Source organism: Pseudopipra pipra, chromosome 10, assembly GCF_036250125.1.
Source record: "Pseudopipra pipra isolate bDixPip1 chromosome 10, bDixPip1.hap1, whole genome shotgun sequence".
NCBI classification, from domain to species: Eukaryota; Metazoa; Chordata; class Aves; order Passeriformes; family Pipridae; genus Pseudopipra; species Pseudopipra pipra.
Window position 1 is genome coordinate 17,550,549 of NC_087558.1, and position 114,806 is coordinate 17,665,354.

General features: G+C 42.9%; 3 protein-coding genes and 1 long non-coding RNA gene across 7 annotated transcripts; 3 read left to right on the forward strand and 1 right to left on the reverse strand.

The window, feature by feature from the left end:
- The first annotated feature begins 25,971 nt into the window (after positions 1-25,971).
- Positions 25,972-49,866, forward strand: SERPINE2 (serpin family E member 2). 4 transcript variants are annotated; one of them, XM_064666533.1, is made up of 10 exons: positions 25,972-26,042; positions 39,526-39,800; positions 40,974-41,093; positions 42,265-42,492; positions 43,580-43,777; positions 46,255-46,453; positions 46,577-46,677; positions 47,679-47,765; positions 48,316-48,399; positions 49,207-49,866. In XM_064666533.1, exons 2-10 carry the CDS (start codon positions 39,545-39,547, stop codon positions 49,242-49,244), a joined length of 1,311 nt encoding a protein of 436 aa, XP_064522603.1. In that variant the 5' UTR covers positions 25,972-26,042; positions 39,526-39,544; the 3' UTR covers positions 49,245-49,866. The 4 variants fall into 4 exon arrangements, with proteins under 4 accessions (XP_064522603.1, XP_064522604.1, XP_064522601.1 ...); XM_064666534.1 differs by lacking the exon at positions 40,974-41,093 and having other exon boundaries at positions 25,977-26,042; XM_064666531.1 differs by lacking the exon at positions 25,972-26,042 and having other exon boundaries at positions 40,977-41,093.
- An 8,169-nt stretch (positions 49,867-58,035) lies between these two features.
- WDFY1 (WD repeat and FYVE domain containing 1) lies at positions 58,036-81,746 on the forward strand. The gene is made up of 12 exons (XM_064666537.1): positions 58,036-58,252; positions 64,293-64,360; positions 65,067-65,140; positions 66,337-66,391; positions 67,730-67,880; positions 70,546-70,658; positions 73,243-73,369; positions 74,819-74,924; positions 76,172-76,273; positions 77,037-77,167; positions 78,096-78,204; positions 78,890-81,746. The coding sequence occupies exons 1-12, from the start codon at positions 58,116-58,118 to the stop codon at positions 78,947-78,949; spliced, it is 1,233 nt and encodes a 410-aa protein (XP_064522607.1). The 5' UTR covers positions 58,036-58,115; the 3' UTR covers positions 78,950-81,746.
- A 6,466-nt stretch (positions 81,747-88,212) lies between these two features.
- AP1S3 (adaptor related protein complex 1 subunit sigma 3) lies at positions 88,213-105,490 on the forward strand. The gene is made up of 5 exons (XM_064666538.1): positions 88,213-88,558; positions 101,528-101,706; positions 102,879-102,987; positions 103,915-104,052; positions 105,005-105,490. The coding sequence occupies exons 1-5, from the start codon at positions 88,556-88,558 to the stop codon at positions 105,038-105,040; spliced, it is 465 nt and encodes a 154-aa protein (XP_064522608.1). The 5' UTR covers positions 88,213-88,555; the 3' UTR covers positions 105,041-105,490.
- On the reverse strand, positions 100,873-104,192 carry LOC135419752 (uncharacterized). The gene is made up of 2 exons (XR_010433135.1): positions 104,096-104,192; positions 100,873-101,594 (listed from the first exon to the last, which is right to left on the reverse strand). It is a non-coding gene; the product is annotated as an uncharacterized LOC135419752 (long non-coding RNA).
- Positions 105,491-114,806: the final 9,316 nt, after the last annotated feature.

A 114,806-nucleotide genomic window follows, 5' to 3' on the forward strand; every position in this document is an offset into this window, starting at 1 on the left:
GCTCACTGTGAACACGTGGCACAGGACAGTGGGTGCACCCACAGCTCTTTATTCCCTCGCGCCCTGGGCAGACTTCACAAGACACAAACCAGCACGTCTGGGTGTCAGGGCTCTGCCCTCAGTATGGTTCCTACCCACCTGGTGCTGTGCCTCCCACCCCTGCACCAAAGAGGCCTCTCCCTTGCAGCCACTCCTGACAGTGGCTGCCTCCCCACACAGTGCAAGCAGGTGCTCTGGGGTGTCACCAGTGGGCCCTCTGAGCAAGATTACGAGACAGCTTTTCTCAAAATCAGTATTTAGTTGATTGTGAGGATTTTTTTGACCCTGTGGTTTTTTGCCTTGACCATGCAAGAATAACTAAGCAATGCTGATTTTAATTTTTTTTTCTTTTTACCCTTTAAAATGGGTTCCTACATCAAATCAAACTTTGGCTCCCTTATAACTTCCTGTGGCATCACATGGCTATAGGCTCAAAGGATATGGCCAGTAGCAAAATCTTGCTGCCTAAGGGGACTTTCTGAAAGGATGGATCTGCTATGAAATATCTTAGTTATGCTCATGCATGCATATTATCACTACAAAAGAGACTTTTTTTTTGGCAACTCAGTGCTCCTGGATTGTGTTTCAGCATTGGAGGAACAGGCTGAAGTGCAAAGACTCTTGAAAGGGTCCTACTTGAGTTTGTGGTATGACAAAACTACCCTTTAACCTCAGGCCATGAGGTATGAGGCACTCTGTTTCTAAAGTGACTTGAGACATTATGCACAGTTCTATAAAAATGCAAAATGGGGCTTCTGTATTACCCCCTATAGTTGAGGAGGTTTTGGAGCAATTGGTTCACCATTTGTTACCAAAAAAGCACTTCCCTAAAGCCACGACTGCTGCATCTTCTTTTGCAGCAGGCTCTTTATTTTTGTGCTTATAACATTGCAGTTTATTTCCGTGGCAACAACTATAATGTGGTAATTTGCATCTATAATCACTGCTACTAGAAAAGGTAAAACTGTGACGATCTTTTTGAAAAAAAATTATTTGAGCCCAACTGAAATTGCAAAATATAAAAAAATATTAATGGCTAGGGCATTAAATCATGACATAGTGAGCTGAGCATATGATTTTTATCGTCTCACTGCCACACTGAGGGGCAAGCCTGTGTAAAACGCCTGGAGAGCTGAGACTGGGGATGAGGGAACACACAAGAACTCTCATTCGTATTTTACTCAAGCTTTGCCAATGTTGTTCTCTGTTTTCCCTTCCTCGAGGACTGCAATTACTCATGTACTGTTTTCCTTCACTTTACTAAGTGATGCACAAATTGTTTCTACATTCCAGGTTAGTTTCTGACGTCCCTCTCTTCAGTTTGCGTGTGGATAAAGAAGATGCTGCCCTGTTCATCAGGAAATGAGTAGGCTGCTTGACTCCAACCTGAGCTGAAGGAGAGAAGTCACATCTAGGTCAGTGGAATTGCTATGGCTTACCACCAGCCCTGAACCAGGGTTTGCCTCAGCATTGCAAGTTGTTCAGTGGTTTTGCACATGTTTTATCTTTCACCTATGTCCAAAATCTCAATGCTGTCCTTCACTGTCAAGTTTAGGATGTAACGTGGGCTCTGCTGGGAAGAACACTGCATACAGTCATTGAGAAACTAAGGTCAAAATGCATTTTTCTTGGTTAAAATTCCAAAATCAACCACAGAGTGTCTTTCCTAGTTCTGTCTCCTGTGGGTTTTGCTTGCTGTAAATCTTTTAGAACATAGCAAAAGTTTTTTTATTTTCTTGCACGTACACACGCACTCTGGTTGGGTGATGAGACGCCTACAAAGGGTGTGTAGGACTTCACACTTGTCTGGTCTTCAATGCCATGTCTTGATTCAAATGATTCTCTGTTTTGATGAGTTGATTTAATCTATTTTAGCTAATACTTAGCAGAAGTCAGGCTACTGATAATATAGAACAAGCTAAGAAATCTGCTGTCCATATCCTTTGAGCTAAGAAATATACTGTCCACCTTTCATGGGTGTTCCTCCCATGGCAGGGGGGTTGGATCTAGGAGATATTTAGGGTCCCTTCTGGGCCATTCTGGGTTGGAAGGGACCATAATTCTATGCTTTTCTGAAAATCTTATATTTCCTCCATAAATAGAAGTAAGAAAGCTGGCACTAAGAAAAAAGAGCAGGCTATCAGAGAGCTCAGTTTGACTGCTGTAGAAATGTCAGGTGATATGATTTTCTGTGCATCACTGACTGCATAACCAGGCTGAGAAGTTAGACAGGTAGACTTCTTCAGAAAAGGCAAGACCCATGTGAGCCACCTGACCCCACACGTGGTCATGAGCACTTCATCCTTGCTTGAGGCACCTGGGCAAGCAAGTATCGCTTTTCTTCGTTGTGTGTGATGTGGGTTGAGAGTTAGAATTACGAAACAAACCTCTTTGCTTGCTGCTTTGTCTCTTCGCGTTTTCAGAGGCCAAAAAGAACAAAAATCCCACATCCAATAATACAAGTGTGGGCTTGCCTCAGCCCTGTGTTCCCTTGCCAAAGGGTGGTGAGAGGTCTCTTCCCAGCCCCTGAATGCTCCTAGGACATGCATGACCTACATCTCAGCTGGCCTAGGTCTGCCTCTTCTTCCTGTGTGCTGTTCTTGCCTGTGGTGCTCACCTACATCAGTACATGGACTTGGCAAGTATTTTGTGGCTTATATAGATGATCTGCAATCTGATAGTTAATGAATGGTCCTAATTAGAATACAGTTCTGAAGAGTTAGCTCTCTTTTAAATGTCCTGCTTTTCCTGTTGCATGATATTGCGGTCTCTTAAGAGCTATTGGAGTCACCACGTGACGTGCTCCTTGTGGCTTTATGTGTTTATTTTTTTTGCTTCATATTCAGAGTATTATCAATATTGATTCTCAAGACAGTTGGTTTGTTGTTTCTAGAGAGACATGTAAATTGAGCTACCTTCCATTTAATATTAACTGAAACTCCCTGAACATTATCATCTGCATGGCAACCAGAAGCCCATCTGTGCCTAACATCAATACTACAAAGTGAAGGAGCCTGCTTTTTACAGGATAAATACACACTGTGAAAATCCTTATCAGCTCTGAACAAGGCCTTGGTGGGAAAAGCCATCCCCTCCCTAACACCAGCTGCAGGTCACATCCTATTTCAGCTGTGAGTAATGGACAGCAGTGATTCACTCTGCAGCCAGTCTCATAAAAGTCTACTCCTTATTCTCAGAGATAAATAGGACTGATATTTTTATAGTCAAGTGTTGTTTCTGGTAAGTCCTTTCTAGGCCAGTTTAAACCAGCATGTGTAACCCCTCCTGGCTGATTCCCAAATTCATGCAAGCTGGCAGATCCACTGGAGTACTGGAATGGTGCTTTGGAGGGGACATGCTGGACAAGCCACACGGTCAGGATTGGGAACTGGGTACAAAAACCCAAATATCAAAACTCAGGAGTGCTGAGCTCTCCTCTTTCAGTGAAAAATAAGTGTGTCAGGTGCTTGCTGGTGAGGAGGAAGCCTGGTCATCTGAGCACTGGCCAGAGAGAGGATCTTCATACTTTCTGATGCTCTTCTGCCAAGGGGCGACATCAGTGTGGGCTCCCTGTTTGGGGCCTTGAATTCCCTCAAATTAATGGTGCTCTGCTGCTTATAAGAAATCAGGACAGTATTAATTTAGCTGTGTCTTAAATATTCCTTTTCAGTCTTTCTACATATACGGCTGCTTTAATGCTTTAATGCAGTATTTTCCATTAAGCATTTCTATGCAGTACAACAAAAATAAACACTCTTATAAAAACATGTGTAAGATTAAACTATTAAACGTGCTCAAAGTATACAGTTCATAAATTAAAAGTGCTTATGCTCATACTTTAGTATTGATTGCTAAGTTGATACAAGTAGGAGAACTTGCCCTTAGGAAACAAAAATCACGGTTCCTTAAGCTTTTCTTTGTCAGGAAGCCAAAAAGACAACATTACATGGAAATGTCACCATTTGTTCATGTCAAATATAGTTTATTCAATTAGATATTTTATAACTCTACTGAGTTATACAAAGGAGGTTAATATTTTTTATTGTTTTTCTTCATGCTTTGCCTCTCATATACACAGAGATAACGTAGCCTAGTAAAATATACAGTGTAATTTGGTAATGTGTTTATTGGATTCCAGTAAAAGTCTATGAGAAATTATTCAAGATTTTTGCTTCTTCAACTGAAATTTTCTTTCATTTTTTCATTGTTTTGGTTTGGTTTTCTTTGGAGTTTTTTATTTTGTTTTCTTTGGAGGGCTTTGGGGAATTTCTTTTTTTTTTTTTTAATAATCTTGCGAGGTTTTTGTTTTCTAGAAATGCTTCAAAGAAGAAATCACTAGAAACACACTTGCATTTTTTCCTCTCAGAGTCAGGAAATAAGGACTTTCTGGAAAACAAGGACTTCAGATACATTCATGTTTTCATAAATTTGTCTATGGTTGTGAAACATATTTGACATCTTGCAGAATGATAAATACAAGAGGAGTGAGCCCAAGTTTACAGTAACTTGCCTTTTGAAAGTGTCTTACTGAGGGTACAAATGAGTTCTGGTTTTATGGATATGGTTTAAGTTAGCAAAAAAATATTCCTTTTTCCTTGTGGAGTTGGTTTTCTGCCCAACTGGAGGCTGAAGCTCCACTCAGCTCCAGCTGTCAGATAAATGCCACCAGTGATGCAACAGAGAGAGGTGGGAGCATACAGCCAGTGAGAGGGAAAGGAGAGGATCAGTGACATCAACTTCAGGCTCACTTAACAAGCGATGGAACTTCAGCCAAAGCAGCTGGGTAAAGCTATGGGCGTGCTCCCAAGTTTTACTGAACTGAGGCAGTGGTACCATGCCCTGTAAAATGGCCCTGCCACAGATGTAAAGGAAAAGGAGAAGCCAGGCTCTTCGGCTGACTTTAGGCTGAGAACCACCTTTGTGGTCCATGGTACTTCTTGAAAGTACCTGTGAGCACTTTCATTGTGTGAATCTGCAGGAGGTGACGTTTCTTGAAAGAACCAACACCCTTCCTGGAAAAATTGCAACAGTTCAGAAGAGGTGAAAGTTGAGCACTGCCACCCTCTTCCTCTTGCGTAATTTGATTAGCTCATCCCCTGAGGCAGCAGGAGCTGCTGTCCCCACAGTGCTGGTTTTAGGGCTTTTTTTTAAGTCCTGTGTTGTATTAGGAACTGCTATCATATTTGAACTTGATTGAGGACATGAAACCAACTGCAATTTGGCGAGCCATACAGATTGGAGCTAATTTTTGTTCTCTGTTAATTTACCTGCCTGTGGTATTTTTGTGCTGCCCAGGATTTAATCTCAGCTTGCTCAGGAGATGCTAAACACGTTTGTCTGGAACTGTGCTGGCTGCTGACCAATGGGCAGCACCAGCAGTGTGTCACCAGTCTGATTACTCCTTCCCCCAGCAGGTACAGCTGCTGTGCTGTGACAGAGACAGACCCCAAGGCCAAGGCTTCCCATGATTACCACATCCCTGAGTACATGGGAGGAGCATTGAAGGGGTCTCTCACAGTGGGTACAGCTTTGGGCTGCCCTGGCTGGTAAGGAGTTAGTGGGGCTGACAGGCAGAAACCCCTCCATGAGCTTGCAGGCCAAACAAAGGAACAGAAATGCTGGAAATGATGGTGTGCTGTGGCACAGTTTGTGGAGTGGCCTCTGGGAGGGACGCCACAAACTGTGATGACTAAGAGTGGCCTGGAAGCTAAATCAAGTGTAACTAAGGGTGCAGATTCATGAAATGCTTAATCCAAGTTAAATGCAAGCTGTTTCCAACACAGGTGGCCCCTCCACATCTCGCATGTGCATTCCTACCCTCTCTGTCTGTCGCCTCTGGGTGTCCTCAAGCTGTAGGTTGACTCAGATCACATTGCTCACCCAATGCAAAGCAGCAGCACTGTAGGTTTGGTTTGTGTCAGGCCATAGCTATGCATACGAGAATCTGACCTAGGAGGCCCCTTCTGGTAGGGCAGAGGGAGAAATGCTGTTCTGTTTGGTAGCCTTCAGTTAGACAGGATTGAGTAAAAGGAAACTGCACTACACAGAAGCCAATTTGAATAATGCTCAGGGCTGAACTGGATTCAGCAGCTCAGGAGACTAAAAAACAGAAAACCACTGGAAACTCCTCTTAGTTAAGTTTGTGTAGGAAGCACACAAAACCTGGAGCCTTGCACTAAGCTCCAGCAAGAAGGGCTGTAGACAGAGGAGCCTTCTTTTGGAAACATCACTTGAAAGAAACCAGCCAGCCCTAAGTGGTTTGATGGGGTTTGCTGATACATTTATACAGGTCAGCAATCTGGAGGCCAGGAAGGAGCTCTGGTTTCCAGATAAATGCCCTCTCTTGCATTCACTTTATTACTGGTCACAGTTCTCTTCCATTCCCTTTATTCCTTCTTGCTCCGGTTTCAGGACAGGGATGTGGCAGAGTTTGAACAGGTCTGGTGGTTGCTCATCACTTGCACAGTGCTGTGAAGGAACACAACCATAGCACTGAAATCCAAACTAAATACCCTTTCATTGCTGCCTACTTATGCTTTGATTTTAAACACAGCTTTTTCTATTCCAAATGTAAACACTTCCCAGGTTTATCACCTCTGGTTTCTGCAAATGGATGCTTCTTTCAGGAAAAAAGTGGAAGAGCAGCATTCTTCCTGGGTAAGTTCCCAGGGCAGGAGATTGCTTCTCTGCAGTGAGAAGCCTGTGGTGATTACTCCTTCCAGTCTTGTCAGATGAGTGTAGTTGCAGAGTGGTAACAAAAGCTGTTATAGCACTTCTGAGAGGAGGAGTGACTCAGGGAAATTTTGGGAAGATGCAGGTGGGAGCTGAAAGTGAGGGACAGGAGAAGATTTCTAGGTTTAATCTCTGATGGAAAAAACAAACCAAATCAACCAACCAAACAAACAAAACCACAAACCTTAGAGAAATTAGGATATAAAAGTGGGGATAAAAGCAGGAAAAAAACATGGGAGTTCTTCTTCCAGCTTCTGCTTGCCTGTCCTGCTCCTCTTCTCTCTGTGTTTGGTGTTGGTGTGTTGCTGCTCTACACACTCACCTGCAGTGTTGCTGTGGATCCCACCCATCCTCCTCTTCACATGGCTCACATGGTGAGCGCTGCAGGGGATGTTTTCTGACACACACAACTAAAGACTGCCCAGGTGGGTGCCCACCTCAGGCATTCCCAGAAGTGTCATGCCTACCAGCCCCACACCAGGAACTCAGACCAAGGTGCACGCGGGATTTGTGAGGCTTGTGTGCAGCAGAAGAGTGGCTTCCACATGCCAGGATGTTGTGGGTGAAAGTCAGATGATGGAGCAAGATTTAGGGGCTCACTCACTGCCCAGACAACACACCTTCCCATGTAGGCCTGTGGGCTCTACAACAGCTTCTCTGTCGCAGGTCAGGGATGCACTGCCTGCCCCAGCCCCTGCCCACAGTGGCACAGCTCCATCCCAGAGCTGCAAATGAGGCTGTTCCCAGCCTCACAGCGAGAGAGTGAGGGGAACAAGTGACTGGTAAAGAGCACAAGCCCTGCAGACCTGGAAAGGTCTGCACAGTTACTGAGCAGTGCTGGACTCCAGACTCTGCAAACTTTATGATCACATAAAGTAAATACATAAAAATAAATTAATTTAAGTGGCCTGCTTTACACAGTAATGTCCTGCATATACCATCTCTGAAGTCTTTAATGAGTTCCTTGTACCGTAAATTCTGATCTTTTTTATTATTATTTTTAATTCTGTACTGTTCCAAAAATGTCATCCTATTTCCCGCTGTCATACAAAGTGCCTGAGGCTGTGATTGAAAAATCTTATGAAAAGACTCATATTCTGTTTCTAATCTGATGTTTCTGTCTTTAGAGTGCCTGCTAGTTTCTTTTTGCCTGCATGACATTTCTATTTTGATCTAACCTCTTCCTCTCCTCCCCTGTTGCAGTGCCTCTGTCTGCAGGGCCGGTTTCTCCTTCACAAGTTGTTAACGTGAAAAAACTACACTGCCCCATACTTGGGCAGGTCAGCTGCAAGCACTCCTGAATCACAGCTTCAGCTGGTGTTTACAGTGGCTAACAATGAAAAACCGTTTTTACGCTGAGGATAATGGTGTATTTGCTCTGTAAGATAAACCTTAGATGTAAAAATCATTACTTATTTAATAAGCACATCAAAGAATACCACTGGAGAAGGGAATTTCAAAGTTTCCCAGAATAATCAGATTTCTGCTATTATGTGAAGTATTTTTTTCTCCTGACTCCATAATGAGTAATAGAAGTATAGTTCTCAGAAATCATTGAAAGCATTACTAGATTGAACTAAAAAAAAGTGAAAAAGGAATTAAGTGTTTCCTTAGAAGCTAGAAATCTAGTAAGCAACAGGACTGCAGAGCTAATGAGAGAAATTCTGACTTGGAGCAGAATATAGCACTTCCGAAACCTGAGAAAGATTTTCTTTTAGGAAGGAGGAGAAGTACCATTGGGAAAGCTCGTTGCTTAATTTCCTACAGGACTTGCCTTAATTAAATGCATATTTAAATAAGCAGGAGCTCAGTAGTGGAAGTATCCTATAGCAACATTGTGCATTGTGCTCCCGCGGTACAGAAGCACCACTGAGGGCAGCCCTGTCCCCAGCATTGCATATTCTAGGTAAAGAGTGCCACAGAAAAGACATCCTTTGTGGCTCTCCCCTTACAGATTTGTCTGAACGACTTTCTAAAGGCTCTGATGACCGACTGTGAAACAAGGCCCCAGTTGATTAAGAAACCGAATGGCTTGGCAGAAGAATGAGGTCCTCAGTTTAAATTCAGGCTAGTTTCCGTTTTCTTAGTCCTTTCCATGGCTCACAGAGAAATCCCTCACAATTTTTTAACCCTTTGCTCTGCCTGGCTGAGCCCTGGAAAGATGGGGGCTGTGTGGGTCACCTTGAGCTTTCTTTGTTGGCAGCACCTCACTGCTGGAGTGACCCTGTGCCCACCTGGAGCCAGAGTATGGCAGGAGAAGGCTCACCTGGCAGGGCTTGTGGGAGAGCTGGGTCCACTGGGCAGAAGGGAGTAACCAAGAGGAAAAAGGGGGCATCCAGCAGGTGAAGGATGTATCTTCCAGCAGGATGCATTAAGGTCCAGGTGATGTAGCTTGTGGCAGAGAAGGAAGTGTGGTGGTCTCTGTCTCTCCCAGGTGGTCTCTCCTAGGTCTATGTGCCACACACTGGCCCTGTCTGTGATCCTCCTGTGTCTGATGAAAGGCAGGGTGGAGAGTTCCCTGCTGAGAGTGTGACATTTGGTGAGCAGGCATTTGTGTTTGGCACTAATACAGGCAGCTATTGCTTCATCCCAGGCATGGTTGTGGCCCCAGAATTGGCAGGTTTTGCCAACAGCTCTGAAAGGTTTCTTCATCCTGAAAGCACAGGGTTCATTTCCTATCCCCATGATAGGTGCATTGTTTGCATGCTGTTGGGAAGGAAGAACAGTTTCTGAGTTGGTAGGGCAATGATCAAGGTCTCACTGGACATGGCTTCTTGTCTCACAGCTATCAAGGGTCTGCCCAGTGGCCTCTAGCAAATCACTTCACCTCCTCCTGTCTCAGTTTAGCTATTGTGAAACAGAAATATAGGTGCTAACCCTTGGCAAAGTTCACACAGGGACTTCCATCAGCAGAGGGTATGGAGGTTAGACCAATATTATTATTACAGCATGCACAAGGAGAACAATAGACAGAACTGGAACAAAACCAGATGAAGTGGAGGGGGGAAAGGATGGAGCTCACACTGGAAAAGAACATTTTATAACAGTGACAGCAAGCAGGAAAAATAGGTGAGAGCATGTCCTGTTGCCTAAGAGCAAACAGTGCTATGTCTGTGCATTAGGAGACATGGGTGACCTTAGTGTCTGTGTCTGATGACTTCACCCAGGTAGATTTCTGGACAACAATGTGTGCATTGCAAAGCTCTTCCCAGCCTTTGGTTTCATTGCTTGGCATTCTCAGACAGTGCTCCACAGTCCTCTGTAGGCAGCTGTGGCTTGCATGGCCCATGGTCCCAGCTCACTGGTGGCTGCTCGTGCTGCCCCAGCTCCCCAGGCTGAGATAACGAGCCCTGTGAGGGCTAAGGTGATGCTCATGCAGGCACGTGGCTTCTGGCTGGCTCACAGCATGGCCACAACTCACTCAGGCATGTCTGCACAGTGCCTGTCAGGCTCCAGATGGGATCCAGCCTGCCAAATGACAACTGTTTTAAAACCTGGCTGGTGAAGAGTGGTGACACCCCCAAAGGCAGCTCAAGCTGCCTGCAGTTAGGTGTGTCCAGGAGCTCTGGCCAGGACATCACTGTGCCAGGGATGGCCAGTGCCCTCACCAAGCTGACTGGGGGCTGTATGCAGCACAGGAAAGCTTCAGGGTGGGCTGGACTGAGCTGGGGAGGGATGACCAAGTTTAGACTCCCCAAGGCATTGCACTGATTGGGGTTGTTCAGGAGAGCAGTGCCTCACCTGACAGAGCAAGAGATAATTTATCCTTCTGTAGCTCACCCAGAATTGCTCCCTCTGACACACTAAAACGCTCTTTCCTGTGGGTAGGGGATGTGCAGTGATCTGTATTCTCGGTTCACACAAGATGTACTTTTTTCCATAGTGCTTTCAAGTGCTATCAAACACAAAGGTACATTTTCCTTTGTCCTAAATACCATATTAAAAAAAATAATCTGTGGTTCAAGTGGTCCAAAGTATATGACTGAGAGCTTTTCAGAGATAATAATCTGCAGGTGTGTTCCAGTCCTGGACAGTGATGGATCTACTGCAGAGAGTCCTTCCAACAAAGAAAGGGGCTCCTTCTTGTGGGATGTGAAACACAGCAGGAATGAAATGCTTGAAAGAATATTGATCTATGTACAGGTGGCAAAGATAGTGTCAGTTTAATTTTAAAATCAATACAGGCGCTTGTAATGATTCCTAATTGCAGCAACCGAGACTCTTACATCTTTTGTTATTAGGGCTGGTGAAGTCAGGACAGAGAACTTCAGTGGGAGATTAGTACAGCTCTAACCATGCCACGGGACAGGAGACATGGGCCAGAGTTTCAGAGTATAGTTCCCCCCCCAGAAGGATTTTTACTGTGTCAGGAGGAGTAAAAAGGAGGCTTATCCTCAATGCAGTACAGTACTTTTGGGGGAACAACACTAACAACAAATAGGATATAAAGCTGTCCTAAGGGAAATTTTTCTGGACCAACTCCAAGGAGCAGGGGCTGGACCAAAAAAGCCCTGCAATAACAGGAGTGATAAATATAATATCTTCTAGAGCCTAAAAAGTGAAACCTAGAAAGTGACATAGAAAGGCTGGAAAGAACAGTATTTTGTATGAGTTTTGTGGTATTTTTGTGGAAAACTGACTAACAAGCACATGATGTGCAGTTTGGTAGAGTGGGGGGAAAGTGCTGGGACAGAAACCTGAGCTTTCAGAGAAATTAATCTCACTGACATTAAAACGAACTCAGTTCACACACTGGTAGGAGAAAGACTCAAGTGCCATATTTCTAATGAAAACGTAGCTCTGATCAAGCCATGGACAGCAAAAAGGCATGGCAAAGGTTTAAAAAAATGGCAGCATATTGAGGAAAATCTAGGTGGAATATGTTGGCTCCAACTGCAATATTGAGACAGCTGTTGAATTGCAGGCTGAAAAAGCATAAAATATTGAGAGCTGGTAACACAAGCTCTAATTCTGAAATACTTGTGTGACAAGCAGAAGAGAAACTCGTTAGGAGCTGAAAATGTCACAGAACTAATTGCTTCATTTTGTTAGCTACCCTCCGTTGCATGCACATCAAAAACCAGACCAAAAGATAAGGAATATTCAACTTTTTTCAAACAGTAGTAGACTCTGTGACATCTGAACACCTCCATGCTCCAAATTTTTGCTGTCTGGCACCACAGTAAAGAAATGCCACTATTCCCATTTTACAGACAGGGAGGTAGATGAAAACAAATGAAGTGATTTTCTAAAGGTTGCACTGAGAGTTTGTTGGTGGGTCAGGGACTGAACCCAAGTCCCCAAAGAACTAGCTAAATCTTTAGCCACTGGATTTTTTTTTTCCTGAGTTGTGAAATGGGTCATTGTTAATAATCCAGATTTGTTATTCTTTTCTCCTTTGACAGATTTGAGGGTTTTCATGTGCCACCTCCTTGTTCTCTCGTATTTTTATACGGAGCATGCACTGCATATTTGGTTGAAAGCCAAGTCTGTGTGCCTCAGTTCTCCATCTGCTCTTTTTATGTTGCAACTTATCTCCCACCCCACCTCTGCATTGTCTTTTATAAGTGTATCTCTAATCTCAAGCAGCATTTAGCAAACCGAGATACCAGTGTCACAAGGGGTGACTGCCACAGCAGTGCTCCTCATGGTCTCCATGGTGCTTCTATGGAAAACTTGGGCAGTCCTAGGAACAGATCACTAGGTGTTTGAGATTATTTTCAAGAACCTTTGCTAAGTATTCACCAGGAATAGGGAGACAGCTGTTAACACTCCAGAAATACCAAGTGAAGGTTTGAATGCCAATCCAGAAAAGGAGTTGAGAATATAGGAGATGATTTATCAAGGGCATATTGGAGAAGTGTGAATAGAGATGGTGCTGTCATGATGTATCTCACAGTGTCTGATATTGGAATGACTGCTTGAAGACTTCTAGTTAGATGCAGCAAAATTCATAATTGCCAGTGTTGAGGGAGTCTGTGTTAAATGGGCACCAAAAAGCAAAATGTGAAGAGCCTGAGGACAAGGAATTTTGTTGAGTACAATGGAATTTGGGTGGTTGGGTTTGTGGATTTTCTAATTTTTTTATTTATTTATTTTTTAGTTTTGGATTTATTTTTTTAAAAATGTTCTGACAGAGATTATTATAGAGAATAAAGAAGAAAATGTCATTTTATCACCATCCCACTATTTGCTAGCAGTGGCAATTCTCCCCCTCTCTAGATCCAGAAATCAAAGGAAGGAGAGAGGACAGAGGCCTGGGGATGGACTGCTGAGTGCTGCATGGCAGTGTGTGTGGTGGGGACAGAAGGAAGAGCATCTGCTGCTTTCGTTTCCCTCAGTTCATCTCTGTTGGTTTCACAGGCAGCTGGGAGGTAGCCAGTCATACAAAGGGAATAACTTAATCCAAATAACAGAAATTGGTAATAAAATATAAAGGATACTTGCCAAGAGGGTTGTACAAAAAAAAAAATGTTTTAGCCTAAGGTGTGATTGCACCCGAGGTGTGAGGTGTGAATTGCTGAATGCAGCTTTTTTTAGGAAAGAAGGATGCAAAATGAGGGAGCTGCTGGCACTGCTTGAGTGATACATGAGCTCGGTTTTGTCTACGTTACTTGGAATTGGCTTTTAACTTCTGCTACTCTATTATCTGCTCTTTTTTGACAGTAACTCAATAAATATAGGAACCAACTGCTCTGAGGGGTCTATGTGTCCAACCTGGATGTGCAGTCCAAGTCCAGCCTGGTGTGTAGCTGGCCATGTGCGTGCACAGATGCCCCTTTTGTGCGCACAGTTGCTGTGTTAGTGCCAAGACGTGTGGAGTGTGCCGTTTGTGCAGGTACATATGCAAACAGGTAACCTGAAAATCGAGTCTTGAAAGTATTAGGGTTATTACCAGAGATGTAATTCACCTTGAATCTGTTTAATAATAGCATTTTGGAATGAGCCAAACCTAATGATTACGAAAAGAGACCTGCAAGGTTCCGTTCATTTTGAATACAGCGTATGGATACTAGGCTCTGATTCCCTGCCTTTGATCCTTGGGTAGTCATTTATTTCTATGCAAACTGGACTCTAAATGCTGCTGAACTCGAATTCAGTTGTCCTGTGTTGTTCTGCTAATGTGAACAGACCACTCCTAAAAGGTGAGGGAGCTCTGTTTTGTGACTGCCCGACTCTGGTTCTACAGACGTGTGAAAGGCTGGGGTCAGGCTTACTCTATTTGCCTGAAACACTCAGGGTTAGTAAAAACGTCTTTGTTTCAACTCTGAATGGAACTAATATCCAGTAGGCAGTTCTCTGCTCTTGATGACAGTGAACACTCAGTAAAAATGATGTAATACTAGATTGCTCAACACCTGACATGAAAAAAAGCTTATAAAAATTGTGTATATGAAGATTTACTTAGAGAAACCATGGCAAGGTTTCTCTCCACCAGGAACTCTCCTGTGAGAGAAATAACCACCCTAAGAAAGTGAAGTCCAGAGCACCTCTGAGGAATGGGCTGGCCAGAAGTGACAGTGAGAAATGGTTGCTCTAGAAGCACAGGGAATCTGAAGTGCTCTTGGAAGAAATGGATGGATGTGAGATGCTAGTGCTCTGAGCTGTCTCAAAGCTATTTTAGGCCTAATACCTAACCTTTCTCTTACAAAGTACTAAAAACAATGGCTTCATATATATGCCATTTATTTAACACAAATGATTGTTCAGGCTGAACAAATACCAATCACAGGGGGTAGGCATAAAGCACCAGGTGAGACTGCTACCTTTGGACTAGTGTATGAACCAAGTGAGAAATTCCTAAGGAAAGCTGAATTTGCTTTATGCAGCTCCTTGCCATCTGGACTACCTTCCTGGACCTTCCTGATAACAGGCAAATTGCCAAAAATAGCTTCCTCTGATACCACAGGGCACGAGAACCGGAAACATAAGGCCAGTGCAACATAAGGTGTACACCTCCTGTTGCTTCACACACCTTGTGTCCCTTCCCCCTCCAGGCACAGTTAGAAGAATCCTCTATGAGGGGACTTATCTTCATTTATTTGAACCTGGGCAGATGTTTTACATGGTTCTCCATGACCTCTGAACCACAGAGTGCACCAAATGAACTATAGATATTGGCTGCTTCATAGCATTATGACTAGAGAGAGGTACATCCACATTCTACTACAGAAATACAGCTCTTGGTGCCAACTATCCAGGAACTCATGAAGTTAAAAAGCCTAATCCATGCATTTATTACCTTTGAGTAACTGACTCTGGAGATAAGCTGAAATGAGCCATCATTTCTGTGGTGATCCTTTCTCCTTGAGCACTGACAGCTTTCCTGAGTGCTGTCATCTCAGGGGAAGGCACTGGGGCTACTACATCAATCATTTCTGAAGTGTTGTCAAGCCTGATGGGGCAAGAGCAAGCCTGAGTTGGGGATGCTGCTGCCTGTGTATGAGCTTTCTGACTTAACAGCCTATCCACTGGACCCAAGCAGTGTGACTGGAAAACAAAGCAGCAAAATCCTAGCTGACAAAAGTGGATGGAGGCAAGCCAGGATTAGAAAAAAAAAAAACAACACCAAAGCTGCAAATAAAATATAGATCATCTCTGCCCTGTTAAAGAAAAAAAAAGAAAATGCATTCTTGTGTGGCCAGGGGAAGTCCATGCAGTGATGGGGACCTTGATTTATGTCCCCTCTTATGACATTGAAACACAGTGGAGAAGGCAGAGCTGTCTATTCAGCACAAAAAAAAAAAAAAGTCATGTTTGCTTTTCCTTTAGAAGGAGGTGATATGAGACAACCTCCGGTTCATGGTGTCCTGTCTTGGCTAAGGAGTAGCTTTGATCTCTTGTCTGCTGGGCTATGTGTGTTTGTGGTGAAAAGGTGCTGACCCAGGAAAGACCCTGAGAGGGCGACTTTGGTGCAGAGCTGAGGTTTTCTTAGGCTAGTCCATGAGCCCACCAGTTTACATGTGGTTTCAGAATGCAGACAGTGTACACAGTTTGGAGACTGAAACATATCCCAAGCACTGTTATGATAGCTGTGGAAATGGAAGTCACTGTCTGCGGAGCCACAGCAAGATGGATCAGTGTTGGCAACATCTTCTGTTCAGGAAGGGACACTCCTGGTACTTGGGCACCAGCCAGAGGTTCAGGCTTGGGAGGCAAACGTGCTTCACCAGAGCTGTTCAGCCCTACAGGATGACTTCAGTGTGCTGAATTGCTTCTAGAGGGAGCCACTGGCTGGTGCAAGTGTCTAGGCTCTCAACTTCTGGCACGGTGAAAGGTACCCAGCCTGAGACAGGCTTTCCTAGTGGTGCTTGGATTCATGGATGGATCTATCTGCTGAAGCCTCAGAAAGAGTTGGAGCTTGTGTTGGTGCAGCAGGGAAGGGGCCTGGCAGAGGCAGGGGCTGGCCTTGGCCATCTGGCCTGGGTTTGACCTGGCACTGACACCAACGGGGACGGAAATAAATGAGGTGGTGGGAAGTTGTGGTGCAGGCTAACCACAGAGCAAGAGCATGGGCTGCATCTGTCCACAACACCCACATGCCATAGGAATGGTGCTGCTGATGCCTGGGAAACGGTTCACCATCCTGTCTGTCCCACTCTTCCTCCATTTTTTCCTAGTAGTACCATTCCCGGCGAGCACTGACTGAGCAGATGTAGCATATTTAAGCTTCAGTTAGGGCTTAGTTAAGTTTGGCTACAATGGTATCTAAACCACTTGTCCCAGAAAGTGTTTTGACCATAGCTTTCACCCTCTTCCTAATCTACAAATTTATGTTTTTGCTTACTAGTAACTGCAAGATGCAAAAGGGCCCTGCAGGCTCAAGGGCAGAGGCACTGAGTGGGGAAGGACACCACACTCACCAGAGGTAAGGCTGCAACGTCTTGCTTTGATCTCACCATCACTGATGCCCAGACTAAGGTTTCAGCCAAAAAAAAACCCACTTAGGTCACTGGCTGCAGTAGTCTAAGAGTGAATTGAGGGAGGGCAAATGTGGTTTTGTTCCTTGGCAGCTGTTTGGAGACTTCTAGAGCTTTCTTGGACACCTTTACATGAATAAGGACAAAGTTGTTTCTGCTCAAAAGTCTATCTAGCTGTTTGTACTAAGGCAATGTCTTCTGTGATTAAAGGAGTTTGTTCTGTTATTGGTAGTTGTAAAAAACTTTTTCCTGAAACTTTCTGTTTTCTCCCATAATGCTGGTTTTCTTTGCCTTTTAAATTAAAAAAAAAAATCTAAATTAATGTCATATATGCTTTTATATATATTCACCATGTATTGAAAATATATCAAATCTTTCCTATAGAGTGATAATGGGTAGTTGATATTTTAGTCCTAATACACAGTAGCAACTAAATCTAAAGAATTAGATTTGTCCTCATCTTTTTTCCTGTTACATCCTGTCAGAGAGTCCTCCAAAGCAGACTGCTCTTGTCCCTCAGAAACCTGAAACTAATTCACAAGCTAGTGTGGCCCCACCCTTTTCTGAAAGAATGAGTTTGGACTATGAACCATTCAGTCTATTTCTGCCTTCAGAAACTGAAACTTCACAAACTTCAGAAATTCTGGCTTAAGAAATCGTTAGCTTGAACTCCAGCTCTGAGAAGGGGACATGGAAAAGGACCTTTCCCATCATGTCTCAAATTAATTCTTAAAGCTTTGAATGAGTTAATCCTGTCTTTACTGTTGTTGCAGCACAAACTGACTCAAGGGGATGTCTGGAGTAAACCATAGGCAAGAATCTCTCCTCCCAGAGAGGACATCAGTCCTGGAAGAAGCTGGTGCTGGAGTGCAGAAGGGGATGGGCAAACCCAAGACACTGAGGCATCAAACACACCAAACAGAGGTGGTGAGTGGAGAAATAAATTTGGGGAAAATGGAAAAAGAATGTTTTTCAGTATGATGACAGGTGCTTTTTATATATAACAAAGAAATATATATATAAAAATAAAAATATATATGAAACCGCCCCTTAACCAGAGCTGAGTGCTTAATTGCCAAGCCCTAGAGACCTAGAGAGGTCGAGAAAAGCATGACAGAAGTCACAGAAGATGAAGATAATTAGCACGATCAGAGTTGCAGTGCAGGCAGGAAAATAGACCAGAAGAAATCTATGAAATATCTTGCTAAGAAATAATAGGCTTTTCAAAGACCTGAAGTATATTAATTAGTTGAAAGACAAAAACTGCCCAATCTGCCATCTTACGCATTGTTTTAGCAAAACAAGCAAAGCAAGATTTCCTGTGTTACTCCAGCTTGTCAACTCAGAAGCTGCCTTTGTTTTGAGAGATGCTGAGGTTTAGCTAAGGTGTCAGGGCTGGCTGCCCTGTGATGGGGGAAGATAGTTCTGATGGAAGGCTGGAGGTCCCAGTTTCGGGGTGAGCCGTGGCGCTGCCCTGGCGCACAGAGGAGCAGGTTCGCCGGGGCAGGAGCAAGGTACGTTTACATTGTCCCTTGGCTCCCTGCTGCTGGGCTTCCTTCCTGCCTGAGTGGCAAGTGATTACAGGCTGCAGCTGCTAATTGTTTCAGACAGTGGTTGGAACCTCTGGGGAATCAAAGCCATAGCATTTCTCTTAACTTCTGGACTCTTAATTTTGCGCTTTAGGTGTTTGCTGTCGGCTGAATAGGCCAATAACACGCTCTCTCCAACAGGCTGAGCAGCAGCCTCTCTCATCCAAGAAGGCTGAAATCAAAGCCCTGAGCCTTGTTCCTTTCTACAGGCCTCTGAAAGAGAATAGTAATCAAAATTGATTTAATATTCTTGGGCTGAATATTGAATTTCTCTTCAGTCCTCTTCCTCAGAGAATACAATGTACTTGTTAGCCTCAGAAGTCACTTGAGTGGGTACAGCACAAACCAAAAACCTAAATTCTTAATCTGTGAATGTTGGGGGAGAATATTAGCTTTTTATTGTTTCTCTGTCAATAAAATGCAGGAAATAGTCCTAACTGCCCCACTTCTACAGCTTCCCATTATTAATCACAACAAATGTCCCTTCTAGGCTCTTTGGTTTACTCCTGCAAAGGGATTATGCCAACATGTCCCACAGTTCAGCATATGGAACAGAACAGATCCAAACCCTGTTCAACCAAATGCAAGGTGCCTTCAGGTGATGCTGCTTCAGAGTGTGAGCTGACCTCTCCCAGGGAAGACAATGCACTGCACTGTATTATGAGCTGTATGAAAACACTCAGGTAGGCTTGGAAAAACGGTTATCAGAAAGCATTCACTGGAGCTGGCAGGAAAGCACATTTTGGAAACGCTTGTTTCATAAATATTTATTTTAAAAATTGAATTTTGTGAGTTTTCAGATGAAAGAAGCCATAAAACAACGAATAGAAACTTCAAGATTGAATTTTTTTATATAGAGTCCTTATAACCTCTTTTATCCTTTTTCAGTTTGAAAGAACTGAAGAAACTAAAATCTAAAAAAACCTGTCTCAGGCAGAATGCAGAGCCAAGGCCAGGTTTCCCGAAGAATGAGTCAGTAATAAAGAAACCTGCGGCTTGTAACCAAAATGCCTCGAGCTGTTATCATAAGTTATCTTGAATAAACTATGTATTGTGTACTTCTTGAGGAGCATGACCAAAAACTCACTGAGACAGTGGATCTCCAAGTAGGTTATGGCTAAAAGCCCAACTAATGTTTTATGCCTCTTTTTAGTTCATATCCAAAAGGATGTTTGTTTGTTTTTACTCATTCATTACTCATGGAAAAAAACCCCAACAACCCAGTGAACTTAAATGGGGTTTACAATACAAAATTAATTTTTCATTTCTTAGAGAGCACCTCCTCCAGACTGTAGAGAAATTGTTTCCCAGCATAGAAAAATCTTTACTGATGTGGTCAAGATTTAAAATTCAGTGATGTACTTCCTCTACTGGGGAAGTTCTGAATTTCTTCAGTGCAGTGAATCATTCTGGTGGTGGAACCAAACACAACTTACTTATGTTGAATGGCAAAAGAACAACAAAAACTTTCCCAAATTTGAAAATATCACTGAAAAAGAATAAAAGCACAATTGTCTTCAGCCATTATGGGCTGCCTTAATTTGAATCACACGGGAAAATGCTTTGTTAATGGCTTTCTTCTTTTACTCTTCATTGGCAACAAACCAAACCAAACCCTTTTCTTTGTTCTCTTCCTTTATGCATTGCTTTTCCATCTGGTTTTAGAAGAAGCTGGTCCTGTGGGTTAGCAAAGATGTGGAAATACTAGAGATCTGGGGTCATTTCCACAGATTTCCTGAACAGCCATGGAGTGATCACTTTACCTCCACTACTCTTTTGTAAAACAGGAATATTCCACTTTACCTCACAAGGCTGTGACTAGAAAATTTATTTACTGCTGTAAGATGTCCAGATACCACTGGAATATTCAAGGCATATATATTTTGTATTTTTCCTTACAAGTGTGTGCTATGTAGAGTTTAAGCTATGTAGAGTTTAAGTCCCGATGATGATTCATGATGATTCATAAGAGGAACAAATTTGAATATATTTAAATACATACATGTAAAAGAAACATGTGAGGCCTCCCAGAACTCTTTGAAATATAAATGTGAGAATTCCTTTAGGTATAATGCTGGAAGCCTTCACATCAGACCATATTGGCAGGTGCCAGGAAGAAGGAGCCAGCCAGAAAGACTGATTTATGCAGTTTTTAGCTGGCAGACCCCAAAGATTGCAGCACTGCATCACTCCAAACTGTGGGGCGGGTAGTGGGATGCACTCCACTACCACCACCATCTGCTTTGAAACACAAGTAGAAGGCTTATTCCTCTGTGTTCTGGACCTATGGACTTTTTTTTTCTTTTTATACCAGCTTCTCCAAGTTTGATTTTCATTTTATTCCCCATTTTATTCCCCTCCTTAGAGTATTATTTACAACTGAATAGCAAAATGTTATAGGCTGAGCTGACAGGGCACTAAATATAGCAGGAGCAAGTTCGTTCCCCACTCTAATCATCTCCTTCTGCTTTTATGCAGATAGTAAATGATGGGCCACAGAGGGAATTGCCATTTGTCCCTAGGAAATGCATGTCAAAGGAGTTTAAGCGCTACATCCTGCCCACACCAAGGGAAGTTAATTTAGGCTTGACGCAGCAGCACTGGCTTTTCCTAGCGCTGAGGAGTTGCAGAAGAGATCTGTTGTCCTTCAGCTGAGTGCCATAGAACTCATGTTTTTGAATAGGGTATTTACAGTGGCAAATGGCAGCATTTCCAGCCTGAAGTAACAGGCAAATTTCAGCCAAAAAATTGTGGCATTCATTCACATCATCTCCCTTGCTGACCCCGCTGCCGACATACGCCTCTCTCGGCCTTGGGAACCCGGCCATGCCTTGGCCGGTGGCTCAGCTCTGCCTCACCAGGACCTGGGCCAGCCCCAAGGCTGCCATTTGCTTTGTTTGTGCTTTAGGCTCGCTCCTCTGACTTGCCTCCCCCGAGCCAGCTGACTTGCCTTTGCTTTTTTACCTCTGCCAAGTCTGCTTTTGCTGCCTTCTTTCAGGTCTGGAGCTGTTCTGCTGCCTGCTCTTTTAACAGCTGTCCAAGTGTGCAGAAATAGTTGAACCAACAATACAACTTCGCCAGCTCTGGTCACTTGGGTCCTACAAACTTAAACACAGTGTGCAAAAGTTTAAGCAGCAGCTTCGCTGATGGGGCTTAGCCCCAAATCCACGCAAATCCAAGGTAATCTGGAAGCAGCTCACTGCTTCTTCCTTAAAATCAGCGTGAGACGGCTTCAGATGAGACGGGGGCTGAAGGAGCTGGGAGCTGTGTGCGTGCCTTGACAGAGAAAGTTTGTGATCTAAAGGTTTTAAAATCTGCATAATGAAAACTGCCAGAAAGTTTAGTGCAGCAGTTCTGCTTTTCCCCGTGCAGAGCTACAGGGCACAGGTTAAGGCTCAGCTCCAAGAAGCGGGCGAGGTATTGCAATGCAAAGGAGCAGAGGAGATGCTGAGTACAAGGATATCAGTTAAAGTTTCTGTCCAGCCTAAGGGTTGTTTCATGTATTTTATTCACTGGCTGATTAATGTAAAATACAAAAGTATTCTGCCTGGCAAGCAGGGAGCAGAACTGCAGTCTCCACCCTCCCAAAGGATGACTTAAATATGAAGCTATGGTGCCATTCTCTTCCTTTCCTTCTGCCTGATCAAATGCATTTTTAATTCTTTAATGCAAAGAAGGAAGGCACCAAAATGAAGAGCTCTCTCTTGCTCCAGAAAAGCCTCAGACAGGGTAGATAGAGACCTCTCCTGGGAACACCAGCAACTCTCCTCCTGCCTTCCGGGGAGTTAAACTCACACGCCCCATGTTCTAAGTGACCACCTAACCCTGCAGTACAGGAAGAATGGAGCTCCACCCCCTCCCTAGCTGTGTGCAGGAGCACAGCACCAGATCCCATGGCATTTTGTACCCAAGCAGTCTCAGCAGTGACTAGAGCCAAGCCACCAGCCTGATTGCACAGGACCTGTGGGCAAAAGCAAAAGCACAGGTTTAGTCACCCAAGGGATATGAGCTCTTCATGGCCTACTCCCAGATTTAAACATACTTTGGGAAGTCACCATTCAGTAAGAATTGCCTTATACCCTTGTGGATGTACAAAATACAGATCATTATTGTGGTCTTCCAAACTCAAAAACTGAACACTGTTTACTTCAGTAAAAACACTGTTTACTTTATTCATTACAGGCAAAGCACTTCAGAGCCATTCCTCCTGAGGTGCTAAGGTCACTCACTGTGGTGTTTCTGTTGCAAGCTTACTGTGTCCCAAGTCACCAATAATTTCCAGTTAAAACACTTCAGATGAACACAATGGAAGCCAATGAAAAACAGGAGATTTGTTTGGAAATGTTTCCCCATTCCTGCCACCAATGAAAGCAACCAGCAATCTGCTATGTTTGCACAGCGAAACAGAGTACAAACTTTTTAATCCTCAATTCAGTGTTCACCTAAAAGATTTAGGGCCAAATATTCCTCCTTTTACACCAGTGTAAATTTAGGGAAATTTGATCCAACTTAATGTACTACCAGGTGGTGGATTTTGCCTCAGATCTCATTATTTTTGGGCTTTTATTTATATTCAGCCACTGTGTGTATACATATATACAAAGCAGTAATTTTTTTTGCCAGCAATGAGAGAGTGGAGTTTGCTATATAAATCGGTATTTCTCAGTCAATATGTTGCAACCCCTGAAGGGGTTATAAAAACCATCTGGGGGCTTGTAAAAAACTGAAAATTTTATAACAATCTAAAGCAAAGAAAATGTCATTTCTTCCACTCTCCATAGAGCAGCACCATTCTCTTGGCAACCTGTCAAAACCATACATGAAACAATAAATTCTATAGGCTTATCACTTTTACCATAATTTTTTTACTTTAGCTTTACAAAACACGTATGGGAACAGGAAAGCTTTTTTTTTTTTCTCTTTTATATGCGATTTCCAATCTGAACTGCTTGAGAAATGCTGCTCTAAAATTTTTGGCCTCAAAAGGCATTAGATTTCGTTAAGGGCCTCCGCCTTGGTCTTCTCTTAAGCTGCTTGTTAAAACTACGGCCTATTTTGTCAAGCTTAGGCTTGTTTGTGTTGGAGCCAGTTTTTGTATTTCACTGTGACTTTCAGCTTGTCAGCTTCCTCTTTAAACCTAAATCATACAGGGAAACATCAACATTTCCCTTTGTGGGAAAAGATGTTTTGCTTCAAGTGGAAAAAATGGATGAGATTTCCTGTATCCTCATTAGCAATGTGGTGTATGGTTTGAAATCTGCCCTTTCTAAGGTGAGATACCATCTGAAGAACCTCTGTGCTTTAAAGTGTAGCCTCACAGCAGATGCAACTTGTCAGTGAATTTTGCTTTCATGTACTCATCTTTCATCTCTGTGCATAGGTACTTATCTATGAAATTAATTTCAGTAGCAACCAAGTGTATCCCACCTAAAGGAATCAGAGAATAAATTCAGAAATAAAGGCTCAGTGTTGTTTTTCTTCCCTGCCAGGATGAGATGGGTCACACAAGGACTGGGCAAGCAGCAGAGCTGGTGAAGCTCTGAGACCCTCAGAGGGATAGGGGAAAAAGGAGGGGATGGTAGTGCTCCCCTTTTGGCAGCTGTTTGGTTGGGTGAGCCAGTCTCATGCAGCTTCACCCCAAACTCCTCTTGGCTTCAACAATTTTTGCCTCATGCTTGAATTTCCACAAATTAGCTGTTTGTTGATGCTAAGTACTTAATAGGTGTGGTGCCTCTTTCCAAAAAGTGTGACTAGTTAACTGCTCAATGGGCACAAATTTGATCACTCAAATGACTTGCTAAGGAGGAGAAAGTGATTTTTTGCCTGGGTGGGAGGTGCTTGTCGACAGATAGAAACTGAATGAGCTCTGGGCTACACGGCAACAACTAAAGGGAGGCTCCTACTCTTTAGCTCCAGTTTCACTGGATTGGAACTGTGCTGTCCAAACTGGGTGTAATCAAAACTGAGCCTATGTCATGGAAATCATTTGGAATGCAACTTTATCCTTGTCTCATTTCTACTGAACACAGACTATAAAGTTTCCATGTGCAAAGGACGGCTTCAGATCCAAGCTGAGGCTATTTGGGGGCTTGACTGTTGGTCTTCAGCCTTTCAGACTAGAACCAGGGTTCTGCCCCAAGATCTGAGTTCAGCTAGCTAGTCAGGGTCTGGCTCTTCTGCTGCCTTTCCATAAACCAGATTGTACTAAAAGGATCCTAAACCCACTCAATTATATTTTTCCATGTAGTTTTCATGATTCTAAGCAGTTGGGCAGGAGATCTGACATGATCTACACAGCTTTCTGTCTTCGTCCCTGAGAGAAAATGGATGCTCAAAGGTTGTCTCTGCTAACGTGAAAAATCATGCAAAAGGCAGGTGGGTTTTGTTGTTGTTGTTGTTTTTAATTAATCTCTATTCTCAACTCAGAAATGGATCTGTGTAGGAAAGATGGTATGAAACATTTTTGGAAAAGAAGCCAAACTTTAATTAAAATAAGAAACTTGAGCTAGTTAGTAAGTAGCCTAAGAAATGTCCAGCAGCTAGTGCTGCCCACAAAGAAGCCGTTCCTGGACATCTTTGCCTGGTGGTGCCAGCACCTTGTCTCAGCCAAATTCCTCCTGCCCTGGATGAGGCTGAGCTCCCTGCCTCCGTGTATGGCCACGCTGTGCCACCTCCCTCATCCCTCTTTCCAGCATTTTGGTTTTGCCCAGGCACAGGGGCCCTCCACTGAGAGAGCCCACCTTGATGAACACAAGGCTCTCCACCATAAAGACCAAGAGCAGCTGCCACTGCTGCTGCTCCGGCTCATGCCAGGAGATGGGTTGTTTTGATTTTTTTATCCAGAAGAGTCCAAACTCCTGAGGGAAGAAATGTGGTTTATTGCATACTCATCCTGTTTCTTCAAAGCTGGACTGTGCCATGCATGAAAAATGTTTTGGAAAACAGGAGCAGAAAGAATGACTTAACAAGGCAGTATTGTCCACTGCCGGACCAACACACTGCCCGTTTCTCAGAAGTCAGCAGCGGCACCGTTTTGGTACGACGAGTAGAAATTGCTTCTTGTGCTTTGTCAGTCCAGGGCTGTCAGTCGGTGTTAAGGTTCACACGTGCTCTCCCGAGATTACACTACTGTCCTGCCACTCTGCTGTGCCCATGCCTGTGCCATTATGCTGGAGCAGCAGCTTGCCTCAGATCCCTTGCACGGTTTGTGAAGATTAAAACCCCAGTGCCATACGAGGGACCGAGGTCCTTGGCTGAGGCATTTCCTCGTCCTCGCTGCTGGAGGACGTGGGTGCAGTGGTGGGTGATGAGAGGAGGTGCCCCTTTGGCCGAAATCGTCCCATCTCCCACCACGCCACTGGCCAGGAAGGAGCCTCATGGTGCTGGGGGACGCTGCTGCATTTGGCCTCGGTGGTCTCTGTCCCCTCGCCACCCCTGGGCTGGGCACCGGCACTGCTGCCTCGGCTCCCCCTTCTCCCCGCCGCGGCTGGCGCGTCTCCCGCCGAGCCGGTGGGGCTGGGAAGGGTCCCCGGGGCAGGGGCACAGGCTTGGGCGAAGGGACTCCACGGGGGTACCCGGGGCTCCCCGGCCCGGCACAGGAGCGCGGGGCGGGCTCGGGCCGTGCATGCCGTGCCCGGGGCGGGCCCGCGGGGCGGGGCGGGGCGGCCGCGGGCCCCATAAAGGGCGGGCGGCGGCGGCGCGGTCCGGCCGAGCCGTGCGGGCGGAGGGGCAGCGGCGGGGCGGGCGCGGAGCGGCGGGAGAGGTGAGCGGGGCCGGCGGGGCCGCCGTGCCGGACGCGGGTGGGCTGGAGGAGACCGGACCGGGGCACCCAAAGTTTGGCTGCTGACACCCCGGGTCCGTGGTGGTCGCTCCGGCGGCTCCTCGGGTGCGCTGTTACCTGGCTCCCGCAAGTTTCCCAGTGCGCGGAGCGTGGGCGCTGTGGCGGGAGCGGGGCTGCTGGCTCGGTGAGTTTCTCCTCCCGCCTGTTGGTTTTTTGAAAGCTGGAGGGTTTTCCTCCCGTAGGAAGCGGGTTTGGAGGCTGGTAGCCCCCGTGTCCCGGCAGGGCGGGATTGCAGCATCGCCGCCGCGTCCCGGGCGGTGCGGGAGAGGCGGCACTGCCCGAGCACCGGCTGCGCTGGGAGAGCTTGGAAACTGCGAGTTCCTCGCTTCGTTCGTGTCTTCTGTCTGCTGTGAGAGGGAGCTTGCTGTTCTCCTACTAAATGGAAGTAATAAAAATCAAAATTCAGTTAGTAATGAAATTTTCTTTGCATGTCGAGTGATAGAGTAACAGGGGAGCGGCGTTTTTAGCCGTTTGGGAAGGAGAGGGTGACATCCTGATAGTGAAACAGGATTTGGATAGATCTGGTGGTATCGCATTATGTGCTGAAGCAGGTTAGCTAAAACCTCTGACCTTGGCTCCCTTTAGACTAATATAGGAGCATCCTTCGTGTACTGAGTTCTGGGAAGATTTGGAAATGCAGAGTACGCCTCAGGAGAGAGCAGTTTGTCTCTTGGTTAAAACGGTGTTCGATATCTTGGCTCAATACTGTGCGGTGTAGGAGGATCTTCACAGAGAAATTAAACCTTTGGAGATACTATTGTGCTAATGAATAGGTGTTAAAATGTCAGATGTCCCTTAAAACTGGGGAATAATATCTCTTTATGGATTAGAGGCCTCAGTGTGATTTATTTCTCTCCCTCTTTCTTATGCCCTCATATGATTCTAAAACATGGTTTGTGTTTTGTGGTTTTAATTGCATTCTTGGGCAACTTCCTGAAAGAGAAACCTGGTAGACTGATTTTTTTTTTCTTTTTCACTGCACTGAAAAATGACCTCTTCTTCCTTTACTTTCTCTTGTGTGTGAGTATTTAGTAACGTCTTGCCCCCAGCTTGCCCCAGGAATTCATTAGAAACCTGGTTTCTCAGGGAGTATTCACAAAATGTACGTAGGTGTAAGCAGCTGTGCTGCCGTGTAGCTTGAAAAAACGGGAGAAGCTGCAGACATCCATGAGAAAAGGGAAAGGCAGCTGCAATGACTGCTGAGTGATCAGATGAGTCTTTAAAGTGTGTGAGGTGAAGACCGGCACAAATAAAAAACCTGAATGATTAAGTAGATTAATTCAACTACATATAAAATGTACTAGCTTGGAGTTTTAGAATTTTATGGGGTGTGATTAAACCTATGAGCATAGCAGCTCTTTGGCACAGGAGTAAACTTTTGAGTAATGAGTGCTAGTCCGCAGCTTTTTACAATGATAGACAAATTGTATGTCAGACAAGGTGTAAGCAAATTTTGTCAGTGCTCCTAAGGTGCTGAAAAGCTGCTTATCTGGGCATTATTGTTTTTTCTGCTCCCCAGGTATCAGGGTGATAGAAGAACTCCTCTTTGCTTTGAATGGTGATACGATCATCACTATAGTCACATATACATATCTATATATAGCTCCATGTATCTCGTGTGGGAGGCAATAGAAACTCACGTCAGTACAAAAAAGAAAACAACAGAAGCCTGCAGTGGATTTTGTCTCAAGGTGTATACAGAAGTGTTGAAGCTTCTGTTTGGTGTTGTCATTGACAACCAGGAGAATAGCATGGCTTAGTGGCATGTGGAGACTTTGTGTGGGTCTCTAAATTGCACAGCCAGAAGCGTGTTCCAGTCCTAGAGCTTCTTAACAGAATATTGTTAAGCAGAAAAATGTCAAGCAGGGAACCCAGTAAGTTGAACTAGGCATTTTTAGACTAAATTGAAGTGTGTGTGTGTGTATAAATACATAAAAATAACCACGTCACCTTATTGCTAGGAATAACAGTGGAAATGGGGGATCAGAGAGAACTCTGGCTGGAGATTTGTGTTGCTGGTGTGATGGTGGGCTCAGTAGCTACCTGGCTTATGCAGCTGATTGTGGCTTTTGATTCTTGCTAGGCAACTAGTGTGCCCATATCTGAAAAACTCAGTGGAAGGTTTTTCTTGGAAGCTGGAGTTAGGGTTGTCTGGACTGCTTGAATTGCTTCATCACAAGCATGCATGAGAGAGCATGCTTTTGTAATACTAATTAGGGGGAAATTCAGTCTAATCATCAAAACATTTCCAGTTACTTGGTCTGTTAACTGGATTCTACTACTCTCTAGGGTCAAAGGTTTTATACGTGGGAAGATGGGAAAGATGAATTAATCATCACTAATCTGTAAAGTGTTGCTAGATCCAGTCAGTCCTCTTTGTGTGCCTCTGGGCATCTTGCCAATCACCTGTGACATAACTTACAAATCATGTTTTACACCAAAGTACTGGTTTGTAAGTAGCACGTAATTCAGTGCACGTATACCAGCCATAAACAGCTTCTCAATAAGCAGAGTGATATATAGAATTATCTCTTTTCAGCTTTGAAGAACAGGTAGCAGTAGCATGCAGTAGTCAATCACCTACATACAAATTTAAAGATTAGCAATGTAAATGTTATGAAAATATAAGAAGGTTTTTTTATTGTTATTAAAGCAGATAGCTTCCCTGTGTAAAAATATGAGAAAGCTGAATATGAGCAACCATGTGCACGTTCAGGTGTGTCTCCTCTAAGATGGTTAAAGTGGTAGGGTGGGAGGAGAGCAAAAAGAGATGAAAATGAAGGTGATAGCATTCTACAATTGTAGCTACACGAATGTTTGGGCTGGCATGCTATTGGAAAAAAGCTGTCCTGTGTTCTTTTTTCATGTCTCTAGTGATAGGTTCTAATTCACTACTTGACTTACACGAATACTTCTGCAAGCAGAGGTGAGGTCTCTGCTAAAGTGAGAGTCAGTGATCCTGGACAGGGAGAGGATGGGGCAATTTTAGTGGCAATGCTTCTATTAGCCATAGGTTCTTGAGCTGTTTGTCATGGCCTCGAAATATACTTAAGTGCTACCTGAAGTGCTGTATTTGTGCTTTAGCACCTCTTCTTGAGCGATGTCTGTGGAAACAACATGCATTTTGTCAGCTGGTGTATCTTGTCTGTGATCTGGTGTTCACCTTTAATAGCCAGAAAGATTTTTTTTCTTATATTTTAAGGCTGAAATCAGAAGATGCCTTATGCTGGGGTCGAATAAACTGCTTTGTGGCATAATTAAGTATGAAAGCATATTCATCTTGTGGAATTATCTCCCCATGGTGGAAATTGCAGTCTTGCTGTCCATACTCATCAATGTGATGTAAAGTGTGGGCTTCAAGCAGTCTCCTGTTGTCTCCTTGGGCTTTGAAAACTGTGGCCTGAACTTCTTTTTATTATCATGGAACCATGAAAGCAATTGTGGAAGGCATCAAGGCTGATTGCCAGTGAGTTCTGAAGTTCAGATGCCTGCTCAAGGCTGTGTATAGGTAGTGGCCTCAGCATGCAGGCAGGTTTGTTTGTGAGAATTATTAGTTGTTAAGAGACTGTAAGCTACAGTTGTAAATCCCACTGGGGTCTCCAGAAGCACAGTTGAGAAATGCTGGTACATCTTAGCTCTCTTAGTTTGGCTGATGTACAGATGATGTGAATTTATGTTAATCAGTTATGTGGCTTTGACCAAGACTCGTTTCTTGCTTAAATGCTTTTTGTATTATTTAACAGCTTGCACTTTAAACTTCTATTGCTGCAGAAGGGCATTTTGTGGTACTTAGTGATGTTTCTCACTGCTTCTGAGAGGCACTGTCACCTGGTCTGAAGTGCAAGCTTCTTCTGGCCAAAGGTTGAGTGGGTTTTGAGGTTTCATGTTTTCATGGGAGAGGGGCAGTTTGTCATTGTCTCTTGACGGGTTAGAGGTACAAAACGAAGAGGAGAACTGAACATAACTAACTTTCCCATTCTGTTATCTTCTTAGGTTACATCTCCAAGTAATCTAAGAAATATATGTAGGAGTTGGTGGATTATCTGTTAGCTACACATCTCCATTTTGCTGTATACCTTCCTCTTTCAGGAGTAGTTCATGTTGCTTTCTCAGCACTGAAACAAGCCTCCAGCTGCTCTGGCAGCTCAGCTTAAGAGGCTGCTTTCCCAGCTAATTGCCTACTTCCTCTGCAGAGGTTCGTCATCTGCGTTACAGAAATAGTGATGGACTCTGCGGAGGCTTCTCAGCCAACACAGCTCCCAGCTCAGCCTGCAAACTTTCAGGCTGAACTGAATCAGATGGTTTAATATACCAGGTCATGACCTGCTCTTGCAGAATTCATGTGCGTAGTTCATACTCAGTTGTCACTTTTTTTCTATGGAAATTTAAGTCTTGCCTTTCCAAAAACCTGTAGTAAAGCCAGTGGGATCAGTCGGAAGTGAGGTGAGATTAAGGAAAAGAGTGTGTTCTCTTAAATACAGTCTTTAAACAGCTGGTAATTCTCTTATTAACTGATTAATGTAAGTCCTCTTGCAGATGACTGAGGAGGTGTCTATCTGAGCATATGGAGAGTTCCCAGCACAGTGCTTCATTCCTACATCCTTACAGCATCCGTGACTGCTGGTTGCATTTATGGTTGGCTGGTTCTGCTTCTGAAGCTGGGAGGGGGAAAAGATAAATATATGTAAATGTCTATATCCTGTAAAGAGAAATGTGAATATCCTTATCCTTTTTGGGTAGCCTTCAACCGAGTTCTGAAACAGCTGAGAAAAGGCCACTAAAAACTAGTATCTCATGTTCCTGTGAGCTTAAGTCTCTTTCAGTGATGCTGTCCTGGATACAGAAACTCAGTATGCTTTTTTTCATCTTAAGTACTAATAGTTTGGCCATATTACACTTAACATTTGTTATCTAGTCTTTCAGATGAGAAGGTGGTTTCTAAATTAGCTTGCAAATAGGAAGTGGTTGATTGCTAATGTTGTACAGTATGATTAATAAATAAATAAAAGGCTAGTCACCTCTTACTCTGCAGATCTCCAACCACAAGTACAGTAAATGGTTAGAACACTGTTCCAGGTAGTTTTGTCAGTTGGTAGCATTCCCAAGATACAAATGCTTAAAGTATCAGGTCTTGGCTATCAATGAGTTTGTGTAAGTAAAAGTTTTTATAGAAGTTCTTGTTATGAACAGAGAATACTGGAGTTCCAATTTATTTTTATGGTGAAAAGAGTGTATTGATTGCAACTGTGTAAATTTAGAGAACTGCCAACACTGTTATTACCAGAGCCTTTCCTCTTGTAGGAGGAAGGATAAGTAAAAAATTAGTAATATTGAATTACTTGCATTATTTTAAGCGGAGTTTCTTAAAGGCCACTTGGAAGACTGGGAACCTGTCTCCTGTTACCAGCTGGGCATCTCTAACCCAAGCATGAATAGGCTTTGGTTAGATGTCATGTGGCTGATATGTCCTCCTACCTCTCTTAGCTTCCCAGAAGAAGCTACATAGCTTCTTAGCTGTGTAGAAAACCCAATTTTCAGTTGTGCTGTAAACCTAGACTGAACCATAGGGTGTGGAATGATGGGAACTGGGCTTTGTAGGGTGTTGTTTCATAGGAAATACAAGTACCTCTTCTGTAGAGTAACCTAAAAGGTGTAGAATCTGAAGGCAAACTGTCATCTATCTCCTGCTCTGCAGCAACTCACATGCCTTTTCAAAGCTCTACTGAAATTTTCATTAGTGGCTCGAGGACTCAATTCTATACCTTTAGCTTTCTTTGCTTGACAGTTCTCCAAGTCCCAATGTTACAGATAGTAGTATCTTAACCCTTCTGAAGAAGGATGTATACTGGAAAGCTCTTGGCATTCAATCTGCTCCAAGCACAGCTTTCCACACTTTTTAAGTGGCCATGGAGCCATCTTCACAAGGCTGTTTCTTCTCTCAGCCTGGTAGGTGCAAGACACAAGGCATGAGTCACTGGCCAGCAGATTAAAATTTACCTGGGGAGAGGAGAACCAAATTTGTTTCCCGTGCAGGGGTGTAGAAGTGCCAGAGTCATGGTATCAGATGATACCAAGATACCTGCAAAAAGTGAAAATGAGTAAGGATATTGGGTTTCGCTTTAATATTTTTTAAGGAAGAAAGAAAGGTCAAATCCTATGGAAGAGGTGGGACTTAAGGTAAAGGTGGTGGTGAGGTACCTGATAAGATACCAGCCACTGTTAGTCCAACACGTTGTGGACTATTTACTTCATAAATGTGTACTTATATAGCCCATTATCAAAGAGTTAATACCTTGTACCTTTATTAATGGGAGCTTGCAATGCTGTAGGCTTGCCCTTAGCTCCTAATGAGCCCCTGCTTGCATAATAAGCATTGTTAATGTACAGTAAATGTGGGAACTGTGGTTCCATGAGTGTTCCTTCTACAAAAAAAACTTAAAATGTGAACTTGAGTTTAGGCAGTTGCGGTGATTGTTGAACCACTGTTCCCTCTACTGGGGTGAATCCAGAGCAAGAAGGTATAGCCTCACCAGCATGTTGTGAAACACTGCTGTGCTGCCTCTTTTTGGGAAACTGGTTCTGCAGCATTAGTCATGATGAGCTGACTGTCCCAAGCTTGTTTCTTCATTACGTTAAGATAACCACATTGCATAAAGACCTTAAGAGCAACAAACCCACTTCTTTAATAAAGGGACACCAGTAAATTAAAAACATAATTCTCTTTAACCTTCCTGATACTGTAAAACTTGATAGTAGATCTTGGAAAATTCTGTGGCAAAGCTGCTTTAAATACAGGAGTAAATAATGTTTACAGGAGTAAATAATACATAGAAACTTCTAACAACAGCTGTTGAACTTATAGCAGTGAGAGAATGCAGATAAAATTTGAAAATTGTGGTAGAAGTGTGCCCTATCGTATCAGCAAACTGTATTTGCTCCATGAAGCAGAGTTTAAGTTGGCTTTTTTTAATTATGTAGAAATGAGAGATGGAAGGAAAAGCAAATGATACATAAATGTCTATCTATGTTCTTGAAACTCTGAATAGTGCCTGTGTAGTGGAGTGGTGAAGTAAAAAACACTCTGGTCAGCTCTGCATGATGTGAAATTCGTCTTTGTAATGAACTACCATGACCAAATGCTATTGAAGACAGATACTGGTGCAAAAATCAGGGTGGCTTAGGAACTGGAGACCCTGTTCATGAGGCCACAGAAAGTTTTCGATGGAGCTTGTCCCTCTGCATTTCATGCTTAAGAAATTCGCAAGAAGTGGTGGTGGTCAGGACTCTTCATAAAGAAGCCCTGAACTTGTAACTTTCTCCTCATGTGGGAGCTGTGCTTGGACAAGGAGATGGTTCCTGTCTGGGGCCAGCCCAGTTTAACAAGCCAGGGCTCTGCTGGGAGATTCCTGCTTGGCAGGGGAGGCTGGTTGGACACGGCAGAACAGGCATTCCAGACCAAAGTGACCCATCTTGAAACAAACACAAATGCACTAAAAAACTGGGAGGAATAGGAATAACAGAGGAAGGTTTAAGGTTGAGAGATGAAGGACTGAGCCATTACCATGCTTTCTGCAGCTGTGTGCAGTGGTGGCTGCAGTGCCTGAAATCAGACCAATATCTTAACATACAAAATTAGGGTTTTTTTTAAAAATCACTTCCAGTTTATCTCTGTGTACAAGTTGTTTATATCTTGTTGACGGTAACTCACTCCTCTTCAAAGCAGTGTAAGTACTGAGCTGTTCAAAAGCTAGCAATCATCCTTTCTTGGTAACACTGTGCATATACTAAACTTTCCAACTATTGGGTAACAGTGGAAAGAGTTGTTAGATAAAAAGGGAGAGCCAACATTCAGGACGTACCAGAAAACCTGGAGGAAGATGAAATGTTTCCCAGATCTGTTGTGTGGAAGAAGCCACTCCTGAACTCACCTGCATTCAGACCATGATAGGAGAAGATACTGAAGCTGAAGGCTTTGGGATGTAAGAAGCTTAGGTGGGGAGTTATGAACACCTGTGAGAGGGAGAGAAGCCTACTGACAGGTTTGAGTGTTTTAATTATGTTTAATATATATTTAATTATGCTGCCAAGTGGGCATCATCTGAAAAACAATACCCAGCATCTGACCTTCCCATTGCAACCAGAGTGGTCTCATTGCTTGGAAGAAACAATTGCTGTGTGCCCAGCCAGCTTCTTGAATGACTGTTAACAGGTTTGGTTGAGTATTTATTCAGTCCTGCTGGAGAGAGTTGGTTAACTGCCTGAAGTGAAGCTGCTTGCTTTGAGCTCACATGTCAGCTGAAATAAGACTTTTAAATTAGTAGCCCAGATGGCACTGACATGGAAACATCAACATCTCGGACTTGGAGAGGTCCCTGAATGTTTGTTCCAGGCCGAGTTTCCCTGGGTACACAGGCTGCCCAGTGTCTGCCACGTGGGCTCAGGGGATCTGAGCTTTTTGAGCTTAATGCATGAGACCAGCAATGCTGTGAGACTCTGCTGTTTACTTTTAGTCTGTTTAGCTGTGCTTGCTGCTGTTTTGGTTACAGCTATTCACAGAAGTGCAGTCTGGTGTGCAAACTTCCTGATGGCGTGGTATGTCTCTAAAGAAACTGCAGAATCAATCTTGCAGCTGCAAGAAGGAGGTTTTTTGGGTTATACGTTATTGCTGTTGAAGTCAGGCTTCAAAATAAACTCTTGGAGGTGTCTCATAGGAAGTGCAGCCAGTACAGATATCTAAAAATCTATGTGCAGTTCATTATTTCTTCCTTGATTCACTTCAAAGTGTTCTTCAGGCTCTCTGGGATAGGTCTTTTCTCCAACTTAGATTTTAAATATGAGTATTTTTTCAGCTTATATTTTACCTCTGATCTTGAACCAAACTAATTTCTCTTCTTCCTCTTGGGAAGAGGGCAGCAGCTTGGTTTGGCTCTCTGAAAACTAAGTCCTTCCTAAGCTAGTTCTTTCCTGTAGGAGGATCTCCATTCTTAGCAGTTTTTTGTGCTTGGGGCTGAGATATAACTTCTCCCTGCTCTACCAAAAGCTTTTCTAGACCCAGATTAAACACTCCATATTAATATAACTTTGCTTTTGTACCAGGCATTCTGTAAATGCAGGCTGGAGGCATCGTGTCCTCTTTGTTGACATAACTATTTCCATAATAAATTTCAGCCAGAAACTTAAACTATGCATTATGGGGGTGATATGAAGAGCTGAGCCTAGTGAGAGCTGAGTATGCTGCCTAGTGTGTCAGAGGGTTAGTGTTTTGAACACCAACTTGAGGCTGAGGTCATCTAGAGATTGATATCCTGAAGACTTTTCATCATCTGTCATGGAACAATGCAGAATTATCAGTGTAGATAGGACGTGGAACAGTCGTCTTCTCCTGCCTTTCCCAGAGCTCTGTGCCTGACTGGAATAGTTATCTGGAAATTATATAGCAGCTTAAACTAGGGTCTGCAGTTAGATACAGGTATAACTAGAACTTCAGTGTGGTGTACAGAACTTGGTGTGGTGCTGTTCAGTGAGGCAGGGGGAGTTAAGGAGTCCTTGGTGTGCTTGCTATGGACATGGCATCCCCCATACAGCTGAATGTGTGACACTCATCTGTTTTGTTCAGAAAATTTAGCATTAGGGTTAAGAACTGGATTTGCATAACGAATTGCAGGGGGGCCTGCTTTGGGTTTTTATTTATTTATTCTTTAGATACATTTCTTTGGGATAGTGACAGTATTTACATTGCCTATTAAGAAGTCTAAGTTGTGGGATGTCCTTCCTGTAAGTTCTCAATTTAAGAAGTGGGCAGCCTACCCTGAAGAGGGACAGTTTTTTTGGTCCAACAATCTTTCAAAAGCCCACATTTATGTAAATGAATTCGCCTATACACCTTCCTCCTTCTCAGTTAACTTTGTAAAAAATTTAAAGGTCATAGGCAAAGAAATGCCTAGCTTGTATTTTTGTTTGGCTTTCTGAAGCATTAGATTCAGATTTAACTATCACTAAGTTTTCAGCTTCAGTGTTATGAAAGCTTGTTGGTATTCTGTATAGCAGGTCAGCTGTTTTCCATCCTACACATTGTACATCCTTTTGGATTTCTTTTCCTTGCAATGTACTTAAGCTGTTTCTTTCAGGATATGCAAATGCACTTGTTGTTACTGAACTGCATAGAAGTTGAATATACTGAAATCCATGACGGAAACATTAATAACAGGGATGCCACTTTGGCTCAAAGATGAATTTATATCCTCAGATGAAATTATCTCCCTTTTTATCTAACAACTGTTGCCTGGTTAAGCTACGCAGTGGCCATAACAGGGCCAGGCCAAGAAGGGGCTGCTCTGTAACTGGTGCTGAAAAGTGTTTTTATGCTTTTCCCATGCTCAGAGCACTGCATGACTTTATTTCACTTACTAAGTATCTGCTAGAGATTGTGCTTCAAAACAGAGACCAACCTGCCTTAGTAGCATGTTGGGGCTAGAGGTGAGGCAAACATCCTGTACCTGGTTTCCCAAGAGGTCTCCCTCTTATAATTTGAAACAAAACAACAAACACAAAAAATACCCAAACAAAATAAGTCCTGCAGCAGTGGCCTTGGGGGCAGAGTTGGATTGTTTTGACAAGGCTTCAGATGTGTCATGGTGAAAATGAAAGGCTGTCATCCTGAGTCTGCAGGGGGCTGTCACCAGTGAAGTAGAAAATTTAGGGACTTGCGATATATTGCGGTATGGGCAAAAAGAGAAATGTCTGACTTCAGCTAGGTTTGTGCAGATGCACTGTGTAAATGACAATGAAACATTGTTTTATTTGACTTCAAAGAAGTGTCACTCCTGTCTGTGCCCTCATAATATACTTCTTGAGGTGTAATATGTCAAGGGTAGATGTGCTCAAAATAGCCCAGTCTCCTTTGGTTTCGGCCAGGTGGAGCTGCCTCAGTCAAAAGCAGGGTTTTCAAATTGTAGCTCAAACTCTGCTTTGTGGTTGTCTGGCACTGCCCCGTCCATCACTACATGGGACAGGCTGTATTGCACCAACATTAACTTTTGCTTGCTTGTAAGTGCATCTGGTAAGAATCTCTAATAGTTTTGGGGGTTTGAGGCTTTGTTTTGCCGAGGTATTTGGTAAAGGTAAAAGTCTGCTTAGTATCGGGATTCAGAATTTGTTTAAACTGCCCACTGGGTTTCCAAACAGGGAGAAGAGGTGGTCACCAAACCACCAAAGAAACCTTAAACCCTTAACCTTCTCTTGGAGTGTCAAGCCACACTTGCCTCCTGCAAGGCAGCATTGCCATCAGCATAGAGCTGCTGCCTGGGAGAGAGGGAAGCCTTGTGCCTAAGAACAAAACTAGAGGTTCAGATGGTTTGAGCCAGCATCAAGGAACACTCAAGAACATTCCTTAACATTTTTTTACTTAAAAGTACAAGTTCACTTTCCCTGTCAGGCTCCTGGCTCTCCCCATGACAGCTTCGTGCTGTAGCTGGTGGTGAGAGGTGCAAGGTAAGCCTGGGGGTGACTTGTGTAGCCTGTTTCAAGGGCTTGGGTGGCATTTGGGTTTTCTTCCTACAGGTCTCTGCTGCAGATAGCCAAATCCTGTCTAAATTTTGAATTAAGCATGAATAGTTCCTGTTGATGGCTGATGTGCAGCTCCTTTGGAAGGAATTGTACTTCAGTGACTTCAGAACTGCTTGGGGGATTATTAGGTTGATGGGAAAGACTTAATTATTGGGTGGGCTGTTAGCCTGCTTTGTAGGACAGTGTTTTTACTTTTACTTGCATAACTTAAATCAGTCCAACAAGCTGCTCTGGTAATATTAACAGTTGGACTGAGGGGAGAAAGATGTCTCAACTCCTTCATTATTTCATTTGGTTTATTCTGTGCTGCAGTGGCAAACTTTAACAAAGCCAGTTCTGTCCCCTGAAGCGGTGTAAAAGAAAGTGGAGATGCTGCATTTTGCTACTTTCAAGTGTTTTAGCACAGCTAAAGTACATGCTATTAAAAGACGATTAAACAAATCTGTGCAAACACCAGCTGGTTTGATGGTAATCAAATGCTCCAGCGTGGTTTGAACTTGCGGCGTAGGTAGGCTGGCGATGGCAGAGCTCCTGGGAGCCACACGCCCTTGGGGTGTGTGGGAGGAGGCTGCGAGTGACGCCTCATCCCGAAGCTCTGCGGCTCTGCCGGGCCCGGCACCCGGGATGCTGCAGCCAGGAGAGCCAGTGTGCCACGCTGTGCAAAGGCTCAAGACGGGCACAGACCCGTGTTGGGGGTTTGCGTGTGTTGTGCAAATGACACTTTATTCAGTTGTGTGCCTTCTGCGGCCTGATGAGCCTTTGGTGAACTAGGGAACCAGATGATTCCTCCTCAGCGTGTTGGAAGACCGACAGCTCGGCGCGTTCTTGGAGTGCCTAAGTCAGCTTAGTGAGGCAACAGGCACACTACTGGTCTGAAAATAGAAGCCAGGGCTGTTAACTGTGCAACTGAAATGTCTTAAAAATGTGGTGAGCAGGGAACATAATTTAATGAAACTGAACATTATTGCATGACTGTTTCTCTTAAGTACCTGTTTGCCCTAACAAAAAAGAGGTTGACTGCAGTTTCATGAGTAGGAAATACAGTGTAGTAGTTACAGTACAGTGTTTAAGATTTGGGCTTGGTTCTCTATAATCAGTTGCTGAGAGGTCTTGAACAAACTGTTGCTGCTGCTTGTGCTTCATTTCCTAGGAGATCACAGGTGTCCTGATACTGAATTCTGTCAGGTGTTGGACCTGCAGATAGGCCTGTTTTGAATGTTAACTTCACTCTGTACTCAAGTGCAGGTTGAAATCCAAACTAAACTTTGCATTTTAAAATCTAAAAGTTTTCCTCTACATTCCCATTATGGAGAATGCCAATTATGCAGCTAACTCTTATTGTTCTAGGCAGGTGTAAATTCCCACGACAGAAGGTCTGTTTGCATATGTACACATGCTTTTGTTCACTGCGGAAAATGATCTATAAAGTGTACTGTGCATCACATCTTAGTGGGTGAGGACTGTACCACATCACTTCTTACCACTAACTTACCCTAAAGGGCAGTCTAAATAGAATGCCAAGGCTCATTTAGTTGAAACACAAAACTAACAAGTTGTGTGTGGTGGCAGGTAATCTCCCAGTTTGGTGGCTTTTGCCCTGTTACATAGGCAGTGATATTTAGCCACTTGATTATCTCTGCATCTGGAAACCCCTAGGCCTAAAATACTGGTAGTAGTAAGTAAAATGCAAGTGTGAGCCTCACTGCCAGAGATCTGTGAATGGTGTGTGGCACATGTGCAAGACTTGCCTGCTCTTTAGGTAAATAAGAATTTACGTTTAAAAATAAAAATGCTGTACTTGTGAAAACTGACTTAACTTTCCCCTCTTGTTTTCTTACAGGTATCTCCAACTAGGAATCATGAACTGGCACTTCTCCCTCCTCTTTGTTCTTGGGACTTTAATGTCTGTATGTTCCCAGTTCAGTTTTTATCCTCTGGAGGAGCTTAGCTCTGATGTTGGAATCCAGGTCTTCAATCAAATAGTGAAAGCGAAGCCTCAGGACAATGTTGTTGTTTCTCCTCATGGGATTGCGTCAGTCCTGGGGGTGTTGCAACTGGGAGCTGATGGCAAGACCAAGAAGCAGCTGACAACTATGATGAGATACAGTGTAAATGGTCAGTGGTTCCTAAGGTGGTTTTGGGTGTGTTATGTCAGACTCTTCATGCTGTATGAGATGGCTTTCCAAGTGTGGTAGATTGCATCATGCACCAATTAGCTGTGTTTACCAAAGCACAGAATGGACAGACTTGAAGCTAATTGGCAGTTTGAGTATGGACATATACATATACTCCAACTGGCTTATAAGCAGCTTGGTTAATGACTTCAGGGCCCCAGCTAGAACTGCCTTTGTCCTTGCAAAATTGATTTTTCAGAGCAGTGTGGGAGGTGGTCCAGTGCCAGCACTGTGCAGGAAGGCTGCAGTACCCCATTTCAGGCTGTGCTGAACAGCCTTTAATGTGCCACTCCTTAGATAAGAGGGCAAGAGAATATTTATTGGCACCATACTGAAAGCAATGCAAACTAACCATACTATTGATACTTTCACTTTGCTCTTCAGCTTTTTTCATGTGTTTCTGCTGTCAGGATCCCTGTATCTTGTAGTGTCCTCTTCAGCCATTTCTGCTTGCCTCTGTGCCTGACACTGCATGCATCTGTGTTTGTGTTCCTCTGCCAATGTCTGCCCCTTGAGAGTGTGTAGCCTGAAGGTTCTTACTGCTTTAATTTGCATGCTATTTTTGTGAGTGTTTGCCAGCAAGACTTAACGTCTTAGTGCCAGCATTCTCCCTTACTTCCAAGAATAGGAAACCCTCTAAGAGGTAAGTGCACATTTAAATCTTGAGCAGTATTGTCATATGACATACTGTTCTGTCTTCATTTGCTTTGCTGTTTTGGTCCTGGGTTTAAAGGACAGCAAAATTATTTGACAGTTTAAGATCGAAATGATGTAGGTTGAAATCTCTTATTTGGATGATCAACTTTAGGAACATTTGAATGCTCAAAGTAGAAGTACTTTGAAAAATTTTCAAGCATTATATCAACTTGTTTTATTTGGCCCACAGTCCTAATGCTGTGAGACACAGAGGTTCTCAAACACTTTAGAAGGTAGCCAGTACCTTGTTAGAGACTTGTTATGGGATGGGGAGATACCTATCTCATTGCACAGATTTCCTCTGCTCTTGTTCATGATTGCCTTGCAGTTCTTTGGCAACTGCAGCAACTGCTTCTTTGGAAAGGTAATAGTTGAAAAGTATTTAATTTGTCTTTAGCTGTCTTTTAATGCAATTTAGCAGCTGGAAGCAAAGAGGAGAGCCAGCATCATGAGACCAGACAGCTCTCCCCGGACCATCAGCAAGTGATCCGTGGACCACCAGTGGTCCACAGAATACAGTTTGAGAACCTCTGTTATGGTATGTTCTCCAAAAGAATTTGCCCATAGTATTGGAGAGTGAACATTTAGAAATTCATACAACTGTGCTGTTAAAGCATTCATGATACATGAAACAGCAAAGCCATCTGAGGCTTTTTTCTTGTATGCAGCTAAGAGAATAACTCTGAACTAATTTATTCACTTCGTATCTTAAGTTTGTCTGCATCAGGAAGTAGTCTGGAAATGTTTCTGCCTAAGTTGTATTGGGAAACAGAGGGAACTCATTAATAACTCTGAAAAACAGCCACCCAAGGATTCTATTCAATATAATGGTTGAACATGAAGTTGCTTGCCTGGCAAGAGCTTCCCTGTGTAGACAAGCACTCCTTCATAAGCCATAACACTGGGGAGAACTGGGTATGGTGAACATAGCAGTTCTTCTGTGGTGCCATATGCCTCCTCTCATACACAGTGAAGGAGCTAGCAAGCACTTGATACAATCTGCTTTCAGGTCCTAAGGATCTTGACTGTAACACCAGAACCTGCTACTTTCCCTTTTTCCTTTTTTTAGAGACAAGCTCATGTGTTAAGGGATTGATTCCTGCTTGTAGCTGAATTTAGGCTGGGACCTAGTCTTGAGGGAAACCAAGACTTGACTTGCAGTTTATTAAAGAAATCTTGACAGTTTACTTTATTCTACAATAAATGGAAAGGAAGTACGTCAAAAACAATTTTTGCTTTACACTCTGCAGTTCAAAACCACTTGTTGTGCAAATCCTGCAGAGCTCTGACTGAGCAGCCTGACCCCTCAACTTTCTTTGTCATCGTCGCAGAACTGACAAGTTATCTGGGCTTATATGATATGAAGTGTGTTTTGGAACAGTCTGTTCTGTGGAAGAGCGTGGTTAGTAGCTCCACAGTGAGACTTGAACCTCAGTGTTATCCCCAGCACTGTCTGTTGCATTCTGAGCAGACACCTAGAGGGGCAGCAGGAATCACAGCAGAGGTCATGTTTTTGCTGGGAAATAGTAGCAATCTTCAGATGAGAGATCAGAAATGGTTGTTCTGGAAGTCCTCTGAGAATGCCTGCTATGATCTCCTTTTCTAGTCCAGCACTTAATGTCTTACCTTTCATGTCATTAATAGTTTGCATATGAAGTAACTGTTCATCAATCTTATTCTAAATTAAACTTGCTGTTCTTTCCAACTAGGAGTTGGTAAAGCCTTAAAGAAGATAAACAGGCTCATAGTCTCAAAAAAGAATAAAGACATTGTAACAATTGCTAATGCAGTGTTTGCAAAGAGTGGCTTTAAAATGGAAGTGCCTTTTGTTACAAGGAACAAAGAGGTGTTTCAGTGCAGTGTCAAGAGTGTGGACTTTGAGGACCCAAATGCAGCATGTGATTCCATCAACCAGTGGGTGAAAAATGAAACAAGGGGTGAGTATTGGTGAGTGCCTCTGTGTGTGGCAGGGTGGTGTCTGAGACCTCAGATTCAAATGGAAATACTGGGGAAAGATGGGGAGGTGGAGAAGGCTCTGCCCTGCAGCTAAAACTGTCTTTTAGCTGGCATTACTGTGGTATTTTAGAGCTGATGGGCCAGGAATCAGCATCTCACTGCCCCAGCAGATGAGCCTATCTGATGACCTGGAAGGGATGTGTGCAGTGTGTGTGCCTGTGTCCATCTGCCCATGGGATCAGAAGAGCTTCTGCTGTTCTTTACATTCATACAACTAGTGAGAAATCCAAGCAGAGTTTGTAGCATGCTTTCTCTTGCAGCTGTGCTTTCTCAAACATAAAAGATACTTTCAGGCAACTCAGATGTTTTACTCAGTAAATCAGACTTACAGAAAGATGTAGGGCAGTTCAGCTTTTGCTCTGACTGCCCTAAACTCTTGTAAGATATGACCCTGTTCTTATGACTCAGATTTAGTGGAGGACTTCTGCCTTGACAGAACTCCTCGTGATTCAAGCCTTTTGGCATCTAGTTGTCAAGATTACATGTGCTAAAGCTAAAGATCACGTTTTGCAACATTTCCCAATCTAGGTGAACTACCTAGTTTGGTACCTCTTGGAGTTAAAACCAGTGCCTCCTGGATGTGAGGAGTGTGTTAATGATGTTGGATGTGGTATGTGTGAAACGAGGCTGTCAAATTCTTTCTCAACCACATCACCAGTTTTGCATAGCAATGTTGCAAGCAGCGTGTGAATGGGGAGGTGTTTCAGCTGAAACTATTACCACTGTAACAGACTTAGATCTGTTCACATGCTAGAAAGGCTAAGGCCTTGTTAGTTGTTATAACATCAGACTATCAATTAGTAAGATGTGTTTGAATTCTAGTTATCCCAAAGGCTTACTTTTTGACAAAGAATACCATTGGCTTTATGAATTGTGAATGTATTGCCCTGTGAAGAGCTGGCATGCTCACAGATCAAGAGGTCTAAACTAATGTGTGCTTCACATTCCTCATGAACAATTGGCAGCGTTATGACAGCAAATACTTAAGACTTTCTTTATTTCTTCTAGGTATGATCGATCAGGTTGTAGCTCCAGATGATATTGAAGGCAGTTTGACCAGACTGGTTCTAGTAAATGCTGTGTATTTCAAGGGCTTATGGAAATCGCGATTCCGACCTGAAAATACAAAGAAACGTCCATTTTATGGAGCTGATGGGAAGACCTACCAAGTTCCTATGCTGTCCCAGTTGTCTATCTTCCGCTGTGGTAAGCTCAGCGACTCCCACTACCATGGACAATGGTTGTAAACTCAGCTCTTTCAAACTGAGCTCTTTACAAACTGTACATGTGGTGTTAAATAGTGCTGCTTGTTGCAGCTGATGCAGGCAGCTTGTGTTAGAGAAGTGTCTGTGCTGCTGGGGTGTGGGTAAGCTTGCCCTGCAAGGTACTTAGCAGTTGCTTAAGGTTGAATATTCTGTCAAATCCTCTTGCCTTCCAAATGGAAAATCTGAAGTACCCAAATTGAGAAATTTGCATGTTACTTAAGCTTTGCTGTAAGGAAAAAAAAAAAGGTACAGGTTCCTAAGGAGTGAGAATAAGAAAAAGCTGCAACAGAGACAGAATGTAGAAGTTTACCTGGTGATGAGCTGTGCATGAAAGAAGATTGGAGTAGAATCAATCTATATTTTACTGCATATAAAAAAATGGAACTTGCACAGTCCCTAGTCCTGTGAGAGCCAGAAGAGCACGGGGTTAGTATGTTGGCTGTATCTCTCAAGGTGTGAAACAGCTCTTCAGATTGAGTCACAAGTGAAAAGAAGTTCAGCAGGTTCAGCCAGACTTCCTTCAGAAATTCTCAGAGCTGACATAAGCAGCTTGATGTGACTGACAATGAACTTCAGAGCTGCAGTGTTGCAGCCCTGTGGGGATTTTAATGGTCAAAGTAAGACTGATACTCTGATAAAAACTTCTGTTGCATCCTTCCAAGAAGTGCTACTTGGAACTTGCTTCGTTGTGTGCTAAATACAATCTGAGGAATAAGTCTGAGTACAGCTTTCTTGCTATAAATCCAAAAAGCAAGACCCGCTGTGCTTTTTTTAAATGCTTAGTTTTACTGTCAGTAGTGCTCACCTAATAATATTAGTAATTTATGTTAAAGTAAACAGCTGTGACTTTCTGTCCCAAACTTATATGTTAGAGCAGATGTAATGTACTTTAGGTGACTGCTGAAAGTGTGAGTTGGAGGAGGTGGGGAAGCCTCCTGCAGTATGTATTAATCTGCGGAGTTTCAAAGAAGTTCATAACTTAAGATGGGGTTTAGCAAGACTATTATTTTGAAGGCTTTTGACTTCTGATGCAGGTTAAAGTCTCCATTATGTTTAAGCTAGAAAAGCTATTAAGGCTAGAAAGGAACAAAAGAAATACTGCTGAGTTAGGACTCACTTTAGTTTGTGAATCTCTGGATTTCCTCACACAGGGCTTCTGTTTTATCCCTTTGCTTGCAAAGGGATCTTTAAAAGTTTAAATTTGTTAAGCATCTTCAGTCCCATGAGCTGACTGAAGCTGAGCTTCCCCTCCTTTGGGGATGCCTCAGTAATGATAGCAGTGTGTAGCAGATCAGGAAAGCAGTGCTTACCTGTTGGGATAGTTCACCTTGTGTTACTGTCCTGTAGCTGAATTATGCAGCCAGTGTTTTGGTCTGTAGGCTCTAGTTTGAGAACCACTGCCATAATAAAAGGAAATAATGAAACTGCCAAGCATGACACTATTCCTGCAAAAGTGTGATACTGCTGGTTTTGTAGCAATGTGAACTCAGTCAAGGCACGTTGCATGGCCCTGGCAATAAGATTTAATTAGTAATGAAGCTGCTGATTTTTCAGCTTGGGCTGATAAGTGTAAGTTTAGATGAAGAAAGGGGAAAGATAATAAGATCTTGCCGCTATCCAAAAACTTTGCCTGAAATCCTGTCTGTAGTTAAACTGACAAGTTTTCACTTGAAACTACTATAAAAAGCATTTGCTTCCCAGCCACATGCCAGAAATCCCACAGTAACTAAAGGGAACTTGGAAGAGGAGAGGGTTGCTCAAAGACAGTCTTCCTGACACTTGCTGTAACTTGGAGGTGTTGCTATCTCACTCCTTCTCATCTACTTGGCATCGTGCACTGCCTCTAAGTGGCTGATTTCCACTATCTTGAAAGGCTTAAGACTGCTTCCTAATCAGATCCTTATTCAGCAAGAAGATTAAGTAAATGCCACAGACTACTTCAGACAGGAGCTAGGAGCTCTTGCAATAACTCTTGGAGGAAAAAGCTTATCTACAAGATCTCTTCAAGTTGGAAAGATGCTTTTCCTTGCTTTTTGTTTCTCAGTGTGCAGTTGGTTCTGGTACAGTTGAGATCTGAAGTAGAGATGCAGCTGCTTTGCAGACTTTGTCACTTCTAACGTAGCTCGCTTGCTGCTCTGGGCTGATGAGGTTTGTCTGGGACACAGGATGTACATTAAATGAGTATTTGCTCCTTGGTGTCATCCTGTCTGTGCTTCATGTAAAGCTAGCATCTCTCCAGAGCCCATGCCTTTTGAAGGGTTGCCTAGTAGGAAGCCTGTGACTCTAGAGTCAGTTTTAAGATGTGGGCAAAACTTTCCTAACAAACTCTTCCAGCTGTAGGTATCTAAAGGTAAGATGGACACTTAAGGCTGTAGGTTATGGCTCACTAGATTTGTTTTTTGGGGTTTTTTTTTTTAGGTACTACAAGTACTCCAAATGAGCTGTGGTACAACATCATTGAGCTGCCATACCACGGTGAAATGATAAGCATGTTGATTGCATTGCCTACTGAAAGCACAACGCCACTCTCTGCCATCATTCCCCACATCAGCACAAAAACAATAGGAAGCTGGATGACAACCATGGTAGCAAAAAGAGTGCAGGTTATTTTACCAAAGTAAGTACCGATGTAATCTATTTCTCCTTCAGAGTGTTTTCAGGGGTTATTTATGTATATCTCTTCTGATACAGGGTGACTTTCCTGATGCATTCATTTTTTACCTTTTTTTGTTCCTACTAGATTTACAGCAGAAGCAGAAACAGACCTAAAGGACCCTTTGCAAGCACTCGGTATTACAGATATGTTTGACCAGTCAAAGGCAAACTTTGCAAAAATAACAAGTAAGGGGGGGTTTTGTTTGTTTTAATTCATGGTGGTCCTTCATAGTTCCTAGCACTGAATAAAGTGCCGCTTTACCAATCCAGTTTTGTCTGCTTTATCTTGGCTGTGTTACTATGACACTGGAGCTGGGTGTTATGTTGTAGCCAGCCAGGCATGACTGTTTGCTTCTGTTGAGCGTTGCAGGAGCTCTTTTTTTCCCTTGTCTTGCATTACAGCAGTAAATCATGGTGGTCAGTTTAAGATTTGATAATACAGCCTGGGGGTCTCAAGCATTGTCTAAAATCTGTGGCAAGACTTATAACTGTACTGTACCTTAGACTGTGGCAAATACTGCAACTACAATATGTAACTTTCCCTGAAGTATGTGTTTAATGACTTTTTCTTGAGCTCTGTAGGAAAGCTCAAGGATTACATTCACACTTTAAGGGACTGGACTGACCCAGAGCTGTAAATATTAGTATCTGAAAATGGAGTATAGACACTTCTGAACTCATGGCTGTAAAATGTCATTGTATTTTTCTTCTCTGCTTTTGTTAAACTTCTCCATAATGATCTAACAAAAAAGCCTGCCTTGTGCTGGCTTAATTTGAAAACAAATTCCTGTGTTTGATTGAAAGCAAGGTGTGTTGCTAAGTGCTTTTTCCCCCTCCCTGACAATGAGATAAGTGTCTTAAATTCAGGAAGCATATTTTTTCAGTTGTTTTTTTTTTTTAATTAAAACTGTAAATGAAAGTGAACACTTAAGTGACACTTCTTAAACCATCAAATTGGAAAACCTAGTTAAATGGGGTGGGAGGGGAGTAAGATAGGTTATTCCCTGTCTTCCAGTTACTCAGTGACTGTATTCAAAGATGTTACCAGTAGTGTTCTTCACTGCAGCTTCAGGATTTCAGCAGCTTTTATTATTCTGAGCCGTGCTGGCATAGCTGCTAGCTACAAGGTACTTCAGGACTCTTTCAAGTAGTTTTACTGAAAGTGCTGTTCTCCATGGCTTTTTCAGGAACAGAAGGTCTTCATGTATCTAATGTTCTGCAAAAGACAAAAATTGAAGTTAGTGAAGATGGAACCAAAGCTTCTGCAGCAACAAGTAAGCAACTGCCCTGATAACTGTCAGACTTGGGAAAACTCCATTATAAGGCTATAGCACTAAGCAAAGATAGTCCACTCAGAGACCATTGCAGGAATAATCTGACTTAGATCAGTTGATGGGTTTTATGTAATATCTCAAGAAAATCCCAATTTTCCCATGTTGATCACTGTAAGGAATGCTAACAGGCTTACTTCCAGAGAAGTGTCTTCTAATAGCTCTGACCACTCATAAAATGTTCTGGCTATCCAGGTGGCAAAGAGGACTGAGCTACTACATGCTTTGGGTGACAGCCCAAGAGTTCCAGCTTTCTATGGGTCTTGTATTGTCTTTTTAATATGCATCCTGCAAGAATATCATGTGACCTATGTGGCTTTAAATGTCTGAGTTGGTAGGTCTTAGGCATTTGTCTGCACCTGTGAAAGCCTATATGTATACACACACACATAGAAATATATATATACACACACACACATTAGGAAACTGATAGAGTATATCATGTGTTGTCATGCTTGATTTGTCTCACTCTGAGTCTTATCTTTCCTGCAAGCTGCAATTTTAATAGCCAGGTCATCTCCTCCATGGTTCATAGTAGACAGACCGTTTGTATTTTTCATCCGGCACAATCCCACAGGTAAGCAGCATTTGTAGGTACTTTTTGGCTTAGCAGTTGAGTGTCAGTTATGTAATAGTGACAAAAGAAGTCTGGAGCTACTGAATAACTATTTTAAAAAAAATCCTGCAAGTATATTTTTATGCCTTTAATATTAGATTATTTTATTGGGAATACAACTCAGAACATGGTGAAAAATACATACTGGCTGCAAAGTTAACAGAAATAAGCATAGCAGGTTTATGGGTACAAAAAGAAGACTCTTTAATAGTCAGAGTTCCTCTGAGGGCAGAGGAAACAACTCCTACTGATAGTGAATTGGTGAATAGGACCCAGCTTTCTGATGGACAGTCAGCTATTCAGGGCAGAGGCATGATAGGGGCTTCAGAGATCTAGGGTGTTGCTCCAACCTGCTCTGAACTGAAGTCATTGTTCAAATATAGTGGTCATGGCTTCTCTGCACTATGGGCTGATTCTCCTAGAGCAGAGTTGCCCCATTTACTTAGAATAACTTGTCTGCTTCTTGCAGTGACATGTATGATAGATATGTTAGTTAGCAGGGAACAAATGCGCTGCCAGCGCTGGGGGAAGAGCAGGCTGCTGGCAGCAGTCCCCATCCCCAGGCTCCACAGAGCATCAACAGAACTGTGTCTCCAGAAATATGAGCTGGCCACCTATCCAAACATACACTTCCCTGGGCTCACAAACTCGAGGGAGGCTAGACAAGACTGACGAGGTGGCTTGGCTGTGCTCTGTGAACTTCATGCTTTTATGGAAAAAACTCTACTTACAGACTATGGTAATCCTTGTTTTTGTTTCATCCCTCAGGTACAATCTTGTTTATGGGACAAATAAACAAACCTTGAATGTGGAAAAGACTTTCTTCCAGAAGTAAACAGGCACACCCCTGTTCTGTTAAATATTTTGTACACTACTCTTTGACTTCACTCAAGAGCTAGTTTTAACCACTGACTAGGTTTTGAAACAGGAGTCGACATAGTTCTGGCTTTGTGGGGAAAAATACAGATTGAAAACTACAGTATCTCTTCAAAATGTCTAAAAGATTCCCTAAACTACTGAATGGTTACCTATGCTAACAGCTTTTGAGCTTTTTCTGTATCTACTAAGAATTTTATGTATGGCTTTTCGTGAGAGGATTTTAACAAAGAATGATAAACGTTTCTATTAATGTTGGTTTTTTCTTGTGTGTGGAAAAGGTCTAATTTTGTAGATACCACCTATCAAGACTACTTTTGGTTCTTGGTACCTGGATATTCTTGGTAGAAATAGAATAAAAGTTCTAGCAGTTTTTATATAGTGCATGTATCACTGAGAGTTCTAAAACTAGTGTGGTGTTCAATACACATCGCATTGTCCTGTCTTATTGTAATGTAAACTTGTCATTGCTAGTATACACTTTCTATTGGATTTAAATTTTATATTTGTTTTTGTACAAAGGAAAAAATAAAAGTGCATTATGAACAGTCATTGTTGTGGATCATGGATGTGCTGGTGGATATTTGGCTCCAGAGCCCTGTGAACTACTTCTTTGAGACTTACTTCTAAGGAAGGTGAAAGGAGAGTGAGTGGTTTTGTGACACTTTTTTTTGGGGGGGTGGTGGTGGTTTGGGGTTTTTTTTGTTGTTGTTGTTTGGGGTTTTTTTAGGGTTTTGTTTATTTTTAGTCCATGCTGCTGATTACATTTTTTTGTTGAAGTCATTCTGCTGTGGATGAATTATCCATAAGTTTAGTATCTGAAGACCAAACTCTATTTACTTGTGCCCAAGCTACTGCTAAAAACTGCCCTGTGAGGGCATCTCAATGCACCTTTGGGACCTTTCCTCCTGTTCCCTATGGTCTAGGTTACATGCTCATTGGCATCTCTTTGTGCCCCTTGCAGGACTCTCCTGAGTGTAAAACTCCTCAGAAGATGAGCAGTAAATCCCTTTGGCTTGTCACAGATGTTCTTTGTTTGAAAGCATGTTGTACTGCTCCTGTGACAACCGAGGGATTTGGGTGGGTAAGGTAAATCTTTGATGTTAGCTGCTCCTCTTAAGGGCACACTAGCAGGGAGAGCAGCCTGGCTGCTGCTGGTCTGGGGGAGAAATTCCTGCACTCAGCCCTAGTGTGAGTAGATGACTGTTGCACATATCCATAAGCTGGAGGGTGAATGAGCAGTGAGCCTATTTGTCAGGTAAGAATACAAGATGAAGAGAAAAGGCTTCCAGCTGAAAATACCTGAATGTGTTGTGCATGGCCAATCCTAACCCAGTACAAAACCTGGGAGGAGAGCTCATAATATGCTGCCAGATATTGGGCCAAGCTGCTGGCCTCTCATTTCCTGCTTGAGTTGAGCACTGCAGTTGTCAAGATGAATAAATCTGTTGAGCTGTCTTTTTTATGGGTTGTATTAGCTGCCTACCACCAAATCCTCTTAAGCTGGGAAAGGAGTGCTCCTGCTGCAGGCTGAGGGCTGGGTCTCCTGTACTCAACTGAGAGCTGAATGGAGGAACTAGCATGACCTAGTTATCTTCCTATCTTGTTGAAGAGAAAGTGAGCCATGCAGGTGGGGAAAGAAAAAAAAAAAAGACAAAAAAACCCCCCAACAAAACAACCAAAAAATAAGTATGTGAGTAATGTAACTCAAGATTCTGATGCTGAGCAGGAGAGCTCTCCTGGCTAACCTGGCCAGACTTGTCCTCAATTCCTTGCATCTCATGGAGGTAAGGAGCACAAGTACTAACAGAATTATTACTGGGTTGTGTACAATTACAGTGACACTTGCATTGGTTTGTCTTGAATCTAGTTTGGGTATGGTTCCTCCTGCAAAAATAGAGAAATGTTGCATCACAGAAACTACATAGCCAGGACCACCTGAGCTAGACTTGAGAAACCATGATGTGTGTGAGAAGTGACTACTGGGGTACAAGGCATCATCTTTGGGCTTTGGAGCAGTGTGGGATTGTATTTCAGAGTAACAGCTGCTATTTTGGTATCAAAATAAAATTGCAGTATGAGAATTTTCCAGTTGCTTCTATTTAATGTTTGTGGTGAGAATTCAAATATTACAGGGTTGGCACTCAAACTGGACTCCCACAGGACTTGCACACAGCAGCAGTGTGTGATCTGGGCAGCAAGTGGGCTTGGGATTAGGTTTGGGTAAGAAAAAAATGCAGTGACATAAGCTTTCAAGTTTGCCTTAGCACAGTTTCTGTGTAAACAACTGTCGGTCCCTTCTCTTAGTCCTGAAATAATTTGCAAAATAACATGATTGCTTTAGGGCACTGAACAACGAGTAACTGTGGGTATTTTCTTTTTGCCCTGGTCAGGCCAAAAGTGGACAGTGAAGAGGGTGGCTTGGCAAAGGTGAACAGGCTTATTGAGTCTGATGGGGCCAGGAGTACCTGCCCAGGCTGAGCTCTGAGCAAACTGACTGGGAATGTCACACGTAGCAGCTACTTGTGAGCTTCAGGGTTCTGTGGTACAAGGGTGAAGTAAGTCACTGGGCAGAAAAAGGGGTTTTCAGCTCTGCTGCTGTAAGGCAGTACTTTTTTTTTTTTTTTTTTTCCCCTCATTGCTGGGAAAGAAACCTTAACAAATGGTGGTAGTATTTGCCTATAAACTGGGTAAGGGAGATCAGGATAAAAGGAAGTGAATTAAGAGTCTTAGAAGATGGGGTTCGATTAGCTGCTAAAAACTTCCTTTTTGGTAGTGCTGTAAAAACAGTGTCTGTGCTCTTCTGTCCTGGGAGTTGATTAATATCAAATTTCCAGTCCTGCTTGTCAAAGTAACTAAAGTTCAGTGGGGTGTTTTTAACATTAGGGATGTGCTTACTGTAGTCTTATTAACCCTTACTGTAGCAGTCTGTCAGCTGCTCTTGAAAGGCTTTGGGGAATCTGATTGCAATCAGCAGAGGTTGTATGTTAATTTTTTTTAAAGTCATCTTTGTCTCTAGGAGTATCCAGCCTAAGGTGAATGCTCATGTTGCTTGGTTCTGCTTCAGTCTACTCCTTCTTTCTCCCAACTGCTTCACGGTTGAACTTTGTCTTCATGGCAAAGCCAGGGTGCTTTTGAGCCCCTGAGCCCTGTGATGCAGCAGCCCTGCACCCTGCTTGAGGGTAGGAGGGCTAGGGAGGAACCATCCTCGTAGAAGAACAGAGACCATGACACTGAATGTGTAAAACTTAATAATGGATTGGTAACTTCAGGCAGGAGTTGCAGAATTGCTGCTCAGATGATTGCATTATCTGCTGTTCCTGGCTACTGTCTCTATGGGTGCCTCAGTTTCTCAGCCTTTAAAAGTAGAGGTAATACATCCTTTGTAAACTTCTGAGGTGGAAAGCTTGGAGAGACTTAGCTCTTCAGTATGAGAGGCTGAAACCCTAGGCACGGACTGATTGTGAAAAATGCTTGTGGTTACAATTGCTTTAGCCTAGAAAGTGAGTAGGGAGAAAAAGTTTGGTAAAAGTTGCCATAAGTTTCCTAAGCCAGATCTGTAATAAAGAAAGTAGTTAGTCATGAAGTAATTAACAGGTAAAATAGCAGGCTATTAATCTGCCAAACTGTGTCTCAACTTTGTTTTCCTAACTTCAGAGAGCTCTAAAAAGCTGGTTTTCTTTTACAACTTCCACATTTCATTAAGACTTTGTTTTCAAATCTTGTTTGCTGGACAGAATGGAAAGTGTAGGGAAGGGCCAGTTCCTCAGCCCATGTAAAGGGATAACTGCTGTGCACCCCTTGGCATCACAGCACATTCCCTGCTGGCAGCCCTCTTCTGACTGCAACCTCTCCATTAAAAACATGGCTGCATTGCTTCCCAGCAGCAGTGTGGGTTAATAAAGATGAAAAAGAGAAATTGAAATACCTCTTTTGTAAGCAACATTTTATAAACTCTCCCTTGTGCTTCAAAGAAAGTAAAAGCCCTTTAGCTTAGCCCCACCAATGGAGTTTAACTGCATGTATTTAGTAGTAATGCAGTGGTTGAAACTTGTCTAACACTACTAATTTCCATTATTACTGTGGTGCCAGGAGTCTATGTTGGATGTGACACCCAGAAGGACACAAGTACCTCTTAAAAGCACGAGGGGACCCTAAAGGTAGAAGCTGCAGGGGGTGATGCAGTTGCCCTCCTCCCCAAGAGGGTGGTGCTGGTGACAAACTGCAGCTCTCCTTGCTGTCGGATTGCTGGGCCTGCAGCTAGGGTCAGGTGGGCACTGTTCACTTAGTCAATGACAATTTTCTGTGGTAAGGATGGAGTCATGTTGGGTAGATGCTGCTACATCCACCTGTCCTCACAGCAGGGGCAGCCCCCTCAGTGCTGTGCTGCCTTCAGTCCTCTCTGTCCTTCAGATCATGCTGGAATTACCAGGGTTGTTAATTTTTGCTTTCAAGGCCATGTTGATGATAGCTGTTACAGTCTGGAAGGTTGGACCCTGTCTGGAATGCCTGTAGCATGCATTATGCATTACCATTGTGTCATTTCCATTCCACCATACTGCCAATGCACAATCAACCCTGACCCAAGGATTAGCATCCCAAGCCTTTTCTGGCTGCTAAGCTCATGGCATTTCCCTTGAATACTGGATCTGGGCTCCTAATGCACCATGTTCCCTGTAATTAAGTGTATCAGCACCTGAAGGGCATTTGTGCAATAGAGGGAGTGAATCAGATGAATTTTCTTTGGGGCACTGAGCACCTGGAGCCTGTGGCCATCAGTTAATTACACTGGCTGTGAGCCACCCTGCCCTAGACAGAAGGGCTGGGTATGTCTCCTTGGTTCACAGGCACCATTTGTTTCACTTCCAGACTAATTTGCATTGGCTGGTTTGGGATCAGAACAGGTGGTGGAGAAGGGGGGAAGGCAGGGCTGTATCTTTTGCTGTATCTGACCATCCTGGGCTCTTCCACCTTCCTGAAATGGTTGTGGTGAGGACACTGCTATTGTTCCGCTCCAGGCCTCGCTGGCAGGAAGCACAGCCTTGCATCACCTCTGGCCCTTCTTGCACACTGCCCCTGAACCCCTGGCTCCCAGCTCTCCCCAGCAGGCACCACTGGGCTTCAGGGTGCTAGGGCCATGTGTGTCCCTCTGAGAAGCAGTGCCACCTTCAATGCTCTGCCTTGGACTTAAAAAAAAAAAAAAAAACACCAACCAAAGAACTCCCTGCTAAAACCATTCTGAAGGGCAATGATGGAATTTGACCAGTCTTGTTTTGGTTTTTTTTTTCTGTTACATTTTTTCTGTTGGGAGCTCTGATGGGTGTCCTCTAAGCACTGGGGTCAAGTAAGGGGCTGAACAGGTGCCTTTCCTGCCCTGCTGGTCTCTCCAGGAGGCAGTGTTTCAGCAGGAGATTCCCACTGTCCCCATATCCCTCTATCCCTATGTCCCTCATCCCTGTATCCTCATACCCTCCTTGTCCCCATATCCCTCTATCCCTATGTCCCTCATCCCTGTATCCTCATACCCTCCTTGTCCCCATATCCCCCTGTCTCTATGTCCCCCATGTCCCCCTGTGCCCATATCCCCATCCCTATATCCTCATGTTCCCCATGCCCACGTCCCCCTGTGCCCGTACTCCTGTTCTCTATCCCCATAACCCCCTTCCTCATATCTCCATGTCCCCCTATCCCCCTGTCCCTACATCTCCTTTTCCCCCTACTCTCCTATCCTCATGTCCCTACATTGCCATATCCCCCTATCCCTGTGTCCCCATGTCCCTATATCCCCATATCCCCCTATCCCCGTGTCCCTATATCCCCATATCCCCCTATCCCCGCGTCCCCATGTCCCTATATCCCCCTATCCCTCTATCCCCCCGTCCCCATGTCCCTACATCCCCATATCCCGTTGTCCCCCCGTCCCGCATTCCCGATCCCGGCGCTGCGGCAGCGCCCCCTGGCGGCCGGCCGCGCGCACGGCGCCGTGTCCAGGGGCTGGTCCCTCACCTTGGAGTTTCGGAGCGGGATGTGCACCGGGACCTGGGAAACACGAGTTGTTTTCACATCCCCTGCTCCCGCGGGAGACGGATCTCCGTCCAGGACATGGAAAAGCTGGTAGAAGGATGTACCTCCGAGCCAAAATGCGTTTCCACCACGCTCCCAAGCCAAGGTCAGCAGGATGATGAGCACCAGATGATGAGGCCGGAGGGAATATCTTATGTGATAAGAAAGGAAGGTTAAAAAAAGTTCAAAACCACTAGTCATCAAATAAAGTTTTTGGATAGTTGCTCTTGAAAACGTTTCCCTGTGGATATGCCATCCTAGAGCTGCGCAGGAGTCCCTGCTGTGCAGCCTTTGTACAGGGAGAGCACTGCCTTCCTCTCTCTTCTTCGGGCAGAGAGCCAGAATCTCACTTCTGACAATGGGCAGCAGCTAAATAGGTCAGGCTTAAAATGCAGAGGAATAGATATGTACAAGTCTGAGCAAAAAAATAGACCACTGGGCAACAAGGTGCCTTTGGTGGCTACTTGGATCACGAATTATTAATTCTGACTGCAGGTATGTCCACTGGGCCAAGTGCTGTATTGCTGTTTGCAAGCACAGCAAACATAGTCAAGGCCTGAAATATTGTGTTTGAAGGATTTTTAGATCCAGCTGTTCCATGTATTTCACTTATGTGGTCCTTGCCTGTTGTCTTAATTGGGCCAATTTGCTAGACCAGACCTGGAGTAATATTCTTGTCCTTGGTAACCAAACCTGACTGCCATGCACCAGGTCCCCCCTTACAAATGGGATTCAGGCCAGGTTCTCATGGCAGCATAGACCAGCTCATCACTCAATAAAATCTGAAATTTAACCCTGGAGCTTCTGGTGACAGCGGTTCTTGTACAAGGAACTGGTAAATGATTACAGGTGATCCCACAGAAGAGTGGTTGTACGCAGCAGCATCCCTGGGTGCAGTGGGCTGAGCCAGCAGCTCTGCTGTGTGCTGGACCTCAGCTCTGGGGCAGGTATTGAGCAGTAAAACACTGGGAGAAACCCTGTAGGGTACAGCAATGTAAGGTTTGTAGGTGTGGAGACTGAGAGCCTCAAAAGGAGATTTCTGTTTAATTCCCCTAGGTTCAAAGAGGATTCAGGCACCCGCATCCCTCTGAGGCTCTGGGATGGGCTCCTGGGATAGCTCTGCACAGTGAGTCACCTATTTTGAAAGACCTGTTTCCTATATATATACTCCTGTGACTGCTCCCTGTGAAGCCTGGGTGAAGGCCTGCACAACCCTGGGAGAAGTGGATGTAGTCAGTCCCTTGTTACAGGGACTGATATCTTCCTTTCATCTTACACATGAGCCTCTTCAGAACCATGGGAGACATGAGGTCTCCTCATGGGAGATGTGAGGTGGCGCAGAGCGAGTTGGCTTGCTGCTGGGTTTGATTGTGGTGCTGGTGCAGATGTGGTGATGGAAAAAATAGCCTGAGAAAGAAGAATAAATGGAGAGGAAAAGCAGGTTTTAAGTTTAGGAACTGGACCAAAAGAGGAACATTAGAGAAAGCAAAGCACCATGGCACAGGTATGAGCTGAACGAATGGGGAGTGGGCAGGGCTCAGGAAGTAAGAAGGGTGGACTCTGGAAATACAGAGGAAAAATAAGGAAACAGGGAAATGCTGAGGTGAAACAAAGTGTGTTTAACCAAAAGTATCTTAAAAACTTCAAGCTGGACCTATTCTTCCTGTGTCTGTTTCCTTTGCTGTCTAGCCAATCTCCCTTACTGGGTTTCTCAGCTACAAAATTCCTCTCTTGGAGTAGGTCAGGGTCTTGGAGCAGGTCAGCAGTAAAGATAATTGCTGACTGCTGCCCTCTCCCAGGAGCCTGGGGAAGCCTCATTCAGCCTCCCTGGCTCCAGGTGTGGGACACGGTCTGTGATGGCTTTGGTCAAATGGTACAAACCTCACCACTATGCTCTGGGAGGTTTGTCTGCACCTCATCTTGTAGCTCATCTCTTTGGGCACAGTTCTGTCCAGGACACACAGAGCTGAAAAAGCTTCATCCAGCTCCCAGTTAGGATTATCAGTTAAGCCCAGTGTGTTGGCTATATAATATATATAAATATATAAATATATATGTGTTTTATATATATATATATATATATATATATATATATATATGATTTACACATATAACACACTGTTGTTCAAATACAAAACCAGGAGGAATTCTGCTCTTGGTTAACCAGCTATGTGGCCAATATTCACATGCATTAGACACAGAGGCACAGTAACAGCACAGTCCAGCTGCTTAAGGACTTAAAGGATGAAGGCTTACAGCTGTTTCTGGTTTAAAGGACAGACACCAGCTAATGTATTTCCTGTGACTACACATCCTTCCTCAGCCCATATCCCTCCGTTAATTACTCCAGGGGAAATAACCTTTCTTCTGCTGTGCTGTGGTGGCCCCAGGCCGGCATGACTCCTTGAGCCAAGATCATGGCAATGACTTTTCCTGGGCAGAGCACAGCCAGCCCCGCGGCGCACGCCACGAACACACGTGTTTGAGCCCACGGCCACCTTGTCCTCCCGGGCATTGCCGGAGGGGACACGACCGCACCGCCAGCCCGGCCCGGAGCCAGATCGCTGTTCTCCGCTTTTCTACGAAATACGGCCTCCCGCGGCCCTTCTATTCCAGAGAATACGCCCGCCGCCTTATCCCTCCCCACGCCCGTGACGGCATCGGCGCGCGGCTGAGCTGCGCCGCTACACGGGGCACCTCGGCCCGGCCGGCGCCGCTACACGGGGCGTTACGGCGCGATGGCGGCCGAGATCCACTCGCGGCCGCAGAGCCGGCGGCCCGTCCTGCTCAGCAAGGTCGAGGGGCACCAGGACGCGGTGAGCGCCGCGCTCCTCATCCCCAAGGAGGACGGCGTCATCACGGCCGGCGAGGACAGGTGAGCCGGGGCCTGCTCCCCGCCGGGCCGCGGGGCCGGGGCGGGCGAGGGCGGGGGCCGGAGGAGAGGCGCTGGCGCGGGGGGTGCTCCGTGGGGAATCGGGGTGGGCGATGTCACTGTGCCAGGAGGCGCCCGGCCGTGACTCCGTGCCTGGAGCGACAAGGAAATAGAAAGCAATAAGAAACAGCCGGAGCTGCGGTTGCAGGGAGGGACTGGAGCCTCATCAGCTGCGAGGGAGGAGCGGCTCAGCGGAGCCCGCAGCCTTCCCCGGCCCGCTGTGTTCGTGTGCCGCGCAGCCCCTGCTCGCCCGTGTGTGCAGACGGGCTCTGCGGAGGGTACGACACAACCAGGAGTGCGGGGATGTGTTTCCCTCGGCCTTCAGCCCCGCCGGCTGGGTCCCTTGTAGTGTGTCGCTGCTTCCCCCTGTGCCGGCAGAGCCGGAGCTCCCCGAGCTGCTCCAGCCGGAACGAGCCCGCTCCGATGGCTCACCGGGAAGGTTCAAACCTGCTTCGCCCCGGCTGGAGCAGCTCACGGAGTGAGGTGGCAGAGCGGGGCGGAGAGGGAGTGATGAGCAACTGAGGAGGATGGTTTCTGCTTGGAAGGGAAAATGCCTTCAGCGCCTAATCCTGATCCGCAGCACTGGCTCACACAGCTGTGAAGCGCCTGCCACGGCAGCTGGTAATGGCATTAAGCCATTCCATTCAGTGGAAACGAGAAGCAAGTAGCACAGAGGGGTTGTGGCAATGAGAGTGGTGAGGGGTCTGCAGCGTAGCGGTGAGAGAGGGAATTTCCCCCGTGCTGTGTGGAAAGTGAGTTTTAAACGTTAAGAGGGATAGAAGATGCTCCTGTTTAGAACCGGTATCAGTGTCTTAAAGAAGCATGTTAAAAATAAGAAAGTGCACTCTTTGAGGTGTAGCTTGGTGGAGGGATAATTTTAAACTGAATTTGCATCAATTTTTGCATGAATTCTTATTTGAATAGCCTGGCCTTGTGAGAAACAGGAGTGTGTTATCTGAACTGAGTTTTCTGGCATTTATTTTGGGTCAAAAAGCACAATCAGACCAGTTGGTCGATGGCTAGTTGGTTGGTCTCTTCCCTTCCCATGGAGATGACTTTGTGCAGTACATGTTTGATAATGGGTTTTGGATGGGACTGGGCAGCTTCCTTTTTATTCCACTCTTATGTGTGATCGTTCTGGTATCTTGGTGCTGTGCAGGGTGAAGTTGGGATTTAGGTGCCAGCATGGGCTGTGTTCAGTTCAATGTGCTTCCTGAAGGAGAGAAGAGGAAATAGCAATTTTTAAGAGTTCCTATCTGAGTTAAACCTGCACAGAGTTTCTTGGTGCAGGCTTGCAGAGCCTTGCCTGTGGCAGACAGTGCCAACCTTTAAACCTCAAAGTCTAATGCTGAAGGTCAGCAGCCTGCATGTTTAGACTGTCGATAAGAGCCAAGGATGCAGCTGCATCTTTATCTGGGCAAGTTTTGATGTCAGACACAGAGCTGTGTGAGGAGAGCAGAGGCTGCTGCCCACGTTTGGTGTGTGTAATGTGAAGTGAGGCTGTGGACTCAAAGCAGAATTCATGTCACCTGCCTTGCGGGGGGAATTTACTTAGATCTTTAAACTTTCAGAAACTGTTGCACTGTTATTACCTCTAATCTGGGATACCTCCTACAGTACATCAAGCCTACTCACGTATCCTTTACCTACAGTTTAACGTGTTGTCAAACTTACTGCCCTGTTTGTTCACAAAAGTGGGGTGTAGGTGTTAATGCTGTGTAACTGATTATGCTGCTCACAGCAAGCAAAGTACAGAGTACAAGGAGCAAAAGAGCTGCTGTGTACACTAAGAGTAGGGCTAAAGTATTTTTTATTGCACCTTAATGCAGCTGAGGCTGTCAAGTATTTCATAATAACCAGTCAGAGGAATGTGTTTACAACTTAAGTAGTGAGGAAAACATTGGTGCACAAACATTCTCCAGGATTGTTGTAGATTATTCTCTCATTAGAGAAGTTGTAGTTCTTTCTATTTTAAATTATATTTCCTGGAATGAGAATTAACAATTCTATTTTTTTTGAGAATACAAGAGGTTCTGTAGTAGATCTGTGAATGCCAACACAGAGTCTAGGGTTTTTTTAAAGTTTTGAAGATGAAAAAGGAAAGAAGAATGCCATCAGGAGACAGTTAGTTTTCCCAATCTGATTTTTCAGCAGGATACTTGCCATCTGTGGAGCTTTCTCAGAACTAATCTAAAAAGGACAATCAACTCTGTGTCCCTGTCAGCATCTTGCCTGACCCTGGCTCCAAGACAGTGTTGGGAATTGTTGCAGTGTGTCCCTCAGCAGACAGATAGCTAAGGCTAGATGTGTGTTTCCCAGCTGTATTTGGGACTGCTGAGGGATGATAAGCTGTGTGCAAGACCCTAAATGCAAGATGAAGGTAATGTATTTACCACAGGCTAACAGGATCTCTGGAGTCACTGGCCCACCTGAGTGATGCTGTTTGGTGACCATCACCAGCTGCTTACATTGCAGTATTAGGTTTTGCTGTTTTTTGGTTGTGGAACTTAAATATTGGTCAAAACACATTTTAGTGTACAGAAATTCGATAAAAACTGTCAGCTGCAAGCTGTGTCCTTGAGATTCCACTGCACTGTGATTAAACCAGACTCCTAATGCTGTTTTGGGAACAAGGTCAATATCAGTCTAAATACTTTTGATTTATTTTAACTACCAGAAAGATGCAGTCTTCTGTTCTTGCTAGGAAAACAAGAACTGTTTTAGTTACTAACTGTTGGTAATTGATTTCAGATAGGAAAGCAATTGCTGCTGGTTTGAAGGTGTTAGGAAGGTGCAGAGCTTGGAACAGGGCTAGGGTAGCTGTGTAGTAACTTGCAGCAGTGCTTGTATTGTAGCAGGTTTGGATTTGCCTGCTAATCTTTCATCAGTTCTTACTCCCTGACATATGTGCAGTTGGCTTTTAGAGGGCAGCTTATGTAGCACGAGCACAGACACTGTTGTGATGCGGGATTTTCTCTGCTCTCAAACCCCAGACTTTTTCTCCAGCACTATTGGGTGCTTAATCACCCTGTAAAAGAAACAGCAATCAAGAACAATGAAAATTCTCAGAAATTGGTGAGACCACACTCAGTATTGCTTGAAGATAGCTTTTGTGTGTGTTTCTTTATATTACATTAAAAAATCCAACCGAAAAACTGCTTTGAATGGCTCTTCTATAAATGTGCATGCTGTCCAGCTGAAAGCAACTTCTGGTTCAATACTGAATGTTAGGGAAGTTTGAAGGTCATTTTTAGTCTTGTTTTGTTTCCTCCTGCCACTCTCAGCTGTCTGAGTCTACTGTAATTTAAAAAGTATGTTCCTATCTCTGGGTGCTCCTTAATGAGTTTCAACATTTTTACGTCCTTACCGAGACCGCTGTCAAACCAACCTGTGTCTTTCTAGGCCCTTAATAGGAAATGCTTAAGGAAAGGTGAGTGGTAGCCAGCTCTTCTCAGGCACTGAGCACAGGACTCCCCAGTAAGACCAAGGTTTGAGAAGAGTGCTAAAGACTTTAGGGTGGTTCTCACGATAAAGCAATGTTGCAGTAGAAGGAGACTGTGGGAGCAGCATTACTGGAGGACTTCTCTAGTCCTTTAAGCTAAGAACTAGTATTTCACAAACTAATTTGTCCTAACATAAGGAGATGCATCACAAAAACAGGACTGTATGAGAGAGAATTGAGGAGAAGTGGTATTTTGGCACAGGTCACTTGCTGAGTGAAATGATCTCTTCAAATTTTGCTCAGTCAGAGCTTTGTATAATTAGATATAAAGCTGTCTGACAGCTTATCTTTGCAAGCATGAGGCGAGTGTAGTCTAAATCTTACTTAAACTAAAATAAGAAGCTTTCAGAAGTTAATTTTGCTAACTCTTGCAGCTATTTGCTTAGGCTCTTGACTTCAGTGAGGGACTGAAGTTGATGATCAGTGCAGAAATTATACTTCCAAGAAACAATTTCTTAGAAAAGCCAATTCTTTGCTTCCTTTACTCTAGTTTAGTATCATTAACTGCAATACTGAGAGGAAGAAAAATCTGCTTGTTGAAAAATCTGCAATGGGTGATCTCAATCACCATGATAACCCAGTAGTCTTCTTATATCGAAAATAATTACGTGACTTTGGCTAGAAGTGAAAGAGCTGCAGTAGTAAGGGTGGAAGCTACCATCTGGTGAAGTTGCTTTACAAAGCAAATTAAAGGCTGATAAAAATAAATAGGTGGTAACTCATGCTACTGTTGGCATTTGCATCATAAGAATGACTTGGAAACATTGTTTTTCTGATATTGTCATGTTACCAAGAAATAGCAAATGCTCTTCTGAAGTGTTAACTTACTGACATAAGGCAGGGTGTCGATTCTTGTAAAGAGGAAGTGATAGCTTTTAAGAGACAGTCTTAATGCAAAATATTTAGTGGACTGGATTAATGGACATATGTCATTGAACTGGTGGAAAAGTGACTTGATTTAAAAGCTGAAAATTATTGTTTTGGGGCAGTGTGTACTCAGCTGTATTGATTTCAAGTTTTAGAAAAGTAGTACATTAAGGGTGGGCATTGTTTGCTTTATTTTTGAGTGGTTTTTTAAACAAAAGCCCTGAAGTGGATTGCAAAATTAGAATGCCACCATTGTATCTTCAACCTGAAAAGTTCTAGTCTTGATGCAAGATAACAGTCCCCTGGTGTGCTCTTTTTGTTAAACTCTTTACTGTCAATCCTATATGATGTTTAGAAAAAAAAACCCCTAGTATTTTTCTAAAAAATTCTAAATACCAGGCCTTGTATTAGCTAACAGTAAATAGAACAATGCATCTCAATGAAGTCTCTTGACAGTGTTTCCAGGTACGTATATTTACAGATCATTTAGGAATGAGGAAGTTGGATTTAAACAGTAACAAAAAGGCAAACAATGGTTTGGAGAGGAAATTTCAAGTAGACTTAAAATAACCTGAGCACTGTCTACATGTGTGCTCTTAACTTCTTGATGTAGAGGCCCTTCAAACGTGTCTGTTGTAGGAATGTTTTTAATTGACAATAGCTTTCCACTTCCTTGCTGGTCTCTTATATCCCTCCTCCCAGGATTTGACAGTCACGAGAGCAGTGCAATGCTAAGTGTTCTTAAGACTCTTTTTCCTTTTCTTCCAAGGGGTGATTCTGGAAGGTTGCAAACTAAAACCAATTTTATAAAGAATCTTAGCATGCTGTCCAACTCGTCAGCTTGTTTCAGTTTTCATTTGAGTGCCTCATCAGTCCTGTTCGTGTTTAGGCCAGAGGAGCAATGCAAACTTAAAGCAGCTAATGTTGTTTGTTCTTTGCATTTCTACATGAGGGAGTACAGGTGTGGCTTAGTGGAAATAATACTGACTTAGATTTGTTGTCCTCTAAGAATTCACACATTAATTAATACTTGGGGATGCAGATGTCAGTAATATACTGGTCTGGAGGATTAGGTGCATCTCTTACTAATATTCAGTGTCTGGCTTGCTCAAGGCTGAGTTGCACAGAGAAGCTCTGAAAATGAAAAAGTTCAGACTTCCATAATGACATGATTTGCAATTTTTTAAAAACATATCAGACACTTAACCTGTTATAAAACAAGCTGTGTTTGCACTGCCAAAGCTAGAAAGTTTCTGCAACTTGAATTTGACTTGCATCAGCCAGAGCCAAGGAGGGGAATTAAAGGAATGCAATATGTAGCAATTTTGAGGTGAACTGAAATAGCATTTCCATTTCATACTTACTGAAACTCAATGTATAAATAGTCTTGAAGAAGACTCTTCAGAATCCAAGGGTGCCTATTCTTAGTACTATTAATCTTGTTAAGTTAGAGTAATATTTGAGTGCTGTTATTTCTGTTATGTCATTTCTCAATTATGTTTGAGTAGCACAAAAGCTTAGAGGGTTGGAGGTGATACATAAGTAATGAACTGGTTCAGATGGAAGGGATGATGCACTCACAGCTGGCTTCTCCCTGCTCTTCCCATGACATAGAACAATACGAGTGTGGCTGAAGAGAGACAGTGGACAGTACTGGCCCAGCATCTACCACACCATGTCATGTAAGTACAATACTGGAGATGGTAAGTGGTGGCCAGGCATACCATGGGTTTTGTGCTGTGTGTGGGAATACCTCCTTCCCATTTCCCCAAGTGCTGGAGTCCTTCAGTCATCTCGATTTTGGGAGCTTTGCAGCAAATCTAGCTCAGACTTCAATTTGAAACAAGGTGCATAGTGGGCAAGGTCTACGGCAGCTCTGTCAGAACCACACCCTTCACCAGGGTGGATCTGCAGCTGTAGGTGCCTCAAGTGCTGGCAAATAACTTGTCTGCCAGTTAAGTGAGCTTTTCAAACCACTAGCTCAAAGTTCAGGCATAAGAATATTCTGTGCTTTCCAAGGTGTGCTTTTTTCTCTTTTAGGGCCCCATGTGAGATAATTTTAGTGAGCTCAAGTTCTTTAGTGTAACCAGCTGCAGATGCTGTTGCTACTAGCTCAGCTTTCAGCCTGTGTAAAATTCCTCTTGCTGAGTTGCACCCTGTGGCAGGAAATTGTAGTAGTATATCTGGGTTACAGTAATGTACCCATCCTCAGCTTCACAAGTGGGAATTTAACAATCTTACCAAGGGATGTTATCTGGGCAGGCTAATTTCTATCAAGCTACTTAAGTAGCTTTTGCCCTGAGTGAACGATTTGACTTTCTGAAAAGTCATGTGTATCCTAATACCTCTATTTAAATCACTGTAATGTACTTGCTCTTTTTTTGACAGCACCATGTTCTGCCATGGCTTATCATCATGACAGCAGACGAATATTTGTTGGCCAGGATAATGGAGCTATCATGGTAAGTTGTTGTGACTTTTCTTCAGAAAGTAGATTAGAATTGCTTAGATTGTCTGTGAGCTCCAGGTGTTGCTGGCAGCTAATAATCTGTTTTCTTCCCATTCATTTTGGAATGCAGCTACTACTATATGGCTGAACTTCTTGGCAGTTCAGCTGAGCTGTGCAGGGGAGGACTGCAAAGCAAGGGTTCTTCTGGCTAGAAGTGAGCCAGAGAGCCTCAAGAAGTCACTGAGCCATTAGTGCAGCAGTGGACCCAAACAATTGCACTTTGTCAAGGAATTATTTTAAGGGGAGTACATTAAGCTGGGCAAGGTGCCATGGTGGAGAACTAACAGGGGTTATGAACTGCCTCTGGCCAGGAATATGGATCTGCCTTTATCTTGTCATGCACATGGCACATGGATTTGTTTTCTGCAGATCTTTTTATGATGTGGAAATTTGAACACTAGCTCTAAAATTACAAGAGACTGGGTTTGTTTCTTTTCTTTCTGGGATCTCTTCCTTCTTTCTATACTCTTGCTGTAGTTGCTGTCCTTGTCCTGGAGAGCAGATACACATAGCAGAACAGAAAGTGGGTTTGTATTCTTCCACTCTGTTCTTGGTAAAGAAGGGGAATCTTGTGACTCTCAGATGTTTTAATGGTTTCCCTTCTCTATGAAAATAAGGTCAAAATAATAACTGTCCTATAAGGAGTCAGAGTATGCATGAGTGTCATAAACAGTGATTCTACTGATAACTGCTGTGAATAGTCTACACAGAACTGCATAGAACGGTGATTCCTGTGGTAAATACTGAAACTTGTAAGTTGAGACTTCTAAAATTTCATAAGCCTAATGGATCAAATAGAGAATACTCTCACTTAAACCCATCCATTATGAAGTCTCAGACATGTAAATCCTAAATACTATAAGATACAGTTTTGTTTGGTTCTGCTGGGGATAAATGAGGTCTTATCTTTTCCTGTAATCTCCCTTCAGCAAACTCAGTTCTGAAAGGATATTCCCTGTTGAAAATTCTGTTAACCTTAATTTACAGTTGATATGTCAGTGTGCTTTGCTCCAGCCTCAAAAACGGCTCTGTTTTGGTGAGATATACTGCTGCTATATAACCTTTGGCCTGAGAGGCTACTGCTCCTTTTTGGGTATCAGTGTTTATATCACTGTGGTATGTTTCCTAACAATTTCATTTTGCTTTTAGGAGTTTCATATTTCTGAGGACTTTAATAAGATGAACTTTGTGAAGACCTATCCAGGTAAACTGTTAACCAGTGTCTACACTAACATTTGTGTGAAGGGAAGGCATCTAAAATGCTTGGTAAACTGGACGCAGTCACAGATTAATCAAGTCCAGATATGCTTTAAATCTGACTGACCTCATAGCTGTCACTTAGCTGGGGATAACTGCCATAAGATAAATGTTCTGTCAGTCAGCTGAGTCCAAGTTGCAGTCATTAAGTTCACTACATCATTAGCCTGTAAGTGTAATGAGCCAGAACTAGCGAGTTCAGATTTTGCTCTTCAGTTGGAGTAGTTATACTACATGAGTGTTGGGGTAAGAGTTTTCTAAAGGTGAATTTTGGTATATACAATTTCCATCCTTTTTGTCATCCCTGGGCTTGGTTACTTCTAGCTGAAGGTAAGAGTCCTTACCCTCTCTATCATCTTAGGAAGGCAGAAGGGATGAAAAAGACCATATTTTTCCTGTACATGGGAAATAGGAATTGTTCTTGTATTTATAGAGATGGTAATTTCAGCATTTGTCTGGACATCCTTAAAAGAAATACAAAACTCAATTGCTGGTTAAAATTGGAATATTAATGTGAAAGGCCAGAAGGAAGCTCTTAAAGACTGTAGATTATGTAGCAAAACAAAGTGCAGTTTGTCTTATGACTCCCTGACACTGATAGAAGCAATGTTCTTGCTTAGGAGAAAAAGACCTTGTTTTTAAAGCAACAAAACCTCCCTTTATCCTAAGGGACATGATTGGCAATTTGGTCAAGGGAAGTACTTCCATCTTGGGGTGGGGGGGACTTCTTTCTAATGTCCACGTAACTTCTTGCTTAGTGGCACCATTCGAAACAAAGCTGGGTGGGATTTGGTTGCTGTCACAGGGGGCAGATTGAGTGCCATGGACTAGATATGCTTTCAGGTGCTTAAAAGTAGGAATCTGAGTGTAGCTTCCCCGGGATCAAGAAAAGAGGTATTTAAAGAAAGCAATTAAAGTTTTCAGATGTTTTACATTACTCCCCAGAAATCCTGGGCTAACTAGAGGAAGCTGAGGGTTTGCCTGTTCCTTAACCAGTGTGTTTTGGGTATCTGGGCTGAACTCAGCTTCTCTCTCTCTCAGGGAGTAAGGCTTAAATTAGCTGTCTGATGTGTTTGTTCTGTTTAGTATTTGCCTTCTGAATAGCTCAAGTGAACCAATATGAACCTTTTAATTCAGCCTAGTCACAAGTATAATAGTAAAAAAAAAAATCTTCCTGAGCATTGCTTAGATATCATCCTCAACCTCTGTCTCTCTGAATTAGAATGTAAGAACACATCACTTTGATTTTTGGGAAAAAATAACCAAAATCTTTTTCTTCTCACAGCTCATCAGAATCGAGTGTCTGCTATTACCTTCTGCCTGGCATCGGAGTGGGTTATCAGCACAGGTCACGACAAATGTGTCAGCTGGATGTGCACCAGGAGTGGGAGTATGCTGGGGAGACATTACTTCACCTCTTGGGCTTCATGTTTACAGTATCCTTTGAAAAATGATTGCTACCCTGAAAATGGAAGAGTACCTTTAGATCAATTTGATCCCTCCTTTATGTGTAAAAAAGCTAGAGTGACATCTCTTGCAACCCTTACTCTGATTAGAAGTTTAGCACCTTTATTTCTCTTAGCGGTTGTTAGATTGCAGAAGTGACTGTGAGTTGCGCAAATCAGTGTGTACTACTTCCTAATTTTGAGGTGTTTGTCTGCAGCATCTTGTGGAAGTGACTAGTAACTATCTATAGCCTGGCCTGCATTCTTCCTAGGCAAGTCACTTTGTTCAACAGATGCCAGTGTGCATTTGAGTCCTTCTAGAGCATAAAACATCATGAAAACCCTTTGGACTGCTTTGATTTTTCTGTCTTTGCTCATGTTAATATCTTCTATCTTTAAGCTGCAGGGTATGTTGAAACTTTATTCACTACTAGTAGTAATTTTCTGTGTGCAGTTTGCTTTTCCACAAACTGCATTTAACTGCAGCATTTGTAGCTTAAATGCTCTGGTTGTCCGTCCAGCTGTATAAGTACTTCAGGGCATTCTTTATCCTATGTACAAGACTTACAAACCCAGTAACTTAAAGTGTATTTCACATATCAAAACTTTTGAGCGAGTTAAATACTTAAAATCCTACAACTATTTTGTAGCACTTGTTAATGGTAGCAGTTTAGATGTGGCTGGACAGTAATTGAGATACTGGTTGATGTATGAGGGTTAATGTCAGTAATGTTTTAGAAGTGGCAAGATTCAAGGATGAAAGAGGTGAACTACATCGCTTGAAAACATGAAGGCCCCTCTGGAATGGCTATGTAGCTGTGTGGTGGTAAGAAACTAGGAAGAAAGGTAACTCATCAGTTGCCAGCAGCATGTCTGGCCTTCTGTGGTCTCCCATCTGTGCAGACTCTGCCTTACTGAAGAGCTGACAGGTTTGTACTGTTGCTCTTTTTTGCTATCTTTTTGTTGTTTTAGAGTTCTGGTGGGTTGTGTCCCACAAAACATTTCATGTGCAGTTTCAGTTCGTCTCAACTGAGTGCAGCACAGAATGGGGTTAAAGCTGGAGAGTGTGTTGGAGACCAGCTAACAGAACAGTGGTGAACAGTCTGAGCCTCACTGAATTCAGTGAGTTCTGTAGCTAATGCTATTGCAAATAATGGGATGGTTTATTATTGAAATGGAGAAAAGAATATGACCTTTTATATCAAGATAAAAATAAATTTCCGCTGAAGAACTTGACATTTGAAAATGCTTTGGACTTGTGTTTGGAAGACCTAGCTTTCTGATATGTGTTCTAGGTGCTTGGTCTCCCTATTGGAGGTTCCTTAGCAGTTATTTGTTAATGATTCTATGTGTAAGCTTCTGAATAACACAGCAGAGTGCCTATTCTTTACTGGATTAGTGGGGATAATGCAAGTCTGAACTTCCAATATGAAGAAAGGATCACATGTTCAGGGACTTAGAGGATTTGTTGAAAGCGAATTGTTTATCTCAAGATTCTGAAGGCTTAAGAGGTTTTAGAATGTCATCAGATGGCAAAGCCTCTGCATTTTCACTTAAAGCAGTGGGCTTTTTGTTACACTGTCTTTTTAAAGTTAGCCTTTTCTGTGGCATACCAGAGGCTACTTAGTTTGCTGTTGCTTGTGGTTTTGTGTGGCTCCAGGAGGACACCTAAGTTTATACACAGCTCTTAGGTGATGTGGTGTCAACTCTATGGATCTTTCATAGCTCTTGCTTTTATTCTGAAGAGCAAAAGTCTTCTAAAGGCAGCAAATGTTCTAGTTCCACTGGCTTGCTGTTCTTCTGTTTCTGGAGACAGTAGTGACAGTTTTGCTGTGACAAAACTGAGTATCACAAAACTGTTATGAGGTATAATGCTTTTGCCCAATGTGCCACCATGTTAATAGATCCCATGTCAGGATGTGGTGTGGCTTTTATGTCAGTGTTAACTGACAGACTCCTTTCTGAAATACAGTTCAGTTTTCAATACCATGCTCAAGGACCTGCACTGGTAAACTTGGAAGTGCAGAGAACAGAACAAGAAACAAGATGGTCTCACCTTCTCTGTAGCCTGAACATTGGGAGTGTACTTCCACTGCAAGATGAACTAGCTGTGGAGGGTCAGCATCTTTGTATCCTGATTTTTTTTGTCTTGAGGATATCAACTATTATAACATGGTAGAAAACTGAGGGCTTATAGGGGAACATACTAGCTAAGACTGAATGTCACCCAGTGTCCAGTGAGGTGCTCCTAATGGTAGCTCTGCACTGAAATAAGTAGCCTGACAAGTTTTGGCATCTCTTGTAGACAAGCATGAGTGTTTTCTGTAAATATATGCTAGAAATGGCCCAAATCTACTTAGCTTGCCTTAAACTAGAGCATGGATTACCTCACAGCTTTCTCCAATGGCTTTTTAAAACTTTTCTCACTCATTTTCTTTATATGCAAGTACAGGTTTACTCACACATATAGGGAAGTGTGATGAGAAGAGAGGAATCAGAAGAATCAGAAAGGTTTATTACAGTCTCCAACCTCTTTAGAAGTATTTATGTAAATATTTATCTGGCATATTAAAATGTCCTTTTCTGATTTTTTTTTTTTTTTTTGCTGTTATAGCTGACTATTTGTCATGTAAAATACTCCTTGACTGCTGTTCAGATATGATCATGAAACTCAGCATGCATTTGTTGGTGATTATTCTGGACAGATCACTCTTCTGAAGCTTGAGCAGAATACGAGCTCAGTTATCACAACCCTCAAAGGGCACGAAGGTAAAGTAACTCTTTGCTTAAATCCACTTGTCCCAGATGTAATACCTCGTTGTAAACTGGGGTGAGACGTTCAGTTGCATATCTAGCTCTTAAGGATAGATTTGGGATAAAAAACCAGTCCAGGGTAGTAGTAACCATAAGCTGTACATATGACTGTCTGCTAAAGAACACACACATTCTTGCTGAGGGGAAATCTTAGCCTAATAAATCTGGACAGGTATTTTTATTATAGATGAAAAATAAAGGTAAGTATATGCATTCAGTTAAACACAAGTTATCCACTAGATGGCCACCTTTAAAAGCTTTAGTCTTCTTAACTTAGAAGAGAAAGGATGAAAATGTGTTACTTTGTGGGGCTTTTTTCTCTTTTTTTAGGAGACCTTGTAATATGATAATACCTAAAGCAGCTTTAACAACCTCCAGTCTAGATTCTAAAATACCACTTAATTCTTCTCTATGCAAACCTTGCTGTTCTGATCAGTCTTTATGTTCTAGTTCAATTTCCTGTGTTTAGCTGAACCTAAGCTATAAGCAAGAAATCTAGAGAGCTTTTTAGAAACAAAAATGCCAAGTCAAAGGCAAAGGTCTCATCCTGTATAGTATAGTTGTAGTCCTTGTATCAAATGAAGAACCAAATGGTCTGTAACATGATATAGAGCCACTGTCTGCTGTAATGAGTGGCAAGAATGCAAATCACAGAAGAATGTGTGACTTAATTATATGCTGAGAAAAATAAATAAGACAGTGCCTTTTCCCATGTGGTACTGCCAACTTTCAAATCAGTTGACTAGTTTGCATTTGGGTAGGGTTGAACTACTGGGTCATGAGTCTCTGACCCACTGGAAAAGACTGCCTTGTTTAACAGCTGTAAGTATAGAGTAGGCTTTGTTAAAGCTGAGGAGACTCCTGATTTACAGATGACTGTGAAGTGATTAAGCTGGTTTGGAATGCGAGAGGCAGGTTGAGATTTTCAAGTGATAAATGTCTCTTCTGCTTTCAAGCAGAATTCCAGATTGTTTCAGTTAAGAGCAAAATAATTCTCTTGGCCCTAGAGACTCCTTTACCTCTCTATCCTTTTGCACTAATCTGTTCAAATGCAACTCCTTGGCAGATGTTCCTGTTAGTCTGAAAGCAGTATGTGTCCTTAGCAGTTCTTATAAGTGCAGGTTCCACCCATTGGGTTGTGATGGACTTCCAAGCACCAACTTCAGCAATAGTGTCTGCATAGCAGACAACTTTGGCTTATGTACTTCCATATGGGGATTGTGACCCTTAAAACAAGAATTGATCCAGAATAAAAGATTATTAAATTTGAGGGGCAGAAACGGGTTTCTCTTCAATTGGTATAATATTAGCTACTTCATCTTTTTTTCCTTTTTTTTTAGTAAATCAGATTATGTGTAACTTTTTTTCCTCCACAGTATTACAGTATTTGTGTAATATTCTCAAGATCTAGTAACTCTGAACTTAAATGGCATCTAGTTCTTCTCTGAGTGCACCTGTGTTTGACAGACTTCAAAAGTCTGATTTCATCTTGTTTCCTTTCTAGCTCTTGCTAGATGGGACTTCATAAGCAAGCAGTGTTTGCTTTGCAGTTTAAATGGTTTTAGAGTTTGTTCTTCAGGTTAGCTTCCAGAATTCACCATATTTTACAGCTTGCTTTGTATAATGCTGAGATAATACTCAAACTACTGCCTTTTGTGGTGCAAATGCTATTCCCAATGGGTCAGTCTGAAAACAGTGCAGCCCTAAAGGCGGCTAAAAAAAATCTCTTGCTCCAGAGCATTGAAATGGACTGATTTGGGTTCTAATTACCATTCATCTTGCTTTCAGACTAACAAGGCTTTTGATGACAACTGAACAGTGGAAGGATGCTTTAAAGGGAAGGATCTCTGCAAAGGAATAAAATATCCCAACTTCACAACTATAGGTGGCATAAGTGACAAAATTACTCCTTTAGTCTCCTGGCTACATTACCATGCACATGAGTTTAATATAAAACTGCTACTGTCAGATGACTCATTTCTTTCTCTGACTAGTGTAATGCATAGCCAGGCTGGGCCTTCTGAAATTTAGTTTGTAATTTAGTAAGTGGTGGCAGATTTGCTAACAGCAGCGAAACTGTGACTTCGTTTCTTATTCCAACTATTTTAAGGTTGTAAATATTTATGTAAGGGAGTTGGTTTACCTGTGAACACTGCATGCTGTCCTGCAACCACTGACCAAGCACCTTGCTGAGTGCTAGACTAGTCTCTGCTCGGCGAGTGTTCATACTTTTCGTCTTCCAAAGCTTACAAAGCAACCTGGCAACTCTTAAAACCACCTACCTAAATACAAGGGGCAGAAGGCTCATAACTCAAACTTTCTGGTTTATGCTTTATCTGTCTTCTTAGGGACATTCTGTTCTGTTGTCCAGTGCTCTTTCCCCTCTCCACCAGGACTGTATCTTGCTGTTGAATGTTGTCCTTTGCCTTAAGGCTTTCAATATGTCACTGGAATAAGGTTTCACTTTAGTGCTCCAGAAGGGCATCATTGTGCTGGGGAGTCAGTCCCTTACATCTAACTGCAGAACGTTCTTTCCTAGGGAGTATTACTTCCCTGTGGTGGGATCCTGTTCAGCGACTGCTCTTCTCAGGTGCCTCTGATCACAGCATCATCATGTGGGATATTGGCGGAAGGAAGGGGCGAACGCTGCTGCTCCAGGGACATCAGTATGTAATGGTGCCTTTTTTTTCCTACATGTTCAGTAACGAACACAGAGTCCCAGGAAGACTAAGTAGATATTCGAATCTTTGTGAATAATGGAGAAAATATCTTTTTGCAGAACCCTGAGGACTTTGAGGGAAGAAGGATAATCACTACTAGGAAAGCATTACTGATAAATCTTTTTTCTTGCTCGTGTTTGATATGTCCTTATTACTATAGTCTAGAAGTAATATAGAAGTAGTTTATAGAAAGAAGTGGATAAAAATCCTAAATCACCTGGTTTGTCTTTTATGTAAAAATTGGATGTGTCTGTATTACCTGTGAGGGTAGGGCTAGAACCTTAATATATAAGCATGTTCGTGTACCCGACTAGAATAAGCTTCAGTATGTTCCTGTTCTCTGTCTCTTTCTATCAGTGGGGTGATAAACTGATTGGCTAAATTACAGGGGTGGTCTCTCAACTTCAGACAGTGTGTCACATCTCCCCTGTTCTGCAGATGAGATAGTTAGCTGCTGTATTTAATCAACCCTTGATTTTTACAGAGACCCAACACTAGCTGCCATTTTTAAATGTAGGGCTCTAACTCAGTCTGACAGGCAATTCACCACTAAAGATACATTCTACTTAGAAATGCACTGGTGGTAGAGATCTTGTTTGTGTTTAAAGATGTCTTTGTATAGCGCATTCTCCTCATGTCTAATTCATAGATGCCTCCATCCACCTTTGATCAAGACTGATAGCCTTAGCCCTAGAACTCTTGTTAAATATTGAGGATTTAGTTTTATGGCTAAAGAATTAATACTGTTTACAAAAAAAGTAACTGAAGTCAGTAGCTGGAGGACTGCTATTACTGCTCCCTCCTGTGTCCTGGTGAAGACTTATAACAGTTAAGTTTCTCTTCAAACATCACACTTAGCATCAAACTTCACACTGAATGGGAAAGGAAGTTCTACTGAGAAGCAGAATGACTTTTTTAATTCAACTTAAATGTTGCAAAGCTGTTTAATACTATTGAGATCCTTTGTTTAGTTTCTTAGGGTAGACTTTTATTTTGCCATGACTTTATTTAGGATTAAATTGTCTTACTGGTAAATGCATGCTTTGCTTTGCAGCTACAGACTGACTGTGATTTGCTAGCAAAAGTGGAAAGAAGCTCTGTCTGCTTCTTAGCTGCATCTTAAAACAAATATTTCTCTTTATTTCTCCAGTTGTCTCTGTTTTGATAACTTGGCTTTCCTTGCCAACATAGAAGAGTATTTGCGCACGCATTTGGAGCCAGTTGACACTCAGCACCTGTCCAGTCATCCTCATAGCTCTACTCAGCAGACTTAGCAAACTGTTTGGAAACCAGTTTTGCCGTCCTAGATAGCTTTACAAGGATAAATCAGGGTTTGCTGGGAAACTAAGCTTTGTTTAAATGCCTTTGGTTAAATAGTGTCTACTTTGTTTTCAGTGACAAGGTGCAGGCTATCTGTTACCTCCAGCTGACACGGCAGCTGGTGTCTTGTTCAGCTGATGGAGGAATTGCTGTTTGGAACATGGATATCAGCCGAGAAGAGGTAAATTCATGTCCTAGGTCAAGAAACTATTTTATTGCTCTTGAGCAGTTCCAACTGTATGTTGGTAATAGTGTTGGTAGCGTTGGCAAGTTTTTATCTTCTGTTTAATGTGTGAAATTAAGATGAAAAGAATTGGAGGATATTCTGTTTTTCTGCTAGAGGGAGCCAGAAAGGGGATTGTCTTCCCAAAAATGCTTTTAAGTGAAAACTGCTATTCTAAGTAACCGAAAGAAGCAATATGGAATATCTCATGTGATGGAGAGGCAACTCATTTCCTCTACTCTCCCTCCCACTCCCACACTGGACTTGTTACTACCCTTTACAGTATTTTCCACTGTTTGGGGGAAGGAAGAGAATACAATTGAGGTTGAAGATTTAGGAACTGGACATCTGGAATCAATAAATGTTCATGGTGAGATGGTGGTGCAACTGAGAATATTCTTGTTTTCTTACTGTCAGTGATGAATGTATGTGAATTAAGGAGAAAAAATGCTTTGTTGTTCCAGCTTTCCTCCTGTCAAGTCTCAAGGAGAATTGCTCATGAGGTCTATAAAGTTGTATAGAATATACATGTTCTAATTCAAGTCTATGTACTAAAAATATTGTGCCTCTTTCTATCCCTTACAAGGATGCTCAGTTAAAGATCTGAGAGAGTTGAGATGTGTGAAAGCTCTATTTTCATTTGGCCTAGTCCATTTATGGCAGGAAAAGTATGTGGGTGTGAGAAGGGTTGCTTAATGAAGATGTGGGCAGGATGGAAAATGCAAAGGAGTTCTTAATTATTTCGAACTGCAATCCTAGGAAAACAAAGTATAGTTATGGAGAATTTACTTCTGGATACCCCCCTTCTTAGAGGGGATAACTGCCTCATAGCTTCTACAACTTGAATTACACTAGTCCTTAAAAATCATCTAGGCAATCAGAACAGCAGTCTTGGAATGCCTGCAGCAAGTTTAATAACTTAGATGTTTGAATGAGGTTTTTTTATTGAGGCAGGAACATAAGATATTGCTGTAGGCTTAAAAAGTGTAGGAGGTGTGTAGGTAACAAATAACTGTAGTCTTGGATTCAGGGTTTTTGTACTAAACTTCCTCTGTACTATACCCTAGGTAATCTATTGTTGTAATGTTCAGAACTGAGCCAGGGCATCTTTCCAAGTAAAACTTTACTTTTTCTTAAAACAAACTTCCTTGGCTGTTGTATGAAGGAAAACAATTCTGATTGCTTGCATCTCTGCTCTTTTGTAGGCTCCTCAATGGCTGGAAAGTGATTCCTGTCAGAAGTGTGAACAGCCTTTCTTCTGGAATATAAAGCAAATGTGGGACACAAAGACGATAGGGCTGAGACAGGTGAGATGGCTGGTTTGAGTGCTTAGTTATAATTCAACACTTAAGCAAAATGTAAGCAGAAAACTGATAAAGCCATTAGATCTTTTTGACTGTTGATATTTTTGCTGCTTTGAAGTGAGGGTTTATTGAGAGGTTATGGCTTCTAGGCAGCGCTAAGACATTTCCAAGTGTTGCACCAAACTTCTGTCACAGGTCAAAGCAGGCTGTGCTAGGAGTGTTCTGTTGAATTTCTCTGGATATTTCTGTGCACTGGAGCTTTGAACAGCTCAAGTGTTGTGTAAAGTGGCAAACAGTGCCCCATAACTGAGCAAGGTGCAGCCTAACATGTTGTAGGTGCTCACTTCAAGGAAGCAGTAATGGCCCTGCTTTTACTGCGTGACAATGTGAAAGCTTTCCAGATAGCCTTTTGTATGGAGGGGCTGCACAGGCACCAAGAAATTCATCTAGTTTTGGCTTTCTTAGACTGTTATTTCCTTAGTTGCTTGTTCAGTCCACTTTTTCCCCTTCTCCCAGAAGAGGCTTGCAGAAGGAGAAGAGGATGTACACAGAGAATATGGAGATAAAACCATTAATGGCCCAGATGACTGTTCAGAACTTGAGAGTCCTTGGTCTTTGGTTGAAGTAACAGAGCATTTCCTAACAGGTTGCTTTCTAACAGGTTGCAAAACAGAAACTTTGTTGTTGTTCACTGAACACTTGGTAAAGGTGGTCAGGGGACACAGTATAATGATTTATTTTTTTGCTTTCTTCTTCCTTCATGAAGCATCATTGCAGAAAATGTGGGCAAGCAGTGTGTGGCAAGTGCAGTACCAAACGGTCCAGTTACCCAATCATGGGATTTGAGTTCCAGGTCCGTGTCTGTGATTCCTGTTTTGAGTCCATCAAGGATGAAGAGTGAGTATTAAGGACTAATAAACTGAGGTAGTACTGCTGGGGTGCAGAAACACTTGTGCTTGGTCCACATCCACACACAGTGCTACAAAACACACCAAGCTGACTCTCTGCTAATAGGCCACCTTTGCCTTGGGCACTCAGAGCACTGGGGTGGCAGAGATCCCCCAACTGGCTCTGCAAGCTCATTTGGATCAGGTGTGGTATTACAGCTTTTCTGTCAGCTTTGTACTTAAAATTGCTAAATGGCTGCCTGACAATGCATCACAGCTGCCAGCATGTATATGCATTAGGTCATGTACCCTTATTGAATACTATTTCTACTGTTGAATACTATTTCTACTAATACTAATATTCTTCACAGCCCAACATTATTTTCCCCATGCAAACAAATCAGGTTAAACATCATTTGCTGTCTTGTCATTTGCTAAACTTGTCTTAGCAATGAAGAAATGCCTTTTTATCTTGATATGAACAGAGTAATGAGATGTGACAATTTTAAGGGCGTTTGGGGTTTTTTGTTGTGGTGTTGTTGGTTTTCTTGGTTGTTGCAGCTTTTCTGTTTGGGGTTTTTTTTGGAAAAGTGAGGTGCTATGCCCTAGTTGGCTCACTGTAGCCAGCAGGAAAAAATGTAGCTGAGCTTGACTTTATTAACCAAGAGTAGGAGTATTTGCTAATGCAGTGTCCCACTTCTGCTCTAGTATTATTAACAGGCTGCAGAAGGCCAGGAAATGTCACACCTACACAAGCAGTGCCTTACCATGACTTGCTAATTTAATTCTGTCCCCTTTAATATGGCACTGCAGCTCCCAGGATTGATTTATTAGTACTTGAGCAACTTAGTTTTCTTTTAAGTTTATTTTGCACTGCTATAATGATGCCATGAAGCTTCATCTGATGACTGGCTTTCATTCCAATTGTTCCTGTGCAGCCGTACTTCCTTGGCAACCTTTCATGAAGGAAAACACAACATTTCACACATGTCCATGGACATCTCCAGAGGGCTAATGGTGACCTGTGGGAGCGACCGGATTGTGAAGGTATTCCTGCATTTCTTAGAGATATTTAATAGAGAGTTAATTTTTGTATATTCTTTTTTCTTTCTGACAGCTCTTGTTACAAAACTATCTGTTGTGGGCAGCAAGAACTGTATTTATGTCAGGCTGTTCTTCCTGCAGCTGAATGACAAATTGACCTGTAACTCCCCTGTATGGAGCGTAGCTCTTGGAACTCATTACTGTTGTGTCTCTAGATGAACAAAGCAGGCAGGAGAATCTGCCAGCAGCCTTAAAGACACAGACCTGATGAAATGGGCAGGTGCCTTTAGTCTGAGCTCCATGGCTTGGAGCATGGCCACTAAAAGCCCTTGTTACGAGATGAGCTCAGATTGATATAGAATCTTGGTGTGATTAAGCTCAACATCTGCCATGGATATCAGAACTGAGACTGTCCCAGTCTGTCCTTGTTTCTGTGTAAGCATGTTTGTAGCAAACTGCACAGCACTTCTTAAAACAGGTCTACAAAGAAGTGCAAGAAGACTCTCTTGACCCCCAAGTTTGGCTTTTGGTTTGTAAGGCTGGTATAACTCTTTATGGCATTTTCCTCAAGTATAGTTTATCAGGATTTGTTACGTCCCGGGACATCTTTGTTTGCTTCTATGCCTCTTACAGAAAGCCCTGTTAGGTCTTATAATGCTGTATAATTCTCCACAATATTCTCTTCCAGATCTGGGACATGACACCAGTAGTTGGTTGCAGCCTTGCAACGGGCTTCTCTTCCCGCTGATCTCGTCCATGGCAGGTTTATGCACCTTATGTACAGCAATACGCACCGAACGAATGGAATCCTCCTCGAGAATACTACCACCAACACTGGTTGCTTGATTCTTCTCCTGCTGCTGTTCCAGGATGGACAGTCACCTTTGTAGAGCACGGCTTTTCTGTTGGGCTCACCAGGAATCTCCTTGGTGCCGAAGTGCGGTTTCGCAGCCTCTCGGACTAACATGAAATGGCTTACCTGCAATATGACACCTCGATGGAAGGACCTGTTGTTTCTCAGTTTACATATGTAGTGTTAATGTGCTATCTCTGCTGATATATCTTGTATAGATACCTTGTAGCTAAAACATTATCAGAGTAAAATGAGTGTAGTAAATTCAATTTGTGCAAATAGCAAAATAACTTATTCTCTCTTCCAAAAAGCAGTTCTGTCAAAATACTTTTGAGCAGTCACTTGTCTAAACTGCCTCCAAAAGGTATGTTGGTTATTCCTAAGGAAGGAGGAGATACTTCAAAGTGGCGGGTAGCTTCCTTCAGATGAGATAGTAAGAGAACCTTTTGATCACACAAGATTTCCTGTATTGGCTTTCTTGTAGTGTTTGTCTTCGAGTTCAGTTGTTAGTGAAATCACTTTTGTGGGACAGCTGTTCTGTAGCTGGTGAGTCTTCAAACAGTCCTGGGCTCTTTCTGTAGTCTTTTAGCATAGCTAATAAACTTCTGTAGTTCTTGTGAACATGTGTAGCCCAGCTACTCTAAAGAGAGGCCGTAGGTATCAGCTATATACTTTGATAACTCTATAATGCTGTTAGAAATGGGAGCCTAAACAAATCTGCCTTGTTAAAGGTAATGGCTAAGAAAAAACAGCCAGCTAAATTTTAGAAATTTTTTCCTGTGGAAAGGCTGTTGTTTCTTTACTGTTAGGGAACCTGTCTCTGCTCAAGTGCAGCATAAATTCAAATACTGTCTTGGTGTTGCTTAAAACAGATAAATACTGAGCAATAATTACTGAAGTACAGAACAGCTGCTTTTTTCCCTGCTCCTAGGTCTGTTAATCCTGAGATATCTATATTGATCCTTTCCTGTTTCAAACCTGAGAAGTATGAAGAAGAGCTGGGAGGCTTTTATGACTGTGCAGTTGGCACATACAGGAAATAACTAGTGAGATATTGTCAGTTAGCTGGTCTGACAGTTGAGTGAATCTCTGCATTTATACTCTGTAAAGAGAATTTATTTTGTAACTTTGAAACCTGAGGTAATATGTCACAGAGTTTAGTCTTGGAGCTGTTTAGATTTGTCTCAAAACAGATGCATATGTGTGAGGACAGAAAATGTGGGCAGGTCAGCTGGCCTGGAATAGGTAGTGTTGCACAATTATCAAAGGTAATAGGCTCTTTCTGGCAGAAGAGTTAAGGGTTAGACTGTCTTTATTTACAGCAACAATCAAGTGGTGCTATGAGTGTTAGTGAATTCAAGTCCTAGGTGTGCAACTTGACACTAATAATCTGCATTGGACCATGCTGTAGGCCGAAGTAGATTTAAGATCGTTAATACGTCATAATTCACTTTAAGCCAAAAATCTGATAGTCTCCAAAGGGCATTAGAATCCAGAATATGCTAGTTACTGTTACTTTTTCTGCCTTTCCATGGGCCTTCTCTGGAAGTTTTGTGAAGAGTTTTTATTTGCTAGCCTTATTGGGCCACTGAAGAATAAACAAATCCATCTTTTGTGGGAATCCCAAAACTTGTCTTGCCTTCAATTCAGGATTTAGCACTTGTCACACTGATCTGATTCAGCTCTTGCTACATGCTGTATAGCTTAGGTTTTTTGGGAAGGTTTATTTCTAAGCTATTGAGAGAAAATCAGCTTGTACTGGAAAAGCAGTTGCAACTTTCTGCTTTGAAGGCCTTCACCCTTCTAGATTAGGAAGGAAACTGAGTGGTTGTAAGGGTGAATAAGTCCTGATAATGCTCTGCATTCACTTTCAGACTTGTTCCTATCTGACTCTGGAGGAGAATGGAAGCCTTCTTCCTTGCAGCATGTAAGGCAGAACTTGAGTTATAGTGCTAGAACTGTTAAAAATCCTACTGTGGTAGGTAAGGAAGATCCAGGGCATGAATTAAACTTGGGGATTGAGTAACATTTTTCAAACCAGACATTCTGAAACTTACACCAATGACACTGAGGTGTAACTCCTTTGCAGCTAGTACTCCAGAGCCTCAGCTTTTTTAGTTCTGATTAGTCAAGGTACCCCTTGCTCAGCATGCAGCTCCCCCTTCCCTTCCCTTCCCTGTGAATACTTCCTTTGCTTCTTTACGTTTTTGCCACTAGATAATATATTCTCTACCGCCTAAGGAATCTATTTTCTATAATTGATATACTTTAAGATAGTGTCAGTTCAGATATAACAAGACAAATATGGCCACTAAATCATTAGCCTTTTAAGTATACTCTTGGTGTTGAATGAGTAATGCTTACAAACCACTAAAGAGAGAATGGTTTTGTTTATAAACAACTGTTTTGAAGGCACACACTCTCTCCTGAAACTGAACATATTCAACTCTGTTAGCTCAAGTGTGCAATTACCGAGAAGCCTTGATTTGAAGCATTACTCATCTCGCTTGTGTAACCTCCTCCACTGGAGCAGGGAAGGGGAGCAAAGGGTACTAATATGTGCTAATTCTTTACTAGTTGTATTTCTGTACCCTGCATAGATAAGAGATGCTAGATAATTCTGTCCTTTGCTCCTTCTTGTCTGTTTTTTAAACTTTGATTACATGTACAATAAAATATTTCTTGATATTCACTTAGTCTATTTGGATGATCCATTTTTTTCTTCCATCCTGTGAAGGTACAACCCCCATTGAATGCTCTGGCTCCTCTTTTACATGATGCCTGTCCAAAATCTGGGTTGATGGGACAGCTTGTCAGGTGTGTTGCATTGGAGCTGAATGAGCTGCAGCAAGTTAAAGGCCCATGATGACCTAGTGTGCTGAGAGACAACTGCTGCATGGTCCCAGTTAGGGATGTATAACCTTATCCTGTGTTCTGTTTGCCAGCTCATGTAGACCTCTTCTCTGGTCACCTACAGAGTATCAGAGGATTAACCTCTTTCCTGAGATCCCTTGGACCTGTCTAAGGTATTAAAGAAATGTTAATTTTAATGGGGTGAGCAGAGTCTACAATATGATACATACAGAGGTTTTCTAACTAAGAATGCATAGTTGATCACTTTTCACGTTCCTTATGTTGAAAACTTCATTTAAATTTCAGATAGCTCTGTGCCACCTTTTAGTAACTGAGGGTTCTTTTTGTGGTGTTGACCTTACTCGTTGAAGAGATTTCATATGCTAGATGAAGGAAAGGGACAGATTTTTTTGTTGATCAGATTTCAGAAGGAAAGCTGTCTAAGCTTTATCTCTATAGACAAAGTCCTCAGTGCTGAATGGCCTGGCTTACAGTGAAATGCCATGATCAAACTACAGAAAATGATGAATTCTGCCAGCCTAACATTTAAAACACTTGTTTTGTCATCAACTAACCATCTTACAGTGAGTTGCAACGTGGCCTTTGAAGGCTTTTTCTGCCTCTCTCGTTCTCATAAGGCAAGTCTTCTCAAGGATCTCTTTAAGTGACTGCTATCAAGTGATCCTACAAAATTTTCTGTCTCTGTGAATGAAGTAAGGGCATGGGCTCTAGGGAGCCATGTGGTCTCCTAAACTCACATAAAAGCTAATTGTTGAACAGATTCAAAGACAGTGTTGTAGGTTTTATCACCTCAGCAATGGAAAAAAGCATCAAGAGAATAGTAAAAAAATCTATACAATTTTTTCATTAAATTAAATATAAACTATTTTATCAAAGAATAAACTGAAATATATGGGGTCATTAGAAACTTTGCTTTCTGCTTCTATACAGGAATCTTTTGCCCCCCGACATACAGGCAGCTCAGAGTTGCCGTAACTAATTGCTGTCCAACTCGTGTACCCAGGGTCTCTCACCAGTTTTAGTATATAATCTGTGCTCACACAGAGAAGTAGAAGCATATTCTTTTAATTCCTCTTGATGTATTATATTAATTTTGGTCAGATTGACTGGCTCGTCTGCAGAATATTTGGTACATTCATTCCTAAATTGCTTTTTATCACAAAGATATGGCTTTGTGGAGGTACATGCTTTTCTCCTCTTTAGCTTGTTTATAGAAAAGACACAAAATAGGGTTTAACTTGCTCCTAGCTTTGCTACTGTAGCTGTAAAGTAAAGATACCATGCCTCTTACTATCTATATTGATTCTTTTTTCTGAAGCCTGTTTTCCTTATGCTTTCAGCTGCTCTCAAAATCTACATGCGTGTATCTGTCAAAACTCAAGTTCTTGCAAGCTGAAGTGCCACCCCTATGTTGCTGATCAAGAGAGGGCACTGCTTGGCAATACTCCTTGACTGCATTGCTGCTAAGTCACAGCAGTTTTTCTGTTCTAGTGCTGTCCTTTGTCTTTTCTCTGTTCTCATTCATTTCTCCTTCTTTCTCTCATAGTTCATGGCTCCTCCTCTGGGTTTCCTCCACCGCAGCACATCCATGTTGGAGTTTGGCTCCTTGAGACAGGTGATAGCAGCTCTTGAAGTACAAGTGACATGCTGACCTGGGCCTCCCAATCTATAAGAATGAGCTGGTCTGGCAGTGGCTGAATAAGGGATGACTGAGGCAGCAGACACGGAAGGTGAGCGTTGTTTAGGAAACAACTGTTACCTTACCCTCAGTTACCAGACTCCATCCCATAAAGCACCCATAGCAGTGCAGTCATAACTTGATCATCTGTTTGCTACAGCCTTTGCATGTTGGAAAAGAATACTGTAAAAGCCACTACCTCCTACAGCTCTGTGCAGTGTCCCAGTTGAGTGGTAGACAACAGATTTTTTAATCATGGTGATTGGTAGCGAAGGTCTGGAATAAACAGGACAGTCAATAGTACTTACAGGTTTTGGAGAACATCAGAGTGATTTTTATGAGGGTAGAGAATTGCACATGTCTAAATGGTGTCTGTGGGACACTCAGTTTAAAACTTAATCTCACAGGCATTAACTAAAAAAGAGAAATAAGGCTGTGAATTTTGTTCATTACAGTCCCTTTATGGAGGAGAAATGCTGGGAATATAAGCGTGCTCACAGGCAATGAGGGGTGTCCTGGTCTTCCTACTCCAAAACAGCAGTTCTCTTGTTTTATGTTGTGAATATACCAACTGAGCACTCTGCTGTTTCAGGAGCATGGTCTGATTTTACAGCCAGGATGGAAAGAGGAAAAACACAAAAGAAACTGAGGGAAGGTGTATAGGGCAAAGAGCTGGCTGGCAGTGTGGTTAAAGCATGCAGAGCCATGATTTCAGGGGTGGTGAGGAAGGGTGCTGTGGATCTAAAAGCTGTAAATCCAACTGAACACAAGAGGGCTACAATAACACATTTTCTTTCATTGAAGCAGAGTTCTGGATGGAGCTTTGTTAATATCTGTCTACCTTTTGGCCTGCTCTTAATTTCATACAGCTGGGAAATGAAATAAAATGCTATTTGACACCCTTTAAGTACTTGTATGCCTATCACTTCAGTACAGGCTATAAGGATTTGAGACTGCTATTTTTAACACTTTTCTAATACTTTAAACTACTTAAATGTTGGGACTACTTACTGAACATGCTGTTGCTGCTGATAAGGTACCAAAATCGGTGGCACAGATATGTAATTTGGTATGCACTCTAGTGATATGAATGCTTTGTTCTGCACTTAAACTGTGGAGAATCCAGATTGTGTGAGCAAATAAGGAAAAGGGAACATATGAAAGGCAGTCTGGAAAAGTACAAGTCCCTGCCTAGTAACCAAGAGCAAGTGTTAGGTTGCTTCTCTATTGATCCAAAGTGCAATTAAAAGATACCTCCTGCAGCTGAATTTAGATTGGGCTTTTAAAGTTTTTTCTTTCCTCCACAGACCTAGTATCAAGTGGAAAAAAAATCTGCATAGCAGGTCTCCTATAAAAAAAATCACCAAGTGGAGTTTTCATCAGCCTCAACTCCCTGGTTTGTACAGGGCTACTTACCTGAAGTCTCTCAGCTCAGTTCAGGTGCTGAAAAATGACACCAAGGCATGTGCTGGCTAGAATCAGGTAAATGGCCAGTGTTCTGCTTCATTTGCTGTAGTACTCAGTGTCAGGAAAAAGCCACCTTTCTGCAATATAAAGGTGCTTGGGTTTGGGGTTTGTTTTTGGAAGGAGTTTTTGTGCCTTTTTTTTTAGAACAAAGTGAGAATGTTATATTTTGTTCACTCCCTGCTGTTCTTTAGACAGCAGTTTATCTTTTAATTGAAGCTATCAGGATTTGTTTGTTTCTCTGGAAATGTACAGGAACATAACTTCCCAATCAATTGTAAATCATTGGTGAATATAGAGCTTTATTTATATGGTCCAGGATTAGCTTCTGCAGTGCATAAAGCTTGCAGAGATTAAGAGGGCCTAAGACAAAGCCTGTTGCAGATTTAGGCATTGGACCTTTTAGCAATGACTTTTTTTCAAGTAAATAATGCCCAAACTCACCCGAAGTGATACCTAGGAGCTAGAGCAGCTCTTATAGCAGGTGTAGGCACACAAGGCCCATTAAATCCACTGTAACTTTTGGTGTGAACATTTTCTGCTTCTGAATGCTACAGGCTGCTAGAAAAGTGGAATATAAGCAAAGAGGAGACAATATCCAGTAGCAGTAAAAAAGCTGCTTGTCTGTCTTAAAAGCCTATTTCAAAGGGCCCTTAAGAAAGGAGTATGAACATTTTCTTCCAGGCAGAGGCAGAAGCCAAAAGAGAAGGGTGTCAAAACTGCCTTTTGCAGAAGTTTTGAGTTAGAGAGATAAATTTGCATTCCTTTGCAAGCTTTCATATTCAAATTAATTAACTGGGGCTAAGGGAAGAACTGGATGGAGTCCATCCTCTGGCATTTTCCTGGAATGAGTTCACCCCATCAGTTCACCTGGCACAACCGTGTGCTACAGGTGCCTCCCCGTGCTCCCATTGCTGAGTGACACTGGTAGCTCAAACCTCCCAAGTAGGAACCATTAGAAGATGCTTATCTTCCTTATCAGAGCATTATGCAGGTACACAGTGCTAGGAGAGGCAGGGAGGGGAGAATTCCAAGTCCTTACCACAGCTATTTAGGCAGTCATTAAGTGCAGCCTGGCTTTCTGAGCTGGAAAGCATCTAATTTAGGTATGATTCTATATCTACAGCCTTGTTTCTGTAGGGCTTCTTCTCTCTGCCAACCTCCAAGATTGGCCATAATAGGTTGATTTTGGCCACTGCTGTTCATGTGCACTGTATACATGATGTATTTTCTGCTGCTGCTTTTTTTCTGATTACTTGCAAAAAACACAAAAGCAGCAGGATGGTTGTCTTGAGCCTATGGGCCTAATTAGGGAAGATCTTTGCACAGAAAAGCAAGATTATTGGGAAACAGTTGTTAAGCAAAAAAAAAAAAATTACTGTCCATCACCTGAGTAAATTACATAGGTAGGGATTGAGGGGTATGTTCATCCCTAAATTTCAAATTCATTTTGGAAATGAAAGTGTTGATGTCCCACTTCTGTAGTACAGCTGTGCTGTGGTGTCCACATTCTTGCATGTAAGACAAATCCAGTTCTGAGTGTTCACAGACACTTGGCTTTCCCAGTGCTGCAGTGCTATCTGGGAACACTCCCCATTCACCAACAGTGTGTTTGGGTGCAAATGCAGACAGCTCTCTGTTCTTCTGCATAGGCCACAGTAGGTAGAGCTGGGGACTGCAAGGGGCAGGAGCATGAACAGGGTCGTGGGGAAGGCAGATATTTACCTCCTGGGAAAGGCAGTGTGGGCACTGTGGCACTTAGTGTGGCCTGTTTACTCATCCCAGCTGTCTTCCAGAGAATCTGAAAGATTGTGGTCTGTTTTAACAGATGCTGATTGCAGTAAGTGTGTCTTTGGCAGGCTCACTGAAGGCAAGATGGTGCCCCAGCAAAACAAGTGAGGCAGTGCAGTCTGGCAGCATGGCATGGTGTGTGCTGCACGGTGTGTGCTGCACAGCTGGGCAAAAAAGGGCAAGCATGTTCTTAGGGTCTGTAGATAGTACTGCTTTATGGGCTGGGATGTGTACTCAGGAAAGACAGAGGCCAGGGGCAAGTGAACAGATCACTGAGATCTGTAGGCAGCTGGGACTTGGGTTGTGCACAAATGAAACCAGAGCACCCAGCAGCTGGGAGTGCCACAGCACAGCATGTGATGTGCTGCTTGGTGGGATGGGGCTGGAACATGCAGAAACCAGAACTGAGGAAACAGCAGTGAAGGACTCTGTGAAGAATAGACCAAATCAAAGCTTATGGAAGGCCAAGAGGAGTAGGGTCATGCATGCTTAGGGAAATGTGGAAATGACTTCGACACTGATAAATGAGGATAAGGAGCACACACGTGCATTTGCTCTCTGCTCTTGCAAATAGGCATTTCCAGCTGGTAGCAGATTTAAGCCCAGTTGCCCTCTCAGCTATACATGCACAATTGCTTTTGGCCAAGGATCTCTCCCCTTTGCTGAAGCCAGAGGCTGAAGAGAGATTGTCAGTGTCCCCTAAACTCCCCAAGTCCTTTTGGATTTCTTTCCCATTTTCAGTGATGACTCAGATGCATCTAGCACTGCATCCAAGAGCAGGGCACAGCTCTTCCCTGAGCAGATGTGATCTGTATCCTGAATCCCAACACACTGTGCTTGGGGCTAGATGCATGCTGTGCTGGGGGGATGTCTCTCCTTTAGATTACAAACACGGGACTTAAGCAGCCTAACCCCTCTCATTTTATGCCCGTGGTCGTTTGCATCTGGATGAGACTCCTCGTACAAGCTTGAGAAGCCTTAGGCCTGGATTTAGAGCTTTCGATTCAAGTGCTGAGTCTGTGGATGTTGCACATTCTTTTGGCACCAGCTCCTTATCAGCAAATCCCTGCCAGAGGTTACAGGGATTTGCTGATGCCTTGCCCTCTCATCCAGCTCCATCAAAAAAGCACAGGGTTAGCAAATCCCAGCCATTTAAGGTATTTGAACTATCTGAGTTTCATTTTGATGGAGATGGGATTGCTCTGGGAGATGGGCTGCAGAGCAATCGTACCTGCAGATCTACCAGTGCCTTCAGGGTATGAATGCCTGACAGGGGGTAGAGCCGGTGCACAGCAAGAACTGCGTTTTTATTAATCTCGGGTGCTATGGTGAGGAGGGTGCCATGGTGAGGAGGGTGCCCTTGGAGCGGTCCTGAACGACAAGGGGACAGCGGGCGGGGGCTCCGCACCCCCGGCCCGTCACCGCCCAGAGCCGGGCGCTGCGGGCACGGCGGTGCCGGGGAGCCCACGCTGCCTTGGCACAGGGCCGCCCAGCTGTGCCGCCCTCAGCCCAGCGCTGCCCTTCGCCCCAGGGGAGCGGGAGGAGGCGCCCGGGGAGTTCCCGTTCGGGGCATTGTGGGAAGGCGCGATGCGGCCGGGCCTCACCTGGCGCGGGGCGGGGAGGGCGGAGGGAGCGCCCGGGAGCCACCCGGGCCGGGCCGGGGCCGCGCCGGCTCCCAGCCTGCGCTCCGCACCATGGTAAGTGTCCGATCCCACCGGCTCCAGCCGCTCTGCCCCGCCGCCCCCGCCTTCGCCCCCTGCTCTCCTGGGCCGCGGAGCCCTCGACGGGCGCGTTGTCAGGGCTCGGGGGAGGCCGGGCACCCCCGGGCTGCCCCGCTTCCCTCAGCACCGGCTGCGCCGAGAGGCTGAAATGCCGTTTCCAGGCGGGTTTCCGCAAGGTTTGCACCTTTTTTTTTTTGAGGAAATGAAAGTTATATATTCTATTTTCTGTTTTCCGACCCCTGGGGTGAGCTCGGGTCACGCCGACGGTGTTTCGTGGCCAACCAGGAAAACAAGGCTGTTTTACAGGGAGGTTTCATAAAGCCTTCCTGTAACTTGAGGAGCTGAGGTTCAAGTCGGCTCCCGTGCCCGGAGAAGGATCGAATGTGGTTTCAGGTGGATCTCTGTCTTTTGGCTGACTGGTGCAGAGAGGGTCAGCGTTGGGCAGTGGGTTTTCCTGTGACAGGATCGCTGGGAAGAGCTTTTCCCCAGGGGTATTCCCTGGCGCCAGGTAAGTGGAGAGCTTGGACAGCAGCCTTGCCTCCAGGTCGGGTGCCTTTGCTCCACTGTCCGGTCTCACAGGGGTTGTAGGAATTTGGCTCCAGCTCTCCATCAAGTGTCGTGCCTGTGAGAGAGCGTGTGGGTCTGTTTTGTGTCCCTCGCCCGCTGGTCACCGGGATGGGTGACCCGGCCCCGCGGCTGGGCAGTGGCAGCAGCAGCGACTTGTTTGAGCTCGGAAAGGAGGGAGGCTCTTTGACTCTCCAGTGCTGCGCTTGGCGGGGGTTTGCTGGCATCACTAAGGGTTTCTGTAGGTACTCTCTTATGCTAAGCGTGATGACCAATATCTTGAGAACAATGTCTGGATTTTCCCCAAGGAAGACTGTGGGCTCTCAAGCAGTGAGATGGTCAGTGATGCCTCTTAATGGAGAAGCCGTCTCACTGCTTGATAATTCAGACTTGTCTTGCACAGTTTGCCCATTGTGTGCACCTGTAATACCAGTTACTGGCAGTGCAGCCGAACAGGAGTCTCTCAACTCCTTCAGCGGAGGCCAAGTGCTGTTGTTTGTCTCTATCCTCAAAGGCAGAGCTATGTTGTTTCTTCTCAGTAGTTTAGCCAGAATGCTAAATATGTGTTAGTCCACTGTATTTAGAAAGGTGTATCTGTCATTACGTATGCAAATAGAATATGCATACTAATGAATTTACAGATGGTAATGCAATCTCCACACCTTAAGTCCCTATATAGATGTAACTTTTCTAGTTACACCCTAAGACAACCCTGCATATCCAATTCCCTCTAATAAAGCTTATGTAAACAACTGGAGTTCCTATTTTGCCCTTGAAGGTCAGTAAATATGGGAGCTGATTTCAGGGAAGCTGATCTCAGAACTCTCCCTGATGCACGTACTTCACAAATGCCAGTTTTCAAAGCACTCACGATGGTCCCAGGGGAGCTCTGCTCACAATAGTGCTGCTTATTGACAATTTGGAGACTGTCTGCTGTATTGGTGGTTAGAATTTTACAAGGTTGAGTGTGCATTCTTACAATTAATTTTTTTTTTCTGTGGTCATACTATGAACCCTTGCTGGTGTTATTACATTTAACTAGTGCTGTCAGCCTTACCCTATTCTCCTGTTGTAGATACAGTGCTAATGAAAGGATTCTTTTGTCAGGGAACCCTTACTTAAAATTCCTTTGTCATCCAGTCTCTGGGAAAGAGTTGTTAACACTGGGTTATGAGTCAAGAAATAAGGGTTTGCTGGGTTACAAACCAAGAATATAACTTACTCAGGCTCGGAAGTGACAAACTTTCAACAGGTCCTTTAAACTCTCTGTGCATTGTTTCCTCCAGTTTGGACTGACAGAATTATGCTTGCAACCTTTTTTCTGTGTTTTGAGAGCGGAACGGAAGGTGCCATGTATATAATACCATGTTTTAGCAAGAGGGTTGTTTCAGTTGTTTGCTCTTGTATATTTCCAGGGAAGTTTCAGGGAAGAGTCTGTTTAGCAAAGCTGACTTCATTTCTTACTGAGAAAGACAGCTTTTCTGCCCAGCTGCTACTTTGGGATATGTTTTTAAAAAAAGACTTCTTAGAAAAGACTAAATTCTACTCCCTGACATGTGGGTGCAGCAGAGAAACATGTCACAAAGAATGGCTGTCTCAACAAGAGTGGGGAGAGAGTACAGAGAAGAAAATTATTAGTGTCCCCAAGGACATATTGCTGTAGTCTTTCATGCCTGGAAGTGTTGCAACACCTTGATCCTACTGCTGCCTCAGTGTTATCAGTATTATTTTTGTGACAGTACGTGGCTCTGCTTGCAAAGCTCTGAGTGCAGAATTGGTGCCTGCATAGTAAAGGCTCTGCTTCCCTCCTACCTGTGCTATTCATCAGTAAGAGGAGACAAATTAGTACTTGTGGGCACAGTCTGAAACCCTGGAGAAAGATCAAAAGAATCCCATTGAGCACAGTGGCTCCAAAAATGTATTTGGCCCAAATAGAAAAGGAGTTGGCAAGCACTGATTCCACTTAGCAAGACATTTGATAAACAGTCACTGATCTAGAAGCTTGGATGCAAATATTAGTTGCTGTGACTGCAGCTGCTGACACCTTCCTAGTGTTTGGAAATGAACTCTCAGCTCTTCTGAATATCGACCTCACCAACAGTCTCGATGCTGTTAATTGTTAAAGTGGATCTGCAAAAGATGTTTTCATTGCTGCACAGAATTTACTATCTACAGTTCAAAGAATGACTCCTTATTTTCCACTTTTTACATTATTTTCCGTTTTACAGCTGTGTGTTGGCCTAACAAAGACAATGAACTTTGCTTCTAGGCATTTAGCTCTGAAAGACAAGAGGGACAGCAGACTAGAACAGATGAGAGGAGAGAAAATGACAAATAAATTATTCTTGTTGTTCAAGGCAGCATTGTACATGGAAAAAAAAAGTCCATGTGGTATTTCTGTGTTAATTTTTCTTGTAGTGAACTTTAGTATGATAGTAGAAAATGGCAATGGAATGGCATCTTGTTTAGAAAGTCCTGAGTATATGGATTTTTCTGCTTGGAAAGAGGTGACTGCAGGGGAAGTGATACAAATGCATGAAGTCATGAACACTATAAAGATTGGTTGCTACAAGAAGAATCAGGGTACATCCTGCAACATTTTTAGGCACTAAATGTATGATAAACAAAAGGGAATGCTTTTCTACCTGGTGTAGGTGAATGTTTTTAATCCACTGCTGAGGGTGCTGTGGGTGTCTTAGTGGTTAGGCAGCTCATGGAGGGTGGGTCCACAGGTGGGTTGTCTGGATGCAGTTTCTATCCCTGAATCCTTAAACCTGTGATTCATAGAGATAGGACTACCAGAGTGATTTTACACATGCCCTGTTTCTTATGCTGTCTCCTGGAAGCTGCTTAGATCAGAGCACAGCTCAGGGGGTGATCCATAATCTGGCATTCAGTTACTCCCTGTAGGATACAGTTTTGTGGGATTTTCTAGGAAAAATGGTTTTTAGGGTTCTTAGCAGAGAATGTGTAATGTTGGACTTTCCAGTTTTGGATGTTCCTTCTCCAAGTGCTCATGATCATTACAGATTGTCACTGGTTAATACTGGAGCCTGCTCGGGCTGGGCTGTCCATGCAGGAATTGTGATGCATACTTTGCTGTCTCTGGGTAATAGGCACATTTCTGGAAAGCAAAAGAAATGATTCTTTGGTTAAGTATTATTTTTTTTTAATATTTTCACTCACAAGTAAGGAAATTGTAGACATGTCTCAGAGCCAGGAGTTACTAGGATGTGGAGTACCTGGAGGGCATTGGAGAAAGCCATGGCATCTGGGATAGGCAAATGCAGGAAGAAAGCTGGAGGAGTAGTGGGCAGCTGGGTCTGTCATGAGGCAAGAAAATGCTGCCAAGCATATGGACCATGCAAAATGTTTGCTGTTTTGCCACATCTTTAATTACTTAAAAAATCCCATGCTTTATAAATGATCCCACAGACCTTCTGAAGGCATCAGTTACCTGCTAGAGCAGCAAAGGGACAAAATTATGAAAGTACTGAGGAAACTGATGCAGATAGAGCTGCTCCTCCCTGAAGTACTTGCAAGATTTTTGCTTCATCAGGCATTTCTGTGCACCAGTATTGGTCCTTCCAGTGGTGCCTAAGTTGAAACAATACTGCTCCTGTAAAAACAATTCTGTCTGTATCACATATGCTCAGCTACTGGTTACCACCCCTGCCCATTAATTTCCCTACTGTCCTATTCCTGCAGGCTGTCATCTGTGTTTTCTTGGCTGCTTGGCTGCATTCTTTCTTGAGTGGCCACCCCTGGACCTTTGCATTTCTACAGGTGTTGCAATGCAGAGATAGAGGTGCAAGATCCAACCATGCACAAACGGCATTTCATTTTGCAAGTAGGAATACAGCAAGCAGAGGCATTGAGGTAGGATGGGAAAGTAAAATTTGCATTTGTGTTTGAAGGCAAGCTTGGCGTGCCTTTCTGGCCAGACATGTCTTTCTGGCCTGGTATGTCCTGGATGTGGATTTCTTAATATCACAGGCATAACCCCAGGTACTCTACGCACCAGTGTTTTCTTCTCGTCTGTCTGAATTTATGTTGGATATCCATTTGTCTGGGAGGGCATTAAAATGCCTCTTCACTAGCCAGTAAATGCCTGTTGTTGCCTTGCTCCTTGCCCTTAGAGCTTGGAGACAGGTTTGCTCAGATGCTTGCAGTTCTCCATGGCTTGTTAACCAGTGCAGGAACTCTGTGGTCACCACCCTCTGCTTAGTGCCCTGTGGTGAATGCTGGGCACAAACTGCAAAGGAATGAGAAATAGGCTCACTTTTGTTTAAAGAAAATGCAGAACTTTACTGTCTTGTGCCTTTGTCTTGCAAGCCCGTGCACTGCAGGCGAACACATGAAGTATTGGGTGAGTGCTGGTCTGCTCTCACCTCTGGAGAAGCCATGGGAAGGACTACGGGAAACTCTCACAGCAGCCACTGGGTTATGGAGATGGGGAAGGGCCAGTACCTCAGGTATTTCCTTTCCTCTAAATCTTGTGACAAGACTTGGATGAATAGCAGAATGAATTTGTGTTCCACTTTCTCAGTCTTGAGGCTAAATGTGGGGCCAACATAAAGCATTTTGTGAAATCTGACCCTTCCTTCTGTAAACAGTGGTTGCATCTTTTATATTTATGCTTAGCTTAAATCCATGTTGTTTTACTTTAATGAAAAAATGCCGTTTTAAAAGGGAAAATTGAGAATTTCTTTATTGAAAATGCCTGAATGAAATGCTTCAGCATTTAAAAGAAAATTATTCCTATGCTCTTTCAGAGTAATTCACAAATGTGATCCAAACTCACGTGTATCTTTGGTCCTTTTGGAGCTCAGGTTTCCTGTGAACATCTTTGTTGGGAGCTGGAGGAATGGGTGTGAGGCTCTGTTCCTGCTCCACCAGGCGTGGGAATCCCCAGGCTGAAGCACTGTCTGTCAGCTGACTGAGAAGCCAGGGAGGCTTGTCACCTTCTGGATGTGCCTGCCCTGTCCCACAGCAAAGCTTCTAACTTTGCTCCTTGAGAGGTCAGAGTCAAGGGAAGGGCCCTGCAGTGCCTTCACACAGCAGGGCTTTGCAAATACCTGATAAGGTGAACTGGAAATGAAACTAAAAGAGGCTGCACCTTTTACCAGAACCCATTGGATGAGATTTCAGCTCTGTTTCTTCACTAGGTGTTCAAGGAACAGACTGGAAAAATAGCTCCTTGTGACTGTGAAGTACAATGGGGTTATAGTGAATTAGGAGGAGCTCTGGTAGCTTGCTCAGCCTCTCCCCTGATCTTCTCCTCTGTGTAGTAACCTCATGAAGATTTTCACTGCCTCCCAGAAACATATAAGCAAATAAAAACAATTCTAAGAGCCCAGCCAGCCTAGGAGGCAGAAGGGATGTGATTATCTGGTTGAAAATTGCTCTGAATGTCTTCAAATTGTGCTGGTTTCTGTGAGGTCAGCCAGCTGCCACTCCTACCTCTGTCTGTCCCTAGGGGTGGCACTGAAGCTGGAGTGCCCTCTGTCTGGTTCTCACGGCTGTCCTGCCGTTCCTGGCCCGCTGTCCTATGGCAGAGCTTGAGGCAGGTTCTCTGCAAACTCCCGGCCTGGATCTGTTCTTGCTTATTGCCTGGAAACTGGAGTAACTCCACTTGCAGGAATAAAAAAGCACTGATTTAAGAAAGCCAAAAGTAACTATGCTCTGTAAAAACTGGGTGCCATTGCCTGCGCTGTCTCTCCTCTGGAAAGCCGGGGTTGCCGTTGGTGGGATGGCTGGCAGCCCCTGAGGAGGAGGAGGCACATGCTGTGCTGTAGGGAGGACACTGTTGAAGGATTACCACCAATTTATGTGGAATGAGCCAAGGTTGGGAGGACTAAGATACAATGATAAGCAAGAGCAGAGCGGGAGGGAGCTTGTGGGGCACTTACAGGGCACTTATAAAGCTCCTTCAGCTTTGTTTTCTGATCCTTAGGTAGGGATCAGAAGTGAGGAGCTTCAGGATCGGTTTGGTTCAGAGCTAGAGCTGAGCTATATCGTTTAGATTATAGTTTAATTTAACTCAAGTGAGGCTAACAAGAAGGTTGTTATTGTCTGAATTGATGCCATATGTTATAAATATCCTTTAAATGCTGGTGTGCTGGTCCATTTAAAATCTTCAGTAATAAGGGTGACTTCTGCATCAGGAAAAAGCATAAAATCAATGTGTAACTATAGTCACGTGCACCTGTAATGATCTGGCACGGCTTTTATTGCATGGACTTTGGATGTATTGTTTAGGGGAAATTGCTCAGAAATGTTCCTAATGGAGATTAAGTGAGAAAGAATCCTGTGCCAGTTAGGCAGCAACATGGTGCTTTGGGATTTCTGTGTTACTGGTTTTGTCCATGTTTTCTTTGTTCTTATATGCTTACATCATGTAGGCTAAATGTATGTTTTAAATTTTAAAGCTGAGATCCAACAGTATTTAACAAACGTCTCTCAGCTGCTGTGAATGTTTTAGTGACAGAGTGAACAAGTAAGGAAATTAATATTTTTAATAAAGTAGTCTGTTTTGAATTTTACATATTTGCTTTAGAAGGGATGAAAACCCCAGAGTGTGTATTAAAGGTCACTAACCAGATGGAGACTTTGTGCAACTGCAGAATACCAAAATAGCTGTACTTGAGTGTGTTAGTGTTCTGCCTCATCCTGATGTGGGTAGATTGTTAGTAGGTCCATAGTTGTCAGTTCAGTACATCTCTCTCAATTCACCCTAAACACCTGACATTCCAAACCATCTCTGTGTTCACAGTATAGCTGTTCTTTTTTTTTTTTTAAATTTCAGTATTTACTTTCCTTCTGCCAAAAAACAAACACTAAACAAAGCAAAAGCTAAAAGAAATCTTTTATTCTTCAAATGTTTTGGAGAAAAAAAAGTCACTTAATAGGTGGAATACTGTGAATGTTTATACGTTTTAAAAGAAACAATTTAATGAAAGCAGGTTTTGTTCAATTTCAGATGTGATGTAAAAATAAATACTAATAAAAAAATCTGGACAGCTGTCTGTGCTGGGACACAGATTCTTTCACATCAGAGAAAAGAATGAAAAATAGCGAAAGATAAGTAGAATATGAACTCAACTAGACTAAAACAGTGCTAGATCAAGCAGACTTCCAGGGAATTAGAATAAGTTAAAAGAGAACTTTATCATAAAAAGTTGCTTCCTCTGCCAGGTACAGCTAGTCAGTCTGGTTTTCTCCAGGCTTCTGGCAGCAGCTAAAGGTATGGCTTTTTCATCCCACTTCCCATTTTATGAGGTCCAGGAATTTTCATCCATTAGAGTGTCCTATGTTGCCTGTTGCCCTACAGAAAGTTTTTAAGGAAATCTTAAGAGTTTCCACGTTCTGCCAAGATGTTTTGGGATAGCGATTCCTAATTTGCAAACCTTAGTTACATGTGAATTTTAGGAATCTCTGTTTTATAAAGGTGGCTTTGGTTTTGGAGGGCTCTTAACTGAATTTGGAAGGGTTTCAGCTGGAGCAGAGTGTACCCCAGAGCTGCCTAGCCGAGCAAATCCTTGCCCAGAGAAGGCTGCTTGCTGTTTTTTCCACAGTCTTCCTCTTCTGCCTCTCCTCCCTTGAGGCTCCTCACAGTCTTCCTGTCCTGTCACCCCCAAGGACCTGGAGCAGCCAGATGCCACAGAACAGGTTTGAAACTGGTCAGCAAATGTAGTGCAGGTTGAATTATGGGAGGAGCAGAAGCATTTCTGGGGCACATTCTTTTCACAGTGGGGTGAATTAGAGCCTCGCTGCACACCCCTGGAGTTCACTTTGCAGGAAGAAATGTGGCATCTTCTACATGTTTACACCGTTGGACAGTAAACTGGACAAATGACCCCTGTCTTCCCATCGAGTCATCTTTATTTGCTCTCCCTATGGGTGGTTTGTTGTATATGTAATAGAGTACAGGCTGGAGCCCTTTAGATGGTTGTGCTAAATGTTGCAGTACAGATTAGGTTAAATTTAAAAACCTCTGTAAAAGCAACAAATGATCCGAGTTCGAAACCAGTGAGCCAACTGTAACATGTTTGATCAGTCTGGAGTGTGTAATGGCCAAACACTGGGGAAGGCTGCACCAAAGGGGACCTCCAGTCCTGGCAGAGAACAGTCCAGAAGACAAGCTCGGGTGAGCTGCTTATCAGATCATGACAGCCCATTAGCTAAAGGAAGGAAAGGTCTCCCTAGGAAGGTGGAAAGAAATCAGAGTGTGTGTTAGTTTTACATATTTCTCTTCTGTTTGCTGTTCATGAACATGCAAACCTGTATTTTGCATTTTTTATATCTGTTCCATTTACTGGTAAATTATTTCATGTCAAAGTCTACCATTTGATTTTTTTTGTAGCCCTGAAACTAAGTGTGTTAGCTTTTATCCCAGTACAGCTTTGGTAGATCTCGATAAAAGAGAAGGCCCCATAACTTTCCAATCTGTCATGTAACTTAAAGTAGCAGTTGATTCAGAGATGCATGAGAAGAACATAGAGTTCAAGTTTAGAAATCTGGTTTAAATGGTGGATTTAAAAAAAAAACACCCTATTTTTTTCCAGTAGCCTACAAATAGAAAGTGGAGTCATTTAGGCTACTTACTGACGTTTACGGAGGTCATTTTGCACAGTGCTGTAGGTGGTTGGGTCTGATTCAGTAAAATAAGCTAATAAAATTACACTCAGCTCCCAGACCAAAGCTTGTCTCCACAGACTCCACATGTGAAGGCAGCTGATGCTCTCGTAGGAACTGTACTCATCCCAACCCACTCAGTCTCGGACCTAAAAATTCCCTCTGGCATTGCCCCTGGGTCTGGTGCTTGTTAGTCACAGCCAGCACCCCCATAGGATGGTAGCAAAGGGAACCAAGCACCCTGCTTCTGAGGTATTTTGCTTGTAGAAAGTCATTTGCCTTTGTTTTCCTCTGGAGTTAGAACTTTTAATGATGAGTAAAACATTGCAATGTAATCTACCTCTATTTGTAGTTTGGCTGCTGGAAACCAACGAAAAATTCCTTAATCAACCTCCATCTTGTCATTAGCACTATAGGAAAGCAAATATGTTTTCACAGTCAAGGAGCAAGGAACAGATGAGCTGTTAGATCTGTGTTTGTGCAGATCTACTTCAACATTTCCAGGTTTATTGATGCATCAGAATCTTTCCAGTGGGCTGTAATGAACAGAGCCATGAGAGTGAGGAATGTGTTGAGTCATGTCAGTGTGACTGGGCAGAGCAAAGCTGAACTGAATGAAACAGTTGGATGCTTATGCTTACAGGAATGAAGCTATTTAACCTCTTGAGAATGTAATATTATTACAACTCCTAGAGAGTTAACCCAGATTGAAGGGGTTTTAGAATTTAGAAAAAGGAAGAAGAACCAAAAGAGGAGAAAACCCCCCCACAGCATTTTCTCTTCTAAGCATCTGCAGCTTTGTAATGTGTTGTTTTGTTACAGTAATTCTCAGCTGGGCAGTCATATCTACCTTGTTATTATGCAGACTGTGAAATTAGAATTGTACTACAGTAGAGGCTCTACCTATTTTCTAGCTGCATATATTTCTGTAAAAATTACCATATGATGTATGCAGTTATATTCTGCATATGAAACAGTGTGATTTTGGAGCTTGTGTACGAATCTTGGTGCATTTAGGAGCATTAATAGATATTTTCTGATTGCAAAGGATGTTGCCTCTGATCATGAAAGTGGTGGTGAGACATCAACTGCATCCTTAGAAGAATCAATGGAGTTCTCAAAGCAGTTTTAAGTGAAGAGCATCGCACTTTGCTATGGGTGAAGCATGACATCCTGAAGTAACTAATCAGCAAAAAATAATGGTAGTATTCACAGTGATTCCCTGGTTTGTTGGTATTTATTTAATCTTTTAGAAGCATAAGGTTGCTCTGCTGGAGATATACGTGTATTACTTGCAGGCACTCAGATTTAAGGTCTGTTGGGTCCAACAACTGAGGGTCCCACAACTAAACCAGAATATCCTTTCATTTTCTTTCCCTATTAAAGCACTGCAGGCAAATACATTTCTTCCTGAAGATGTCTCAAATCTCACAGTCTTATGCTGAACATGCTGTCAGCTTTTGATGGGGTTTCACTGACTAATTCCCTGGCATTTTCAGTCAAAACTGGTCATCCTCTCCGATCTGATGATTCACCATATCTTTAGAAATTTGTTTATCAAATAGCTGCTACCTGTACCCGATGGCTTTTAGAAGGACTCCTGCTGACCTGCTGCTCTTATCTGTAGAACCTGTGCTCAGCTTTTCAAAACATATTCATCTTTACAAGGGCTTTGGAGTTAATGTGCTGTGCAAAATAGCCTTTCATTCATCCAGCTCCTCTCAGTGGACAAGTGTGTGGACAGTAAATGCTGTCCCTACATGTACTGGGAGGGGGTAACCCTGGCAGCTGGAATACTACCATGTCAAACCCAGTTGGTAATATAAGCAGAGAAAGGCAGAAACATGGTGCTTTGCTCTTCAGTGTAATCAGGGTGTGTATACTGCCAGCAGCATACTTTTTATTTGCAAGCTCATCTGGAGGGTATTTTAGGACTCAACACAAGGCAGCTACAAAATCCTTGTAATTTTATCAAGCACATTAGACTAGTGATGGCGAGAGCCTTTTTTCCAGCAGTAGATGCTGCCACAGACACATGAATAAAGCAGTCCTCCTTTCCCTAAAACAATCCTATATTTGAAGTCTTTCTCAATATAGTCAGAACTCTTATCTTTGGATTACTCAATAACTATGCAACTCAATAGCTAGAGAATGGTTCTGAATTATGAATGAATGCTTTGTTTAAAATCCGGTAGCTTTTTCTTTTTTTTCTATTTTGCAGAAGCTTCTCTGGTGCAGTTCTCTGCTCAGACTTTACCAGAGCGTGGAGTGATTTTATCTTTACAGAAATTTGCATTGTAATCTTGATAGTGATTGTGAACATTAACTTTATAATCCTCACTGGGGAAATGGAGTGATGAAGTATAGGTACAGTAATAACCTGGAATAGAAAACAAGAAGCAGAAGGGAGTAGGGTGTAGATTGAAAAACTAAAGGGAAGGGTAAGGTTAGGCTAATGGGAATGGGGTTGTGATAAGTGATCTCCCAGACCTTCTGTTGGGACTTTGCAAGGATTGGGAGCAAGTGAGGAAAGCAAGGCTCCTGTGCTTCTCCCTGGTCCTCCTGGGATCCAGGGAAGCCATCAGTCACTGCACAGACAAGCAGCAGTGCACCTGTCATCATGCACACGGATGTGACCACAGTTAGACATCCTTCCTGCACATCCCTGGCCTCCAGGCATTGGTACTGGTGAGAACAGCAATGGGGGTACCTGTCAGGAACAGGGCAGTTCACAGTGTCTTCAGCCATTGAAAACATCTCTGTCCCCCCTAGGTGGGTTTGTGGAGTTTTTTTCCATTTAGCAGAGGATGTTCTGTTGAGAAGGATGTCCTCAAATAGATGCCCTGCATTCTTAACACCATTTCTGCACTCTTAGTAAATGGCTTATTGTACTGCTCACATACACTAGGGTCAGTTATTTTAACCTGCTAATAGAAGTATTTGTATAAATGTGAATTGATACTTTTCTCCCAAAGCCCCACTGGCATTTAAAAGCTGGCTCTTGTGTATTTCAATAATACTGCTTATGCTAAGCATGAAAAAATCATGAGTCAAACCCTATAAAATTATGACTAGCTTTAAACTGGAGATTTTAGAACAGCGTAGATATTATACTTTATTTAATATAATATATCCCTACTCAATGAGGTCTGTCCATCATCACAATTGTCTGTGTTTCATAGTCTGCTGATTTCTTTAGTAAAACTAGTCAAGCCTCCTTTCCGAAGTTCTTCTGCCCCTTATTGCCTCTTCTAGGAACCTGCTGCTTCGTTAGTGATTACGATTACTGTCTCAGTATTCATATTTCTAGTCTTCTGCCACACTGATTTCCCTAGCCCTGTTGTGGATAAGTCTTTATTCCCTTCACTGAGGTATCTGATCTTGCTGGAGGAGGGGGCGGTGCCCTTTTCTCACCACTGCAAAGTGGTGATGCTCCTCCTGTTCCCCAGGGCAGAGACAGAAAAGGAAACAAAGCTACTGTTTGCAAAAGGTAAGGAAGGATGGGCAGGAGAGGATGCAAAGGGTTTGGCCTAGGGAAGAGGTCCAACAGGGAGGGGAGGGCTGCCTGGGGAAGAAACAGGAGAGAGGAGGGATCTTTCCCGTGGACCTTGCTGACATTGTGTCCAAACATCGCACCAAGACTGGAGATGCATGGCCGGGACTCAAGATTTCTGGCAATGGGCAGAGGACTGTTCTTCTCTGGCCATGGCCCTGGTGTTAACCATGTTGCTTTGTTTACTCTAGATACACTTTATACTGCTGTTCAGTCGGCAGGGGAAGTTAAGGCTTCAGAAATGGTACACGACGCTACCTGATAAAGAGAAGAAAAAGATCATTCGAGAAATTGTTCAGATTATTTTGTCTCGCAATCAAAAAACAAGTAGTTTCGTTGACTGGAAAGACCTCAAGCTTGTTTACAAAAGGTGTGAGTAATTTTATAAGAACGTATAATTATTATTCATATGAATAACACATGCTAGAAGAGAAGAGTAAAGGCTCACTTCAAGAAAAGCAGCAAACAGCACTCTTAGTTCTAGGCTCAGTTAGGAGCCTGCCATCTAACTGTCTGTAACAATGCAGTGTCCCTGGACAAACCAGCAGGGTAAATTGTGGGGTACAAAATACTTGTACAATTTGTCAAATGAGAAAAATGGGAGTAGTCTAATAAGTATTGGTGGTTAGAAGGCTCTAGACTTCACTGTGCCTTCTAATTCAACAAGGTAGCCTGCTGGGATGTGTGCTGGGCTTTATCAGGCTCTTTGGGGGTTTGCAAGAACTGTTCTGAGGTACTTCCAACATTTTGCCAAATTTTGTCTTTGAAATATTTGTTGCTCTGGAAAGTGTTAATTCCCATTTCCTTTTCCAAAGAAATCACTGGTTCCCAGTTAGTTACACAATACCTAACGTTTACTCCCTGTTCATTCTTCTGAAGTTGTAGCAAACAAAAGTAACCTTAAAGGTATAGCTGGACAAATTAAGCAACATCTCCCATTTAGCAAAAATTGAGTTCCATGCAGTGAAAGGAGGGGTATAGACATCTGATCAGCTGCTGTGAGCCAGCCACAGCACCAGTGAACTGAGGTAGATCATTCTTGCATCTTAGGTTGGTTTAAACATAAAAGTTTTGCTGCAAGTTAGTTGTGAAGGTTGTTTGGTCTAAGCAGTTTCATGCATTCTGGCCCTCTGTCATTTGATAGCCAGCAGGCTTACTGAGATGTGACTCCTTTCACCTTTATTTTTGCCTTTTTTAATTAGGAGGAGTAGCTTGTCCTGCAGTTTAATTAACCCCACTTACTATAGTGCTATTACAGCAGGTGAGAGAGACCTGAAAGTACTACTGATTTATTGTTTATTTTATCCCAACCAGTGCTGGAGGTATCCCACTTTACCAAGGGTGGAGTTTTTTGGTCTAACTAAAATTTGTTTAAATTCTCTGATCTTTTAAAGTGTTTTCTGAGATACTATAAGAATGAAAGGAAATGTTTATTTTAGAGACTAGATAGGAATTAACTGTCATACGAGTAACTACTAAGAGACAAGCAGAGCACTGAGGTCCCAGCTATTCACTCTCATGTTTTTGCCTCTGTTTCCCTAGGTATGCCAGTTTGTATTTCTGCTGTGCAATAGAAGACCAGGATAATGAGCTCCTGACACTAGAGGTTGTTCATCGATATGTAGAGCTCCTGGACAAATACTTTGGAAACGTAGGTTTCACTTTCTCCCATGGACTCATTCCTGTATCTGATAAACAAAGCTATGTGAAGCTCATTTACTTCACATTTCCATCTGCAGTACTTGCCCTGCAGGCTTTCTCAATCCAGAGTGAAATTCATTATTAGAGTTATTTATAAAATAGTGCTGAAACAATCATAAGATTGTTTTTCCATCCTTTCTTCCCCCTCCTCCCCCCCTCAAATTAATCTTGATACTTAGTATGTCTGTCTTGGAATAGAATTTGAAGAGAAAGCTTGAGGAAAATTACTTTTAAAAAAACCCTGGGGTAAAGTACTTTAATTCTCCCTCCCTCCCTCCCTCTTCAGATATACTGGTTTTGTTTGCTTCATAATACTGCGTAACACTTAAGGACACAGAACGAGGAAAAAGATAAACTGGGTGTGTTTTCAAAGAAAAGACCTGAAGAAGGTCAAGTAAGTCTTTTAGTAAGTCTTTGAAGACTACAAGAGACCCATCTTTTCTATGAATATTTTTGAAACTATCCTGACTACCTTAATTCATCTCATTTCAGTCAGTGTGCCATGACTCGTGTCTGTACCACTTCAAAACACAAAAGTGGTTGGTGGCTGTCACTAGGCAGGGAATTTGTCTTGCTCAGTGAAACCCATATTGCAAGGGCTATGTAGGACCTGTGATAAGGTTAGTAGGCTAGGAAGTCTGCTTTGTTCTCTGAGAGCCAGTATGGATTTAATAATAAGTGGAATGTCTTTGCTGTAAGTCTGTTTATGTGAAGAGGCTTCAACATTACATAATATTCAGTTTCTTTCTTCACCCTGCTACCTGCCACAAGAGTGCATATGTTGAGTATATTTGATTAACCCAACAACTTCTGACCCAGGAGTGCTTATAATGTTGTAAAAGTGGTTTAAATGTGATGTGTCCTTTTCTTCTGGCAGGTGTGTGAGCTGGATATTATCTTTAATTTTGAAAAAGCTTATTTTATTCTTGATGAGTTTATAATTGGTGGAGAAGTACAAGAAACTTCAAAGAAGACCGCAGTGAAAGCCATAGAAGACTGTGACATGTTGCAGGAGGTAAGGCAGAGGAAGACAAAAGGCAAACACATCATCTTCCTACATCTTCCTTGTTTGACAGGAGCTGAAAACACAGCTAAGCACTTCTGGTATTTAATTATCCAAGTGTGTCTTGCATTCAGTTTCAACAAGTACAACAGTGCAGTTACATAAGCTTTCAGTTCAACCCTCTTGGAATCATTTGGAGACTCTTTATATATGGCTGTTGCTCTCTTGCAGTTTAACTGCTAGAATTTCACAGATAGTGTATTAAGAAATAGTTTAAGATGCATCAAAGATATTTCTATAAGATCATATTTTAAGATTATATTTTATGTATAGATATGTATATATAAATATGGAAAAATCTCTTGTGTTTCACTAATACAGTGGAAACAGATGACGTACTATTAACATTTAAAATTGGAAAGAGTACGTGCTGGCAAACTCCACTTCCATTCAGAAGCACCTTTGTAGTTCTGCCAGGCACAGATATGTAACCTTTATTCAGAAACCTGCAGAGAATTCAGGAATTCTGTGTAACTGGTGTTGTGCCGGGAATGGCAAAAGCAGTTGCATGGGATGGATTTATTTCATTTTTAACTCGATAGTGAAGGATCCATCCTAATTCTGAAGGAAGCAGCACATGGGCTGAACTAGCTCAGGACACACTGTGTGAGTTGAGCAGCTTTCCCAGTGGTCTGTCATGTGCACGTGGAACTCAGCCAGCTGTGTGCAGAGGCCACTCGGCACGATGAGTTTAGCCACAGCTGTGGTATGTCATGATTTGAGGATCAGATTCTAAACCACTCTGTTACATGTTTTTAAAGCAGAATTATTTCTACATTTTAATTAATCTGATCTAATTCATGCAAAACTACAACTGTCCTCAAGGAGGACAAGAGATTTTGTATGAATGTTACTGTACCACTCCATAATGCATCAGTTGTTTCTTCTATTTTTTTTTTTCTAGACAGTGGAAGAATACATGAACAAGCCTGCATTTTAATGTTAAACTACCTGGAGAGAAAACTGCTGTATGCACCTCTACAATGCACTTCCTGAAATTGCTTCCCAAAGTGCCAGATTCTCAGAAATACCAAAAACCAATAACTGAAGGGGTTTGTTTGTATAATGGTGAAGATGAAGGTCAGCTGATGTAGCAAAGGGTTTAACAGTTCTGTACTTTGCATTACTCTGCATATGAGTTTCCCAGAGTTGTTATTACTCTGGGTGTAGTTTTCTCTTTATCTTGCTGGACTGAACTCTTGTTTTTTACCATGTCTTTTAGCTACAGATTTTGTCATCATACAGTGCTACTCTGACAGTACTTTGAAGAGATATTTTTACCAGTTTTGGTTCACTGCTGACTGTATGACTCTACTTTTGTACAAATGTCCATTATTTTGAATGTAAGGATTATTCTGCTCTAATAATAATTTTTTTTCTAAAAGCCAAATTGTTGTGGGCCCTGATTTCATGAGCTTTTTGCGACAAGATTAACCCATCTAGCATAAGAAGAAATATGCATGTCTTTGGACCAACCCACTTCTTTCACGATCTTCCCTCTCTTTTCTGCTCTAGTCTGCTAATAAGAGTGCTCCAACTGCTACTAGAGTGCACTCCATGCCTCCATTTGATCTGGAGACTCTTCTGACTGGAGGTAGGCTTCTCCTAGGTTTAATGAATCCTTTCTGCTGCTGCATGTGGATGGCCTGTCTCTGTCTTCCTCCTCATTTTCCTATCCCCTTCCTAGATCCCCTGGACCTGTGCAAAGGCTCCAAACTTTGGAAGTGTGCAGCTTGAGAGCAGGAGATATAACTTAAGAGGAAAAAATTAGTCTTTGGGATTTTAGCGTGAAGATAATCTCATATATCATTTGGTATCCACCAAAACCCATATTTCCCTTTAAAATTTTCCAGTCTCAAATTCACACACCTCTTGGGATGATCAGCTTTCAAGTAGTTGAACATGGCCCATTTTTGTGAAGACTGGACAATTAAATCAGTTTTTTTTAACTTTGCAAGCTGCAAAAAGGGTAAAATAGAAAAGTCAGCTGGGCTGTGTCTCTTACTGTATCTTAAAACATTGTAGCTGTGTGTGTGTGGAGCCAGTTGTGTTAACATAACTGTCTTTCAGTGCAATTTGGACCCTATAAACTGATTGAACTGGCTTCCTTGGAGAGAGAATTTCGTCCTTTAACAGAATTCAAAGCTCGGGGAAATTCTCTTTATTAGCCCATAACTCACAGCTAGATGTTTTGTCTCTGTCAAATCATGAAATTATCCTGTACAAAAATTAGGCACGTTATCAGACAAATATGCCAGAATGATCCAAGCACTGATTCACATTTCCAGTCAAGATATATTTCCTTGATTTCTGGGGTGTACAGTCAGTATTTTCTTTCAGGGCTTTTTCTAATCTTTAAATGTCCTACATGCTTACTTTGATTTTTTCATTGCTCCTTCTTTCCTAGTCCGTTTGTATCTTCCCTGGGAGGGGTACAGGGGTTGTTTGGAGGGTGGGGGCACTTTGACATAACACAACAACTGTGCTGATTGTCAGCCCCCTCTTCTGCCTGTGCTTCCTGGTCTGTTAGTAAAACTGTGACAAGCTGCTTCATAGCATCATGTTGCTCTTTTTATAATTACTTTATCCATCTGTTTTCTCTGCATTGATGTCAAAGGGATACTTTGAGCATTGAAAAAATAGTGAAATTGCTGAAGGGCTTTTAATAGCTCTGAAGACATCCAATTTAATAGTAAATTAATGAAATTGTATGAGTTGTATATTATTTTCTCATGGTTTGAAATGAAGTTTTTAAAAGTAGAGTGTTTAATTGATTAAGAAACCACTTCAGAATGTACAAAAAGGCTCCTTCTGCTCTTTGTAAGTGACTTCTATTCAGTGAAATCATCAGTACTTTGATTTGCTTTTTCTCCTTTTTGGAGCCATGCTGTGATTCTCTGACTCTTGAAACTGTCATGTTGCTTGAATTCTGGATTATATCAAAATAAGATTTTCAAAAAATTTCTTGGTATGAATAAGGATATCATAAACCTGTCTTTTCAGTCATTCTGAGGAGAGCTAGAAGACTTCTTTCCCTGTAATTTCAAATGAAGGAGAATTCCTTATGGAAAAAAATAATAGACTAGCTAGGGGTACTTAGCCATATCAGTATAGCATCTGAAATGAACAGCGTTGCCAAACTGATGTATCCAGTGTCAACTTGAGAAGTGTGAAGGAATTAATATGGTTTCCTTGCTTAGTGCAAAAGTTTATTGGAATATGGTGTGCTTGTTGTGCCACCTGCCTTTGTACTACAAAATTGAATGGAAAGTATATGTCAAGTGCTCTAAAGAACTGCTAAATTATGTTCATGCTCTAAGAAATATCTTCAGTTTCCTGTTGCCTACAGGTGGGCTACACAAAGCAGGCAGGTGAGCATTAATTAATGTGAGTTTTGCTAGTGTCAGCCTGCATGTATGGCATACTTAAAACCAGATTGGTTTGAAGCATAAAACTTGTATTTATACTTTTTACAATCTTCAGTGAGAAAGGGATTACTCACCTGAATGGTTTTGTAATGGAATTCAGCTCAACCCAACTTTCCCAAAGGGAAGAATCCCAAATGAAACCCCGTTATTGTCGGGTTACCCTTAGGTCACTGTCAGAATGCCTGCGTCTCCATCTCTGTGGAACTCCATTGCCACCAACAGGACTCTGCATAGATCAGTGCACTGTGGAGCAGAGCTCATCAGAAGATTGATGTCTCTCTTGTTATCTTAGTTCCTTGATTTTTCTTAGAGCAGGAGATGCACGTATCTTTGTACATAATTGACAGAGCTGGGAAGCATTACCCATTTCATTTATATTTGCTCTTTTCAACTTGCCTGACTATACCAGGCAATGCTCAGTGTAAAGTTTTCTGAGATGACTTTATGAAATTATTATCCAAAAAGGTATTAGCAGATTCCTTAACAGTTTTCCCCATTTCATCTCATCTTTTGCAGTTACCTAAACTCTCACCTTGCTGACAAGCCTCAAGTACTTATGTCCTAGTTTGCAAAATTGTGTTTACTAAAATAGCCATGAATCACAGTCATGTTGCTAGCCTAGATTCCCTTCCTTGCTTTTGCCAGCTGCATCTGACAAAGAGCTGCTTGATTTTCGTACGGGCATCTCTGCCTGGAGGATTCTTCTTGTGATCTTACTACTCACCAGCTGGGACAGAGCTGGTTCTCTGTCTGCTACTGTTTGCAACTCATGAGTTATGACATCTTTGAACATATGATGGCAGTTAAAAAGAAGGAGACAGATATTAGACTGGGGTAAAAATAAGTGTAATAATGTCAAAAGGAATATTAAAAGTATGACAGATCATCATGAGTGAGAGGCAAGAGTGGCAGGATCTCATAGGATCCATTTTTATAATTTTTGTTTTCTTTTTTCATTATGAATTTCTGAGTGTAATGGCTCATTAAAAGGTGTCAACTCTTACAAATAACTGTAGGAAAAAAATTGACATTTAGGTTACCTCCCATCAGCCTTTGTTTAACAAAGAGCCACTGAAAGGGAATCTTGAACGTGTCCCCCTCACTGCTCCTGCAAAGCCCTGCTGTGCTTTCAGAAACTCAGGTGGGAAACTTACAGTAAAGTTTGGATGTGATTCTGTGTCTGAATTTTCACTGGACAGAATAATGCTGTACTTATAAAAGGATGATTTACCATTTTTTCCTTTATTTTACAGTCCTTTGAATAGATAACACATTTTTCTATCCTCTGCTTAGCACTGTGCTGCATTGGAGTAATACAGCGTGCAAAACTGGTACATTAGGTGTCAGGAGGGACTGGTTTATAAGGAAAGATTACAAGAGTGTAACTGTGAGTGGGGCTTTCAAAGATACCCAGAGACATTCAGTTAACAGTCCCCTCAAAATAACAGTTCATATAGAGAGAGAACTCCTATCCCTGCCTGTCCATGACGTTCTGCTCCACTGAAAATGCGTTTGAAAATATTTCTGTCAGCACAGCTCCTGTGTGAGGGGGATTTTGCTCTCACCCTGCATAAGATGACTAAACCCAAAGGTCTCAGTTCTGCAGTTAATCCCTATGGTGGGGTTTTCATTAACTTTATCCAGTGTCTTTATGAGCATGGAGTCTGCATCATCATCTTGCATCATTGTATTTTCAATTTAGATGGCTGCTAGAATTTGTGAGCTCAGACCAGGTAACAGCATCCTTCTGGAGGAGTTGATGACATTCCTACTAAATTCAATAGCCTGCATGTTCCTTGGCAAGGTCACAGTACAAATAAAATACAGATTTAAATGTCTGTTAGGATATTTCAGGGATTTTTTTTTCATGAAGATAGCTGGTCTAGGTTAAAGTATAGTAGTGAAAGCTTAGTGTTCGTAGCAGAAATAACGGGCTGTGCTCCCAGAGAGTTAATGTTTGCTGTCATGGAAACCTGTTGCCTTGGAACATGACTAATGAGACACAGGCTAAGGGAAAGGAATAACGTATTCTTCAAATTAGTGTTTAGCAAAGCCTAAGCAAGACCAGCAGTATATATTATCATGAATTGTAGTTATTTCAAATTGTGTTATCTAGTTCACTTAACTTTATCTTTTTATTTACTCATTCAACAGCTCTTGTAACCACATGTTTTCATGCAAAGAAAATAGTTAAGAGCTAATCCTTCAGCTGTCTAGAAATAGATAGCATCTTATTTGCATTCCTCTTTCCCAGTACACTACAACTTTTGTGGAAGGGACACACTGAAAACAAACTTTGTGGCTGGTCTGGAATGCCCCCCAGTAAGGCAGGGGGCAGTAGCAGTTTGGCTGAGGACTTTTGCCTTTGATTGTAGCTGTAGGTTTCAAAGACAGTCCAGGAATATGAGGTCAGGAACATTTCTGTGTACTTACCCATATGGAAAAATCTGGTTACCCCTGTGTATCAGTGTGGTAAAACTGCTGCTCTCTAATGCTGAAAGGAAACTTGGTGGGGGGAACGATCAGAAGGTATTTTAAAGTTGACTTCAGCGTTCTGTCATCTCCTTTTAAAATTGCCACTGAGAATTTTCTGGAGTTCCTACTCCAAACCCAGCATCTGTCTTTACACACCAGGCTCTGCAGTGGAGAATAAGAGTGCTGATGATTTTTTCCTGCAGAGGGAATTTGGTGTGTCTGTTGTGAAAAACAATGCTGAATGTAGAATCCCCAGTTACACAGGGTGACAAATTCATTAGAACTTGCTGAGGGTTTCAGCTGCTCTCTGAACCAGGATCTTGCATGAATAAATTGTCAGCAGCTTTAAGTCTCCCTGCCTTGTGGAGATCACGCTTCAGGGTCCTTCTGCAAGCTCACAGTGAGGAGTCAGCCTTAGCTGAGCTGAGCCAACAAGGACAAGTCACAGAGGAACATCTCCACAGAAGTTTCAGGTGAAAGAATCTGTTCTTTTTTATTTCTCAGGAGGGCTTGGGATGTGGTCCTAGATGAGTATTATGCTGGATAACAACTCTGAAAGCACAACATGATGATGTGGCAAGAAGGAAATATTCTGGGAAAAACAACAAAGAATTGGCTGGGTGTGTAAGCTGACAGCTGCATTTGGGATGAAGGAGGGTTTTTTCTGGTCTCTTTTGTCAGGGACAAGGTGGTCCTTCCTTGTTCTTGGAGGGAAAACTGGCTTGGGTAATCAGTTCTTGTTTGGCAAGGGCTGACACAGAGTGTTGTGTTGGCAATGACAAGAATGTTCTGCTGGCAAAGAGGTACTGCAGAGGGCAATGAAATATCATACATTATTTTAAAATATGATAAAACATTGATTCATTCTGGTTGGGCTAATATGAGGAAACAGCAACATTTACCATGACAGTTCAGTGAATGATGATGAAAATAATCAATACGCCAAAAAAGTTGTGTTGTAATGTATACTCCAGCATTTATGTTTAAGTCTGGCACAAAAGTGGAAAGACTGGGACCTCAAGAAGTCTTGTTCATCTTTCAGTCCCAGGCAGAATCAGCTGCATTTAAATCGTATCTGAGTGATGTTTTTCTAACAAATTCAAATCAGAGCAACCTGTGCATCCTGTGTGAAAAAGATTCTCCTAAATATTATAGCCACGTTGGAGCAGAAGAATGGGGAATATCTAAGACCCTGAATATCTCCAGTAAAAGAAAAAACTAACAGAAAAGCAAAGGGGTACTTAAAGAGGGATGGATGAGAACCTCTGTTTTCCTTCTGTTCCTTAATGAAAATACCACGTTTTCTTATAAGAAGGTACTGATGGCAAATATGGGGTTGTTAAGGGGTTTCTGTAATTTTTTTAAGTAATGAGTTTCTGTAGCTGCCGAAGGCTGCATGTTTGAGGCCAAGCAGCAATAGCGTGGCACAAGACAGGAGTGAAAGTGCTTACTGCTCCCATTCTGCTCCAAGGTGATCCTGGCCAAGAGCAGGAGGGAGATCCTCCAGGTCTCTGGCACGCCACTTTCTCTTGGCACAGCCTGGGGAAGCAGGAGATCTCTTAGTCAGGGATGGCAGCCAAGAGCATTAGAGAAGTCCTTGGTGCCAGCCGGTGGCAGGAGTGAAGGCAGACTCCCCCGCTTCCAGTGTCCCTGCAGGAGCAGGGAGCAGGGCAAAGAGGGTGAGCCCTACTCCAGAGGAGAGACTTGTAAGAAGGAGGAATGAGAAAGAGGATCTTCAGATGCAGTCTCCACACCATTTGGAGAGGGATAGTTTTAGTGGTGTTATCCACAGCTTTCACTCATTCTGCTTTCTATTTCTGGGTGGCCACTGCCCCATACTCTCTTTACCACTTTTTTGCAAATCTTCCCAGTTTTCTCCAAACTTGTTTTTCTTCCTTTCTTTTTCCTGATGTCTGTTCTTACATAAACTCCCCTTCATCTCCCGTCTCTTCCTTTCTCTACTGACTTTTAACTGACTTTCCACGGAGGGAAGGAAAGACTCTGTCTCTCCGGGGAAGGCAGAGCAGTGGAGCCCAGGAGCTCTGTTCTGCTCAGCCCTCAGCTCCTGCTGATGGCACTTCTGCAACCTTCTCCTCTCTTCTCTTTTCTGTGTGTGCTTCTGCCAAGAATGCAAAGTCTTTTGGAAAGCCTTGTGTGAGGAATGACCACATTTTTGGTATTGTATTCCCCGTTTCTTGTCCTTAAGTAATTGCATAGGGTGTTATGGCAGCTGTCAGATGGCAGCTTGGTGCTTTTGCAAACTGAAATGTTATTTAGGGTCCAAATACAAGATTATGAGGCACATGCGAAATTCAAGTCCATTCAAGTCCTTTGTTACTAATTGATTCTAGAAAGATGAGCACTCCCATTTCGGTGTGCTCTGTTGTCCGGAGTTAACTTGGACACCCAGGGGACATTTTTGCTGTGAACTTTCCATCTCTTTGCTGCATATCTATGTGAGAAAACTTCTGATTTGGACTGCAGATAGACAGAGACCCCACAGAAAAATGAGCTAAGAATACTAACAGCCAAAAGGTTGGACAGGAAACCCATTTCACCCCAGAATGACAGAAAGACAGTGTTGATTATTTTTAAATAAAAAGTGTGTTGGGCAGAGGCTGCTGTCATGGCAACTCTCAGCCTGTGTGTAATACTGTGTTTCTGGCACCTTTTCTGTGATATGTGTTTGGTCAGTCATTTCGTGGCTTTCATACCATATCTGTGTCCTGACGAGGTGTGAGGGGAAGGAGCGCAGGTGGGAGCACAGCCGTACTCCAGCTGCATTCTCCATCTCTGGCACAAACCCCGCGCGTGTGGATGGCCCAACGCTGCCACGTGCTCTTTCCAAACCTCACTCTACTCCCTAATTGACTGCCTTTGGTGAAGAGATTGAGGCAGCAGCAGTGTTTCTGCTTCCAACGCTGTGCTGGGGAAGTCAGGAGTCGCGAGCTGTAAGCGATGCTGCAGCCGGGACCGGAGCTAAATATATCTCCTGCCCTGCCCTGCCGTTCCCTCAGGAGCGGCTGCTGTCTGGGATGCGCTGCCGCGGGAGCTGGGCTCGGAGGAGGCTGGGGCTTGGCTGTGCTGCCTAAAGCTAGCAGAGAAAATAAGGTATCACAGATGTTAGTAATTAATCCCATTTAAGGCTAAATCTCAAGTTACCCGGCTTGTTCCCCTCTCCATCACTTTGCAGGTTTTCTGGGTAAAATGTCGTGGTCCATGAGACAGGACTTGCAGCCTGGAGTAAAAACCAGAATTTTAACTACAGAGAAACAGCTCCTTTCTAGGTTACTACTTCTGCTTTTAACTGCGATGGCACCAGACCCAGGTTTTTTTTACAAATCCAGGGCTGTGTTCATCTATGAGGTTTCGGATGTCTGCACATTTCAGCACAACCTTAGCAAGGTACATACAGAGGACAAGGGATCTGGATTTTGGCAGCACTGGCTGTGTTGATGCTTCTCTTCGTGTCTATTTGGGCACCCTTATGGGGTGTTAATTGGCAGTATTATTTGAGTAATCTCAAGGACTGATTAACAGCCACTTTGGGTTGTGTCAACATCTTGTGAAAGTCCTCCCACCTCGCAGTGAGTGTGGGGAGAGCCAGGACAGGGTGTGCACTCACTGCCCTGCCGAGCCCACTGAGCAGGAATTGTTCCTGCGGGATGCACGAGCAGGATTTACCAGAAGGCCTAATGCTGGGGGTTTGTTTTGATCTCTGAGTCAGTTTCTAATAAATCAACTTGCTTGAAGAAGTATGTTTTATGGTTTTAGTATTCAACAGGAAAGTTTACCCTTTTGAAGGAGCTGTTGGTGCATATGCACAGTGTAGCTCTTCAGGCAGCAGCAGAGATGACCCCTGACCAAACCCCATGTGTTTGGGAGGAAGTTCAGGCTGTTATGTTGATACCTTTTTTTATCTTTTTAATGAAACCTCCTTCCTGCCATTTCAGAGGAGAGGAGGGTTTGACGTCATGTGCTGATGAGTCACTGCTTTTAACAGGCCAGCAAGCAGGGATTGAGAGTGCTGTCTGGAGCAGCTGCTCGGTTAATCATTCACAAAAAGCCCAGAGAAAGCTCAAGGGGAATGCTTGTGAATAATTAAATTTCTGTTTTCATTATGAAGATGCAGTTGATTTACCTGGATCTGCTAGAATCCAGGTATTGGGAAGTGAGAGAGGAGGACAATGATCTCACTGGTGTGTTGATACCACTGTGAATAGCTTTTGGATAGTCATTGGTGTCAGTCAAGCATATGCATGATTTAACAGTTTCATGCAAAGCTTATGTAATAGAGCTCTGACCACCAGCTACATTTCACTTGTTGCAACCACTTCAACCATACCCATGTTTTCTAGAAGAGAGTTCTTGGGGAAGCAAATGCCCTTGACAGGGCAAGGCATGGATTTCATTGGAAGGCTGTATTTCTGATGTGTCTCATAGCCTAAAGCTGTGTATTGTCAAAGGAAGCAGAGTTGTCTAGGTTTGTTCACTGATGGTTCTCCTGCTCATAAACAGCTTCTGGGGGTGACTTGGATCATTTTGAGTTAATGCCGAATCAGTATCTTGACAAGAGATGTTGCACTCATCCTTGTGATGAGCTTTAACTTCAATTGCCAACATGCTGTGATCAAAGAGTTCATTAGATTCCACTTTGGATGAGTAGGACTCTTATTTTAGACAAGGTCCAAACTGGATAAATACCTAAATGGTGAATTATTCACTGCTCAGCTCTTCCTCTTGAGGTTAAGTGTCTTAGACAAGAGCTGCTGCCTTCTACCTAGAGGTAGAATACGATGGGCA

What these genes read in the sequence shown, in the direction of transcription:
- SERPINE2 (XM_064666533.1), top strand. Translation starts at nt 39,545, where the DNA reads ATGAACTGGCACTTCTCCCTCCTCTTTGTTCTTGGGACTTTAATGTCT. An exon ending in GTTTGAGAACCTCTGTTATG is followed by an intron (nt 41,094 to 42,264) that starts GTATGTTCTCCA and finishes CTTTCCAACTAG; the next exon opens with GAGTTGGTAAAGCCTTAAAG. An exon ending in GGTGAAAAATGAAACAAGGG is followed by an intron (nt 42,493 to 43,579) that starts GTGAGTATTGGT and finishes TATTTCTTCTAG; the next exon opens with GTATGATCGATCAGGTTGTA.
- WDFY1 (XM_064666537.1), top strand. Translation starts at nt 58,116, where the DNA reads ATGGCGGCCGAGATCCACTCGCGGCCGCAGAGCCGGCGGCCCGTCCTG. An exon ending in AACCCTCAAAGGGCACGAAG is followed by an intron (nt 70,659 to 73,242) that starts GTAAAGTAACTC and finishes GTTCTTTCCTAG; the next exon opens with GGAGTATTACTTCCCTGTGG. An exon ending in CTGCTGCTCCAGGGACATCA is followed by an intron (nt 73,370 to 74,818) that starts GTATGTAATGGT and finishes CTTTGTTTTCAG; the next exon opens with TGACAAGGTGCAGGCTATCT.
- AP1S3 (XM_064666538.1), top strand. An exon ending in CTCAAGCTTGTTTACAAAAG is followed by an intron (nt 101,707 to 102,878) that starts GTGTGAGTAATT and finishes CTGTTTCCCTAG; the next exon opens with GTATGCCAGTTTGTATTTCT. An exon ending in TGGACAAATACTTTGGAAAC is followed by an intron (nt 102,988 to 103,914) that starts GTAGGTTTCACT and finishes TTCTTCTGGCAG; the next exon opens with GTGTGTGAGCTGGATATTAT.